We start from the raw sequence: 144,179 nt of genomic DNA, 5'->3' as shown, positions 1-144,179 counted from the left end.
GAGTAAATGTAGCGCGTTACTACCCACCTCTGTCTACAACTGATAACAAGTGAAAAAGTGGTGCAGGATTTTGCATGTACAGTGGAACCTCAATTTAGTTTTTAATTTTTTTTTTTAGTTTATTATTGGGGCAGCACGGTGGAACAGGGGTTAGTGCATGTGCCTCACAATACGAAGGTCCTGAGTAGTCCTGAGTTCAATCCCGGGCTCGGGATCTTTCTGCGTGGAGTTTGCATGTTCTCCCCGTGACTGCGTGGGTAGCCTCCGGGTACTACGGGTTCCTCCCACCTCCAAAGACATGCACCTGGGGATAGGCCCCTCCCCACCTGCAAAGACATGCACCTGGGGATAGGCCCCTCACACCTCCAAAGACATGCACCTGGGGATAGGCCCCTCCCACCACCAAATACATGATTAGAACAGGAGAGAGATTGAACCCTTCTGATTAAAAGTTGATGAAAGGGTTTTAATTACTGCTACGGTTTGGATTTTATGAGCCCTCAAAGTCGGTCCCGTCCATCGCTGCTTGCAGCTTTGATTTTTTATGGTTGTTCTTGCTTTATCGCCCCCCTTGTGATAAAAATGTTAATTCGACTCCAAAACTGGAGAAGTTTCTCTTCAAAAATAACCTTTGAAAAAAATACCTGGGGATAGGCCCCTCCAACCTCCAAAGACATGCACCTGGGGATAGGCCCCTCCCACCTCCAAAAACATGCACCTGGGGATAGGCCCCTCCCACCTCCAAATACATGATTAGAACAGGAGAGAGATTGAACCCTTCTGATTAGAAGTTGATGAAAGGGTTTTAATTACTGCTACGGTTTGGATTTTATGAGCCCTCAAAGTCGGTCCCGTCCATCGCTGCTTGCAGCTTTAATTTTTTATGGTTGTTCTTGCTTTATCGCCCCCTTGTGATAAAAAATGTTAATTCAACTCCAAAACTGGGGAAGTTTCTCTTCAAAAATAACCTTTGAAAAAAATACCTGGGGATAGGCCCCTCCCACCTCCAAAGACATGCACCTGGGTATAGGCCCCTTCCACCTCCAAAGACATGCACCTAAGGATAGGCCCCTCCCACCTCCAAAGACATGCACCTGGGGATAGGTTGATTGGCAACACTAATTTGGCCCCTCGTGTGTGAATCCTAGTGTAATTGAATTTGAGAGCACCCAGCATGGACGAATAGAACAGACAAGTCATTGTTTTGTCTGCTCGCAGAAAACAAACATCCTAATCTACGATTTGACTCCCTCGACTGGCCTTGACGCTGTGGAAACAGGACCGGGCTGTTCTGAAAAACCCCCCCGGAGGACACCTCAATGATGGACGCTTTTGACGTCCCTCCCTCCCTCCCTCCTCAACGACACCTGGAGTCGAACTTTTGCAGATCGGCCTCAGTCTATAAAAAAACATTACATCATCACACCCAAGACAATTGGGCACACACACACGTAAATTATGTTAATGAGATTAATCCATAATAAAAGTCCCTTCAAGAAAAAAGTACCTTTTAAAAAAAAAAAAGCCTATGACCCAAAAATGGTTCATAGTTTTGAAAATCCAGAAAATGAGTTAAAATAATACCCTTATTACCCAAAAAATGGATTGCTCTTCATAAAATGCAACCCAACCCTCGCAACTCATAACGGTTATTAAAATAACCCAGCATTGTTTACTGTGTGGACAGAAAGCGACTCGTAGTGGTCTGTAATAGCTAGAGTAGAATACTATTATTATATAGTCATTACTTGTGAGGGTTTATGGGAATAGATCGATCGATAAAGCTATGACTCTTGTCACCCAGCAACGGTGCGGAAAGCGTTGCTTTTTTTGGCTTTATTAAAGACGAATATAGCGGGCACTTCAGGCGTAGCGTATGTGAACAAAGGAAAAGCATATCTGGATAAAGGTTAAAGCAGCGCTGACCTTTTCATTCCCTCAGAAACAGATATTACTACAATAAATATAAGAAACATGACCTATTCAGGGATAATTCCTGTGAAAAGAACATGGCTGAAAATGATATGACAGACACTCCAAATACAAACCCCGTTTCCATATGAGTTGGGAAATTGAATGCACTACAAAGACAACATATTTGATGTTCAAACTCATAAACTTTATTTTTTTTTGTGCAAATAATAATTAACTTAGAATTTCATGGCTGCAACACGTGACAAAGTAGTTGGGAAAGGGCATGTTCACCACTGTGTTACATCGCCTTTTCTTTTAACAACACTCAATAAACGAATGGGAACTGAGGAAACTAATTGTTGAAGCTTTGAAAGTGGAATTCTTTCCCATTCTTGTTTTATGTAGAGCTTCAGTCGTTCAACAGTCCGGGGGTCTCCGCTGTCGTATTTTACGCTTCATAATGCGCCACACATTTTCGATGGGAGACAGGTCTGGACTGCAGGCGGGCCAGGAAAGTACCCGCACTCTTTTTTTTTTACGAAGCCACGCTGTTGTAACACGTGCTGAATGTGGCTTGGCATTGTCTTGCTGAAATAAGCAGGGGCGTCCATGAAAAAGACGGCACTTAGATGGCAGCATATGTTGTTCCAAAACCTGTATGTACCTTTCAGCATTAATGGTGCCTTCACAGATGTGTAAGTTACCCATGTCTTGGGCACTAATGCACCCCCATACCATCACACATGCTGGCTTTTGAACTTTGCGTCGATAACAGTCTGGATGGTTCGCTTCCCCTTTGGTCCGGATGACACGATATTTCCAAAAACAATTTGAAATGTGGACTCGTCAGACCACAGAACACTTTTCCACTTTGCATGAGTCCATTTTAGATGATCTCGGGCCCAGAGAAGCCGGCGGCGTTTCTGGGTGTTGTTGATAAATGGCTTTCGCTTTGCATAGCAGAGCTTTAACTTGCACTTACAGATGTAGCGACCAACTGTATTTAGTGACAGTGGTTTCCTGAAGTGTTCCTGAGCCCATGTGGTGATATCCTTTAGAGATTGATGTTGGTTTTTGATACAGTGCCGTCTGAGGGATGGAAGGTCACGGTCATTCAATGTTGGTTTCCGGCCATGCCGCTTACGTGGAGTGATTTCTCCAGATTCTCTGAACCTTTTGATGATATTATGGACCGTAGATGTTGAAATCCCTAAATGTCTTGCAGTTGCACTTTGAGAAACGTTGTTCTTAAACTGTTCGACTATTTGCTCACGCAGTTGTGGACAAAGGGGTGTACCTCGCCCCATCCTTTCTTGTGAAAGACTGAGCATTTTTTGGGAAGCTGTTTTTTTATACCCAATCATGGCACCCACCTGTTCCCAATTAGCCTGCACACCTGTGGGATGTTCCAAATAAGTGTTTGATGAGCATTCCTCAACTTTATCAGTATTTATTGCCACCTTTCCCAACTTCTTTGTCACGTGTTGCTGGCATCAAATTCTAAAGTTAATGTTTATCAGTTTGAACATCAAATATGTTGTCTTTGTCGCATATTCAACTGAATATGGGTTGAAAAGGATTTGCAAATCATTGTATTCCGTTTATATTTACATCTAACACAATTTCCCAACTCACATGGAAACGGGGTTTGTATAATTAAAAAATTGGACTGAAGACGTTTGGCTGCTTTGCCAAAAGAAGTGCCAGCTTCTACCGAATCCTTCCAATGAAAACTAAGCCTGCTTTCTCTCTCTGTGAGTCTCAACCCGAACATTCACACAGTCAGCTTTTCACACATTAACTTCATTAGACTGTGGCTTCCAGGTGTTCCCAGCGGGTGTAATCAGTTACACTGTATTTGAATAAAACCGATGAGACGTTGCCACAGCAAAGTCGGCGAGGATCTGCACACCGGGTGTTGACGAGCGTGAGAGAGTTAGATGAGCGAGCTTCCAAAAAAACACTCACTTGTGCTTACCACCGCGGTGTTAAGGAGCTGACTGTCAAAGTTCAGTCAGTATTTATTTTATATATATATATACATATACATATATATATACATATATATATATATATATATATATATATATATATATATATATATATATATATATATATATATATATATATATATATATATATATATATATATATATATATATATAAAAGTAAACAACCTCATCATAGCTGCCGATAAAACCACAAACTTCTACAGAATGGACATACCAGAACACCACACCTTACTGGACAGAAGCATCACCAAATCATACAAAAAAGCGCAACCCAACACCTTACAGAACATCCACCTGGAAAATAAAAGGATCGCGGCTGAACTGGACATTGAGGACAGGGTGGACGCCACAGCCAACAAGGAAGCCTTCATCACATTGAAGGACCACAAACCCAACTTCGCAAATAACCCAACATGCCGACTAATAAACCCAACTAAATCTGAAATAGGAAAAATCAGCAAAATAATCCTGGACAGAGTCAACACAAAAATCAAGGACAAAACACCACTCAACCAATGGAGAAATACAGCAGCAGTAATCAAATGGTTCAACAACATCCAAGACAAACAACAGCACAACTTTATCTCCTTTGATATCGAGGAATTTTACCCTTCCATCACGCAAGACCTACTGACTCAAGCACTAGACTTCGCCTCAGACTACGACTCAATCACAGGCAACGAAAGAAACATCATCATCCACGCAAAAAACTCCATTCTCATCCACAACAGTACACCATGGCAAAAAAAGAACAATGCAACATTTGACGTCACTATGGGAAGTTTTGACGGAGCAGAAACGTGTGAACTCGTTGGGAGTTTCCTCCTCTCCCAGCTCGCTAGCCTCAATCTGGACCTTGGTATTTACCGTGATGACGGACTGGCAGTGTGTCGCGCCTCGCCAAGGAGCAGCGAGAATACCAAGAAGCGCATATGCCAAATTTTCAAAGAGAACGGCCTACGGATCACGATTGAAGCCAACAAGCAAACCGTCAACTTCCTTGACGTCACTTTCAACCTGAGAAATAACAGCTACCAACCATTCACGAAACCCAACACAACACTCCAATACGTGCACCATGACAGCAACCACCCACCCGCCACCACGAAAAGAATACCTACCGGAATCAATAAAAGGCTATCGATGCTGTCATCTAGCAAAGCTGAATTTGACCAAGCAACCCCCCCGTACCAAAAAGCCCTTGATGAAAGCGGATACAATTTCACCCTCACCTATGAACCCACGCCAGGAAACCAGCCAAAAAAGAACAGAAAACGAAACGACATCATCTGGTACAACCCCCCATACAGAAAAAACGTCTCAACTAACATTGGACACAAATTCCTCAATCTGATTGACAAACACTTTCCCAAAGACAACACCCTAAGAAAAGTATTCAACAAGAACAACATTAAATTGAGCTACAGCTGCATGAACAATATACGACAAATCATCTCAAACCACAACAAAACAATTGCAAATGAGCCGTCGGCCCCCAGACAGAGCGACTCCAAAACCAACAAAGGCTGTAACTGTCGAAAGAAACCTGATTGCCCTCTCAACGGGGGGTGCTTACAAACATCAGTTGTCTACCAATCTAAGGTAACACGCAAGGACATTAACACATCCGACACATATGTAGAATTAACTGAGGGAGAGTTCAAAACCAGATGGAACAATCACAAGGCTTCTTTCAGGAACAAAAACCTGCGAAATACCACAGAACTCAGCAAACACATTTGGGACCTCAAAGACAATAATGTTGAATATTCAATAACATGGCAAATTCTTGCATCCAGCACACCTTACAATAGTGGTAATAAAAGATGCAACCTATGCTTGAAAGAAAAACTGTTTATTATTTACCGTCCAGACCTGTCATCCCTCAACAAGCGCAACATGAGCCAATCACCACGCCCCTACGCCAGCCTGTACCTACCCACTCTGTGCCCTATATAAACCATGGTATGTGAATGCTTCCATTAAAATCTCCTGATGATTGAGGGAACCCCTCATGAAACAGGCCTGTAGAGATGAAGTAGTCTTGTGATTTTTTTCCCACACATACATATATATATATATATATATATATATATATATATATATATATATATATATACATATACATATATATATATATATATATATATTTATATATAGCTAGAATTCACTGAACGTCAAGTATTTCTTATATATATATATATATATATATATATATATATATATATATAATCTATATATATATGAAATACTTGCTTATTACATTGCATCGGCGTTACAACAGAAAGTACTCAAATATTAACAGTAAATTAGCTTGTAGATTAATACTAGTTTTACACAAAAATACAATTCAAAATGCAATATGTGTCAGCATACGTCAGCAGCTAAATTAGGAGCCTTTATACTCTCTACTCAAAATCGACATTAAAAGTATGTCGTTTTCTTTGTTTTACCGTCCTTAAACCTTGTTCCTTTTTTGTTTTTATTTTTGGCATTACCACGTCAACTTAGAAAACATAATTAATAATAATATTGCATTACTTATAATGCAATTAAATGCTATAAAATCCCACCTTGAACCAGCCAATCTAATCGACTTTTGACACAGCTGAGATACTCAAAGCCAAGATGGTCATTTTCTGTCGGTGAAGAGCCAGAAACTGAAACAGAGTGTGAGTCATCCCTTCTCAATTTGTTCATACACTCTCCTGAAGTGTCATCCTATCTCCATTAGCGCCCACTTTGCCGTCCTCAACCGACTCCACCATTTTTCACTAGATCCTTTCTTCCGTGCAAATAGCCCAGTGGTCTGTGGTTAACACCTTCACATGGCAGAAGACATCCAGGTTTGATCATTCATATTAAAAAACATTTGAGCCGTCACATAATAGACCATATTCAGTCTCGAAAAAAAGCCTGATCTAATGATATCGCATTTTGGTAATTGGGTATACCGTATTTTCCGGACCATAAGGCGCACTGCCGATGAATGGTCTATTTTTGATCTTTTTTCATATATAAGGCTCACCGGATTATAGGGCGTATTAAAGGAGTCATATTAGTATTAGTATTAGTTCTAACTATCGTGGGATCACACTCCTCAGCCTTCCCGGTAAGGTCTATTCAGGTGTACTGGAGAGGAGGCTACGCCGGATAGTCGAACCTCGGATTCAGGAGGAACAGTGTGGTTTTCGTCCTGGTCGTGGAACTGTGGACCAGCTCTATACTCTCGGCAGGGTCCTTGAGGGTGCATGGGAGTTTGCCCAACCAGTCTACATGTGTTTTGTGGACTTGGAGAAGGCATTCGACCGTGTCCCTCGGGAAGTCCTGTGGGGAGTGCTCAGAGAGTATGGGGTATCGGACTGTCTGATTTTGGCGGTCCGCTCCCTGTATGATCAGTGTCAGAGCTTGGTCCGCATTGCCGGCAGTAAGTCGGACACGTTTCCAGTGAGGGTTGGAATCCGCCAAGGCTGCCCTTTGTCACCCATTCTGTTCATAACTTTTATGGACAGAATTTCTAGGCGCAGTCAAGGCGTTGAGGGGATCCGGTTTGGTGGCTGCAGGATTAGGTCTCTGCTTTTTGCAGATGATGTGGTCCTGATGGCTTCATCTGGCCAGGATCTTCAGCTCTCGCTGGATCGGTTCGCAGCCGAGTGTGAAGCGACTGGGATGAGAATCAGCACCTCCAAGTCCGAGTCCATGGTTCTCGCCCGGAAAAGGGTGGAGTGCCATCTCCGGGTTGGGGAGGAGACCCTGCCCCAAGTGGAGGAGTTCAAGTACCTCGGAGTCTTGTTCACGAGTGAGGGAAGAGTGGATCGTGAGATCGACAGGCAGATCGGTGCGGCATCTTCAGTAATGCGGACGCTGTATCGATCCGTTGTGGTGAAGAAGGAGCTGAGCCGGAAGGCAAAGCTCGCAATTTACCGGTCGATCTACGTTCCCATCCTCACCTATGGTCATGAGCTTTGGGTTATGACCGAAAGGACAGGATCACGGGTACAAGCGGCCGAAATGAGTTTCCTCCGCCGGGTGGCGGGGCTCTCCCTTAGAGATAGGGTGAGAAGCTCTGTCATCCGCGGGGAGCTCAAAGTAAAGCCGCTGCTCCTCCACATCGAGAGGAGCCAGATGAGGTGGTTCGGGCATCTGGTCAGGATGCCACCTGAACGCCTCCCTAGGGAGGTGTTTAGGGCACGTCCGACCGGTAGGAGGCCGCGGGGAAGACCCAGGACACGTTGGGAAGACTATGTCTCCCGGCTGGCCTGGGAACGCCTCGGGGTCCCACAGGAAGAGCTGGACGAAGTGGCTGGGGAGAGGGAAGTCTGGGCTTCCCTGCTTAGGCTGCTGCCCCCGCGACCCGACCTCGGATAAGCGGAAGAAGATGGATGGATGGATGGTTTAACTGCCACCCGCCTGAATCTATTTAAAATCTAATTTTTTTTTATTTCAACCACCCGACCCGCGGATAATCCGCAGTACTCCGCGGTTGTGTCCGCAAACCGGGCATCTCTAATGCATAGCCAGTGCGAAACATCGCGGGCATAGTGATCCAGGCTCACGCCCAAATGCACGAACCTTATGAATTGACTCTTTGGCATTGTTAAACATGAGTATCCAACATTGTAACAACATATACAAGTCAGAAAAGAGGAAAGTCATCATGGGATCCTTTTAACTATCTAGACCAGAGATGCGTAGTTGTATGACTGGTATTGGGAAAAGTTAATAAAAGCCTTCATAGTCTCAACCTTGCTTTACATTCCTCGTTCACCCCCTGCGGTGATGTCAGGTAGCTGCATGGCAACTGACAGACTCGGGTACGTGGTCTTGTCACGTCAACGAGCTTGCACCGTTGCTCCTTTCTCGCTTCAACCAGGAGATAAAAGCCTATTGACATGCCGGGGCTGCAGTTCATGCAAATTGGGTCTCCTATCAATGTATTATTTATAGGCAACGCTGCAGACGTTTTTCCACAGAACTGGGAGCTAAGCTTACAGGAGATTAGGCACGCTATCTCATTCATTTACCAGGGAGTAATTGCTAAACTGTAGAGGAATTAGAAATGTGCGAGGTTTCCCCAGAGGCGCCTCATCGTGTAACCAGGTGGCTGCCGCCAGCCAACCACCACCCGGTCTGCGATAAACAAACACACAGAAGTGTGATTGATTGACTACATCTGTCAAAATGTCAAATGGTTAACGGTTGACAACTAACACTCCATTGGATATTTGCATAACACGCCCACCTCGAGAGCTTCAAGTGCCTGAAGATAAGCTCGAATCATCATACTGGTATCATTTCTACAAACTCTTATTTTTTTGTGATGTAGTGATTGGAGCACATACTTGTTGGTCACGAAAAACATTCATGAAGTTTGCTTCTTTTATGAATTTATTATGGGTTTACTGAAAATGTGAGGGTCAAAAGTATACATACAGCAATGTTAATATTTGCTTACATGTCCCTTGGCAAGTTTACCTGCAATAAGGCGCTTTTGGTAGCCATCCACAAGCTTCTGCTTGAATTTTTGACCACTCCTCTCGACAAAATTGGCCCAGTTCAGCTAAATGGGTTGGTTTTCTGACATGGACTTGTTTCTTCAGCATTGTCCACACGTTTAAGTCAGGATTTTTGTTTCATCTGACATAACACGGACAAAGATAAGACCTTCTGGAGGAAAATTCTGTGGTAAGATGAAACAAAAATGTTGATATTCAACATTCTATTGCCAAACAGCTCAATTTTTGTTTCATCTGACCACAGCACTTTCCCCCAGAAGGTCTTATCTTTGTCCATGTGATGTGTATATATATATATATATGTGATATATATTAACTATATATATAATAAATCATTAAACATTAAATCCTCTGGTGTCTGTTGACGTCACCTCCCTTAGTCAAACCACAACACAAACTTCATGGATGTTTTTTGTGACCAACAAGTATGTGCTCCAATCACTCTAATCACAAAAAAATAAGAGTTGTAGAAATGATTGGAAACTCAAGACGGCCATGACATGATGTTCTTTACAAGTGTATGCAAACTTTTGACCACCACTGTATTTGCATTCCAGCTGTCTGTGAGTGTGCAACATCAGTCTATCAACCTGGATGTTCTTCTGATGGGTACTGCAGGTATTCTTCCAACGTGGTTTGAGGTAAAGCAAGCGTAACATGGAACAACATGCAGCAAAGGAGCAATATACTTAGACGTAAACCAAACCTCATGCCATTTTCTTGCTTTTTGCAGTGAAAGGGTTTCTATCGAGCCTCATCTTTTTACACCGCCACTATGACTGCCTTCCTCTTTTCACTTCCCAATCCTCATGCGCCGGGTGAATAAACACAGGAAAAGCAGACTTACCTTGTCGTCAATGTCACTTTCGCTGTCACACTGTAAGAGAAAAGAGGAAATATAAGGAATTATTCATTACGCTCCCCCGAGCAGCTCATAATCAGTGCAGATGTTATTTTGGTGCGCGGCCGCTCATTCGCTGACAGCTCTTCCAGCGAACGGCGCCGGGATGAACCGAGCGAGGAACGGGGGAAACAAAAGTGTTGTCTCCGAGAGGTTTTTCCAAGTTTCAAAAAGCAACACCGTTCCTCACACCGAGAGCGATTCTCAAAGCCATTGCACCGAATTGAATGGCGAAGGCGCACAAAAGACGGAAAAGTCAATCATTCTTCACAGAGACTTCTTTTATGGCGAGCCTGTTCAATGACTTTGCATTCAACCGCCGCTTGTCATTTAGCCTTTTAACTGTGCTTTAAAATTGGACAATAGTATCTCAAGGACACCGAGCTCTGGCTGTCTGCGTCCTCACAGCCTATTAAGTGTGGTATTTACCAATTCACCTTGTGACAAACACCAGTCTTTAATTTGGACGTCAGACTTCTAAAGCCATAAAGGAACTTAATAGCAAGACTCTTTTCAAAAAAACATGCCTCGTCTGACATGGTCAAAGGCCAAATCGGCTTTTATTGAGCCAGGAATTGAACGGGTAGAAAACTTAAAGTCTGGCATTGTAACAAATGTCTTGAAATGTTCTCAGAAAAGGAAACCTTTCAGAGGGAAAAGATGAATACCATGCAAAAACGAGATGAGGCAATTCCGGGAATTGCGTGTAAATGCTGAAGTTGAACTGAAATCCTGGATTTTCTTTTTTAGAATTGTTGAAGTAGAGCACACAATTCCCAAACAAGCTGAATCTGGCAATCTGATGGACCAGTCTGGGTTTGGAGGTTGCCAGGAGAACACTACATTTCGGACTGCATTGTGCCTAGTGTGAAATTTGGCGGAGGAGGAATTAGTGTGTGGCGTTGTTTTTCAGGAGTTGGATCCTTAGTTCCAGTGAAAGGAACTTTGAATGCTCGAGGATACCAAAACATTTTGGACAATTCCATGCTCCCAACCTTGTGGGAACAGTTTGGAGCGGACCCCTTCCTCTTCCAACATGACTGTGCACCAGTGCACAAAGCAAAGTCCATAAAAACATGGATGACAGAGTCTGGTGTGGATGAACTTGACTGGCCTGAACCCGATAGAACACCTTTGGGATGAATCAGAACGGAGACTGAGAGCCAGGCCTTCTCCACCAACATCACAATCTCTGTGAACCTTTTCAATCCGGTTTCAGGGCAAATCACTCTACGGAGAGAGCCCTCGCAAAAATGACTAATGATCTACTGCTAACGATGGATTCTGATGCGTCATCTATGTTGCTGCTTCTTGATCTTAGCGCTGCTTTCGATACCGTCAATCATAATATTTTATTAGAGCGTATCAAAACACGTATTGGTATGTCAGACTTAGCTTTGTCGTGGTTTGACTCTTATCTTACTGACAGGATGCAATGCGTCTCCCATAATAATGTGACCTCGGACTATGTTAAGGTAACGTGCGGAGTTCCTCAGGGTTCGGTTCTTGGCCCTGCACTTTTCAGTATTTACATGCTGCCGCTAGGCGACATCATACGCAAATACGGTGTTAGCTTTCATTGTTATGCTGATGACAGCCAACTCTACATGCCCCTAAAGCTGACCAACACGCCGGATTGTAGTCAGCTGGAGGCGTGTCTTAATGAAATTAAACAATGGATGTCCGCTAACTTCTTGCAACTCAACGCCAAGAAAACGGAAATGCTGATTATCGGTACTGCTAAACACCGACATTTATTTAAAAATACCACCTTAACATTTGACAACCAAACAATTACACAAGGCGAATCAGTAAAGAATCTGGGTATTATTTTCCACCCAACTCTCTCCTTTGAGTCACACATTAAGAGTGTTACTAAAACGGCCTTCTTTCATCTCCGCAATATCGCTAAAATTCGTTCTATTTTATCCACTAGCGACGCTGAGATCATTATTCATGCGTTCGTTACGTCTAGTCTAGACTACTGTAACGTATTATTTTCGGGTCTCCCTATGTCTAGCATTAAAAGATTACAGTTGGTACAAAATGCGGCTGCTAGACTTTTGACAAGAACAAGAAAGTTTGATCATATTACGCCTATACTGGCTCACCTGCACTGGCTTCCTGTGCACTTAAGATGTGACTTTAAGGTTTTACTACTTACGTATAAAATACTACACGGTCTAGCTCCATCCTAGCTTGTCGATTGCATTGTACCATATGTCCCGGCAAGAAATCTGCGTTCAAAGAACTCCGGCTTATTAGTGATTCCCAGAGCCCCAAAAAAGTCTGCGGGCTATAGAGCGTTTTCTATCCGCCTCCAGTACTATGGAATGCCCTCCCGGTAACAATTAGAGATGCTACCTCAGTAGAAGCATTAAAGTCCCATCTTAAAACTCATTTGTATACTACAGCCTTTAAATAGCCCCCCTGTTAGACCAGTTGATCTGCCGTTTCTTTTCTTCTCTCCTCTGCTCCCCTCTATCCCTTGTGGAGGGGGGGTGGGCACAGGTCCGGTGGCGGTCCTCTCCAAGGTTTCTCATAGTCATTCACATCGACGTCCCACTGAGGTGAGTTTTTCCTTGCCCTTATGTGGGCTTTGTACCGAGGATGTCGTTGTGGCTTGTGCAGCCCTTTGAGACACTTGTGATTTAGGGTTATATAAATAAACATTGATTGATTGATTGATGGAGAATGCGCTTTTGGAAGAATGGTGGAAAATTCCTATAAACACACTCCGCAACCTTGTGGAAAGCCTTCCCAGAAGAGTTGAAGCTGTAAGAGCTGCAAAAGGTGGACCGACATCATATTGAACCCTATGGGTTAGGAATGGGATGGCACTTCAAGTTCATATGTGACGCAACCCGCACCTTCAACATTGTACGGTACTACTCACCAGTTAAACGCATCGCATAGTCAAACACCACGTATTTGGTTTACTTACACACGTCACTCACTTGTGCTAATAAACACGCATAAGGCTAAAAGACGTCCCTGCCTCAGTGCCGTCTCCTTCGCCACTGAACCTTTACAAGGGAATTGTAAAGTTTGAACTTTGTCTTGAAGTTGATGTTGCTTTTCCATATTTTGCTTGGTTTGGTCATTGCTGCTCTTGCTGTGGTGATCCGAATGCGGATCGGCATCTTTGGCCAGTGTTGCTCCCAGGTATTTAAATCTGGACACTCGTATACAAATGTAATCCTATACAATGTACCAAAAGGTAAAATACAACAGTATATGGCGAGAACAAAACAATATGTGGTGGAACGATTCGATTATCTTATCGTCAGGGTAAATATCACAATATTTCTTGACTTGACTCCTATTACTTGACCGAAGAGTGATGCATGTCTATTGTCGTAGACAGTATTTCCTATTTTTGCTCCTTGCTAGACGTCATGAAGAAAAGAGAGGAAGCCTCAAGAGAACACGACGCATCCTTTTTCAACAAGCTTGGACTGCAGCACATACTGTATGTGGGCTACAGCTCAGAGACTGAGCTCAGCAGGGTAGAAATAGGAAAAAGTGAAGGGGGAAGCACAATAATGACGATAACAGTCAAGGAGGGTGCTGTAGAGATGAAGGGACGATTGGGTGGAAGTGGTATTTGAGCAGTTTTGATGCCGATTCATGAAATAGCTTTGTTGAGCTATTTGTCATGGCTGAGTTAGAGCACTAGAATACCCAGAAATACAAGGATTAAATATCATTGCGTGCCTTTCACATCTTCGGACATCTGAACGCAAGATATGACGGTGAAGGTGTAAAACCAAAACTTTGGATTTGTCAAATTAATTCGCCACAAACCATGGTCAGTGAGGTATTGTTAAAACAGGACATAGATTACTGTATGCAGCTCACAAAGTTGTGTGACGAGGCTCCATGTCTTCAGTGTCTTGAGTCTCGTACTGTTGATGTGAAAAAAATGAAAACAGACTCCTTAGAGGCAGGGAGCAAGCAACAACATCTGTACCTGGCAAACGGCAGCTTCACAGGGGACCAGCTTCAGCGGATGCCTCATCTCAAACCCTCCCCCCCTTGCAAACTACCATCCCCATGACTCACCCTCCCCTCAGACATCACATCAGACAGATGCATTTGACATTTGCACAGCTTTCAACACTTGAGAGACAGGAGATTTATTCCGCCAGTGGCCTTGGCCACAGCCAGGCCTTGACCCGGGCAAGCCCCCATGAAGACCCTGTAGCTCAGCCCTGAAATGAGGCCGAGTCGAGGGGAGAGATGAGTAACAGTGAGAGGAATAATGGGTGTCTTAATCCTCCACAATATTCTCTCTGACAGACTCCGGAAGATGTGCAATGGGAAGACAATAAGTGTTGTGCATCCCTGAGCACATTAAAGACGGTGGTTCAAATTAAATCGCAGTTCCACTTGTCACACTCTGAGGACAGTCAGACATGAGTTCTGTCAGAGACAGAAAGTAAAACACAGGAGGAATAACATTTCCCAAATACTGGCATCAAAACATGTCTGCCTGAATACTGATCGCAACCCTTCTGAGAAAAGAAAAATATATATAAACCAACATCTAGACATGGCAGAAGTGTCAGTGTCAGTTCGTATCGCAGTTTAAGAAATATAACGAATACATGCAACTAAGAGCGTACCGTGAATTTATTGTGTACCACAAAGACAAGATTTTTGTTTTTACATTTTGTTAACGTGTCCAAAGGGCTTCCCTTGTTCAAGCTGTGATGTACTCATTGTACTCATACCAAGCTGTGGAGCCACGGGAGTGAATGCTACAAATTAGTATGTTGAGGATAAAAATGTCGCATTGCCGGCAGTAAGTCGGACACGTTTCCAGTGAGGGTTGGACTCCGCCAAGGCTGCCCTTTGTCACCGATTCTGTTCATAACTTTTATGGACAGAATTTCTAGGCGCAGTCAAGGCGTTGAGGGGATCTGGTTTGGTGGCTGCAGGATTAGGTCTCTGTTTTTTGCAGATGATGTGGTCCTGATGGCTTCATCTGGCCAGGATCTTCAGCTCTCGCTGGATCGGTTCGCAGCCGAGTGTGAAGCGACTGGGATGAGAATCAACACCTCCAAGTCCGAGTCCATGGTTCTCGCCCGGAAAAGGGTGGAATGCCATCTTCGGGTTGGGGAGGAGACCCTGCCCCAAGTGGAGGAGTTCAAGTACCTCAGAGTCTTGTTCACGAGTGAGGGAAGAGTGGATCGTGAGATTGACAGGCGGATCGGTGCGGCATCTTCAGTAATGCGGACGCTGTATCGATTCGTTGTGGTGAAGAAGGAGCTGAGCCGGAAGGCAAAGCTCTCAATTTACCGGTCGATCTACGTTCCCATCCTCACCTATGGTCATGAGCTTTGGGTTATGACCGAAAGGACAAGATCACGGGTACAAGCGGCCGAAATGAGTTTCCTCCGCCGGGTGGCAGGGCTCTCCCTTAGAGATAGGGTGAGAAGCTCTGTCATCCGGGGGGAGCTCAAAGTAAAGCCGCTGCTCCTCCACATCGAGAGGAGCCAGATGAGGTGGTTCGGGCATCTGGTCAGGATGCCACCCGATCGCCTCCCTCGGGAGGTGTTTAGGGCACGTCCGACCGGTAGGAGGCCACGGGGAAGACCCAGGACACGTTGGGAAGACTATGTCTTCCGGCTGGCCTGGGAACGCCTCGGGATCCCCCGGGAGGAGCTGGACGAAGTGGCTGGGGAGAGGGAAGTCTGGGCTTCCCTGCTTAGGCTGCTTCCCCCGCGACCCGACCTCGGATAAGCGGAAGAAGATGGATGGATGGATGGATGGATGGATGAACAGTCCAGTTCCGATCGATTGAATTCCCTCAAAGCATAAAAAAACAAGCAACACATTGGTTGGCATGTCACAACTGACAACTCTGACTGATCGCATAACAGCAGCTGTTTAAATGTGATTCCTTAAGCTTACATTGACAATGAAAAGGAAGAAAATGGCTTCAGAAGAACATATATATCCAGGTCCAGGTTTGTGAGAGAGAGCGTCCTAACAAACCCAGGCCTCCTGCAGTGATAGCAAACCGAAAGGATAATGGTCCGTTTAGAAGAATGGTCTGGTACTGGTGGAACAACAACAATTTCCTCCTGCAATTTCCCGCCTGTGGATACTGGGATGCATGCTGGAGTGACCCTGACAGGGCACGGAATCAGAGATTTGGGTCTGCCAAGAGACCTCCTGCCAGGTCAGAAGCATCAGCAAAAGATAGTAAGGTAAGTCTTACGTTTTGTAATTACCAGATTATCAGAAGACATTTTGCTGCATACAATATTTAATTTAAAACTAAACAATTATTAAAATGACAAACTATGTTGTCAATCATATTACGCCTATACTGGCTCACCTGCACTGGCTTCCTGTGCACTTAAGATGCGACTTTAAGGTTTTACTACTTACGTATAAAATACTACACGGTCTAGCTCCAGCCTATCTTGCCGATTGTATTGTACCATATGTCCCGGCAAGAAATCTGCGTTCAAAGAACTCCGGCTTATTAGTGATTCCCAGAGCCCAAAAAAAGTCTGCGGGCTATAGAGCGTTTTCTATTCGGGCTCCAGCACTATGGAATGCCCTCCCGGTAACAGTTAGAGATGCTACCTCAGTAGAAACATTTAAGTCCCATCTCAAAACTCATTTGTATACTCTAGCCTTTGAATAGCCCCCCTTTTTTAGACCAGTTGATCTGCCGTTTCTTTTCTTTTCTCCTCTGCTCCCCCCTATCCCTTGTGGAAGGGGAGACACACAGATCCGGTGGCCATGGATGGGGTGCTGGCTGTCCGGGGTCGGGACCCGGGGTGGACCGCTCGCCTGTATATCGGTTGGGAACATCTCTGCGCTGCTGACCCGTCTCCGCTCGGGATGGTTTCCTGCTGACCCCACTGTGGACTGGACTCTTACTGTTATGCTGGATCCACTATGGACTGGACTCTCACAATATTATGCTAGACCCACTCGACATCCATTGCATTCGGTCTCCCTAGAGGGGGGGGGTTACCCACATATGCGGTCCTCTCCAAGGTTTCTCATAGTCATTCACATCGACGTCCCACTGGGGTGAGTTTTTCCTTGCCCTTATGTGGGCTATACCGAGGATGTCGTTGTGGCTTGTGCAGCCCTTTGAGACACTTGTGATTTAGGGCTATATAAATAAACATTGATTGATTGATTGAAATAAGAGGGTAAAAAGATGGGATGGCACCGAGGTGACTATATCAGGCAAAAAGCTTTAAATCACTTAGATTTGGACAGAAATCAAAATCAGTTGGCTGTTCTTCACTCCACTGGCTGTCAAAGCTCAACTAAACAATATGATTGGCTAACAGGATCAAATCCGTGCAGCCATTTGACCATTGGCCTCACCGGCAGGCTACATAGGGAGCCATGTGAGCCCAGCAGCTCTGGATTAAGAAACTATTGATACTGGTGAAGATGTGAGCTCTTTTGGGAACGAGATGGATAGAAAAAGTTTTCAGGCTAGAAATGATATCGACCTGCAGAGAAGGTCCCAGAAGGCTCGCACGCTAAACCATATTTGATCTAGGGACCTTAGTCTTGGCTCGGCAAACAGAGCTTCAGAAATACTTCCTTTCACAGGAGCCAAACGAATAACAAGCGAGCCATGTTAAGAGAAATGCTCTTTGCATTAGCCAGACACACCTCTGGTTTGTAGCTGACACACTGCAGGGAAGCATCAGTGGGGGCCGTGTAAATCAAGCCGGGACGGGGAAAAATATAGTCTTGACCTGGGGCCAAACAAAGCAGACTTCAACATTACCCAGCTTCCCTGTAAACGACCCTGAGACCTGGCACTGCTTGGCTCGACTTCCATATGTGACGAGACGGCAGAAAGACTGGGAGCTTGACGGTTAGATTGACAAGGATGGCGGTGGCGGTAAATGTGAAGCGATCCCTTTCCGCACTAACTTAAAGGACTGCCTTTTCATTTCCGAGATGAAATCTCTGAGCACTCACTGTGGGGGAGTAACAGTGCCGAGCTGGGCTGTTGGTGTGATCCTTGGAGGAGTTCGGAGAGAGAAAAATAGACAGTAATGGCAGATGTATGAAGGAACTCTGCAATTTATTCTGCTCAGAGACGAAGAAGAAACCAGTCGAAAGGCATGGGGAATTGCGAACGGTGCTATGAATACAGCTGTGGAAGAAAAATGTGCAGAGAGGGAGGAAAAGAAACCTGTGATTTATGCTTTTATTTTGTAGCTTTACCAAAAATCCCTTTGGCGTTTTCTTGTTTCTGTTGGCCGTGTGACTGCAGCTATCTCGCTCTGTCCCCTTTCGAGGTGAACGCTCCCACACAGACACACATGTGCTCGCCATAGCACCTCCCACTGTTTTGACATGGCCCCGGGCCTGGTGCTGAAGCCGCAGACACCGGGCATTGGAAATTTAAGTCAGGCAGAGGAGAAATTAGGCGAGGAGGCAAGGAAATGGGATGTTGACTTGAACTGGCCCTGAGGGCAGCTGAGAGAGTGTCCCTGTGCAGCTCTGCTGGCTGCCTGACAGTTTGATGGAGCGAGTGGAGCCTTGCCTGCAGCCCGAGCTGCCGTCTACGGCTCTGATGTAGCTCAGCGAGGAACAGATTGAGCCTCCGGGCATCGCTCTGTACTACTCCTACCCTCCTCGCTCTCTCTCCTACTCTCTGTGCTTCAACCTGGCTCTTTCTTTCTCACCAATTCTGTCATGCCACCATATAGACGGGAACTCACAGTTCAAACCATGTTTTCACCAAGTGGCACGCTTCAGTTCAGCTCATGACAATTAAAAACAACTTAAGCCTAATTTGGTTTGTGTTTCCACTAGGGTTGTATGGTATACAGGTATTAGTATAGTACCGCGATACTAATGAATCATTTTCTGTACTATACTCATACTTGCCAACCCTCCCGGATTTTCCGGGAGACTCCTGAAATTCAGCGCCTCTCCCGAAAACCTCCCGGGACAAATTTTCTCCCGAAAATCTCCCGAAATTCAGGCGGACTCAGGTCCTCCACATTATAAAAAAGCATACCTGCCCAATCACGTTATAACTATAGAATGATGGAGGGCGAGTTCTTGGTTTCTTATGTGGGTTTATTGTTAGGCAGTTTCATTAACGTCCTCCCAGCACGGCAACAACACACAACAACAGCAGTCACTTTTTTGTATACCGTAAAGCAGTTCGTCTGCCGTAAACAGCAATGTTGTGACACTCTTAAACAGGACAATACTGCCATCTAGTGCATTTGATGAAAGCACTTTTGTGCGTGTCACACATCAATGCATCATCAGAGTTCAGCATGGTTCGAAAAATAGTGACAGAGAATAGAACAAGGATGGACAATTCAACCCTTAACTCAACAATGAGTAGATGAGTGTTATGTGTGTGTATATGTGTAAATAAATGAACACTGAAAGTCAAGTATTTATTTTATATATATATATATATATATATATATATATATATATATATATATATATATATATATATATATATATATATATAATATATATATATATATATATATAATAATAAAATATATATATATATATATATATATATATATATATATATATATATATATAGCTAGAATTCACTGAACGTCAAGTATTTCTTATATATATATATATATAAATATATATATATACATATATATATATATATAAATATATATATATACATATATATATATATATATATATATATATATATATATATATGTATATATATATATATATATATATATATATATATATATATATATATATATATATATATATATATTAGAGATGCGCGGTTTGCGGGCACAACCGCGGAGTCCGCGGATTATCCGCGGATCGGGCGGATGAAATTTAAAAAAATTAGATTTTATCCGCGGGTCAGGTCGGGTCGGGTGGGGCGGTTGAAATAAAAAAAAAAAAAGATTTTAAATAGATTCAGGCGGGTGGCAGTTAAACCAATTGGGAAATATATATACATAGTTAAATGTTGTTACCCACATACGAAAAACGAGCAGGCACCTGCAGCATATGCCACAAGAGAAGAAAAAAAAAAAAAGAGATGGACACTTTTATGGAGCGGAGAAGGCCCCCGACGCCTCGCCGGGGTCCGGGACCGAGGCCCCTTCCCCCGAGAGGGCCCCACCGGGAGCCGTAGCTGAGGCGATCCGCAAGAAGGGCCCGACGCACGTCCAGGGTCACCACCGCGCCCACCGCACCGACACCCCGCCTCGTCCGCCTTCGCCGCGGCCGGCGTCACGCGCAGCAGGTAAGCAGCTTACCTGCCCGCCACCCCCATGGCCGGGGGCGCGTAACAGGGGTCACTCCGTGCGCAGTGCGCTCACGAAAGGGGTGGGGCTCACCCTGGTTGATATAGACAGCAGCTAGAACGGTGGCCATGGAAGTTGGAACCCGCTAAGGAGTGTGTAACAACCCACTTGCCGAATCAACTAGCCCTGAAAATGGATGGCGCTGGAGCGTCGGGCCCATATACCCGGCCGTCGCCGGCAGTGAGACGCGCTTGGAGGTGCGCTCAGCGCGGCTCCCATATGATTGCGCACTGGTGTGCGTCTGGGTCGTGACAGCGTGGCACACGAATGTCTGTGCTGCATTGGATCAGTCTCCCTTCTTTAACAGGCAAAAGCTTTATAACCTCACTAATGCCTTGCATCGTCTATATTAGATATATAACAACGGGCGGGTGCGGGCGGATGGCGGGCGGATGCGGTTCTGATCAAATGTTAGATCGGGTGGATGGCGGATGGTTGACGACTTTCTGATGCGGTTGCGGATTAAATAATTGCCTATCCGCGCATCTCTAATATATATATATATATATATATATATATATATATATGAAATACTTGACTTGGTGAATTCTAGCTGTAAATATACTCCTCCCCTTTTAGCCACGCCCCCAACCACGCCCCCCCACACCGACCACGCGCCCCCCCTCCCGAAATCGGTGGTCTCAAGGTTGGCAAGTATGACTATACTGCCTCTGAAAAGTACCAGCCCGACACCCCGCCCTCCGTCGTGTCGTTGCTGGTCTACGAGCAGGCGACATGTTCCGCAGTGCACACACACAGAGTACTTACAAGCAGACACATTGTGTAGACAGAAAAGGGAGAACGGACGCATTTTGGCTTAAAAACTAAAGATAAAAGTGAAGTTATAACACTGAAACGCCCAACCGGATGATGTGCTTTAAGACATGGCTAGCTAGCTAGCGGCTAACATCCAGCCCCAGTCGGCAGTGTTTTAGCTACTTCTAAATCACTAATCCTCGTCTCCATGGCGACAAATAAAGTAAGTTTCTTACAAGTATCATCCCTGCAGTACGAGGAATAACTAAACATGCTTCACTACACACCGTAGCTCACCGGCGTCACAATGTAAACAAACACCATTGGTGGATCTACACCTGACATCCACTGTAATGATACCAAGTACAGGAGCGTATCTAGTCGATACTACTATGATTCAGTCAATATTTTTTGGCATCACATCTTTCGTTTAAAAAAAAATGATACTATGTTTATAAACTCAGGAAATATGCGGAACTTTGAATATGACGCTGTAACTACTTGGTATCAGATTGATACCCACATTTGTGGTATCATCCAAAACTAATGTAAAGAACCAAAGAAGAGAAGAATAAGTGATTATTACATTTTAACAGAAGTGTAGATAGAACATGTAAAAAGAGAAAGTAAGCAGATATTAACAGTAAATGAACAAGAAGATTAATAATTCATTTTCTACCACTTGTCCTTAATAATTTTGACGAAGTAATAGAATGATAAATGACACAATTTGTTACTGTACTTTTTATAGTCTGTGGTATGACCTTTTCATCAGACTCATCGGATGTGTCTGTGTCTTCTGGATGATACTCCTCCTCAGAAACCTGTTCATCCGTATCACTATGCTGCTCTGTGTCCTCTCCCTCATTTTCACCAAAAATATTATCCAGAATTTCTCTCACTGTAAATCTTTTTTTTTTTCATTTTTGCATGCTGCAAATTGGAGATGTGCACTCTGCAAGTCACCAACTCTATACTGAATTGACCTCACATGCCCGTTTGTTTTTGTACTGGATGACAAGGTAAAATGAGAATCCCATACCTGCCAACTTTTGAAATCAGAAAAACCTAGTAGCCAGGGTCCAGGGGCCGCAGGCCCCGGTAGGTCCAGTACAAAGTCCTGGTGGGGGGTTCAGGTTTTCGCCCCCCGACGCAACATGATTATTAGCATTCAGACAGGTTAAAATGTTGCTAAAACCATCACTTTTCTATCTGTCACAGTGACTTTTCAAAACAAAAATATTACAGCAAAAATCATATGGGTTGATTGACATGTTTATTCTGTAAGCTAACTTCAATAGTTTGAAATTATTTTGACAGTTAATGCCAGTTATCCTGTCAACCTTTCACAAGACTTCAATTTGTTAATTGAAAGTATAAACACTTTTTACAGTAAACAAATGGTAAAACAGTACTAAACAATTCCATTAAAAAAAAATTGGTGTCATTATTAACTTTCTGTCCAAGCTTGTATAATCTACTGCCTTGTTCAATTGTAAAAAATATTCTGTGCCTAAAATTCACATTTCTATCACAATTATCATACTGTAAACATGGTAAGCTAACTTCATTAAAATTAATAGTCCTGTCAATAGCATGGAATTACAATTCAAATGTAGTTTTTTTGTAAGCCTTTCAAAAGAATTCAAAATATGAAAAATTAATGAAAATTAATTTAAGCCATCAGACACTTGAAAAGTGGCACATCACATCTCTAATGTAATCATTTTAACTTTTCAACAGAAATAGCACTGCAAAAATATTAAGGACATACTTCTGTATTTTGGTAGTTATGCTGTCAACATTTAACAAGATTTCTTCAACTTGGACTTGAAAGCATAAATAGTATAAACACTTTTAACAGTATAACAGTACTAAATAGTTCCAATAGATAACATTGGTGTCATTACCTTTTTGTTTGCTCAATTAATGCCTCCGTAAATAAAACTTCGGCATTTATCACATCCAAAGAATCTGTTTGGGCGACGAAAAACGTTGAAAGTTTTCCACTTGTATCGCTAGCAACGGCATTAGACTTGTGTTTTTTTGTCCCAACGTGGTCTTTTACATCGCTAATTCCTCCGTGTCCGATCGAAAAATCTTGTCTGCACAAGGTGCAATTCGCGTAGTTTTCACCCTTTTTGGAACGGATAATTATTCCCGGATAGGCTTTTGAATATTCTTCACGGAATGACTGCAGTTTTCTTTTCGGTTTAAGACTCGTTTGCGATTTTTCTCCGGCTGATTCCATGATCGTTCGCTCGTTTGGAAACAATGGCAACTGGTGCCTCGTGCTTGGCAGCGGTGCTATAAATAGCCTCGCGCATGGCATGCGGAATGGCTCGATAGGAAGTTACGGGAAGCAGTGTCGATTGTCATTGTTGTTACGCGATTTCGTGAATAAAACTTTAAAAAAAAAAAAAAATTTTATTAATGAAAAGCCGTATTTTTTATCACTGCAACCGTAACCCGGAATAGGTTGATGAAAACCGTACTAATTACGGGAAAACCGGAGTAGATGGCAGGTATGGAATCCCCTAAGGCTCACATGAATGGGAGAGGAGCTGGCTGGCAGTGTGTTCAGTTTTGCCTCTAATTATTGCTTTATAATCTTATTTTTTATAACTGGGTCGAAACCGACCCTAATAACACCAAGGTCATCATTTCAACCAGAACATTTTATAATTTAGTGAAAAAAACAACAACTGTTGTATTTTGTTGAAATAGAGGTTCCTGACAAAATCAAAAAGCCTTGATGCAAAAAAATAAATTTATGTGGTTCTTTTATGCATTTAAAAACTAAAACGGGTCGGTACCGACCCTAACACAAGACGAAGGTTAAGTGCGCCTTATAGTCCGGAAAATACATTTTGTGTGATAGAAGTCATGGAACTACAGATGCTGTTTGCTGCACTCTGGCCAGCACACGGGAGAAGCAAAAGGAGAGGGAAGTGTTGGTAGGCAGAACGAGGAAAAAAATCATGCGGCTGGCGGGCCGCCGCCGTAATGAAAAGAATCTGGCAGCGGCCCACTGTGTGCTGGTCATGAGAAGCATGTGCCGCCGGGGGGGCTCTACTGCTAATTTAAGGGGGCAGTCAAGCGTTTCACGCTCGGCTTGTCATCAGGCCAGAGGGGGCCTCATACTGGGTGACAGCGATTGTGAGGGTGGCTCGGTGGTTTGGGCTAGATACGGTTTGAGGAAAGTGGGAAAAAGCTTCACTTAACTCCCCGGCTTTCCGAGCACCTTCTGGTCGCAACTCTGCAATGATCAAACGTCGTAGGAAGGGTGGAGAATTCCAAATGAATGACCTGTGGCTATGGAGGGAAGAGAACTCATCTGCCCTTTCTAGTCATGTGCTCAGTGCAGATTTAGGTCAAGTTAACATGTGTGAAACCAAATCTGAACTCAACTAATCAATAGGGTGATGAAGCAGCATTATGAATTTAAAACATCGACCGTATTTTTTGGAGTATAAGTCGCACCGGCCGAAAATGCATAATAAAGAAGGAAAAAAACATGTATAAGTTGCACTAGAGCAGGGGTGCTCATTACGTCGATCGCGATCTACCGGTCGATCTCGGAGGGTGTGTCAGTCGATCACCAGCCAGGCATTAAAAAAATAGTCCTAAAAATGAGCGATCATAAATCTTCGCTATGACGTCACTTCCGTCACTTGATTGACATTCACGGCACCCGAGGGTCTTCTGAGATGACGCTGGCTGCTGCCAGCTCATTAAAATTACCGACTGGAAGGCGAGAAACACTTTATTTCAACAGACTCTGGCGCCGTACCTGTCGTCAAAACTCCAAAGACCGACTGCACAGTTGCACGATAAAAGCGCTGCTTCATCCTGCCTGCGCTAACAAAATAAGAGTCTCAGAAAGCTGGCGTGCACAAGCTAGCAAGCTACGGAGTTTGCCGACAATGTATTTCTTGTAAAGTGTATACAAAGGAGTACGGAAGCTGGACAAATAAGATGCCAAAAGCCAACCACTTTCATGTGGTATTGGACAGAAAGGAGGACTTTTTTTCTCCTCCATTCGAAAATGCGGACGTTATCATCACCACTGTCTGATTCCAATCAATGCAAGTCATCACAATCAGGTAATACACCAACTTATGTTCTTGTCTTCATGAAAGAAAGAAATCTATATGTGTTAAACATGCTTGTATTATCTTTAAACACCTTTAACTTGTTAACAATATTAACTATATGTGTTAAACATGCTTGTATTATCTTTAAACACCTTTAACTTGTTAACAATATTAACTATATGTGTTAAACATGCTTGTATTATCTTTAACCACCTTTAACTTGTTAACAATATTAACTATATGTGTTAAACATGCTTGTATTATCTTTAACCACCTTTAAGTTGTTAACAATATTAACTATATGTGTTAAACATGCTTGTATTATCTTTAAACACCTTTAACTTGTTAACAATATTAACTATATGTGTTAAACATGCTTGTATTATCTTTAAACACCTTTAACTTGTTAACAATATTAACTATATGTGTTAAACATGCTTGCATTATCTTTAAACACCTTTAACTTGTTAACAATATTAACTATATGTGCTAAACATGCTTGCATTATCTTTAAACACCTTTAACTTGTTAACAATATTAACTATATGTATTAAACATACTTGTATTATCATTAAACACCTTTAATGTATTAACAATATTAACTATATGTGTTAAACATGCTTGCATTATCTTTAAACACCTTTAACTTGTTAACAATATTAACTATATGTATTAAACATGCTTGCATTATCTTTAAACACCTTTAACTTGTTAACAATATTAACTATATGTGCTAAACAAACTTGTATTATCATTAAACCCCTATAACTTGTTAACAAAAACATGTATTTCATAAATAAGTAAATGTAAATTATATACATGAATGAGGTAGATCCCCACGACTTGATCAATTGAAAAGTAGCTCGCCTGCAGAAAAAGTGTGAGCACCCCTGCTCTAGAGTATGAGTCGCATTTTTTGGGGGAAATGTATTTGATAAAAGCCAACACCAAGAATAGACATTTGAAAGGCAATTTAGAATAAATAAAGAATAGTGAACAACAGGCTGAATAAGTGTACGTTATATGAGGCATAAATAACCAACTGGTATGTTAACGTAACATATTATGGTAAGAGTCATTCAAATAACTATAACATATAGAACATGCTATACGTTTACCAAACAATCTGTCACTCCTAATCGCTAAATCCCATGAAATCTTATACGTCTAGTCTCTTACGTGAATGAGATCAATAATATTATAATGTCTTAATCATTTCACACATAAGTCGCTCCTGAGTATAAGTCGCACCCCCGGCCAAACTATGAAAAAAACTGCGACTTATAGTCCGAAAAATACGGTATTTAATAATACCACCTTAACATTTGACAACCAAACAATTACACAAGGCGACTCAGTAAAGAATCTGGGTATTATCTTCCACCCAACTCTCTCCTTTGAGTCACACATTAAGAGTGTTACTAAAACGGCCTTCTTTCATCTCCGTAATATCGCTAAAATTCGTTCCATTTTTGTCCACCAGCAACGCTGAGATCATTATTCATGCGTTCGTTACGTCTCGTCTCCATTACTGTAACGTATCATTTTCATGTCTCCCTATGTCTAGCATTAAAAGATTACAGTTGCTACAAAATGCGGCTGCTAGACTTTTGACAAGAACAAGAAAGTTTGATCACATTACGCCTATACTGTATATACCTTTATATACTTATAAACATACCTATACTGTATATACCTTTATATACTTATAAACATACCTATACTGTATATACCTTTATATACTTATAAACATACCTATACTGTATATACCTTTATATACTTATAAACATACCTATACTGTATATACCTTTATATACTTATAAACATACCTATACTGTATATACCTTTATATACTTATAAACATACCTATACTGGCTCACCTGCACTTTAAGGTTTTACTACTTACGTATAAAATACTACACGGTCTAGCTCCGTCCTATCTTGCTGATTGTTTTGTACCATATGTCCCGGCAAGAAATCTGCGTTCGAAGATCTCCGGCTTATTAGTGATTCCCAGAGCCCATGGACTGGACTCTCACTATTATATTAGATCCACTATGGATTGAACTCTCACTATTATGTTGGATCCACTATGGACTGGACTTTCGCTGATATGTTGGATCCACTATGGACTGGACTCTCACTATTATGTTAGATCCACTATGGACTGGACTCTCACTATTATATTAGATCCACTATGGATTGGACTGTCACTATTATGTTGGATCCACTATGGACTGGACTCTCACTATTATGTTAGATCCACTATGGACTGGACTCTCACACTATTATGTTAGATCCACTGTGGACTGGACTCTCACATTATTATGTTAAATCCACTATGGACTGGACTCTCACACTATTATGTTAGATCCACTATGGACTGGACTCTCACTATTATGTTAGATCCACTATGGACTGGACTCTCACTATTATGTTAGACCCACTATGGACTGGACTCTCACTATTATATTAGATCCACTATGTACTGGACTCTCACTATTATGTTGGATCCACTATGGACTGGACTCTCACTATTATGTTAGATCCACTATGGACTGGACTCTCACTATTATATTAGATCCACTATGTACTGGACTCTCACTATTATGTTGGATCCACTATGGACTGGACTCTCACTATTATGTTAGATCCACTATGGACTGGACTTTCGCTGATATGTTGGATCCACTATGGACTGGACTCTCACTATTATGTTAGATCCACTATGGACTGGACTCTCACTATTATGTTAGATCCACTATGGACTGTACTCTCACTATTATGTTAAATCCACTATGGACTGGACTCTCACTATTATGTTGGATCCACTATGGACTGGACTCTCACTATTATATTAGATCCACTATGGATTGGACTCTCACTATTATGTTGGATCCACTATGGACTGGACTCTCACTATTATGTTGGATCCACTATGGACTGGACTCTCACTATTATGTTAGATCCACTATGGACTGGACTCTCAATATTATGTTAAATCCACTATGGACTGGACTCTCACTATTATGTTAGATCCACTATGGACTGGACTCTCACTATTATATTAGATCCACTATGGACTGGACTCTCACTATTATATTAGATCCACTATGGATTGGACTCTCACTATTATGTTGGATCCACTATGGACTGGACTCTCACTATTATATTAGATCCACTATGGACTGGACTCTCACTATTATGTTGGATCCACTATGGACTGGACTCTCACTATTATATTAGATCCACTATGGATTGGACTCTCACTATTATGTTGGATCCACTATGGACTGGACTCTCACTATTATGTTAGATCCACTATGGACTGGACTCTCACTATTATATTAGATCCACTATGGATTGGACTCTCACTATTATGTTGGATCCACTATGGACTGGACTCTCACTATTATGTTAGATCCACTATGGACTGTACTCTCACTATTATATTAGATCCACTATGGACTGGACTCTCACTATTATGTTGGATCCACTATGGACTGGATTCTCACTATTATGTTAGATCCACTATGGACTGGACTTTCGCTGATATGTTTAATCCACTATGGACTGGACTCTCACTATTATGTTAGATCCACTATGGACTGGACTCTCACTATTATATTAGATCCACTATGGACTGGACTCTCACTATTATGTTAGATCCACTATGGACTGGAATCTCACTATTATGTTAGATCCACTATGGACTGTACTCTCACTATTATGTTAGATCCACTATGGACTGGACTCTCACTATTATGTTAGATCCACTATGGACTGGACTTTCGCTGATATGTTGGATCCACTATGGACTGGACTCTCACTATTATGTAAGATCCACTATGGACTGGACTCTCACTATTATGTTAGATCCACTATGAACTGTACTCTCACTATTATGTTAAATCCACTATGGACTGGACTCTCACTATTATGTTAGATCCACTATGGACTGGACTCTCACTATTATGTTAGATCCACTATGGACTGGACTCTCACACTATTATGTTAGATCCACTATGGACTGGACTCTCACTATTATGTTAGATCCACTATGGACTGGACTCTCACTATTATATTAGATCCACTATGGATTGGACTCTCACTATTATGTTGGATCCACTATGGACTGGACTCTCACTATTATATTAGATCCACTATGGACTGGACTCTCACTATTATGTTGGATCCACTATGGACTGGACTCTCACTATTATATTAGATCCACTATGGATTGGACTCTCACTATTATGTTGGATCCACTATGGACTGGACTCTCACTATTATGTTAGATCCACTATGGACTGGACTCTCACTATTATATTAGATCCACTATGGATTGGACTCTCACTATTATGTTGGATCCACTATGGACTGGACTCTCACTATTATGTTAGATCCACTATGGACTGTACTCTCACTATTATATTAGATCCACTATGGACTGGACTCTCACTATTATGTTGGATCCACTATGGACTGGATTCTCACTATTATGTTAGATCCACTATGGACTGGACTTTCGCTGATATGTTTAATCCACTATGGACTGGACTCTCACTATTATGTTAGATCCACTATGGACTGGACTCTCACTATTATATTAGATCCACTATGGACTGGACTCTCACTATTATGTTAGATCCACTATGGACTGGACTCTCACTATTATGTTAGATCCACTATGGACTGTACTCTCACTATTATGTTAGATCCACTATGGACTGGATTCTCACTATTATGTTAGATCCACTATGGACTGGACTTTCGCTGATATGTTGGATCCACTATGGACTGGACTCTCACTATTATGTAAGATCCACTATGGACTGGACTCTCACTATTATGTTAGATCCACTATGAACTGTACTCTCACTATTATGTTAAATCCACTATGGACTGGACTCTCACTATTATGTTAGATCCACTATGGACTGGACTCTCACTATTATGTTAGATCCACTATGGACTGGACTCTCACACTATTATGTTAGATCCACTATGGACTGGACTCTCACTATTATGTTAGATCCAGTATGGACTGGACTCTCACTATTATGTTAGATCCACTATGGACTGGACTCTCACACTATTATGTTAGATCCACTATGGACTGGACTCTCACTATTATGTTAGGTCCACTATGGACTGGACTCTCACAATATTATGTTAGATCCACTATGGACTGGACTCTCACACTATTATGCTAGATCCACTATGGACTGGACTCTCACTATTATGTTAGATCCACTATGGACTGGACTCTCACTATTATGTTAGATCTACTATGGACTGGACTCTCACACTATTATGTTAGATCCACTATGGACTGGACTCTCACACTATTACGTTAGATCCACTATGGACTGAACTCTCACTATTATGTTAGATCCACTATGGACTGGACTCTCACAATATTATGTTAGATCCACTATGGACTGGACTCTCACACTATTATGTTAGATCCACTATGGACTGGACTCTCACAATATTATGTTAGATCCACTATGGACTGGACTCTCACAATATTATGTTAGATCCACTATGGACTGGACTCTCACACTATTATGCTAGATCCACTATGGACTGGACTCTCACAATATTATGTTAGATCCACTATGGACTGGACTCTCACACTATTATGTTAGATCCACTATGGACTGGACTCTCACTATTATGTTAGATCCACTATGGACTGGACTCTCACACTATTATGTTAGATCCACTATGGACTGGACTCTCACTATTATGTTAGATCCACTATGGACTGGACTCTCACTATTATGTTAGATCCACTATGGACTGGACTCTCACTATTATGTTAGATCCACTATGGACTGGATTCTCACTATTATGTTAGATCCACTATGGACTGGACTCTCACTATTATGTTAGATCCACTATGGACTGGACTCTCACTATTATGTTGGATCCACTATGGACTGGACTCTCACTATTATGTTAGATCCACTATGAACTGGACTTTCACAATATTATGTCAGACCCACTCGACATCCATTGCTTTTGGTCTCCCCTAGAGGGGGGTTACCCACATATGCGGTCCTCTCCAAGGTTTCTCATAGTCATTCACATTGACATCCCACTGGGTTGTGAGTTTTTCCTTGCCCTTATGTGTGCTCTGTACCGAGGAAGTCGTTGTGGCTGGTGCTTACCAAAGTCATACTAAAACATTTTGATATTTTTTTGAGCGCCGTGTGTAATGTTCTATACTTTCAATGAAACATATCAAATGTTGGTGTTGTTTACTCGAGTCATATTGCCATCATAGTGCAGTCCACGCATATCTCTTATGTTTGACTGCCATCTACTGGTCACACTTATCCTTACACCACGTACCAAACAAAATACCTTACCAAAGTCGTACTAAAACATTTTGATAGATTTTTGAGCGCCGTGTGTAATGTTCTATATTTTCAATGGAACATATCAAATGTCGGTGTTGTTTACTCGAGTCATATTGCCATCGTAGTGCAGTCTACGCATATCATTTATGTTTGACTGCCATCTACTGGTTACACTTATCCTTACACCACGTACCAAACAAAATAGCTTTGAGATCGGTAAACAAAACCAGAGGTATTCCGTACATTAGGCGCATCGGGTTATAAGGCGCACTGTTGAGTTTTTAAGTGCGCGTTATAGTCCGTAAAATACGATAACTGTTTGGTACAGATGTTTCGTGCAAATTGCAAGATATCTGCAAACTAGAGATGCGCGGATAGGCAATTATTTCATCCGCAACCGCATCAGAAAGTCGTCAACCATCCGCCATCCACCCGATGTAACATTTGATCAGAACCGCACCCGCCCGCCATCCGCCCGCACCCGCCCGTTGTTATATATCTAATATAGACGATGCAAGGCATTAGTGAGGTTATAAAGCTTTTGCCTGTTAAAGAAAGGAGACTGATCCAATGCAGCACAGACATTCGCGTGCCACGCTGTCACGACCCAGACGCACACCAGTGCGCAATCATATGGGAGCCGCGCTGAGCGCACCTCCAAGCGCGTCTCGCTGCCGGCGACGGCCGGGTATGGGCCCAACGCTCCAGCGCCATCCATTTTCAGGGCTAGTTGATTCGGCAGGTGGGTTGTTACACACTCCTTAGCGGGTTCTGACGTCCATGGCCACCGTCCTGCTGTCTATATCAACCAGGGTGAGCCCCACCCCTTTCGTGAGCGCACTGCGCGCGGAGTGACCCCTGTTACGCGCCCCCGGCCACGGGGGTGGCGGGCAGGTAAGCTGCTTACCTGCTGCGCGTGACGCCGGCCGCGGCGAAGGCGGACGAGGCGGGGTGTCGGTGCGGTGGGCGCGGTGGTGACCCTGGACGTGCGTCGGGCCCTTCTCGCGGATCGCCTCAGCTACGGCTCCCGGTGGGGCCCTCTCGGGGGAAGGGGCCTCGGTCCCGGACCCCGGCGAGGCGTCGGGGGCCTTCTCCGCTCCGTAAAAGTGTCCATCTCTTTTTCTTTTTTTTCTTCTGTTGTGGCATATGCAGCAGGTGCCTGCTCGTTTTTCGTATGTGGGTAACAACATTTAACTATGTATATATATTTCCGAATTGGTTTAACTGCCACCCGCCTGAATCTATTTAAAATCTAATTTTTTTTTATTTCAACCGCCCGACCCGACCCGACCCGACCCGCGGATAAAATCCATCCATCCATCCATCCATTTTCTACCGCTTATTCCCTTCGGGGTCGCGGGGGGCGCTGGAGCCTATCTCAGCTACAATCGGGCGGAAGGCGGGGTACACCCTGGACAAGTCGCCACCTCATCGCAGGGCCAACACAGATAGACAGACAACATTCACACTCACATTCACACACTAGGGCCAATTTAGTGTTGCCAATCAACCTATCCCCAGGTGCATGTCTTTGGAGGTGGGAGGAAGCCGGAGTACCCGGAGGGAACCCACGCAGTCACGGGGAGGACATGCAAACTCCACACAGAAAGATCCCGAGCCCGGGATTGAACCCAAGACTACTCAGGACCTTCGTATTGTGAGGCAGATGCACTAACCCCTCTTCCACCGTGCTGCCTGTTTGGTACATCGTCCGTAAATCAAGAGCAGCTTCCTTGAAATGACATGCAGACATGCAAAAATAATGACTACTAACAGATGCAAGACCACTGAGTGGATGATTAAAATATTTGGAAAAGTGTTCTGGAACGAGCTTGGCCGTGACAAAGACTAGGAACGATATGGAACAGAGCAAGCTTGCAGTGAAGGAGGAGACAGGCAAGCCACAATGCACGTCTTCAGGCTGTGAATAATTTAGAGGAGCACTGGGGAGACGAGATGAAGATGAACACAAAACACTGGAAGCGTTTGACCTGAAGCTGGAGCTACATCAGTGCACATCACAAAGCGGTGAGCTTTCTCCCTCTTCCTCCCTTTAGTGTGTTTCCCTTTTCACGGGGTTGCTCTTCATCTTTGTGCCAGCGAGGAAACAGCTGTACGCTATTCTTGTTCCGACTCACATTCGATGAAACTCAACAGGATGGTTGACAACTCTTTCCTCAGGGTTGATTTTTTTTATTGTTGTTGTTTCTTACGCCCCACTCTGGACATGGCACATCAGTGAAGGGAACGTGTACTTTGGAGTCACAGACAGAGCCGGAAATACTCTTGTGGTACACATTCCCTCGTAGAACAGACTAGTTTACAGTATCAGCTGAATCTAATGACCGAAATTATACACAATTCTGTCCAGATTGTAAGAATGTAAGAATAATCAATATTGAATCTTCAAGATTATAGAGGCCAGTCCACCAAATCAGTGCCATTCACTTGTAACTCTCTCAAGAGAAACTGACATTTCTGTATTTTCGAACTTTAAATATGATAATACAGATTGAACTATGGTACTGTCGGAGGCAGATATTTACATATATCCGAATTTAAGTTGTACTTCTTTTATTTCTTAGTCATATTTGAAAACAGCTCGTGTTTTCCATTTCTTCTCTTGATGCTCTGTCAGCAAGTATACTGTGTGTGTTAACCTTGAGTTCTTTGGAATGTATTATGGCTAGGGAGACGTTGTGTTTGTATTATGGCTAGGGAGGGGGAAGGAAAGAGGGGTTTTTGGCGTTGGGAAGACAGACCATTTTGGGAGGCGCAATAGAATGTTTCTAGGGTTAGACTGGTCTCAAAATGTATATTGGCAAAGCTTTGAAAATATGCAACAAAATACCTATTCTGTCTCTGGTGGTTTTTCAACTCAGCTTTAAGTGTCGTAAAGAGCTTGGGAGCGAATTGTGACTTGAATTCCCTGGGAGGAACAACTGGTCCAAAACGCAACAGTACCTAAATTTACAAGCAAATTGCATTCCATGACCTACCTTACGGAATTTCTAGGCACACAGTCAGGGCGTTGAGGGGTTCCAGTTTGGTGGCTGCAGGATTAGGTCGCTGCTTTTTGCAGATGATGTGGTCCTGATGGCTTTATTCGGCCAGGATCTTCAGCTCTCACTGCATACCTGCCAACTACTCCGGTTTTCCCGTAATTAGTACGGTTTTCATCAACCTATTCCGGGTTACGGTTGCAGTGATGAAAAATACGGTTTTTCATTAATTAAAAAAAAACATTTTTTTTAAAGTTTTATTCACGAAATCGCGTAACAACAATGACAATCGACACTGCTTCCCGTAACTTCCTATCGAGCCATTCCGAATGCCATGCGCGAGGCTATTTATAGCACCGCTGCCAAGCACGAGGCACCAGTTGCCATTGTTTCCAAACGAGCGAACGATCATGGAATCAGCCGGAGAAAGATCGCATACGAGTCTTAAACCGAAAAGAAAACTGCAGTCATTCCGTGAAGAATATTCAAAAGCCTATCCGGGAATAATTATCCGTTCCAAAAAGGGTGAAAACTACGCGAATTGCACCTTGTGCAGACACGATTTTTCGATCGGACACGGAGGAATTAGCGATGTAAAAGACCACGTTGGGACAAAAAAACACAAGTCTAATGCCGTTGCTAGCGATACAAGTGGAAAACTTTGGATTTTAGCCACAAAAAGGTAATGACACCAATGTTATCTATTGGAATTGTTTAGTACTGTTATACTGTTAAAAGTGTTTATACTATTTATGCTTTCAAGTCCAAGTTGAAGAAATCTTGTTAAATGTTGACAGCATAACTACCAAAATACAGAAGTATGTCCTTAATATTTTTGCAGTGCTATTTCTGTTGAAAAGTTAAAATGATTACATTAGAGATGTGATGTGCCACTTTTCAAGTGTCTGATGGCTTAAATTCATTTTCATTAATTTTTCATATTTTGAATTATTTTGAAAGGCTTACAAAAAAACTACATTTGAATTGTAATTCCATGCTATTGACAGGACTATTAATTTTAATGAAGTTAGCTTACCATGTTTACAGTATGATAATTGTGATAGAAATGTGAATTTTAGGCACAGAATATTGTTTACAATTGAACAAGGCAGTAGATTATACAAGCTTGGACAGAAAGTTAATAATGACACCAATTTTTTTATTTTTATGGAATTGTTTAGTACTGTTTTACCATTTATTTACTGTAAAAAGTGTTTATACTTTCAATTAACAAATTGAAGTCTTGTGAAAGGTTGACAGGATAACTGGCATTAACTGTCAAAATAATTTCAAACTATTGAAGTTAGCTTACAGAATAAACATGTCAATCAACCCATATGATTTTTGCTGTAATATTTTTGTTTTGAAAAGTCACTGTGACTGATAGAAAAGTGATGGTTTTAGCAACATTTTAACCTGTCTGAATGCTAATAATCATTTTGCGTCGGGGGGGCGAAGGAACCCCCCACCAGGACTTTGTCCTGGACCTACCGGGGCCTGCGGCCCTTGGACCCTGGCTACTAGGTTTTTCTGATTTCAAAAGTTGGCAGGTATGTCACTGGATCGGTTCGCAGCCGAGTGTGAAGAGACTGGGATGAGAATCAGCACCTCCGAGTCCGAGTCCATGGTTCTCGCCCAGAAAAGGTTGGAGTGCCATTTCTGGGTTGGGGAGGAGACCCTGCCCCATGTGGAGGAGTTCAAGTACCTCGGACTCGTGTTCACGGGTGAGGGAAGAGTGGATCGTGAGATCGACAGGTGGATCGGTGCGGCGTCTTCAGTAATGCGGACGCTGTATCGATTCGTTGTGGTGAAGAAGGAGCTGAGCCGGAAGGCAAAGCTCTCAATATACCATCCTCACCGATGGTCATAGAATAGAACCTTTATTTAACCAGATAAGAAACCCATTGAGATCAAGATCTCTTTCACAAGGTTGACCTGGCCAAGAGGTCAACAGCACATGTCATGAGCTTTGTGTTATGACCGAAAGGACAAGATCACGGGTACAAGCGGCCGAAATGAGTTTCCTACGCCGGGTGGCGGGTTTCTCCCTTAGAGATAGGGTGAGAAGCTCTGTAATTCGGGGGAAGCTCAAAGTAAAGCCGCTGCTCCTCCACATCGAGAGGAGCCAGGTGAGGTGGTTCGGGCATCTGGTCAGGATGCCACCCGAACACACGTCCTACGGGTAGGAGGCCACAGAGAAGCTAGACAGGCGGATCAGTGCGGCGTCTTCAATAATGCGGACGCTGTATCGATCCGTTGTGGTGAAGAAGGAGCTGAGCCAGAAGGCAAAGCTCTCAATTTACCGGTCGATCTACGTTCCCATCCTCACCGATGGTCATGAGCTTTGGGTTATGACCGAAAGTACAAGATCACGGGTACAAGCGGCCGAAATGAGTTTCCTCCACCAGGTGGCGGGGCTCTCCCTTAGAGATAGGGTGAGAAGCTCTGTCATCTGGGGGGAGCTCAAAGTAAAGCTGTTGCTCCTCCACATCGAGAGGAGCCAGGTGAGGTGGTTCGGGCATCTGGTCAGGATGCCACCCGGACACCTCCATGGGCAGGTGTTTAGGGCACGTCCGACAGGCAGGAGGCCACGGGTAAGATCCAGGACACGTTGGGACGACTACGTCTCCCGGCTGACCTGGGAACGCCTCGGGATCCCCCGGGAGGAGCTGGACGAAGTGGCTGGGGAGAGGAGAAGTCTGGGCTTCCCTGCTTAGGCTGCTGCCCCCCGTCACCCGCCCTCGGATAAGCCCTCTGAAAACATCACCATTTTACCATGTACAGTAGGAAGGGGATTCATATGCAGCATCTGCAGCTTCTTCCTATTTTTATGGATACATGTTCATCGTTTGGATCTCAGGGCTGACTCGCCGGGGAGGCTGCTAACGGGTAGGACGCATTTTTAATGGTTCGTTTGCCCGACCGAGTCGTACACTTCCTCTACTTCATACTAACTTTTTCAGTTACGATCTCTGAACTGTTAACTGGCAAATCAAAACTTACGTTTGTTTTTTTTGTGTGTAAACAAAGCAGGAACAAAAACCTGGAACAATACATTAACTCTTTATTGCTCAAACGGCACAACCCCGTGACAAATATTACTTGAACCAGGAGTAAACCATGGAGTAAACAATTAAATAATGAATTACTGTATAATAGGGGTGTAACGGTACGTGTATTTGTTTTGAACCGTTTTGGTACGGGGGTTTCGGTTCGGTTCGGAGGTGTACCGAATGAGTTTCCACACCAACATATTAAGTAGCCGCCTCCGCTTCCTTCTGCCTCTGTTTCTGTCAGTCCTCTACACAGCACCCAACATTGTCCCACCCACACAACCATCTGATTGGTTACAAACAGAGCGGTAACAGCCAATCAGCAGTGCGTATTCAGAGCGCATGTAGTCAGTGCTTAGTGTTTAGCAGGTAATCATCAGGCTGCGGACTCTCCCCAAATGATAATAAACACCTCCCAGTCAACTACTAGTAACATCACTATGAGCCCGTTGACCTTCTAGAAATATAAAAGGCAGCTCAGCTCGCTCGCAGTCCTGGCTTGAGGTGAAGGCTAATTCGCTTTTAGCGTAACTTTAGCTCATTTTGCGGTGTGTGTGTGTGTGTTACGGACAGCAAAGCTCTGTCTGTCTGTTATTTCACTTTACCTTTTTCTGTGTTGATTGAGCTGTGTTGAATCAGCAAAAAAGGACATTATGTTAAATGAAGAGTTTCTGTCTCTGATAGTTGATATAATAATGTAAGTGCATCATTAAGCCTACATGAACTCCATGGTGTTCAGGGATGAATAATCTCTCCTATTGCTATTGTACCATTTTTTTCCAGCTATAGTTACATTAATCATTAGTAATGCAGCAGCCTAGTTTTGAATGGCAGGGTCCCTGCTATCACATGTTGATAAAAATATAACATTTACATAATAAAAATCAACTACAGGCTTCCCAAATGCTGTAATAAATTAAGCATGATGAGTTGACTTTTTATATGTAGAAGAAAAGTTTTGTCATTTTATTTAATCTGAGCAACAACTTGAGGCAGTTTAATGTTGATTAACGTGGGCAGAATTATTATAGTGTTTTCAATGTTAAAAGGATAAAGACATTGTTTACAAATTTGGTAAATAAATAACCCAAAAATTAATATTTTGTTGTTTTCTTACTGTACCGAAAATTAACCGAACCGTGGCCTCTAAACCGAGGTACGTACCAAACTGAAATTTTTGTGTACCGTTACACCCCTACTGTATAATATTTCCGGTTGTTTAAAATCAGCTTTTACATTTTATTTATTATTACACATGCAATTAGATCAATGTGCAAGACATTGCCGTTGTTAGGCATATTTTAGGGGCCCCTAAAATATTCTTAAGCCCCCCTAAATAATTTGGTGTTTTTTTTTTTTTTTACAATTACATGCCGACATAGTCATTATAAAGTGGCCCGAATATGAGTTTAAATGAATAATCATATAACCTGTTATTATTCACTCAGTTTCCCCTCACTTCATAGCGTAAGGTAGAGAGCCCCTTTCGTGCGTCGGTATCCAATCCATTCCACTTGTTCATATAGAAAATGCCCACATCACTCAAATTCCAGTCCGCATTTTCTCTGCGACCTTGCTTGTGGTCCTGCGGGTGTACGAAGCACATTATCTTCCTTTACAATGAGTGAAGCTGCACGAAACCTTGTGTGTGCAATTGTAAATAATTTAGTTTTTAAGTTTTGTGTTTCTTGTAGAATCTATATAAAGTAATATACATTAGCCTATTGTTAAAATAATGAAAAAAAAACATCATTAAATATATTTGTTTTATTGTATTGTTAGATTAATAGCTGTTGTATTATTATAGGATGGCTTGTTAAACATTTCATAGGATTTTCAGAGGGAGGAAAAACCAAGACATTGAATATAAAATGAAAAATGAATAAATACATAAAAAGAAAAAGAAAAAAAAATGGTTAAAAGCCATCGTCCCGGGGAGCATTTCATTTCGTCGGATACTCTAACCGCAAGGCCACTCTTAAAAGTAGAACCCATTTTTAGAAAAAACATTTTAAATCTTGGCAAGTGGCAAATAATTCACAGTGTGAGAACCAGCATCCTCTGCACTGGACATTTCACAATATTATGTTAGATCCACTATGGACTGGACTCTCACTATTATGTTAGATCCACTATGGACTGGACTCTCACACTATTATGTTAGATCCACTATGGACTGGACTCTCACTATTATGTTAGATCCACTATGGACTGGACTCTCACACTATTATGTTAGATCCACTATGGACTGGACTCTCACTATTATCTTAGATCCAATATGGACTGGACTCTCACTATTATGTTAGATCCACTATGGACTGGACTCTCACACTATTATGTTAGATCCACTATGGACTGGACTCTCACTATTATGTTAGATCCACTATGGACTGGACTCTCACACTATTATGTTAGATCCACTATGGACTGGACTCTCACAATATTATGCTAGATCCACTATGGAGTGGACTCTCACTATTATGTTAGATCCAATATGGACTGGACTCTCACTATTATGTTAGATCCACTATGGACTGGACTCTCACACTATTATGTTAGATCCACTATGGACTGGACTCTCACACTATTATGTTAGATCCACTATGGACTGGACTCTCACTATTATGTTAGATCCACTATGGACTGGACTCTCACTATTATGTTAGATCCACTATGGACTGGACTCTCACTATTATGTTAGATCCACTATGGACTGGACTCTCACACTATTATGTTAGATCCACTATGGACTGGACTCTCACTATTATGTTAGATCCACTATGGACTGGACTCTCACACTATTATGTTAGATCCACTATGGACTGGACTCTCACAATATTATGTTAGATCCACTATGGACTGGACTCTCACACTATTATGTTAGATCCACTATGGACTGGACTCTCACAATATTATGCTAGATCCACTATGGAGTGGACTCTCACTATTATCTTAGATCCACTATGGACTTTACTCTCACTATTATCTTAGATCCAATATGGACTGGACTCTCACACTATTATGTTAGATCCACTATGGACTGGACTCTCACTATTATGTTAGATCCACTATGGACTGGACTCTCACTATTATCTTAGATCCACTATGGACTGGACTCTCACACTATTATGTTAGATCCACTATGGACTGGACTCTCACACTATTATGTTAGATCCACTATGGACTGGACTCTCACACTATTATGTTAGATCCACTATGGACTGGACTCTCACACTATTATGTTAGATCCACTATGGACTGGACTCTCACTATTATGTTAGATCCACTATGGACTGGACTCTCACACTATTATGTTAGATCCACTATGGACTGGACTCTCACAATATTATGTTAGATCCACTATAGACTGGACTCTCACACTATTATGTTAGATCCACTATGGACTGGACTCTGACACTAGTATGTTAGATCCACTATAGACTGGACTCTCACACTATTATGTTAGATCCACTATGGACTGGACTCTCACAATATTATGTTAGATCCACTATGGACTGGACTCTCACACTATTATGTTAGATCCACTATGGACTGGACTCTCACTATTATGTTAGATCCACTATGGACTGGACTCTCACAATATTATGTTAGATCCACTATGGACTGGACTGTCACACTATTATGTTAGATCCACTATGGACTGGACTCTCACAATATTATGTTAGATCCACTATGGACTGGACTCTCACTATTATGTTAGATCCACTATGGACTTGACTCTTTCACTATTATGTTAGATCCACTATGGACTGGACTCTCACACTATTATGTTAGATCTACTATGGACTGGACTCTGACACTAGTATGTGAGATCCACTATGGACTGGACTCTCACTATTATGTTAGATCCACTATGGACTGGACTCTCACTATTATGTTAGATCCACTATGGACTGGACTCTCACAATATTATGTTAGATCCACTATGGACTGGACTTTCACACTATTATGTTAGATCCACTATGGACTGGACTCTCACACTATTATGTTAGATCCACTATGGACTGGACTCTCACTATTATGTTAGATCCACTATGGACTTGACTCTTTCACTATTATGTTAGATCCACTATGGACTGGACTCTCGCAATAATGTCAGATCCACTATGGACTGGACTCTCACTATTATGTTGGATCCACTATGGACTTGACTCTTTCACTATTATGTTAGATCCACTATGGACTTGACTCTTTCACTATTATGTTAGATCCACTATGGACTGGACTCTCGCAAAAATGTCAGATCCACTATGGACTGGACTCTCACTATTATGTTAGATCCACTATGGACTGGACTCTCACTATTATGTTAGATCCACTATGGACTTGACTCTTTCACTATTATGTTAGATCCACTATGGACTGGACTCTCACTATTATGTTAGATCCACTATGGACTGGACTCTCAGTGGAATGACCCTAACTTATGAGCTCTACTCTTTTCGGGTGGGATGGATCGGCAGGCGTAATCATGCCAAAGTTTAATGTTAAACATCAATAAACCATCAACATTCGTTTCGATAACCCGACCATAATTACCTACCGCGACGCTATTAAAAAGAGTTAGTTGACGCAGCCTCCGTCGAGATGTCATCAGAGATGTTAACAACTTCCCCTGCCTGAGTGTTTTCCAATAAGTGTGCGGTGAAAGGAACACTAGACGGCGTCTGTGGTTGGAGTGACAGTTGGGAGGACAGAGGGAGGTCTGATCAACTCCCAAGGGAGGGGCTATTTATTACTGTAATTAAAGAACTGTCGGCGGATGATTACAAACGACTCCAGATTCCCGAACAGAGATCATCTCTTCATTTGGTAGGCAATACATGAGTAGCGGTTGTATGATCCGAGCGAAGACGACAATTAAAAAGAAACACATGTAACGAGGTAACTTGATTTTCCTCGCTCCCTTCACCATCCGCCACTTCCTTCCCCTGCTCGGTCTATGTGGCTGGTATTAATGGGACGTCTCTTGTTTGTAAACGTGCCAAGTTGTGTGCGCCACTGCGGGCTGTCTATTATAAGCAGGCCTCTGGGGCAGTGCTTCCATATGGCGCCACATATGGCACTCAGCAGCATCAATTAATGTTGTTATAATAGTGAGTTTTATGAGCTATGCCTTCACTGCCTCCCTGTCATCTCTAGCCCCGTTCTCTATTATATCCCCCTGAGAGCCAGCGTCCTTCTCACTGGACATTTCTTTTGTCAGAGTTGGATATTTCGGAAAAAAAGATAATAGTGAGAGTCCAGTCCATAGTGGATCTAAGATAATAGTGAGAGTCCAGTCCATAGTGGATCTAACATAATAGTGTGAGAGTCCAGTCCATAGTGGATCTAACATAATAGTGTGAGAGTCCAGTCCATAGTGGATCTAACATAATATTGTGAGAGTCCAGTCCATAGTGGATCTAACATAATAGTGAGAGTCCAGTCCATAGTGGATCTAACATAATAGTGAGAGTCCAGTCCATATTGGATCTAACATAATAGTGAGAGTACAGTCCATAGTGGATATAAGATAATAGTGAGAGTCCAGTCCATAGTGGATCTAAAATAATAGTTAGAGTCCAGTCCATAGTGGATCCAACATAATAGTGAGAGTCCAGTCCATAGTGGATCTAACATAATAGTGTGAGAGTCCAGTCCATAGTGGATCTAACATAATAGTGTGAGAGTCCAGTCCATAGTGGATCTGACATAATAGTGTGAGAGTCCAGTCCATAGTGGATCTAAGATAATAGTGTGAGAGTCCAGTCCATAGTGGATCTAAGATAATAGTGAGAGTACAGTCCATAGTGGATCTAAGATAATAGTGAGAGTCCAGTCCATAGTGGATCTAACATAATAGTGAGAGTCCAGTCCATAGTGGATCTAACATAATAGTGAGAGTCCAGTCCATAGTGGATCTAACATAATAGTGTGAGAGTCCAGTCCATAGTGGATCTAAGATAATACTGAGAGTCCAGTCCATAGTGGATCTAACATAATATTGTGAGAGTACAGTCCAGAGTGGATCTAACATAATATTGTGAGAGTCCAGTCCATAGTGGATCTGACATAATAGTGTGAGAGTCCAGTCCATAGTGGATCTAACATAATAGTGTGAGAGTCCAGTCCATAGTGGAGCTAAGATAATAGTGAGAGTACAGTCCATAGTGGATCTAAGATAATAGTGAGAGTCCAGTCCATAGTGGATCTAGCATAATAGTGAGAGTACAGTCCATAGTGGATCTAAGATAATAGTGAGAGTCCAGTCCATAGTGGATCTAACATAATAGTGTGGGAGTCCAGTCCATAGTGGATCTAACATAATAGTGAGAGTCCAGTCCATAGTGGATCTAACATAATAGTGTGAGAGTCCAGTCCATAGTGGATCTAAGATAATACTGAGAGTCCAGTCCATAGTGGATCTAACATAATATTGTGAGAGTCCAGTCCATAGTGGATCTAACATAATAGTGAGAGTCCAGTCCATAGTGGATCTAACATAATATGAAAGAGTCCAGTCCATAGTGGATCTAACATAATAGTGAGAGTCCAGTCCATAGTGGATCTAACATAATAGTGTGAGAGTCCAGTCCATAGTGGATCTAACATAATAGTGAGAGTCCAGTCCATAGTGGATCTAACATAATAGTGAGAGTCCAGTCCATAGTGGATCTAACATAATAGTGAGAGTCCAGTCCATAGTGGATCTAACATAATAGTGTGAGAGTCCAGTCCATAGTGGATTTAACATAATAATGTGACAGTCCAGTCCATAGTGGATCTAAGATAATAGTGTGAGAGTCCAGTTCATAGTGGATCTAACATAATAGTGTGAGAGTCCAGTCCATAGTGGATCTAACATAATATTGTGAGAGTCCAGTCCATAGTGGATCTAACATAATAGTGAGAGTCCAGTCCATAGTGGATCTATGATAATAGTGAGAGTCCAGTCCAGAGTGGATCTAATATAATATTGTGAGAGTCCAGTCCATAGTGGATCTAAAATAATAGTTAGAGTCCAGTCCATAGTGGATCCAACATAATAGTGAGAGTCCAGTCCATAGTGGATCTAACATAATAGTGTGAGAGTCCAGTCCATAGTGGATCTAAGATAATAGTGTGAGAGTCCAGTCCATAGTGGATCTAAGATAATAGTGTGAGAGTCCAGTCCATAGTGGATCTAACATAATATTGTGAGAGTCCAGTCCATAGTGGATCTAACATAATAGTGTGAGAGTGCAGTCCATAGTGGATCTAAAATAATAGTGAGAGTCCAGTCCATAGTGGATCTAACATAATAGTGTGAGAGTCCAGTCCATAGTGGATCTAACATAATAGTGTGAGAGTCCAGTCCATAGTGGATCTAACATAATAGTGTGAGAGTCCAGTCCATAGTGGATCTAACATAATAGTGTGAGAGTCCAGTCCATAGTGGATCCAACATAATAGTGTGAGAGTCCAGTCCATAGTGGATCTAACATAATAGTGAGAGTCCAGTCCATAGTGGATCTAACATAATAGTGAAAGAGTCAAGTCCATAGTGGATCTAACATAATAGTGAGAGTCCAGTCCATAGTGGATCTAACATAATATTGTGAGAGTACAGTCCATAGTGGATCTAACATAATAGTGTGAGAGTCCAGTCCATAGTGGATCTAACATAATAGTGTGAGAGTCCAGTCCATAGTGGATCTAACATAATAAAGTGAGAGTCTAGTCCATAGTGGATCTAACATAATAGTGAGAGTCCAGTCCATAGTGGATCTAACATAATAGTGAGAGTCCAGTCCATAGTGGATCTAACATAATAATGAGAGTCCAGTCCATAGTGGATCTAACATAATAGTGTGAGAGTCCAGTCCATAGTGGATCTAACATAATAGTGTGAGAGTCCAGTCCATAGTGGATCTAACATAATAATGAGAGTCCAGTCCATAGTGGATCTAACATAATAGTGTGAGAGTCCAGTCCATAGTGGATCTAAAATAATAGTTAGAGTCCAGTCCATAGTGGATCTAACATAATAGTGAGAGTCCAGTCCATAGTGGATCTAGCATAATATTGTGAGAGTCCAGTCCATAGTGGATCTAACATAATAGTGTGAGAGTCCAGTCCATAGTGGATCTAACATAATAGTGAGAGTCCAGTCCATAGTGGATCTAACATAATAGTGTGAGAGTCCAGTCCATAGTGGGTCTAACATAATAGTGAGAGTCCAGTCCATAGTGGATCTAACATAATAGTGTGAGAGTCCAGTCCATAGTGGATCTAACATAATAGTGAGAGTCCAGTCCATAGTGGATCTAACATAATAGTGAGAGTCCAGTCCATAGTGGATCTAACATAATAGTGTGAGAGTCCAGTCCATAGTGGATCTAAGATAATAGTGTGAGAGTCCAGTCCATAGTGGATCTAAAATAATAGTGAGAGTCGAGTCCATAGTGGATCTAACATAATAGTGAGAGTCCAGTCCATAGTGGATCTAAAATAATAGTGAGAGTCCAGTCCATAGTGGATCTAACATAATAGTGTGAGAGTCCAGTCCATAGTGGATCTAACATAATAATGAGAGTCCAGTCCATAGTGGATCTAACATAATAGTGTGAGAGTCCAGTCCATAGTGGATTTAACATAATAGTGTGAGAGTCCAGTCCATAGTGGATCTAACATAATAGTGTGAGAGTCCAGTCCATAGTGGATCTAACATAATATTGTGAGAGTCCAGTCCATAGTGGATCTAACATAATAGTGTGAGAGTCCAGTCCATAGTGGATCTAACATAATAGTGTGAGAGTCCAGTCCATAGTGGGTCTAACATAATAGTGAGAGTCCAGTCCATAGTGGATCTAACATAATAGTGAGAGTCCAGTCCATAGTGGATCTAACATAATAGTGTGAGTCCAGTCCATAGTGGATCTAACATAATAGTGTGAGAGTCCAGTCCATAGTGGATCTAACATAATAGTGTGAGAGTCCAGTCCATAGTGGATCTAACATAATAGTGTGAGAGTCCAGTCAATAGTGGATCTAACATAATAGTGAAAGAGTCAAGTCCATAGTGGATCTAACATAATAGTGAGAGTCCAGTCCATAGTGGATCTAACATAATAGTGAGAGTCCAGTCCATAGTGGATCTAACATAATAGTGTGAGAGTCCAGTCCATAGTGGATCTAACATAATATTGTGAAATGTCCAGTGCAGAAGATGCTGGTTCTCACACTGTGAATTATTTGCCACTTGCCAAGATTTAAAATGTTGTTTCTAAAAATGGGTTCTACTTTTAAGAGTGGCCTAGTGGTTAGAGTGTCCGCCCTGAGATCGGTAGGTTTTGAGTCCAAACCCCGGCCGAGTCATACCAAAGACTTTAAAAAATGGGAGCCATTACCTTCCTGCTTGGCACTCAGCATCAAGGGTTGGAATTGGGGGTTAAATCACCAAAAATGATTCCTGGGCGTGGCCACCGCTGCTGCCCACTGCTCCCCTCACCTCCCAGGGGGTGAACAAGGGGATGGGTCAAATGCAGAGGACACATTTCACCACACCTAGTGTGTGTGTGACAATCATTGCTACTTTAACTTTACTTTATGAGCAAATCTGTGTTTGTGTTCCACACGGATGTCAGAGTTGACAACGATAGGCAAATGATTTAGCCATTCCTTCACCAATTTTGACGTGTGTTTGGGGTCATTGTCCTGTTGGAACACCCTACTGCGCCCAAGACCCAACCTCCGGGCTGATGATTTTAGCTTGTCCTGAAGAATTTGGGAGCTAATCCTCCTTTTTCATTGTCCCATTCCAAGCACCAGTTCCATTGGCAGCAAATCACTCCCAGAGCATAATAATACCACCACCATGCTTGACGGTAGGAATGGTGTTCCTGGGATTAAAGACCTCACCTTTTCTCCTCCAAACATATTGCTGGGTATTCTGGCCAAACAGCTGAATTTTTGTTTCATCTGATATCACATGGACAAAGATAAGACCGTCTGGAGGAAAGTTCCGTGGTCTTGCCGTCTGCCTATAAAACCTATGTGGTCATATTAGACCAGCAACAGGGCCCATTAGTGTGAATTTTGTCTGCATTTATTCACAAAGCAATAAGTCAGTGATACAAGAACCAGAATCTTTGAGAGATTTTTTTCATTGTCCCATTCCAAGCACCAGTTCCATTGGCAGCAAAACAGTCCCAGAGCATAATACTACCACCACCATGCTTGATGGTAGGTCTGGTGTTTCTGGGATTAAAGACCTCACCTTTTCTCCTCCAAACATATTGCTGGGTATTCTGGCCAAACAGCTGAATTTTTGTTTCATCTGATATCACATGGACAAAGATAAGACCGTCTGGAGGAAAGTTCCGTGGTCTTGCCGTCTGCCTATAAAACCTATGTGGTCATATTAGACCAGCAACAGGGCCCATTAGTGTGAATTTTGTCTGCATTTATTCACAAAGCAATGAGTCGGTGATACAAGAACCAGAATCTGCGAGAGATTTTTGTTCCCCCCGGTGTCTTTGGTGGTTGGATCTAAAAGGAAACGAAGCAAAAAGCTCCCAGCCATACCGGCCTTGTCAGCGACACCACAATTAGAGACCTGATCACTGGCAGTTAGCAGCGAGAACTAGCGAGCGACTCTTTCGTTTGACGAACACACTCAAACACCCTGGTTTTAAAACGATTTCAGATTTCTAATCACTCCCAGGATGAAAGGCCCGGGTGTGTTCGTTTGTCTCTGTGCGGGGAGCTTCCCTTGCCATCGCTCTGCCTCTGATTCTGATTGTTTTTTGTTCCTCTCTCTTCCAGCAGGCAGCCGAGCCGGCAGGCAGCGTCGTTTGAAGGTGCAGTCAGAAGCGAGTGCGAGCTTGATGCTTTGTAGTAATATTTCCAGCAGCACAATCTCATTACTCTTTGACGTGGGAGATGCGTGCAGGGGCGGATTGTCATTTCACGCTGTCAAAAGTTCCGTGAGGGGAACCGGCGGTGGGGAATAGAACTTCAATGACCTGCATGTCTCCGGCTCATTGAGACTGAATATATTAGGCCGAATAACACGGATCCCATCCCCGAGAACTGGATCCTTGAGAATGCTTGTAAACCTTAATGTCCGGTCCCTCGGGAGTGAGGAATTTCTCTCATCTGGAAAGTCGGAAAGCTGATCTATTTTACAGCCTCCTTAAAGAGTTGGTATAGAACCTCTGAACCTAATTAACACCGTATACACCGAAAGCACATGTAGGTAGTAAAGACAAGCTGGTATTAGGCCTCTTCTAAGGTTCATCCATCCATCTTCTTCCGCTTATCCGAGGTCGGGTCGCGGGGGCAGCAGCTTAAGCAGGGAAGCCCAGACTTCCCTCTCCCCAGCCACTTCGTCCAGCTCCTCCCGGGGGATCCCGAGGCGTTCCCAGGCCAGCCGGGAGAGATAGTCTTCCCAGCGTGTCCTGGGTCTTCCCCGTGGCCTCCTACCGGTCGGACGTGCCCGAAACACATTCCTAGGGAGGCGTTCGGGTGGCATCCTGACCAGATGCCCGAACCACCTCATCTGGCTCCTCTCGATGTGGAGGAGCAGCGGCTTTACTTTGAGCTCCCCCCGGATGACAGAGCTTCTCACCCTATCTCTAAGGGAGAGCCCCGCCACTCGGCGGAGGAAACTCATTTCGGCCGCTTGTACCCGTGATCTTGTCCTTTCGGTCATGACCCAAAGCTCATGACCATAGGTGAGGATGGTAACGTAGATCGACCGGTAAATCGAGAGCTTTGCCTTCCGGCTCAGCTCCTTCTTCACCACAACGGATCGATACAGCGTCCGCATTACTGAAGACGCCGCACCGATCCGGCTGTCGATCTCACGATCCACTCTTCCCTCACTCGTGAACAAGACTCCGAGGTACTTGAACTCCTCCACTTGGGGCAAGATCTCCTCCCCAACCCGGAGATGGCACTCCACCCTTTTCCGGGAGAGAACCATGGACTCGGACTTGGAGGTGCTGATTCCCATCCCAGTCGCTTCACACTCGGCTGCGAACCGATCCAGCGAGAGCTGAAGATCTTGGCCAGATGAAGCCATCAGGACCACATCATCTGCAAAAAGTAGAGACCTAATCCTGCAGCCACCAAACCAGATCCCCTCAACGCCTTGACTGCGCCTAGAAATTCTGTCCATAAAAGTTATGAACAGAATGGGTGACAAAGGGCAGCCTTGGCGGAGTCCAACCCTCACTGAAAACGTGTCCGACTTACTGCCGGCAATGCGGACCAAGCTCTGGCACTGAGCATACAGGGAGCGGACTGACACAATCAGACAGTCCGATACCCCATACTCTCCGAGCACTCCCCACAGTACTTCCCGAGGGACACGGTCGAATGCCTTCTCCAAGTCCACAAAACACATGTAGACTGGTTGGGCAAACTCCCATGCACCCTCAAGGACCCTGCCGAGAGTATAGAGCTGGTCCACAGTTCCACGACCAGGACGAAAACCACACTGTTCCTCCTGAATCCGAATCTAAGGTTATCCAGGGTAAATCCCACCTAACCTTATCCTTGTCCACACACACACAACGGTTGTTTAAGACACCCTCACCCCCTTCGTCAGCCGGCGCAACGCGACCTAGTACTCATGCGTGGAAAATGCAGTCACCTCCAGTGTTGCTTTGTCTGCAAGTTCTTAAATGTAACTTATCTGAACAATATCCAGTGTTGTGGTATTTCAATGAACTGGAATCCAGTGTGCTGTGGGGCCCTATTGTAGTGAATCACACCTGAACCATCATAAATTAATCAAATCTTTAATGGACACGTGAAAGTAAACATTTTATCTAGGGATCTAGATATCTGTTCAGGACACTCCTCACTCTTTTGCCTTCACCTTCATTGTCCATTCCTTTTTGGTGACTTTACATACTCTGGACCTAGACGTTGAGTCCGTGACATACATGGCGGACAATAATAACTGATACAGTCTGCTTTGCCAGTCCAAATGCATTCACCGTTTTCCGTAGTTTTCCCTCTACGGCCAGGTAATACAGAGCACACGCTACCTTTTTTGATCACATCCACGGTAGCCCACATTCTTATTGACTCTCCTTCGACAAATGGACGAAGTTTTTCGGTAAGTAGAATCACAGCTGACCTGGACATTGGAAAGTTCTCTTGCCGTCTGAGAAGTGTTGTATCCCAAATAGCTGCAATGGCTTTCTCTTAAGGTATTCATGTGTGATTTCCACAAGAATACCTTTTGGAAATATCAAGAATTCCACAAGAATCTCTTTCTTCTACATGTAGAAGAAGGAGAAACACGGGCATGTTAACCACGTTAAACCCAGATTCCAATCTAACAAAGGTCTAAACTCATTCTCTTTCTATGCCACATCAATATGGAATGCACTCCCAACAGGTGTAAAAGAAAAGGCATTTCTATCCTCCTTCAAAACCGCACTAAAAGAACACCTCCAGGCAACTTCAACCCTAATGACTGAAGTGTTGGACGGAGTTTTTCGGTAAGTAGAATCACAGCTGACCTGGACATTGGAAAGTTCTCTTGCCGTCTGAGAAGTGTTGTATCCCAAATAGCTGCAATGGCTTTCTCTTAAGGTATTCATGTGTGATTTCCACAAGAATACCTTTTGGAAATCTCAAGAATTGCACAAGAATCTCTTTCTTCTACATGTAGAAGAAGGAGAAACACGGGCATGTTAACCACGTTAAACCCAGATTCCAATCTAACAAAGGTCTAAACTCATTCTCTTTCTATGCCACATCAATATGGAATGCACTCCCAAAAGGTGTAAAAGAAAAGGCATTTCTATCCTCCTTCAAAACCGCACTAAAAGAACACCTCCAGGCAACTTCAACCCTAATGACTGAAGTGTTGATATCAACCAAACCTAACCCCCCCTGCCCCCTCCACATCCCTCACCCCCTTCGTCAGCCGGCACAACGCGACCTAGTACTCATGCGTGGAAAATGCAGTCACCTCCAGTGTTGCTTTGTGTGCAAGTTCTTAAATTTAACTTATCTGAACAATATCCAGTGTTGTGGTATTTCAATTAACTGGAATCCAGTGTGCTGTGGGGCCCTATTGTAGTGAATCACACCTGAGACATCAGAAATTAATCAAATCTTTAATGGACACGTGAAAGTAAACATTTTACATCAATCAATCTAGGGATCTAGATATCTGGTCAGGACACTCCTCACTCTTTTGCCTTCACCTTCATTGTCCATTCCTTTTTGGTGACTTTATATACTCTGGACCTAGACGTTGAGTCCGCGACATACATGGCGGACAATAACTGATACAGTCTGCTTTGCCAGTCCAAATGCATTCACCGTTTTCCGTAGTTTTCCCTCTACGGCCAGGTAATACAAAGCACACGCTACCTTTTTTGATCACATCCAAGGTAGCCCACATTCTTATTGACTCTCCTTCGACAAATGGACGGAGTTTTTCGGTAAGTAGAATCACAGCTGACCTGGACATTGGAAAGTTCTCTTGCCGTCTGAGAAGTGTTGTATCCCAAATAGCTGCAATGGCTTTCTCTTAAGGTATTCGTGTGTGATTTCCACAAGAATACCTTGTGGAAATCTCAAGAATTCCACAAGAATCTCTTTCTTCTACATGTAGAAGAAGGAGAAACACGGGCATGTTAACCACGTTAAACCCAGATTCCAATCTAACAAAGGTCTAAACTCATTCTCTTTCTATGCCACATCAATATGGAATGCACTCCCAAAAGGTGTAAAAGAAAAGGCATTTCTATCCTTCAAAACCGCACTAAAAGAACACCTCCAGGCAACTTCAACCCTAATGACTGAAGTGTTGGACGGAGTTTTTCGGTAAGTAGAATCACAGCTGACCTGGACATTGGAAAGTTCTCTTGCCGTCTGAGAAGTGTTGTATCCCAAATAGCTGCAATGGCTTTCTCTTAAGGTATTCATGTGTAATTTCCACAAGCGTCTGTACATGTAGAAGGACAAACACAGGCATGTCTGGATGACTCGCCTCCATAATTCCAGTGGTTAGCGCTGAGTTACGAATATTATGAAGCCGGCTGTGGCACGTTCTTTCTGACGTCACTCCCTGTGTGGGTGGCGGTCTTTCCGGCGTCACTTCCTCTCTGAACTCAGTTTGTAAACGATCAATGAGTCCATACAAAGCTAAGAAATGGAGAGTCAAGAAATACACGGTGCACTTATCCGTGTAAAAAATTGAACCTTAAACACTGGTTAAGTGTGGCTGAAACGGGGCTTAGGCTAAATAAGTATTCGTGTAAGGGGTTATCCGGCTTAGTGTAGACATAGCCTTAAAGTATTGAGAGTCCTGAGGGCAAAACCCACACAGAACTCTGAAAGATTTTCTCATGGGACCTTTGGAGTGTCCTTCAAAGTGGATTTCACATGGAATTGTTGTAATGCCCTAAAAACTGTTCTCTGTTAAAAAAAGGCTGCCAGGGGCTGGTTACCAAGCAAAGCCCGCCGGCTTGTTGCCGGGGTGACTGTCCCAACGTGCTTCCTGGGTAATTTTCGAGGTCACTGGTTTGTGCACGCCTATGTGGTGCAGATGGGCCCACCCTCATTCAGAGCGCAGCAGGAGCTCTTTCATTACGCCCGGTGAATGGCCTCATTCATCCACTTCACCTCGATTGGTCACACCGAGTCTCTTTAGAGCGCCGAGGACAAACTTTTCTCTCTTTCTGCTGGCTGATCATCGACGCACCACCCACCTTAGTCATGCTTCACTTTTGTTCTGGAGCATGTGCTGGGTGAAGGAATGGCCCTGAGCTTTGGCAGCAAACTATAACTGCCTGATTATTAAATGATATTCCAGTGGTGAAATAACTAATAACCTAATCACTTATCTTTCCTAGACCTTTTAGACAATTCTATGCTTTAAACTTCGTGGCAAGTGTGGAGAAAACTGTTTTCTGTTCCAAGCATAGTTGAGCCCCAACGCTCAAAGCAAAGCATTAAGGCATGCTCGGGTGAGTTGGGTGTGGCTTGAGACTTTAAACAGTTTTTAACTTTTTTAACTGTTTTTAACTGCTTTTTATCCAACAAATTGGTCTCAAGATAATTTGTATTTACTTTTACCTCTTTGTGGTGTATGGCCCTTTGTTCTTTAACGGTGTTTGTTTTTAAAGGGCTTTATAAATAAAGGTGGTATGGTATGGTGGAAGAACTTGAGAGCCCTGATGTGGTAGCCATTTGTGTTTGAACTCACAACCTACCGATCTCAGGGCGGACACTCGAACCCAGGGGTGCTCACACTTTTTCTGCAGGCGAGCTACTTTTCAATTGATCAAGTCGTGGGGATCTACCTCATTCATATGTATAATTTATATTTACTTATTTATGAAATATATGTTTTTGTTAACAAGTTAAAGGTGTTTAATGATAATGCAAGCATGTTTAACACATATAGTTAATATTGTTAAGTTAAAGGTGTTTAAAGATAATGCAAGCATGTTTAACACATATAGTTAATATTGTTAATAAATTAAAGGTGTTTAATGATAATACAAGAATGTTTAACACATATAGTTAATATTGTTAACAAGTTAAAGGTGTTTAAAGATAATACAAGCATGTTTAACACTTATAGTCAATATTGGTAATAAGTTAAAGGTGTTTAAAGATAATACAAGCATGTTTAACACATATAATTAATATTGTTAACAAGATAAAGGTGTTTAAAGGTAATACAAGCATGTTTAACACATAGTTAATATTGTTAACAAGTTAAAGGTGTTTAAAGATAATACAAGCATGTTTAACACATATAGTTAATATTGTTAATAAGTTAAAGGTGTTTAAAGATAATACAAGCATGTTTAACACATAGTTAATATTGTTAACAAGTTAAAGGTGTTTAATGATAATACAAGCATGTTTAACACATATAGTTAATATTGTTAATAAGTTAAAAGTGTTTAAAGATAATACAAGCATGTTTAACACATAGTTAATATTGTTAACAAGTTAAAGGTGTTTAATGATAATACAAGCATGTTTAACACATATAGTTAATATTGTTAATAAGTTAAAAGTGTTTAAAGATAATACAAGCATGTTTAACACATATAGTTAATATTGTTAATAAGTTAAAAGTGTTTAAAGATAATACAAGCATGTTTAACACATATAGATTCCTTTCTTTCATGAAGACACGGATATAAGTTGGTGTATTACCTGATTCTGATGACTTGCATTGATTGGAATCAGACAGTGGTGATGATAACGTCCGCATTTTCGAATGGAGGAGAAAAAAAGTCCTCCTTTCTGTCCAATACCACATGAAAGTGGTTGGTTTTTGGCATCTTATTTGTCCAGCTTCTGTACTCCTTTGTATACACTTTGCAAGAAATACATTGTCGGCAAACTCCGTAGCTTGCTAGCTTGTGCACGCCAGCTTTCTGAGACTCTTATTTTGGTAGCGCAGGCAGGATGAAGAAACGCTTTTATTGTGCAACTGTGCAGTCGGTCTTAGGAGTTTTGACGACAGGTACGGCGCCAGAGTCTGTTGAAATAAAGTGTTTCTCGCCTTCCAGTCGGTAATTTTAATGAGCTGGCAGCAGCCAGCGTCATCTCAGAAGACCCTCGGGTGCCGTGAATGTCAATCAAGTGACGCAAGTGACGTCATAGTGAAGATTTATGATCGCTCATTTTTAGGACTATTTTTTTAATGGCTGGCTGGTGATCGACTGACACACCCTCCACGATCGACCGGTAGCTTGCGATCGACGTAATGAGCACCCCTGCTCTAACCACTAGGCCAGTGTTTTTCAACCTTTTTTGAGCCAAGGCACATTTTTTGCGTTGAAAAAATGCGGAGCCACACCACCAGCAGAAATCATGTCACTATTTCAGAACACACACATTATACAAATATACATTATAAAATCAATAAGAAAACGGGAGCTCTAATTTGGGGGTCTGAATTAGGATCAGAAGTTCCTATATAAACATTGCGTACTCACGTCGCCTTTTTGTATTGATTACTGCAGCTGTGCACTGGATTCATTCACAAATACAAACTACAACTCACAAACACTTTAGAGTTAGGCTCCACCATCAGAATGTGTACTTAAACTTATAAAGATCACCTGGATATTATTCAGTGAGTTGATTCACCAAAACTAACCTGTTATACAGGAGGAAAAAGCACACAGGACGTTTCAATTGTTCACACAGACTGGTCGCGCTCATCAGAATGACAAGACACTTCCGGTCTGCAGGTGATAGCATTCAATTGGGAAGAAACGCCCTACTGACCAATGTGAATACTGATAAATGTGGAATGACAGCTCCAAAAACGAATTCAAACCACAAAATAAACTAAATAAATCAACACAAAAATGTGACACATTATGGGTGGGTCACATGTGCATGTACAACAAGCTGTCAATACGTCACTTAGGTCCGCATGGTGGCCTCCAGCTCCGCCTGAATTTCGGGAGATTTTCGGGAGAAAATTTGTCCCGGTAGGTTTTCGGGAGAGGCGCTGAATTTCGGGAGTCTCCCGGAAAATCCGGGAGGGTTAGCAAGTATGCTTTAAACACGCTCGTTTTGCAGTGTGCTTTATAACGCGGTGCGCCCTACGGTCCGAAAAACATACTTAGTTTTTGTGTCCGACCTTCAATACAAACACTAAGGAATGATCCCAGTCGTCATTTCCCCTTTTAAGAAGCTGTAACTGCAGCACTTAGCTAAGCCTACTGGACGGCTACATTTGTCTGGCCCTGGAGTGAGTCCCAGGTCTGGCACTGTGCAAAGTGAACTAATTGTCTCGCGTGCCAGCGATGAGATCCACTTTAGCGGGTGACAGGGTTGCACCAATTTGGTTTCTCCCCATCCCGACTCCTCGCTCTCTATCTCCTGCCGCAGATTTAGCCGCTCCGCTTCTCAAACTACTGAGCTGTAAAATTGAGTGGAGGCTAGGCGAGATTCAAAATGAGACCTGGCAATTGTAGATGCACTCACCTTGAGGAGGGTCACTGCTGCCGGCGCCACCTAAAGGGACGGGAAGGCAGAACGTCAGACATTTTTTGCATGAAAAGGCAGGTGGAAAGACGGAGGCCTTTGCTCACAATATGAGATGACAGGTTGACAAAGAACGTCGGAATTAGCAGACAATGGACATAGAGGAGCGAATACAAAGGTGTTGAATAGAGATGCTTTAAAATGTAATATCGGAAATTATCGGTTTCAAAAAGTAAAATGTATGACTTTTTAAAAGGCCGCTGTGTACACGGACGTAGGGAGAAGTACAAAGCGCCAATAAACCTTAAAGGCACTGCCCAGTCATATAATATCTGCGGCTTTTCACACACACACACAAGTGAATGCCATGCATACTTGGTCAACAGCCATACAGGTCACACTGAAGGTGGCCGTATAAACAACTTTAACACTGTTACAAATATGCGCCACACTGTGAACCCACACCAAACAAGAATGACAAACACATTTCGGGAAAACATCCACACCGTAACACAACATAAACACAACATAATAAATGAACCTACGCATCGGCAACGGTAATACGATAGATCTAGTGCTGGTCAGGGGTCTCACCAGAGGTGGGTAGAGTAGCCAGAAATTGTACTCAATTAAGAGTACTGTTACTTTAGAGATTTATTACTCAAGTAAAAGTAAGGAGTAGTCACCCAAATATTTACTTGAGTAAAAGTAAAAAGTATGTTGTGAAAAAACTACTCAAGTACTGAGTAACTGATGAGTAACATACACACACATATCATATATATATATATATATATATATATATATATATATATATATATATATATATATATATATATATATATATATATATATATATATATATATATATATATATATATATATATATATATATATATATGTATGTGTGGGGAAAAAAAATCACAAGACTATTTCATCTCTACAGGCCTGTTTCATGAGGGGGGGTACCCTCAATCGTCAGGAGATTTTAATGGGAGCATTCGCATACCATGGTTTATATAGGGCACAGAGTGGGTGGGTACAGGCTGGCCTAGGGGCGTGGTGATTGGCTCATGTGTTACCTAGGAGGTGTTTCCGTCTGTGGCGGCATGTTGTTACAATTTCGCTGCGCTTGTTGAGGGATGACAGGTCTGGACGGTAAATAATAAACAGTTTCTCTTTCAAGCATAGGTTGCAGCTTTTATTACCACTATTGTAAGGTGTGCTGGATGCAAGAATTTGCCATGTTATTGAATATTCAACATTATTGTCTTTGAGGTCCCAAATGTGTTTGCTGAGTTCTGTGGTATTTCGCAGGTTTTTGTTCCTGAAAGAAGCCTTGTGATTGTTCCATCTGGTTTTGAATTCTCCCTCGGTTAATCCTACATATGTGTCGGATGTGTTAATGTCCTTGCGTATTACCTTAGATTGGTAGACAACTGATGTTTGTAAGCACCCCCCGTTGAGGGGGCAATCAGGTTTCTTTCGACAATTACATCCTTTGTTGGTTTTGGAGTCGCTCTGTCTGAGGGCCGACGGCTCATTTGCAATTGTTTTGTTGTGGTTTGAGATGATTTGTCGTATATTGTTCATGCAGCTGTAGCTCAATTTAATGTTGTTCTTGTTGAATACTTTTCTTAGGATGTTGTCTTTGGGGAAGTGTTTGTCAATCAGATTGAGGAATTTGTGTCCAATGTTCGTTGAGACGTTTTTGCTGTATGGGGGGTTGTACCAGATGATGTCGTTCCGTTTTCTGTTCTTTTTTGGCTGGTTTCCTGGCGTGGGTTCATAGGTGAGGGTGAAATTGTATCCGCTTTCATCAAGGGCTTTTTGGTACGGGGGGGTTGCTTGGTCAAATTCAGCTTTGCTAGATGACAGCATCGATAGGCTTTTATTGATTCCGGTAGGTAATTCTTTTCGTGGTGGTGGGTGGGTGGTTGCTGTCATGGTGCATGTATTGGAGTGTTGTGTTGGGTTTCGTGAATGGTTGGTCGCTGTTATTTCTCAGGTTGAAAGTGACGTCAAGGAATATATATATATGTATATGTATATATATATATATATATATATATATATATATACACACACACATATACATATATATATATATATGTATGTATATACATAAATACACACACACACACATATATATATATATACACACATATATATATATACATACATTGATATATACAGTATATAATTTATATTTATTTATTTTGCCGTTTTTGTTTACATGCTAAAGGTGTTTTAATGAATATACATGCATGTTTAACACACATAGATTCCTTTCTTTCATGAAGACAAGAATATAAGTTGGTGTATTACCTGATTCTGATAACTTGCATTGATTGTAATCAGACAGTAGTGATGATAACGTCCACGTCTTCAAATGGAGGAGAAGAAAAGTTCCTCCTTTCTGTCTAATACCACATGAAAGTGGTTGGTTTTTGGCTTCTTATTTGTCCAGCTTCCATATTCGTTTGTATACACTTTACAAGAAATACATTGGCGGCAAACTCCGTAGCTTGCTAGCTTGTTTGCGCTGGCTTTCGGAGACTCTTATTTTGAAAGCGCAGGCGCGATGGAGCGGCACTTTTATTGTAAAGACAGGAACTGTGCAGTCAGTCTTTAGGCTTTTGACGGGATGTACGGTTGAAATAAATAAGGGTCTTTTTTCCTTCACGCTTTTGATTGATTGATTGGAACTTTTATTAGTAGATTGCACAGTACAGTACATATTCCGTACGATTGACCACTAAATGGTAACACCCCAATAAGTTTTTCAACTTGTTTAAGTCAGGTCATGTGACCCCTGGCTCTGTTTGATTGGTCCAACGTCACCAGTGACTGCATCTGATTGGTGGAACGGAGTGAACGTCACCAGTGACTGTATTTGTTGAAACGCAGGCACTATGAAGGTCTGTCTGACAGACCAAAACAAACAAAGCGTGCATTAACAGATCGATAAAAATTAGTAGCGAGTAGCGAGCTGAATGTAGATAAAAGTAGCGGAGTAAAAGTAGCGTTTCTTCTCTATAAATATACTCAAGTAAAAGTAAAAGTATGTTGCATTAAAACTACTCTTAGAAGTACAATTTATCCCAAAAGTTACTCAAGTAGATGTAACGGAGTAAATGTAGCGCGTTACTACCCACCTCTGGGTGTCACCACCTCCAAAGTTATACTAAAGTAATGTCCGATCATTACCTTATAAAATTCGAAGTTCTGACTCATTGTCAACAAACTAATAATAATAATAACTGCTATAGCAGCCGCAACATTAATGCTGCCACAACGATGACTCTTGCTGGCCTACTGCCTTCGGTAATGGCACCATTCCCAAATTATGTCAGCTCTACACTCTTAGAAATAAAAGTGCTAAGTAGAACCATATAAGGTTCTTCGGCTCGTCCTCATAGGAGAACCCTTTTTGGCTCCAGGTAGAACCTTTTTATAAAGGTTCCACCTGGAACCCTTTTGGAGGGTTCTACCTAGAACTGTGTGTGTAAGGTTCCACCCAGAACCCCCCATGAGAGGTTCTACAAAGAACCCACGCAGGGAGTTCCACTAAGAACCCTTTCATGTTTCAAGGGTTTCATCTAGAACCCACACAGGGAGTTCCACTAAGAACCCTTTCGTATTTCAAGGGTTTCATCTAGAACCCACACAGGGAGTTCCACTAAGAACCCTTTTGTATTTCAAGACTTTCATCTAGAACCCACGCAGGGAGTTCCACTAAGAACCCTTTCATATTTCAAGGGTTTCATCTAGAACCCACACAGGGAGTTCCACTAAGAACCCTTTCGTTTGTCAAGGGTTTCATCTAGAACCCATGCAGGGAGTTCCACTAAGAACCCTTTCATGTTTCAAGGGTTTCATCTAGAACCCACACAGGGAGTTCCACAAAGAACTCTTTCATGTTTCAAGGGTTTCATCTAGACCTGACACAGGGGGTTCTAAAAACATCCCTTTTCAAAGGTTTTCACCGATAACCGTCTTGTCTTCTGAGGGTTCTATAAAGAACCATATTGTATTCTACAGATCAGTTTAGTTCATATTATATTGTGGTCATTTATCATGTTGACATTGAACAAACATTCAAAACATTTTAATGAGAAAAACATTGATTTAAAGATAGGCACCATTATTGGCAAATGTTATCAGGAAGTATGTCCCTGGTGACACAGGATCTTACCCATGCTTTCAACAATCCCTGAAGAACTCTTTCTTCCAAAAACGGTTCTCTGGATCAAAATAGTTCTTACTGGAACCCTTAGTGTTAGTGAGAACCCTTTTAAAACCAATTATTCAGAGAAGGGTTTTAAAGGGTTCTCTGGATCAAAATGGTTCTTACTGGAACCATTAGCGTTACCAAGAACCCTTGAAAAACCCTTTCTTCGGGAAAGGGTTTTTCAGAAGCAAATGGTTCCAGATAGAACCTCAGCCCTTGTAGAAGAACCCTTTTAGAACCCTTATTTCTAAGAGTGTATTGATAACCTAACTGACAACTTTGACAATGCCCTGCGCGAAACCATTGATAGTATAGCACCGCTAAAACAAAAAAGGGCCCCATGGTTTACAGAAGAAACCAGAGCTCATAAATTATCATGTAGAAAGTTGGAACGCAAATGGCTTTTAGACCAGTTGATCTGCCGTTTCTTTTCTTTTCTCCTCTGCTCCCCTCTTCCTTGTGGAGGTGGGGGGGGGGGGGGGGGGGGGGTTGGGGGGGGGGGCACAGGTCCGGTGGCCATGGATGAAGTGCTGGCTGTCCAGAGTCGGGACCCGGGGTGGACATGTTGGATCCACTATGGACTGGACTCTCACACTATTATGTTAGATCCACTATGGACTGGACTCTCACACTATTATGTTAGATCCACTATGGACTGGACTCTCACACTATTATGTTAGATCCACTATGGACTGGATTCTCACTATTATGTTAGATCCACTATGGACTGGACTCTCACACTATTATGTTAGATCCACTATGGACTAGACTCTTACTATTATGTTAGATCCACTATGGACTGGACTCTTACTATGGACTGGACTCTTACTATTATGTTAGATCCACTATGGACTGGACTCATACTATTATGTTGGATCCACTATGGACTGGACTCTCACACTATTATGTTAGATCCACTATGGACTGGACTCTCACAATATTATGTCAGACCCACTCGACATCCATTGCATTCGGTCTCCCCTAGAGGGGGGGGGGGGGGGGGGGGGGTTACCCACATATGCGGTCCTCTCCAAGGTTTCTCATAGTCATTCACATCGACGTCCCACTGTGGTGAGTTTTTCCTTGCCCTTATGTGGGCTTTGTACCGAGGATGTCGTTGTGGCTTGTGCAGCCCTTTGAGACACTTGTGATTTAGGGCTATATAAACAAACATTGATTGATTGATTGATTGAGTAGAATTTCTGGCTACTCTACCCACCTCTGCAAATATGATGGTAAAAAGTGATAGCAAATAAGCATTTAGCGAAATAAAAAATAATACAGAGATGACAATGAGCTTTATTACACTACCGGATTGTAAATATTAATGGGCCGCATGTGGCCCGCGGGCCGTACTTTGCCCAGGTCTGACGTAGGCGATGTGAGCTTAGCGATTAAGCGGGTTTGCACTCTCCACTGCGGACAGGTCTCCCTCCCTCCCTCCGCCAAGGTGCTGCACTATCATTTGCAGGAAAACGACTTCCGTAATGAAGAATCTAGGCCCATAAATCCTCGCGGCCTCGCCTTCCTCCCGCCGCCCAAAGTCCCGTTGAGGAGCTAGTAAAAATACCCTTTAAAAAATTCATAGTGCAATTTTGCTCAAATCCCTCCCAGCAAGCACAATTATGGGACTTTCATCTCAATTGATTTATGTCCCCCGCCTAGAAGAGGGAGGTGCAGCGGCTAAGAGACAAGTGGGGCTGGGGAAACGGGAAGGTAAGAAAAAACAAGTGGTAAATCATTGTTTTTAAAAGGGAAAGGCCAAGGTGTTCTGTCACGTTCAATGTGTGCTTGCATGGCGGATGATAGAGAGGTGTGGTGTGTGGATGGAGGGGGAAAGAGGGATGGGAAAGGAGCGATTAAAAAAGCAGAAGCGAAAGGAGGAGGCGGCGGCGGCGGCGGCGGCGGAGGAAGCGAGGTGGGAGGGAGATGGGGGAGCGCTATTCCATTTGATTAATAACACTAATCAAATTATACAGTGTTCCACTGTGTCCTGAAATCTGGGGCCATAATGTCCTCTAATGGCGAGGTTCATGGAGCTAAACTTCAGAGGAAAAACACATCGCTGACTGCAGCACGCCCTTAATGAAGGCAGTAAAACATCCATTTCCAGAAGCATGAAATGAAAGGCAAGATTGTAGATGTGCACCCGGTGGCTCAGCGGCCGCACAGAAATGGAAGGCTGTTAACACAAAAGACGGTGTGGAAGAGAGGGAGAGGTAGAGCGAGACGAAGGTCCTTGTAAAAAGAATTGAAGAGAATCGAAGAGATTTAAAGGGCAAGAGCGCCAAGAACAATGGAATAGCACCAGGAAAGAAGAAAAAAAAAAGATTAAGCGAGGAGAGGAAGATTGGTAGACGTACTCGGAGAACTGATTATGGATGAGCTTTTACGTTTAATGAGACGTGCTGCAGTCACAATGCATCACTGTTTAGTTGCACGTGCACCTGAACGCATCCTTCTCACTTCCACTCTACATCCCTCGTGTTCTATACCTGTCTTCCCTGTCCATCCATCAATTCAGCATCATGGCCTGTGCACACAGGCACCGACTGCCACGGATCTTTAGTGCCGCCCTAGTGGCGTTTAAAAATAAAAAAAAGATTCCATCCATCCATCCATCTTCTTCCGCTTATCGGAGGTCGGGTCGCGGGGGCAGCAGCTTAAGCAAGGAAGCCCAGACTTCCCTCTCCCCAGCCACTTCGTCCAGCTCCTCCCGGGGGATCCCGAGGCGTTCCCAGGCCAGCCGGGAGACATAGTCTTCCCAACGTGTCCTGGGTCTTCCCCGCGGCCTCCTACCGGTCGGACGTGCCCTAAACACCTCCCTAGGGAGGCGTTCGGGTGGCATCCTGACCAGATGCCCGAACCACCTCATCTAGCTCCTCTCGATGTGGAGGAGCAGCGGCTTTACTTTGAGCTCCCCCCGGATGGAAGAGCTTCTCACCCTATCTCTAAGGGAGAGCCCCGCCACCCGGCGGAGGAAACTCATTTCGGCCGCTTGTACCCGTGATCTTGTCCTTTCGGTCATAACCCAAAGCTCATGACCATAGGTGAGGATGGGAACGTAGATCGACCGGTAAATTGAGAGCTTTGCCTTCCGGCTCAGCTCCTTCTTCACCACAACGGATCGATACAGCGTCCGCATTACTGAAGACGCCGCACCGATCCGCCTGTCGATCTCACAATCCACTCTTCCCTCACTCGTGAATAAGACTCCGAGGTACTTGAACTCCTCCACGTGGGGCAAGATCTCCTCCCCAACCCGGAGATGGCACTCCACCCTTTTCCGGGCAAGAACCATGGACTCGGACTTGGAGGTGCTGATTCTCATCCCAGTCGCTTCACACTCGGCTGCGAACCGATCCAGCGAGAGCTGAAGATCCTGGCCAGATGAAGCCATCAGGACCACATCATCTGCAAAAAGCAGAGACCTAATCCTGCAGCCACCAAACCAGATCCCCTCAACGCCTTGACTGCGCCTAGAAATTCTGTCCATAAAAGTTATGAACAGAATCGGTGACAAAGGGCAGCCTTGGCGGCGTCCAACCCTCACTGGAAACGTGTCCGACTTACTACCGGCAATGCGGACCAAGCTCTGGCACTGATCATACAGGGAGCGGACTGCCACAATCAGACAGTCCGATACCCCATACTCCCTGAGCACTCCCCACATGACTTCCCGAGGGACACGATCGAATGCCTTCTCCAAGTCCACAAAACACATGTAGACTGGTTGGGCAAACTCTCATGCACCCTCAAGGACCCTGCCGAGAGTATAGAGCTGGTCCACAGTTCCACGACCAGGACGAAAACCACACTGTTCCTCCTGAATCCGAGGTTCGACTATCCGGCGTAGCCTCCTCTCCAGTACACCTGAATAGACCTTACCGGGAAGGCTGAGGAGTGTGATCCCACGATAGTTAGAACACACCCTCCGGTTCCCCTTCTTAAAGAGAGGAACCACCACCCCGGTCAGCCAATCCAGTGGTACCGCCCCCGAAGTCCACGCGATGCTGCAGAGTCTTGTCAACCAAGACAGCCCCACAGCATCCAGAGCCTTAAGGAACTCCGGGCGGATCTCATCCACCCTCGGGGCCTTGCCACCGAGGAGCTTTTTAACTACCTCAGCAACCTCAGCCCCAGAAATAGGAGAGCCCACCACAGACTCCCCAGGCACTACTTCCTCATAGGAAGACGTGTTGGTGGGGCTGAGGTTGCTGAGGAGAACAAACTATGAAACCAAATACTTGCACAAAGGCAAAAACTATGAACAACAAAAAAACACTAACTGTGGCAATGATAAACAAAACGTACTCGGCACGGACAAAAAGGAGCAGCGTGAACGACGGACATGAAAAAAAGAGTCAGAACTGTGCAGAGCATAAATGTGGGGATGTCGTCAGAACGACAAACTGAAAACAATGAACTTAAATACTATAGACGTGATTAACGAAAACAGGTGCGCGGCTTAAAACGTGAAACAGGCGCGTGACGTGACAGGTGAAACCTAATGGGTTGCAATGGTGACAAACAAGAGTGCACAATGAGTCCAAACGTGGAACAGGTGAAACTAATGGGGTAATCATGGAAACAAGACAAGGGAGTGAAAAGCCAGAAACTAAAGAGTCCAATAACTAAACAAAACATGATTACACAGACATGACATAATGTTCATCAGTCAACTCATTTGGTGTTCATTTTTAATCTATAAAGATGAAAAAAATATCAAAATACAGGATGTTATTTATGTAGTTTGCTCATTTTCCTCGACTGATGTACAAACTTCATGTGGTTTATTTTGTACATATCATCTATTGTGACATCTAGTGGACACATTTAGAACAGCAGTTTCTTTCATTCAAAAATTTCAGGTAAATTTTTATACTTAGCAAACTCATCCCGCCAGCCGGATAAAACCTTGTTCGCGGGCCTGATCCGGCCCTCGGGCCTTACCTTTGACACCCCTGGTCCAAAAACAAAACCCGAACATGAGCAAAACAAAAACATGATCACACAGACATGACATCTTCCCTGTCCATCCATCCAGTCAGCATCATGGCCTGTCCACACAGGCACCGACGACTGCCACGGATCTTTAGTGCCGCCCTAGTGGCGTTTAAAAAAAACATATTCAGTTGAATATGCTACAAAGACAACATATTTGATGTTCAAACTCATAAACTTTATTTTTTTTTTGCAAATAATAATTAACTTAGAATTTCATGGCTGCAACACGTGCCAAAGTAGTTGGGAAAGGGCATGTTCACCACTGTGTTACATCGCCTTTCCTTTTAACAACACTCAATAAACGATTGGGAACTGAGGAAACTAATTGTTGAAGCTTTGAAAGTGGAATTTTTCAGTCGTTCAACAGTCCGGGGGTCTCCGCTGTCGTATTTTACCCTTCATAATGCGCCACACATTTTCGATGGGAGACAGGTCTGGACTGCAGGCGGGCCAGGAAAGTACCCGCACACTTTTTTTTACGAAGCCACGCTGTTGTAACACGTGCTGAATGTGGCTTGGCATTGTCTTGCTGAAATAAGACGGCGCTTCGATGGCAGCATATGTTGTTCCAAAACCTGTATGTACCTTTCAGCATTAATGGTGCCTTCACAGACCTTGGGCACTAATGCACCCCCATACCATCACACATGCTGGCTTTTCAACTTTGCGTCGATAACAGTCTGGATGGTTCGCTTCCCCTTTGGTCCGGATGACACGATGTCGAATATTTCCAAAAACTATTTGAAATGTGGACTCGTCACACCACAGAACACTTTTCCACTTTGCACGAGTCCATCTTAGATGATCTCGGGCCCAGAGAAGCCGGTGGCGTTTCTGGGTGTTGTTGATAAATGGCTTTCGCTTTGCATAGTAGAGCTTTAACTTGCACTTACAGATGTAGCGACCAACTGTATTTAGTGACAGTGGTTTTCTGAAGTGTTCCTGAGCCCATGTGGTGATATCCTTTAGAGATCGATGTCGGTTTTTGATACAGTGCCGTCTGAGGGATGGAAGGTCACGGTCCATTCAATGTTGGTTTCCGGCCATGCCGCTTACGTGGAGTGATTTCTCCAGATTCTCTGAACCTTTTGATGATATTATGGACTCGCTCCTAAATATTCCCAAGTCAACTTTATTATAAGAAAAGTGAAGAGTTTGGGAACAACAGCAACTCAGCCACCAAGTGGTAGGCCACGTAAACTGACAGAGAGGGGTCAGCGGATGCTGAAGCGCATAGTGCAAAGACTTTCTGCACAGTCAGTTGCTACAGAGCTCCAAACTTCATCAATTAGCCCACGTACAGTACGCAGAGAGCTTCATGGAATGGGTTTCCATGGCCGAGCAGCTGCATCCAAGCCATACATCACCAAGTCCAATGCAAAGCGTGGGATGCAGTGGTGTAAAGGACATCACCACTGGACTCTAGAGCAGTGGAGACGCCTTCTCTGGACTGATGAATCCCACTTTTCCATCTGGCAATCTGATGGACCAGTCTGGGTTTGGAGGTTGCCAGGAGAACGCTACATTTCCGACTGCATTGTGCTATGTGTGAAATTTGGTGGTGGAGGAATTATGGTGTGGGGTTGTTTTCCAGTGAAAGGAACTTTGAATGTTCCAGGACACCAAAACATTTTGGACAATTCCATGCTCCCAACCTTGTGGGAACAGTTTGGAGCAGGGCCCCTTCCTCTTCCAACATGACTGTGCACCAGTGCACAAAGCAAGGTTCGTAAAGACATGGATGACCGAGTCTAGTGTGGATGAACTTGACTGGCCTGCACAGAGTCCTGACCTGAACCCGATAGAACACATTTAAGATGAATTAGAACAGAGACTGAGAGCCAGGCCATCAGTGTGTGACCTCACCAATGTGCCTTTTTGGAAGAATGGTGGAAAATTCCTACAAACACACTCCGCAACCTTGTGGACAGCCTTCCCAGAAGAGTTGAAGCTGTAATAGCTGCAAAAGGTGGACTGACATCATATTGAACCCTATGGGTTAGGAATGGAATCGCGTGGACAACGGGGGCGGTACCACTGGATTGGCAGACCGGGGTGGTGGTTCCTCTCTTTAAGAAGGGGAACCGGAGGGTGTGTTCTAACTATCGTGGGATCACACTCCTCAGCCTTCCCGGTAAGGTCTATTCAGGTGTACTGGAGAGGAGGCTACGCCGGATAGTCGAACCTCGGATTCAGGAGGAACAGTGTGGTTTTCGTCCTGGTCGTGGAACTGTGGACCAGCTCTATACTCTCGGCAGGGTTCTTGAGGGTGCATGGGAGTTTGCCCAACCAGTCTACATGTGTTTTGTGGACTTGGAGAAGGCATTCGACCGTGTCCCTCGGGAAGTCCTGTGGGGAGTGCTCAGAGAGTACGGGGTATCGGACTGTCTGATTGTGGCAGTCCGCTCCCTGTATGATCAGTGCCAGAGCTTGGTCCGCAATGCCGGTAGTAAGTCGGACACGTTTCCAGTGAGGGTTGGACTCCGCCAAGGCTGCCCTTTGTCACCGATTCTGTTCATAACTTTTATGGACAGAATTTCTAGGCGCAGTCAAGGCGTTGAGGGGATCTGGTTTGGTGGCTGCAGGATTAGGTCTCTGCTTTTTGCAGATGATGTGGTCCTGATGGCTTCATCTGGCCAGGATCTTCAGCTCTCGCTGGATCGGTTCGCAGCCGAGTGTGAAGCGACTGGGATGAGAATCAGCACCTCCAAGTCCGAGTCCATGGTTCTTGCCCGGAAAAGGGTGGAGTGCCATCTCCGGGTTGGGGAGGAGATCTTGCCCCAAGTGGAGGAGTTCAAGTACCTCGGAGTCTTGTTCACGAGTGAGGGAAGAGTGGATCGTGAGATCGACAGGCGGGTCGGTGCGGCGTCTTCAGTAATGCGGACGCTGTATCGATCCGTTGTGCTGAAGAAGGAGCTGAGCCGGAAGGCAAAGCTCTCAATTTACCGGTCGATCTATGTTCCCATCCTCACCTATGGTCATTAGCTTTGGGTTATGACCGAAAGGACAAGATCACGGGTACAAGCGGCCGAAATGAGTTTCCTCCGACGGGTGGCGGGGCTCTCCCTTAGAGATAGGGTGAGAAGCTCTGCCATCCGGGGGGAGCTCAAAGTAAAGCCGCTGCTCCTCCACATCGAGAGGAGCCAGATGAGGTGGTTCGGGCATCTGGTCAGGATGCCACCCGAACGCCTCCCTAGGGAGGTGTTTAGGGCACGTCCGACCGGTAGGAGGCCGCGGGGAAGACCCAGGACACGTTGGGAAGACTATGTCTCCCGGCTGGCCTGGGAACGCCTCGGGGTCCCACAGGAAGAGCTGGACGAAGTGGCTGGGGAGAGGGAAGTCTGGGCTTCCCTACTTAGGCTGCTGCCCCCGCGACCCGACCTCGGATAAGCGGAAGAAGATGGATGGATGGATGGATGGGTTAGGAATGGGATGGCACTTCAAGTTCACATGTGAGTCAAGGCAGGTGGACAAATACTTCCAGTTCCACTCTACATCCTTGTGTTTTATACCTGTCTTCCCCGTCCATCCATCCATTCAGCATTATGGCCTGTCCACACAGGCACCTACTGTCTGTTTCCTCTTGCTTACCCATCTGTCACAATATCCAACACATGCAACCATAGTTCCTCCGTCTGGCCTTCTGCATAAATTCTCATCCAGGCATTATGCCAACAGGCAGTACTTCAGGCACGTATACTGTGTTTAACCGCAAAGATCAGTACCACGCATAACGGGGTATCAAATATGTTGACAATAAACCAACCAAATAGATAAGTGTTTTTTTAGATAAATCTGACCTTTTCATTTCTGGGAACTTTAGGGTGGGGTTTACAGCGCAGTCAACAACTGTTAGCACACTCACTATGTCATGTCTGCGATCATGTTTTGTTTAAGTTGTGTCCTGTTTGGTTGTTTAAGACTCTTGGTTCATGTTTACGCTCCCTTGTTTGGTCGCCATGGTTACCCATTGGTTTCACCTGTTGCACATTTTGATTCACGCACCTGTCACTAATCATCCATCCATCCATCCATCTTCCTCTGCTTATCCGAGGTCGGGTCGCGGGGGCAGCAGCCTAAGCAGGGAAGCCCAGACTTCCCTCTCCCCAGCCACTTCGTCCAGCTCTTCCTGTGGGACCCCGAGGCGATCCCAGGCCAGCCGGGAGACATAGTCTTCCCAACGTGCCCTGGGTCTTCCCCGCGGCCTCCTACCGGTCGGACGTGCCCTAAACACCTCCCTAGGGAGGCACTCGGGTGGCATCCTGACCAGATGCCCGAACCACCTCATCTGGCTCCTCTCCATGTGGAGGAGCAGCGGCTTTACTTTGAGCTCCTCCCGGATGACAGAGCTTCTCACCCTATCTCTAAGGGAGAGCCCCGCCACCCGGTGGAGGAAACTCATTTCGGCCGCTTGTACCCGTGATCTTGTCCTTTCGGTCATAACCCAAAGCTCATGACTATAGGTGAGGATGGGAACGTAGATCGACCGGTAAATTGAGAGCATTGCCTTCCGGCTCAGCTCCTTCTTCACCACAACGGATCGATACAGCGTCCGAAGACGCCGCACCGATCCGCCTGTCAATCTCACGATCCACTCTTCCCTCACTCGTGAACAAGACTCCGAGGTACTTGAACTCCTCCACTTGGGGCAAGATCTCCTCCCCAACCCGGAGATGGCACTCCACCCTTTTCCGGGCGAGAACCATGGACTCGGACTTGGAGGTGCTGATTCTCATCCCAGTCGCTTCACACTCGGCTGCGAACCGATCCAGCGAGAGCTGAAGATCCTGGCCAGATGAAGCCATCAGGACCACATCATCTGCAAAAAGCAGAGACCTAATCCTGCAGCCACCAAACCAGATCCCCTCAACGCCTTGACTGCGCCTAGAAATTCTGTCCATAAAAGTTATGAACAGAATCGGTGACAAAGGGCAGCCTTGGCGGAGTCCAACCCTCACTGGAAACGTGTCCGACTTACTGCCGGCAATGCGGACCAAGTTCTGGCACTGAGCATACAGGGAGCGGACTGCCACAATCAGACAGTCCGATACCCCATACTCTCTGAGCACTCCCCACAGGACTTCCCGAGGGACACGGTCGAATGCCTTCTCCAAGTCCACAAAACACATGTAGACTGGTTGGGCAAACTCCCATGCACCCTCAAGGACCCTGCCGAGAGTATAGAGCTGGTCCACAGTTCCACGACCAGGACGAAAACCACACTGTTCCTCCTGAATCCGAGGTTCGACTATCCGGCGTAGCCTCCTCTCCCCGAATAGACCTTACCGGGAAGGCTGAGGAGTGTGATCCCACGATAGTTAGAACACACCCTCCGGTTCCCCTTCTTAAAGAGAGGAACCACCACCCCGGCCTGCCAATCCAGAGGTACCGCCCCCGATGTCCACGCGATGCTGCAGAGTCTTGTCAACCAAGACAGCCCCACAGCATCCAGAGCCTTAAGGAACTCTGGGCGGATCTCATCTACCCCTGGGGCCTTGCCACCGAGGAGCTTTTTAACTACCTCAGCAACCTCAGCCCCAGAAATAGGAGAGCCCACCACAGACTCCCCAGGCACTGCTTCCTCATAGGAACTCACTAATCATGTCACTGTTATTTAAGCCTGTCTTTTTCTGTCGGTCGTCCTGGCGACATTCTGTCACGACGTGGACTATGGGGGGGTTTGTTTTCCCGAGATGCAAGAAAAGTTGGATCGGACATGGCGTGAAGGTAGGGACACTAACAAAATGAACAAACAAAAAGCGCGCACAAGGCAGAAATGCAAACTTGACTATGTAACAAAAACTAGCACGATGGCAAAACTATGGACAAGAAACAAAAACACTTACTGTGACACGAATACACAAAACTCACGTGGCAAGAAACGAGCAGCATGAAACTATGGCAGCATGACGATGGCATGAGCAGAGTGATTTAAACAAAATGGCTGCAAACTCTATACTTGATACACTAGAGTACAAAAACACACGTAGCACAGGGCATAAAACAATAAATGGAAATTCACTCCAGAGGGAGGAAAAAGGCAATATCAAAATTCTACACTGATCTAATAACAAAAAAAACAACAATCTATGGTTAGCTACACAAAAGGAAAATTGTTCAACGAAGATAAGACGACAGCACGCAGACGAAGCAGAGACAAGGCGAAATCACAAGGCCCCCAGCACATTCCGTCACGTATTGTGCGTACTGGAAGCTGCATTGCATGATGCGTGCAACCACTCCTTTTAGTGGCGGCCTCAGTGAGGTTGACTGGGGAACTCCTGAATAAATAGAGGAACGCGGGAGCTGTACCTTAGAGCGTAGGGCGAGACTGTGACTAAGTGTGCAGCTCCATGCGTTCTCCACATGAGCTAAATTGAACTCTGTCTCTGCCTGGTTCCTGGCTTCTTGTCTGTTTAATAGATGTCATCAGTGTTTGAACCTGACAAAGTACCACTTCATCTTAGTAGCCTTCTATAAACAGTTCCCTGAGATGGGCCAATGCACATTTTGATTAGTTTGATATGTGTATTATCATGCCCCATGTGGAGGAGTTCAAGTACCTCGGCGTCTTGTTCACGAGTGAGGGAAGAGTGGATCGTGAGATCGAAAGTCTTTACTTTGTTGACTGGGATGTTCACTCGTCCTTTATTTAACTGCAAACTGTATCAATATTCAAATAACAGCAATACCAGCTCAAATATTTTATCATCTCATCAAACTGAACACAGGCTGTGAAGATTGTGTATTCGATGTGAGAGGTGTCACTCCTTTATTTTTGTTGGCCAAACTGTTGTACTAAACAAAGAGAAATGAAAACTTCCCTAGGGAGGTGTTTAGGGCGCGTTCGACTGGTAGGAGGCCACGGGAAAGACTATGGCCACGTTGGGAAGACTATGTCTCCCAGCTGGCCCGGGAACGCCTCGGGATCCCCCGGCCAGGAACTGGACGAAGTGGCTGAGGAGAGGGAAGTCTGGGCTTCCCTGCTTAGACTGCTGCCCCCGCGACCTCGGATAAGCGGAAGAAGATAGATGGATGGATGGATGGATGGGTGGATGTAAATAAAAACACAACAATAATCCGAGAGACAACTCGTATCTAAAAATACCTGAAAGTTGTAAGTATGTAAGAATAATTATGTATAAGTTATCACACAACTCTTATGCTTAAAGGCCGTTGCTATAGTTATTAGCTATTGTGCTCAAGTTGTACTTTTCTATCTGTGCAAGGACAAAACATATGAGGGGTGGCCTCGCCACAGATATTTGGTTTGTCTTAGCCCGCTAACAGCCAAGGACTTCAAGTACCTCAACGAAGATAAGACGACAGCACGCAGACGAAGCAAAGACAAGGCGAAATCACAAGGCCCCCAGCACTTTCTGTCACGTATTGTGCGTACTGGAAGCTGCTTTGCATGATGTGTGTAACCACTCCTTTTAGTGGCGGCCTCAGTGAGGTTGACTGGGGAACTTTTGAATAAATAGCGGGAGCTGTACCTTAGAGCAGTGGTTCTCAAATGGGGGTACGTGTACCCCTGGGGGTACTTGAAGGTATGCCAAGGGGTACGTGAGATTTTTTTTTAAAATATTCTAAAAATAGCAACAATTCAAAAATCCTTTATAAATATATTTATTGAATAATACTTCAACAAAATATGAATGCAAGTTCATAAACTCAGTGAAGCACAAGCTCAGGTTTGTCACTAAAAATGTCTGTCAAAAAGAACTGTGAAAAGAAATGCAACAATGCAATATTCAGTGTTGACAGCTAGATTTTTTTGTGGACATGTTCTATATATATAGATGTTAAAGATTTATTTTTTTGTGAAGAAATGTTTAGAATTAAGTTCATGAATCCAGATGGATCTCTATTACAATCCCCAAAGAGGGGCACTTTAAGTTGATGATTAGTTAAGCATTTAAGTCCCATCTTAAAACTCATTTGTATACTCTAGCCTTTAAATAGCCCCCCTGTTAGACCAGTTGATCTGCCGTTTCTTTTCTTTTCTCCTCTGCTCCCCTTTTCCTTGAGGGGGGGGGGGCACAGGTCCGGTGGCCATGGATGAAGTGCTGGCTGTCCAGAGTCGGGACCCGGGGTGGACCGCTCGCCTGTGCATCGGCAGGGAACATCTCTGCGCTGCTGACCCGTCTCCGCTCGGGATGGTGTACTGCTGGCCCCACTATGGACTGGACTCTTACTATTATGTTGGATCCACTATGGACTGGACTCTCACAATATTATGTCAGACCCACTCGACATCCATTGCTTTCGGTCTCCCCTAGAGGGGGGGGGGTTAGCCACATATGCGGTCCTCTCCAAGGTTTCTCATAGTCATTCACATCGACGTCCCACTGGGGTGAGTTTTTCCTTGCCCGTATGTGGGCTTTGTACCGAGGATGTCGTTGTGGCTTGTGCAGCCCTTTGAGACACTTGTGATTTAGGGCTATATAAATAAAGATTGATTGATTGATTGACTTCTATGTGTAGAAATCTGTATTTATAATTGAATCACTTGTTTATTTTTCAAGAAGTTTTTAGTTATTTTTATACCTTTTTTTCCAAATACCGTAGTTCAAGAAAGACCACTACAAATGAGCAATATTTTTGCACTGTTATACAATTTAATGAATCAGAAACTGATGACATAGTGCTGTATTTTACTTCTTTATCTCTTTTTTTTCAACCAAAAATGCTTTGCTCTGATTAGGGGGTACTTGAATTAAAAAAATTTTCACAGGGGGTACATCGCTGAAAAAAGGCTGAGAACCACTGCCTTAGAGCGTTGGGCGAGACTGTGACTAAGTGTGCAGCTCCATGCGTTCCCCTCATGACAGCACGCAGACGAAGCAGAGACAAGGCGAAATCACATTCCGTCACGTATTGTGCGTACTGGAAGCTGCTTTGCATGATGTGTGTAACCACTCCTTTTAGTGGCGGCCTCATTGAGGTTGACTGGAGAACTCCTGAATAAATAGAGAAACGCGGGAGCTGTACCTTAGAGCGTAGGGCGAGACTGTGAGTAAGTGTGCAGCTCCATGCGTTCTCCTCATGAGCTAAATTGAACTATGTCTCTGCCTGGTTACTTGCTTCTTGTCTGTTTAATAGATGTCATCAGTGTTTGAACCTGACAAAGTACCACTTCATCTTAGTAGCCTTCTATAAACATAACAAAACAGTTCCCTGAGATGGGCCAATGCACATTTTGATTAGTTTGATGTGTGCATTATCAGATTTAGAGTTGGAAAAAAGACATAATTTATGTAGAAGAAGTTACCACAAGCAAATTCGGCGTAGTGGCCCTTTTTAAGTTTGGTAAACTCACACTCGGCTGACATACCAAAAACCTAATCAAGCACAATTACATCGCCACCAGATAGAAATGTAATTGATTTGCAAGCCGACAGGAGATATAACTACATTACAGTGCAGAAACTGGGGGGGCTCGCTAAGACGAGGCCTGCGGGGAGCTCATTACCGCCACACTTTGAATTATTGAGTACTAAGGCGGTGACATTGATGAATAGACGTGGGTGCAACAACCCAGCAAGTGTTTATCTCAACTCACAGCGACCTGAGACGTCTGAAGGAGGAATGAATATTGCAAGGGACCACGTTGTAATGGTTTATAATTGAAAGGGTTCAGGCCGTGGTTAAAGTCTGAGAGTGCAGATGATGCTGGCTCCGACCACCTTTAGCATTTGGGATGAATTTCGCCGAGGCAAAAAAAATACCCTGCTCTCTGGCTGTTTCCATAGAAACAACACACCTACACCTCCAAGGCAGATACTGAAAGTGTGGTGGATTTTTTATGCCGTTACCCTTATCATTACGGTCTACACAATATTTTTTGCGCTTTAAATTTACCACTGCACTGCAAAAAGCCAGTGTTCAAAAACAAGGAAAAATTAAAGCTGCAAGCAGCATTGGTCGGGCCCGCGTATTTGGCAGGTGCTAGTTCTAAGTGTCCCAATACTTTTGTCTACTTTTAGTCTGAAGTGTCCCAAGACTTTTGTCTAGTGTACCTACCTTGTCTGCATTGTGTGGGCACGTTGGTGCTTCCTGCTTTTAAGCAGCCATCTTAAAAAAACAGCAGCGCAGCAGCATCAGCGCAGCGGGTCTTTGAAGGGTCATACAATCAAAACCGGAGCAGGTATTAAAACGCTGTTCTGTTATTTTATACACAAGGGTTTAATCTCTCTCCTGTGTTAGTTTGAAGCCGAAACGACAAACGCGCTTAGAGGAGATAGTTTTTGAAGGAAGGTGACCGGTTTTTACAAAACAATTGTTTTGAAGGGGGAATAGCAAACTTCCTGTTGATTTTTGCTGGGGGTTGTCAATTTATGAAATGTAGGTCTAAGTGAGACCTATATAGAGGTTTTTTTTCATGTCTCTCCAACCTTCCCAGAGAGAGTTACAGGCAGTTTTGTCAGTTTTTTCATCCGAGTAGCAGTTTTTTGTGCGTTTCATTAAAAAATTGCGCTAGAGCACAATTTTGAAATTTGGGGTTAGGTTTTTTTATTAGATCACAATTTTTGCCAGTCATGATGTGTGTGTTCAGTTTGGTGAGTTTTGAAGCATGTTAAGGGGGTCAAATTACAGCTCAAAGAGGCAAAAGTGACTGTTTTTAGTACTTTTTTGTCTTGAAGGGGGAATTGCCAACTTCCTGTTGATTTTTGCCCGAGAATATACTATTATGAAATCTAGGTCTAAGTCACACCTACATAAATGTTTCGTGTCTCTCCGACCTTCCTAGTGGGAGTTACAGGCAGTCTAGTTTTTTTTTTTCCCGTAGGGGGCGCTAGAGCGCAATTTTGAGTTTTGTGGTTCGGTTTTTTAAAAAAAAGGCAATTTTCGCAGGTCCTGATGTGTGGGTCACATATGGTGAGTTTTGAAGCATGTTAAGTGGGTCAAATTACTGTTTAAAGTGGCGGCGGAAGAATAAAGAATAATAAAACCTTACAAATTCAATAGGTCCTTATGTCCCATTGCATAAGGACTCCCTGTGGGAGTCCTTATACAATGGGCCATGCGGGCCCTAATAATACAAAAATGAGGGGTATTTTATTTGAACTAAGCAAAATTATCTGCCAATAGAACAAGAAAATAAGTAAATTCTCACTAATAACAAGTGCACTTTTCTTGGTAGAAAAAAAAGGAGACCTTTTTGCTCAATATGTTGAAAAATATTCTTAAATGAAGTACAAACCCCGTTTCCATATGAGTTGGGAAATTGTGTTGGATGTAAATATAAACTGAATACAATGATTTGCAAATCATTTTCAACCCATATTCAGTTGAATATGCTACAAAGACAACATATTTGATGTTCAAACTGATAAAAAAAAAATTTTTTTTTTGCAAATAATCATTAACTTATATAGTCGAACCTCGGATTCAGGAGGAACAGTGTGGTTTTCGTCCTGGTCGTGGAACTGTGGACCAGCTCTATACTCTCGGCAGGGTCCTTGAGGGTGCATGGGAGTTTGCCCAACCAGTCTACATGTGCTTTGTGGACTTGGAGAAGGCATTCGACCGTGTACCCCGGGAAGTCCTGTGGGGAGTGCTCAGAGAGTATGGGGTATCGGACTGTCTGATTGTGGCAGTCCGGTCCCTGTATGATCAGTGCCAGAGCTTGGTCCGCATTGCCGGTAGTAAGTCGGACACGTTTCCAGTGAGGGTTGGACTCCGCCAAGGCTGCCCTTTGTCACCGATTCTGTTCATAACTTTTATGGACAGAATTTCTAGGCGCAGTCAGGGCGTTGAGGGGATCTGGTTTGGTGGCTGCAGGATTAGGTCACTGCTATTTGCAGATGATGTGGTCCTGATGGCTTCCTCCGGCCAAGATCTTCAGCTCTCACTGGATCGGTTCGCAGCCGAGTGTGAAGCGACTGGGATGGGAATCAGCACCTCCAAGTCCGAGTCCATGGTTCTCTCCCGGAAAAGGGTGGAGTGCCATCTCCGGGTTGGGGAGGAGATCTTGCCCCAAGTGGAGGAGTTCAAGTACCTCGGAGTCTTGTTCACGAGTGGGGGAAGAGTGGATCGTGAGATCGACAGGCGGATCGGTGCGGCGTCTTCAGTAATGCGGACGCTGTATCGATCCGTTGTGGTGAAGAAGGAGCTGAGCCGGAAGGCAAAGCTCTCGATTTACCGGTCGATCTACGTTCCCATCCTCACCTATGGTCATGAGCTTTGGGTCATGACCGAAAGGACAAGATCACGGGTACAAGCGGCCGAAATGAGTTTCCTCCGCCGAGTGGCGGGGCTCTCCCTTAGAGATAGGGTGAGAAGCTCTGCCATCCGGGGGGAGCTCAAAGTAAAGCCGCTGCTCCTCCACATCGAGAGGAGCCAGATGAGGTGGTTCGGGCATCTGGTCAGGATGCCACCCGAACGCCTCCCTAGGGAGGTGTTTCGGGCACGTCCGACCGGTAGGAGGCCACGGGGAAGACCCAGGACACGCTGGGAAGACTATCTCTCCCGGCTGGCCTGGGAACGCCTCGGGATCCCCCGGGAGGAGCTGGACGAAGTGGCTGGGGAGAGGGAAGTCTGGGCTTCCCTGCTTAAGCTGCTGCCCCCGCGACCCGACCTCGGATAAGCAGAAGAAGATGGATGGATGGATGGATCATTAACTTTAGAATTTGATGCCAGCAACACGTGACAAAGAAGTTGGGAAAGGTGGCAATAAATACTGATAAAGTTGAGGAATGCTCATCAAACACTTATTTGGGACATCCCACAGGTGTGCAGGCTAATTGGGAACAGGTGGGTGCCATGATTGGGTATAAAAAAACAGCTTCCCAAAAAAATGCTCAGTCTTTCACAAGAAAGGATGGGGCGAGGTACACCCCTTTGTCCACAACTGCGTGAGCAAATAGTCAAACAGTTTAAGAACAACGTTTCTCAAAGTGCAATTGCAAGAAATTTAGGGATTTCAAACATCTACGGTCCATAATATCATCAAAAGGTTCAGAGAATCTGGAGAAATCACTCCACGTAAGCGGCATGGCCGGAAACCAACATTGAATGACCGTGACCTTGGATCCCTCAGATGGCACTGTATCAAAAAACGACATAAATCTCTAAAGGATATCACCACATGGGCTCAGGAACACTTCAGAAAACCACTGTCACTAAATACAGTCGGTCGCTACATCTGTAAGTGCAAGTTAAAGCTCTACTATGCAAGGCGAAAGCCATTTATCAACAACACCCAGAAACGGCGCCGGCTTCTCTGGGCCCGAGCTCATCTAAGATGGACTCATGCAAAGTGGAAAAGTGTTCTGTGGTCTGACGAGTCCACATTTCAAATTGGTTTTGGAAACTGTGACCTCCTGAACAAAGAGGAAAAGAACCATCTGGATTGTTGTAGGCGCAAGGTTGAAAAGGCAGCATGTGTGATGGTATGGGGGTGCATTAGTGCCCAAGGCATGGGTAACTTACACATCTGTGAAGGCACCATTAATGCTGAAAGGTACATACAGGTTTTGGAACGACATAAGCAACGTTATCATGGACGCCCCTGCTTATTTCAACAAGACAATGCCAAGCCACGTGTTACAACAGCGTGGCTTCATAGTAAAAGAGTGCGGGTACTAGACTGGCCTGCCTGTAGTCCAGACCTGTCTCCCATTGAAAATGTGCGGTGCATTATGAAGCCTAAAATACCACAACGGAGACCCCTTTCTTGTGAAAGACTGAGCATTTTTTGGGAAGCTGTTTTTATACCCAATCATGGCACCCACCTGTTCCCAATTAGCCTGCACACCTGTGGGATGTTCCAAATAAGTGTTTGATGAGCATTCCTCAACTTTATCAGTATTTATTGCCACCTTTCCCAACTTCTTTGTCACGTGTTGCTGGCATCAAATTCTAAAGGTAATGATTATTTGCAAAAAAAAATTCATATATATAATTTATATTTACTTATTTATGAAATATATGTTTTTGTTAACAAGTTAAAGGTGTTTAATGATAATGCAAGCATGTTTAACACATATAGTTAATATTGTTAAAAAATTAAAGGTGTTTAATGATAATACAAGTATGTTTAATACATATAGTTAATATTGTTAACAAGTTAAAGGTGTTTAAAGATAATTCAAGCATGTTTAACACATATAGTTAATATTGTTAACAAGTTAAAGGTGTTTAATGATAATACAAGAATGTTTGATACATATAGTTAATATTGTTAACAACTTAAAGATGTTTAAAGATAACACAAGCATGTTTAACACATATAGTTAATATTGTTAAAAAATTAAAGGTGTTTAATGATAATATAATAATGTTTAATACATATAGTTAATATTGTTAACAACTTAAAGATGTTTAAAGACAACACAAGCATGTTTAACACATATAGTTAATATTGTTAAAAAGTTAAAGGTGTTTAATGATAACACAAGAATGTTTAATACATATAGTTAATATTGTTAACAACTTAAAGGTGTTTAAAGATAACACAAGCATGTTTAACACATATAGTTAATATTGTTAATAAATTAAAGGTGTTTAATGATAATACAAGAATGTTTAATACAGATAGTTAATATTGTTAACAACTTAAAGATGTTTAAAGATAATGCAAGCATGTTTAACACATATAGTTAATATTGTTAACAAGTTAAAGGTGTTTGAAGATAATACAAGAATGTTTAATACATATAGTTAATATTGTTAACAACTTAAAGGTGTTTAAAGATAACACAAGCATGTTTAACACATATAGTTAATATTGTTAATAAGTTAAAGGTGTTTAAAGATAATACAAGCATGTTTAACACATATAGATTCCTTTCTGTCATGAAGACAAGAATATAAGTTGGTGTATTACCTGATTCTGATGACTTTTGCATTGATTGGAATCAGACAGTAGTGCTGATAATGTCCGCATTTTCGAATGGAGGAGAAAAAAAGTCCTCCTTTCTGTCCAATACCACACGAAAGTGGTTGGTTTTTGGCATCTTATTTGTCCAGCTTCCGTACTCCTTTGTATACACTTTACAAGAAATACATTGTCGGCAAACTCCGTAGCTTGCTAGCTTTCTGAGACTCTTATTTTGTTAGCGCAACTGTGCAACTGTGCAGTCGGTCTTTGGAGCTTCGACGACAGGTACGGCGCCGGAGTCTGTTGAAATAAAGTGTTTCTCGCCTTCCAGTCGGTCATTTTAATGAGCTGGCAGCAGCCGGCGTCATCTCAGAAGACCCTCGGGTGCCGTGAATGTCAATCAAGTGACGAAAGTGACGTCATCGTGAAGATTTATGATCGCTCATTTTTAGGACTATTTTTTTTAATGCCTGGCTGGTGATCGATTGACACACCCTCCGCGATCGACCGGTAGCTCGCGATCGACGTAATGAGCACCCCTGCTGTAGATTGTCACATCAAAACTATGAATGAACACACGTGGAGTTATGTACTAAACAAACAAAAAAACGGTGAAATAACTGAAAACATGTTTTATATTCTAGTTTCTTCAAAAAAAGCCACCCTTGGCTCTGATTACTGCTTTGCACACTCTTGGCATTCTCTCGGTGAGCTTCAAGCACACCTGTGAAGTGAAAACGATTTCAGGTGACTACCTCTTGCATGGAGAGAACGCCAAGAGTGTGCAAAGAAACTAGAATATAAAACATGTTGCCATTGAAGGTCAGTCTGTGTGAGGATGGAGTGTCAGCAAGTTGTTCTTCATCTCCTCCACTTATTTTTCTCTTCTCTTTTGTCTTTCTGTCTTTTGACCCGTCTGTTTATTCAACGTTGGTCTCTGCAATGGTGGTGAGCACTCAGGCGTCTGCCGTGTTTAAACTGCAGACGGCAGATTAAAGTGGCTGGAAGCTTAATGCACGGTCACCCTTGTGCTCTGTTTGCTTGTTTCCAGGCTGCTGATGGACACACAGCTCTTGTAGGCCCGATTTTAACACTATTTTTCTGTCTCCGCAGGCTCTTTGTCTGCCTCCTCTCTTGTCCTCATTTGGCTTCATTTGATTGAGTTCTCCTTTTTTGTGTGAGATAGCTGACAAAAAAGCCTATGTGTCAAGGGTGAAATGATATTGAAAGAATAAGAAGAAGCCAAGGACGATAGGGGGCACACCGGATTATAGGGCGCATAAAAGGAGTCATATTATTAGAATTTTTTTTCTAAATGTAAAATACTTCCTTGCGGTCTACATCAGTGTTTTTCAACCACCTTCTGGTGTGCCATGGGAGATTATCTAATTCCACCTATTTGTCTATGGGTGCATAGGAGTTTGCCCAACCAGTCTACATGTGCTTTGTGGACTTGGAGAAGGCATTCGACCGTGTACCCCGGGAAGTCCTGTGGGGAGTGCTCAGAGAGTATGGGGTAACGGACTGTCTTATTGTGGCAGTTCGCTCCCTGTATGATCAGTGTCAGAGCTTGGTCCGCATTGCCGGCAGTAAGTCGGACACGTTTCCAGTGAGGGTTGGACTCCGCCAAGGCTGCCCTTTGTCACCGATTCTGTTCATAACCTTTATGGACAGAATTTCTAGGCGCAGTCAGGGCGTTGAGGGGATCTGGTTTGGTGGCTGCAGGATTAGGTCACTGCTATTTGCAGATGATGTGGTCCTGATGGCTTCCTCCGGCCAAGATCTTCAGCTCTCACTGGATCGGTTCGCAGCCGAGTGTGAAGCGACTGGGATGGGAATCAGCACCTCCAAGTCCGAGTCCATGGTTCTCTCCCGGAAAAGGGTGGAGTGCCATCTCCGGGTTGGGGAGGAGATCTTGCCCCAAGTGGAGGAGTTCAAGTACCTCGGAGTCTTGTTCACGAGTGGGGGAAGAGTGGATCGTGAGATCGACAGGCGGATCGGTGCGGCGTCTTCAGTAATGCGGACGCTGTATCGATCCGTTGTGGTGAAGAAGGAGCTGAGCCGGAAGGCAAAGCTCTCGATTTACCGGTCGATCTACGTTCCCATCCTCACCTATGGTCATGAGCTTTGGGTCATGACCGAAAGGACAAGATCACGGGTACAAGCGGCCGAAATGAGTTTCCTCCGCCGAGTGGCGGGACTCTCCCTTAGAGATAGGGTGAGAAGCTCTGTCATTCGGGGGGAGCTCAAAGTAAAGCCGCTGCTCCTCCACATTGAGAGGAGCCAGATGAGGTGGTTCGGGCATCTGGTCAGGATGCCACCCGAACGCCTCCCTAGGAAGGTGTTTCGGGCACGTCCGACCGGTAGGAGGCCACGGGGAAGACCCAGGACACGCTGGGAAGACTATCTCTCCCGGCTTGCCTGGGAACGCCTCGGGATCCCCCGGGAGGAGCTGGACGAAGTGGCTGGGGAGAGGGAAGTCTGGGCTTCCCTGCTTAAGCTGCTGCCCCCGTGACCCGACCTCGGATAAGCGGAAGAAGATGGATGGATGGATGGACCTATTTGGGTTAAAAATATTTTTTGCAAAGCGGTAATTATAGTATGCAAATGATGTGTTGTCGTTGAGTGTCGGTGCTGTCTAGAGCTCGGCAGAGTAACCGTGTAATACTCTTCCATATCAGTAGGTGGCGGCCGGTAGCTAATTGCTTTGTAGATGTCGAAAACAGCGGGAGGTAGCGTGCAGGTAAAAAGGTATTTAATGCTTAAACCAAAAATAAACAAAAGGCGAGTGCCGTTAAGAAAAGTAATTGAAGCTTAGGGAAGGCTATGCAGAACGAAATTAAAACTGAACTGGCTACAAAGTAAACAAAAGCAGAATGCTGGACGACAGCAAAGACTTGCTGTGGAGCAAAGATGGCGTCCACAATGTACATCTACCCCACTATGGACTGGACTCTCACTATTATGTTAGATTCCCAAACAAAAGCGCTGACTACCTACTCAGTGGCCTAGTGGTTAGAGTGTCCGTCCTGAGATCGGTAGGTTGGGAGTTCAAATCCCGGCCGAGTCATACCAAAGACTATAAAAATGGGACCCATTACCTCCCTGCTTGGCACTCAGCATCAAGGGTTGGAATTGGGGGTTAAATCACCAAAATGATTCCCGGGCGCAGCCACCGCTGCTGCCCACTGCTCCCCTCACCTCCCAGGGGGTGATCAAGGGTGATGGGTCAAATGCAGAGAATAATTTCGCCACACCTAGTGTGTGTGTGACAATCATTGGTACTTTAACTTTAACTTTTAACTTTAGATCCACTATGGACTGGACTCTCACTATTATGTTAGATCCACTATGGACTGGACTCTCACTATTATGTTAGATCCACTATGGACTGGACTCTCACACTATTATGTTAGATCCACTATGGACTGGACTCTCACTATTATGTTAGATCCACTATGGACTGGACTCTCACTATTATGTTAGATCCACTATGGACTGGACTCTCACACTATTATGTTAGATCCACTATGGACTGGACTCTCACTATTATGTTAGATCCACTATGGACTGGACTCTCACACTATTATGTTAGATCCACTATGGACTGGACTCTCACTATTATGTTAGATCCACTATGGACTGGACTCTTACTATTATGTTAGATCCACTATGGACAGGACTCTCACTATTATGTTGGATCCACTATGGACTGGACTCTCACTATTATGTTAGATCCACTATGGACTGGACTCTCACACTATTATGTTAGATCCACTATGGACTGGACTCTCACTATTATGTTAGATCCACTATGGACTGGAATCTCACTATTATGTTAGATCCACTATGGACTGGACTCGCACACTATTATGTTAGATCCACTATGGACTGGACTCTCACTATTATGTTAGATCCACTATGGACTGGACTCTCACACTATTATGTTAGATCCACTATGGACTGGACTCTCACTATTATGTTAGATCCACTATGGACTGGAATCTCACTATTATGTTAGATCCACTATGGACTGGACTCGCACACTATTATGTTAGATCCACTATGGACTGGACTCTCACACTATTATGTTAGATCCACTATGGACTGAACTCTCACTATTATGTTAGACCCACTATGGACTGAACTCTCACTATTATGTTAGATCCACTATGGACTGGACTCTCATTATTATGTTAGATCCACTATGTAAGTAAGTAAACAAAAACAGAATGCTGGACGACAGCAAATACTTACTGTGGAGCAAAGATGGCGTCCACAATGTACATCTACCCCACTATGGACTGGACTCTCACTATTATGTTAGATCCACTATGGACTGGACTCTCTCACTATTATGTTAGATCCACTATGTAAGTAAGTAAACAAAAACAGAATGCTGGACGATAGCAAAGACTTACTGTGGAGCAAAGTCGGCGTCCACAATGTACATCTACCCCACTATGGACTGGACTCTCACTATTATGTTGGATCCACTATGGACTGGACTCTCACTATTATGTTAGATCCACTATGGACTGGACTCTCACTATTATGTTGGATACACTATGGACTGGACTCTCACTATTATGTTAGATCCACTATGGACTGGACTCTCACTATTATGTTAGATCCACTATGGACTGGACTCTCACACTATTATGTTAGATTCACTATGGACTGGACTCCCACACTATTATGTTTGATCCACTATGGACTGGACTCTCACTATTATGTTAGATCCACTATGGACTGGACTCTCACTATTATGTTAGATCCACTATGGACTGGACTCTCACTATTATGTTACATCCACTATGGACTGGACTCTCACGCTATTATGGTAGATCCACTATGGACTGGACTCTCACAATATTATGTTAGATCCACTATGGACTGGACTCTCACACTATTATGTTAGATCCACTATGGACTGGACTCTCACTATTATGTTAGATCCACTATTGACTGGACTCTCACTATTATGTTAGATCCACTATGTAAGTAAGTAAACAAAAACAGAATGCTGGACGACAGCAAAGACTTACTGTGGAGCAAAGATGGCGTCCACAATGTACATCTACCCCACTATGGACTGGACTCTCACTATTATGTTAGATCCACTATGGACTGGACTCTCACTATTATGTTAGATCCACTATGGACTGGACTCTCACTATTATGTTAGATCCACTATGGACTGGACTCTCACTATTATGTTAGATCCACTATGTAAGTAAGTAAACAAAAACAGAATGCTGGACGATAGCAAAGACTTACTGTGGAGCAAAAAACATGACATGACAGTCAACAATGTCCCCACAAAGAAGGATAAAAACTAAGTAGATGTGGGAAATATCGCTCAAAGGAAGACATGAAACTGCTACAGGAAAATACCAAAAAAAGAGAAAAAGCCACCAAAATAGGAGCGCAAGACAAGAAGTAAAACACTACACACAGGAAAACAGCAAAAAAGTCCAAATAAGTCAGGGTGTGATGTGACAGGTGGTGACAGTACACCTACTTTGAGACAAGAGCTATAGTGATGCATGCTTGGTTATGGTTTGAAGTCAAATCCAACAATTGCGACAATGACTTTTTACTGTGAACTGAGTTCCGTTTTTTAATGATTTCTGCTGGTGGTGTGCCTCCTGATTTTTTCCAACGAAAAAAATGTGCCTTGGCTCAAAAAAGGTTGAAAAACACTGGTCTACATAACATGTGATGGTAGTTCTTTGGTCAAAATGTTGCATAGATGATGTTTTACACATCGCCTTCAAGCCGCCTTCTGACAGTCGCTTCCAGATGCGCCGTTTTGTGGGCGGTCTTATTTACGTGGCTCACCTTCGACAGCGTCTTCTCCCCGTCATCTTTGTTGTAGCGGTGTAGCGTGCAAGGACGGGGGTGGAAGAAGTGTCAAAAGATGGCGCTAACTGTTTTAATGACATTCAGACTTTACTTCAATCAATAACGGAGCAGCATCTCCTCATCCGGAAACAACAATAACACCCGAAATGTGTCCCGTGAAAAACCGTCCGACCGGAACTCTCTAAAAAGATTCTTGGGTGAATAATGTAAACTCACTACACCGGTATGTTTTAGTGCTTTCATGGCGAGTTTACTCCATCCATCCATCCATCTTCTTCCGCTTATCCGAGGTCGGGTCGCGGGGGCAGCAGCCTAAGCAGGGAAGCCCAGACTTCCCTCTCCCCAGCCACTTCGTCCAGCTCCTCCCGGGGGATCCCGAGGCGTTCCCAGGCCAGCCGGGAGACATAGTCTTCCCAACGTGTCCTGGGTCTTCCTCGTGGCCTCTTACCGGTCGGACGTGCCCTAAACACCTCCCTAGGGAGGCGCTCGGGTGGCATCCTGACCAGATGCCCGAACCACCTCATCTGGCTCCTCTCGATGTTCTAACTATCGTGGGATCACACTCCTCAGACTTCCCAGGAGGTCTATTCAGGTGTACTGGAGAGGAGGCTACGCCGGATAGTCGAACCTCGGATTCAGGAGGAACAGTGTGGTTTTCGTCCTGGTCGTGGAACTGTGGACCAGCTCTATACTCTCGGCAGGGTCCTTGAGGGTGCATGGGAGTTTGCCCAACCAGTCTACATGTGCTTTGTAGACTTGGAGAAGGCATTTGACCGTGTCCCTCGGGAAGTCCTGTGGGGAGTGCTCAGAGAGTACGGGGTTTCGGACTGTCTGATTGTGGCGGTCCGCTCCCTGTATGATCAGTGTCAGAGCTTGGTCCGCATTGCCGGCAGTAAGTCGGACCCGTTTCCAGTTAGGGTTGGACTCCGCCAAGGCTGCCCTTTGTCACCCATTCTGTTCATAACTTTTATGGACAGAATTTCTAGGCGCAGTCAAGGCGTTGAGGGGAACCGGTTTGGTGGCTGCAAGATTAGGTCTCTGCTTTTTGCAGATGATGTGGTCCTGATGGCTTCATCTGGCCAGGATCTTCAGCTCTCACTGGATCGGTTTGAAGCGACTGGGATGAGAATCAGCATCTCTAAGTCCGAGTCCATGGTTCTCGCCCGTAAAATGGGTGTAGTGTCATCTCCGGGTTGGGGAGGAGATCTTGCCCCAAGTGGAGGAGTTCAAATACCTCGGAGTCTTGTTCACGAGTGAGGGAAGAGTGGATCGTGAGATCGACAGGCGGATCGGTGCGGCGTCTTCAGTAATGCGGACGCTGTATCGATCCACTGTGGTGAAGAAGGAGCTGAGCCGGAAGGCAAAGCTCTCAATTTACCGGTCGATCTACGTTCCCATCCTCACCTATGGTCATGAGCTTTGGGTTATGACCGAAAGGACAAGATCACGGGTACAAGCGGCCCAAATGAGTTTCCTCCGCCGGGTGGCGGGGCTCTCCCTTAGAGATAGGGTGAGAAGCTCTGCCATCCGGGAGGAGCTCAAAGTAAAGCCGCTGCTCCTCCACATGGAGAGGAGCCAGATGAGGTGGTTCGGGCATCTGGTCAGGATGCCACTCGAACGCCTCCGTAGGGAGGGGAAGACCCAGGATTTGTTGGGAAGACTATGTCTCCCGACTGGCCTGGGGAGGAGCTGGACGAAGTGGCTGTGGAGAGGGAAGTCTGGGCTTCTCTGCTTAGGCTGCTTCCCCCGCGACCGAAGAAAATGGATGGAGAGTAGTGTTAACACCAAAGAGTTTTTCTCTCTCATCTAATTATTTCATATTCTTTTACCTGGATTTTGAGTTCCTAATCTCGTTCTCCCCCTGAAGTAAACCTAAAAACAAAGTGATGTACTAACAATCTAATCATTTCCCCTCACTGTATATCCATGTCCTAAGTGTGAGGGTTCTATATTGCCAGATAATGGATGTGACATTTGCCCTCAGACTCTGCGATCAGGTGTTCATGCCAACGTGCAGCTGAGGCGAGACTATGGTCATCAATCTTGTGTGACTTCAATCATGCCGCTTCCTCCTTGCTACATTAGGCGGCTAGAAGCGGCACGCAGCTCCCGCTCATTTTGTCATATAACCTTGCAGGGAAACTGGCAGAAAACAAGCTGTCAGCAGGGCAGATGTCACCTGGTCGGAGATCGATATTTCATGCATGCATGCACTCGCAAAATAGAACCAGAAAAGGTAGAACACCTGGAAATCTGCACTGACACGAGTTAAAAACTCGAATGCATTGGTAATTTGGTTTTTGTGCATTCACGCACAGTATAAAATGTTTGGTGGACAAAACGAGACAAAGAAGGAGTGGCATAAACCACGTCAGAGAAAGTTGCGCATGTAAACAAACTACGATGAGTTCAAGGATCGCTGAAATTAGTAGGTGGAGGAGGAATTATGGTGAGGGGTTTGTTTTTCAGGAGTTTAGTTCCAGTGAAAGGAACTTTGAATGCTCCAGGATACCAAAACATTTTTGGACAATTCCATGCTCCCAACCTTGTGGGAACAGCAAGGTCCATTAAGACATGGATGACAGAGTCTGGCGTGGATGAACTTGACTGGCCTGCACAGAGTCCTGACCTGAACCCGATAGAACACCTTTGGGATGATTTAGAACGAAGACTGAGAGCCAGGCCGTCTCCACCAACATCAGTGTGTGACCTCACCAATGCGCTTTTGGAAGAATGGTCGAACATTCCTATGAACGCACTCCGCAACCTTGTGGACAGCCTTCCCAGAAGAGTTGTAATAGCTGCAAAAATGTGGACCGACGTCATATTTGAACCCTATGGGTTAGGAATGGGATGGCACTTCAAGTTCATATGTGAGTCAAGGGAGATGGCCAAATACTTTTGGCAATATAGTGTAGTTTTGAAAACCCAGAAATTTAGTTAAAATAACCCAAAAAATGGATTGCTCTTGATAGAAATAACTCATAAGTTGGGTTATCAAAATAGCCCAGCATTGTTTAGTGTGTAACTACTGGTGTTGACTCAAGAGCGATATTTTGTTCTAAGACATTGGTCTTAAAGTTTTTTTTAAATGTAAAACCGTTTCTTTATTTTGTTGACCATTGACCGAAAAATAATAATAAACTGAACTAAACTAAACATTACAGATTTACTTGAGTTTTAGTACAATTCAGTCTTCCATGGACCTTTTGGAATGGTACACACTGCAAAAACTGAAATCTAAGTAAGATGAAATCTGTCAAATAAGGGTGATATTTGCTTATTTTCTGTCTGATAAGATCATTCTTCTCACTAAGCAGATTTTATGTTAGAGTGTTTTACTTGTTTTAAGGGTTTTGGTCCTAAATGATCTCAGTAAGATATTACAGCTTGTTGCTGAGATTTGATGACCTATATTGAGTAAAACATGCTTGAAACTAGAATATCAAGTGTTGCAAAGCTGTGTCATCAACACTCACAAGTATAAAACTACTTTTTTAAAGTCATCATTTCTTATTTCAAGCATGAACAAAAAATCATGACTTTGACACAATTGTGTCTGATAATTAAAACATCCATCCATTCATCCATCTTCTTCCGCTTATCCGAGGTCGGGTCGCGGGGGCAGCAGCCTAAGCAGGGAAGCCCAGACTTCCCTCTCCCCAGCCACTTCGTCCAGCTCCTCCCGGGGGATCCCGAGGCGTTCCCAGGCCAGCCGGGAGACATAGTCTTCCCAACGTGTCCTGGGTCTTCCCCGTGGCCTCCTGCCGGTCGGACGTGCCCTAAACACCTCCCGAGGGAGGCGATCGGGTGGCATCCTGACCAGATGCCCGAACCACCTCATCTGGCTCCTCTCGATGTGGAGGAGCAGCGGCTTTACTTTGAGCTCCCCCCGGATGACAGAGCTTCTCACCCTATCTCTAAGGGAGAGCCCCGCCACCCGGCGGAGGAAACTCATTTCGGCCGCTTGTACCCGTGATCTTGTCCTTTCGGTCATAACCCAAAGCTCATGACCATAGGTGAGGATGGGAACGTAGATCGACCGGTAAATTGAGAGCTTTGCCTTCCGGCTCAGCTCCTTCTTCACCACAACGGATCGATACAGCGTCCGCATTACTGAAGACGCCGCACCGATCCGCCTGTCGATCTCACGATCCACTCTTCCCTCACTCGTGAACAAGACTCCGAGGTACTTGAACTCCTCCACTTGGGGCAGGGTCTCCTCCCCAACCCGAAGATGGCATTCCACCCTTTTCCGGGCGAGAACCATGGACTCGGACTTGGAGGTGCTGATTCTCATCCCAGTCGCTTCACACTCGGCTGCGAACTGATCCAGCGAGAGCTGGAGATCCTGGCCAGATGAAGCCATCAGGACCACATCATCTGCAAAAAGCAGAGACCTAATCCTGCAGCCACCAAACCAGATCCCCTCAACGCCTTGACTGCGCCTAGAAATTCTGTCCATAAAAGTTATGAACAGAATCAGTGACAAAGGGCAGCCTTGGCGGAGTCCAACCCTCACTGGAAACGTGTCCGACTTACTGCCGGCAATGCGGACCAAGCTCTGACACTGATCATACAGGGAGCGGACCGCCAAAATCAGACAGTCCGATACCCCATACTCTCTGAGCACTCCCCACAGGACTTCCCGAAGGACACGGTCGAATGCCTTCTCCAAGTCCACAAAACACATGTAGACTGGTTGGGCAAACTCCCATGCACCCTCAAGGACCCTGCCGAGAGTATAGAGCTGGTCCACGGTTCCACGACCAGGACGAAAACCACACTGTTCCTTCTGAATCCAAGGTTCGACTATCCGGCGTAGCCTCCTCTCCAGTACACCTGAATAGACCTTACCGGGAAGGCTGAGAAGTGTGATCCCACGATAGTTAGAACACACCCTCCGGTTCCCCTTCTTAAAGAGAGGAACCACCACCCCGGTCTGCCAATCCAGAGGTACCGCCCCTTAAAACAGATGACAGCCAAATGGACTTTGCTGTTTTATTTTCAATGAAACAATAGAAAATAGGTACTCATATAGTAGTACAGTTGGCACAGTACAGTAAACTGACAGTTAATATTTAAACATTTATAACAATTTTGAACAGAAATAGTTCATGCACATTCAGATAAATTCTTCAAAATTACAATTAAAACATTTTGGCCGGGACGGGTCCTGACTGTGGTTTGCGCTTACGCGCCAAACCGCAGCTCAGAGTACCCACCCTTTTTGGATTCGCTCGAGGGAGTACTTGAGAGTGCTCCCCCGGGTGATTCCCTCGTTCTACTGGGGGACTTCAATGCTCATGTTGGCAGCGACAGTGAAACCAGGAGAGGCGTGATTGGGAAGAATGGCCGCCCGGATCTGAACCCGAGTGGTGTTCTGTTATTGGACTTTTGTGCCCGTCACAGATTGTCCATAATGAACACCATGTTCGAACATAAGGGTGTCCATATGTGCACTTGGCACCAGGACACCCTAGGCCGCAGTTCCATGATCGACTTTGTAGTTGTGTCATCGGATTTGCGGCCTCATGTTTTGGACACTCGGGTGAAGAGAGGGGCGGAGCTTTCAACCGATCACCACCTGGTGGTGAGTTGGCTGCGATGGTGGGGGAGGATGCCGGACAGACCTGGCAGGCCCAAACGCATTGTGAGGGTTTGCTGGGAACGTCTGGCAGAGTCTCCTGTCAGAGAGAGTTTCAATTCCCACCTCCGGAAGAACTTTGAACATGTCACGAGGGAGGTGCTGGACATTGAGTCCGAGGGACCATGTTCCACGCCTCTATTGTCGAGGCAGCTGATTGGAGCTGTGGCCGCAAGGTAGTTGGTGCCTGTCGTGGCGGTAATCCTAGAACCCGTTGGTGGACACCGGCGGTGGGGGATGCCGTCAAGCTGAAGAAGGAGTCCTATCGGGTTCTTTTGGCTCATAGGACTCCTGAGGCAGCAGACAGGTACCGACAGGCCAAGCGGTGTGCGGCTTCAGCGGTTGTGGAGGCAAAAACTCGGACATGGGAGGAGTTCGGGGAAGCCATGGAAAACGACTTCCGGACAGCTTTGAAGCGATTCTGGACCACCATCCGCCGCCTCAGGAAGGGGAAGCAGTGCACTATCAACACCGTGTATGGTGAGGATGGTGTTCTGCTGACCTCGACTGCGGATGTTGTGGATCGGTGGAGAGAATACTTCGAAGACCTCCTCAATCCCACCAACACGTCTTCCTATGAGGAAGCAGTGCCTGGGGAATCTGTGGTGGGCTCTTCTATTTCTGGGGCTGAGGTTGCCGAGGTAGTTAAAAAGCTCCTTGGTGGCAAGGCCCCGGGGGTGGATGAGATCCGCCCAGAGTTCCTTAAGGCTCTGGATGCTGTGGGGCTGTCTTGGTTGACAAGACTCTGCAGCATCGCGTGGACATCGGGGGCGGTACCTCTGGATTGGCAGACCGGGGTGGTGGTTCCTCTCTTTAAGAAGGGGAACCGGAGGGTGTGTTCTAACTATCGTGGGATCACACTCCTCAGCCTTCCCGGTAAGGTCTATTCAGGTGTACTGGAGAGGAGGCTACGCCGGATAGTCGAACCTCGGATTCAGGAGGAACAGTGTGGTTTTCGTCCTGGTCGTGGAACTGTGGACCAGCTCTATACTCTCGGCAGGGTCCTTGAGGGTGCATGGGAGTTTGCCCAACCAGTCTACATGTGTTTTGTGGACTTGGAGAAGGCATTCGACCGTGTCCCTCGGGAAGTCCTGTGGGGAGTGCTCAGAGAGTATGGGGTATCGGACTGTCTGATTTTGGCGGTCCGCTCCCTGTATGATCAGTGTCAGAGCTTGGTCCGCATTGCCGGCAGTAAGTCGGACACGTTTCCAGTGAGGGTTGGACTCCGCCAAGGCTGCCCTTCGTCACCGATTCTGTTCATAACTTTTATGGACAGAATTTCTAGGCGCAGTCAAGGCGTTGAGGGGATCTGGTTTGGTGGCTACAGGATTAGGTCTCTGCTTTTTGCAGATGATGTGGTCCTGATGGCTTCATCTGGCCAGGATCTCCAGCTCTCGCTGGATCGGTTCGCAGCCGAGTGTGAAGCGACTGGGATGAGAATCAGCACCTCCAAGTCCGAGTCCATGGTTCTCGCCCGGAAAAGGGTGGAATGCCATCTTCGGGTTGGGGAGGAGACCCTGCCCCAAGTGGAGGAGTTCAAGTACCTCGGAGTCTTGTTCACGAGTGAGGGAAGAGTGGATCGTGAGATCGACAGGCGGATCGGTGCGGCGTCTTCAGTAATGCGGACGCTGTATCGATCTGTTGTGGTGAAGAAGGAGCTGAGCCGGAAGGCAAAGCTCTCAATTTACCGGTCCATCTACGTTCCCATCCTCACCTATGGTCATGAGCTTTGGGTTATGACCGAAAGGACAAGATCACGGGTACAAGCGGCCGAAATGAGTTTCCTCCGCCGGGTGGCGGGGCTCTCCCTTAGAGATAGGGTGATAAGCTCTGCCATCCGGGGGGAGCTCAAAGTAAAGTTGCTGTTCCTCCACATCGAGAGGAGCCAGATGAGGTGGTTCGGGCATCTAGTCAGGATGCCACCCGAGCGCCTCCCTAGGGAGTTGTTTAGGGCACGTCCGACCGGTAGGAGGCCACGAGGAAGACCCAGGACACGTTGGGGAGACTATGTCTCCCGGCTGGCCTGGGAACGCCTCGGGATCCCCTGGGAGGAGCTGGACGAAGTGGCTGGGGAGAGGGAAGTCTGGGCTTCCCTGCTTAAGCTGCTGCCCCCGCGACCCGACCTCGGATAAGCGGAAGAAGATGGATGGATGGATGGAACTCAGATATGGTAACACTAGTGAGCAGTAGAGAATATGAAGTGATTTTTTTGTCTAGAACATGTTTTGCTTTATTCATTATTGACGTGTTTCTTGCTGAAAAAAAAACAAAACTGTTTCTAAATCAAGTCAAAATGGTATTAATAAGTAAGTTATTTTCTTCTGCCTTCCATAGGATGTTTAAGTTCATGAGCTTAAAGAAAATTGCATTCGGGGCTCGTGGCTGAACTGGATCAGCCGACCAAAAAGCACAAGACTTTTTGAGCAAAATACGTCAAGTCGGTCATAAGACACACTCGGTCAATAGCTGATAGTGTTCCTCACATTAGCCCAAATTAAAATTAGATCTATCTTTAACAATCTAATAAAAAACAGATGACGCTTTCCCTCATTTATGTCCTTCCGTCGACTCTGCAACCTCGGTGGAGAATAAATTGTCCGTTTTTCATGGAGCTCGTAAAAAAAGGACCTTTTTAAATTGTGAGCCAGCATATCTATAAAAATTTGTCACAGTCGGAGATCGCTTCTTCCGTATCTATGTCCAATCAAGTTTGAGTGTGAAGACTGCGGATCGTCTGGTTAATGACGGAGCTCATATCTGAGGCATGGAAATGAATCAAGCAATCAATTTAACACTTAGGCTGAATACATGCGTTTGCGTGGCCTCGACATATCAGCGGACATTATTACTATGGATTCAGGCCTCAGAAATTAATAAACGAGGCCCGGTTCCCGTTCTTGGCTCAAGTGTCCGACGAGCAAATATCAATATGTTTGAAATAAAGAAAAGAACATTGCTGCTATTTTTATTTTCACATTTTATTTCTCGCCCGGAAAAGGGTGGAGTGCCATCTCCGGGTTGGGGAGGAGATCTTGCCCCAAGTGGAGGAGTTCAAGTACCTCGGAGTCTTGTTCACGAGTGAGGGAAGAGTGGATCGTGAGATCGACAGGCGGATCGGTGCGGCGTCTTCAGTAATGCGGACGCTGTATCGATCCGTTGTGGTGAAGAAGGAGCTGAGCCGGAAGGCAAAGCTCTCAATTTACCGGTCGATCTACGTTCCCATCCTCACCTATGGTCATGAGCTTTGGGTTATGACCGAAAGGACAAGATCACGGGTACAAGCGGCCGAAATGAGTTTCCTCCGCCGGGTGGCGGGGCTCTCCCTTAGAGATAGGGTGAGAAGCTCTGTCATCCGGGGGGAGCTCAAAGTAAAGCCGCTGCTCCTCCGCATCGAGAGGAGCCAGATGAGGTGGTTCGGGCATCTGGTCAGGATGCCACCCGAGCGCCTCCCTAAGGAGGTGTTTAGGGCATGTCCGACCGGTAGGAGGCCACGAGGAAGACCCAGGACACGTTGGGAAGACTATGTCTCCCGGCTGGCCTGGGAACGCCTCGGGATCCCCCGGGAGGAGCTGGACGAAGTGGCTGGGGAGAGGGAAGTCTGGGCTTCCCTGCTTAGGCTGCTGCCCCCGCGACCCGACCTCGGATAAGCGGAAGAAGATGGATGGATGGATGGATTTTATTTCATTGTGGGTTGCCACAAAACACATTTTATGATATTCAACATTCCATTGCCAAACAGCTCCATTTTTTGTTTCATCTGACCACAGAACTTTCCTCCAGAAGGTCTTATCTTTGTCCAGGTGATGTCAGATGAAACAAATAATTGAGCCGTTTGGCCACAATACCCAGCAATATGTTTGGAGGAGAAAAGGTGAGGCCTTTAATCTTAGGAACACCATTCATACCGTCAAGCATGGTGGTGGTAGTATTATGCCCTGGGCCTGTTTTGCTGCCAATGGAACTGGAGCTTTACAGAGAGTAAATGGGAGGACTACCTCCAAATTCTTCAGGACAAGCTAAAATCATCAGCCCGGAGGTTGGGTCTTGGGCGCAGTTGGGTGTTCCAACAGGACATCTTCTTCGACCCAACTCTCTCGTTTGAATCACACATTAAGAGTGTTACTAAAACGGCCTTCTTTCATCTCCGTAATATCGCTAAAATGCGTTCTATTTTATCCACTAGCGACGCTGAGATCATTATTCATGCGTTCGTTACGTCTCGTCTCGACTACTGTAACGTATTATTTTCGGGTCTCCCTATGTCTAGCATTAAAAGATTACAGTTGGTACAAAATGCGGCTGCTAGACTTTTGACAAGAACAAGAAAGTTTGATCATATTACGCCTATACTGTATATACCTTTATATACTTATAAACATACCTATACTGTATATACCTTTATATACTTATAAACATACCTATAATGGCTCACCTGCACTGGCTTCCTGTGCACTTAAGATGTGACTTTAAGGTTTTACTACTTACGTATAAAATACTACACGGTCTAGCTCCATTCTATCTTGCTGATTGTATTGTACCATATGTCCCGGCAAGAAATCTGCGTTCAAAGAACTCCGGCTTATTAGTGATTCCCAGAGCCCAAAAAAAGTCTGCGGGCTATAGAGCGTTTTCTATTGGGGCTCCAGTACTATGGAATGCCCTCCCGGTAACAATTAGAGATGCTACCTCAGTAGAAGCATTTAAGTCCCATCTTAAAACTCATTTGTATACTCTAGCCTTTAAATAGCCCCCCTGTTGGACCAGTTGATCTGCCGTTTCTTTTCTTTTCTCCTCTGCTCCCCTTTTCCTTGAGGGGGGGGGGGGCACAGGTCCGGTGGCCATGGATGAAGTGCTGGCTGTCCAGAGTCGGGACCCGGGGTGGACCGCTCGCCTGTGCATCGGCTGGGAACATCTCTGCGCTGCTGACCCGTCTCCGCTCGGGATGGTGTCCTGCTGGCCCCACTATGGACTGGACTCTTACTATTATGTTGGATCCACTATGGACTGGACTCTCACAATATTATGTCAGACCCACTCGACATCCATTGCTTTCGGTCTCCCCTAGAGGGGGGGGGTTACCCACATATGCGGTCCTCTCCAAGGTTTCTCATAGTCATTCACATCGACGTCCCACTGGGGTGAGTTTTTCCTTGCCCGTATGTGGGCTTTGTACCGAGGATGTCGTTGTGGCTTGTGCAGCCCTTTGAGACACTTGTGATTTAGGGCTATATAAATAAAGATTGATTGATTGATTGATTGACAATGACCCCAAGCACACATCAAAAGTGGTAAAGGAATGGCTAAATCAGGCTAGAATTAAGGTTCCCAAAGTCTTGACTTAAAACTGTGGACAATGCTGAAGAAACGTCTCTGCGCTGCTGACCTGTCTCCGCTCGGGATGGTCTCCTGTTGGCTCCACTATGGACTGGACTCTTACTATTATGTTAGATCCACTATGGACTGGACTCTCACTATTATGTTAGATCCACTATGGACTGGACTCTCTCACTATTATGTTAGATCCACTATGGACTGGACTCTCACACTATTATGTTAGATCCACTATGAACTGGACTTTCACACTATTATGTTAGATCAACTATGGACTGGACTCTCACACTATTATGTTAGATCCACTATGGACTGGACTCCCACAATATTATGTTAGATCCTCTATGGACTGGACTCTCACACTATTATGTTAGATCCACTATGGACTGGACTCTCACACTATTATGTTAGATCCACTATGGACTGGACTCTCACTATTATGTTAGATCCACTATGGACTGGACTCTCACTATTATGTTAGATCCACTATGGACTGGACTCTCACACTATTATGTTAGATCCACTATGGACTGGACTCTCACTATTATGTTAGATCCACTATGGACTGGACTCTCACACTATTATGTTAGATCCACTATGGACTGGACTCTCACACTATTATGTTAGATCCACTATGGACTGGTGTCTCACTATTATGTTAGATCCAATATGGACTGGACTCTCACTATTATGTTAGATCCACTATGGACTGGACTCTCACACTATTATGTTAGATCCACTATGGACTGGACTCTCACTATTATGTTAGATCCACTATGAACTGGACTCTCACTATTATGTTAGATCCACTATGGACTGGACTCCCACAATATTATGTTAGATCCACTATGGACTGGACTCTCACTATTATGTTAGATCCCCTATGGACTGGACTCTCATTATAACGTTAGATCCACTATGGACTGGACTCTCACACTATTATGTTAGATCCACTATGGACTGGACTCTCACTATTATGTTAGATCCACTATGGACTGGACTCTCACACTATTATGTTAGATCCACTATGGACTGGACTCTCACTATTATGTTAGATCCACTATGGACTGGACTCTCTCACTATTATGTTAGATCCACTATGGACTGGACTCTCACAATATTATGTTAGATCCACTATGGACTAGACTCTCACATTATTATGTTAGATCCACTATGGACTATGGACAGGTGGTGGTAGTATTATGCTCTGGGCCTGTTTTGCTGCCAATGGAACTGGTGGTTTACAGAGAGTAAATGGGACAATTAAAAAAACGGGTTACCTCCAAATTCTTCAGCCCGGAGGTTGGGTCTTGGGCGCAGTTGGGTGTTCCAACAGGACAATGGCCCCAAGCACACGTCAAAAGTGGTAAAGGAATGGCTAAATCAGGCTAGAATTAAGGTTCCCAATGTGGACAATGCTGAAGAAACGTCTCTGCGCTGCTGACCTGTCTCCGCTCGGGATGGTCTCCTGTTGGCCCCACTATGGACTGGACTCTCACTATTATGTTAGATCCACTATGGACTGGACTCTCACTATTATGTTAGATCAACTATGGACTGGACTCTCACACTATTATGTTAGATCCACTATGGACTGGACTCTCACAATATTATGTTGGATCCACTATGGACTGGACTCTCACAATTATGTTAGATCCACTATGGACTGGACTCTCACTATTATGTAAGATCCACTATGGACTGGACTCTCTCACTATTATGTAAGATCCACTATGGACTGGACTCTCACAATATTATGTTAGATCCACTATGGACTGGACTCTCACTATTATGTTAGATCCACTATGGACTGGACTCCCACAATATTATGTTAGATCCACTATGGACTGGACTCTCACTATTATGTTAGATCCACTATGGACTGGACTCCCACAATATTATGTTAGATCCACTATGGACTGGACTCCCACAATATCATGTTAGATCCACTATGGACTGGACTCTCACTATTATGTTAGATCCACTATGGACTGGACTCTCACACTATTATGTTAGATCCACTATGGACTGGACTCTCACTATTATGTTAGATCAACTATGGACTGGACTCTCACTATTATATTAGATCCACTATGGACTGGACTCTCACACTATTATGTTAGATCCACTATGGACTGGACTCTCACTATTATGTTAGATCCACTATGAACTGGACTTTCACACTATTATGTTAGATCAACTATGGACTGGACTCTCACACTATTATGTTAGATCCACTATGGACTGGACTCCCACAATATTATGTTAGATCCTCTATGGACTGGACTCTCACACTATTATGTTAGATCCACTATGGACTGGACTCTCACACTATTATGTTAGATCCACTATGGACTGGTGTCTCACTATTATGTTAGATCCACTATGGACTGGACTCTCACTATTATGTTAGATCCACTATGGACTGGACTCCCACAATATTATGTTAGATCCACTATGGACTGGACTCTCACTATTATGTTAGATCCACTATGGACTGGACTCTCACTATAACGTTAGATCCACTATGGACTGGACTCTCACACTATTATGTTAGATCCACTATGGACTGGACTCTCACACTATTATGTTAGATCCACTATGGACTGGACTCTCACTATTATGTTAGATCCACTATGGACTGGACTCTCTCACTATTATGTTAGATCCACTATGGACTAGACTCTCACATTATTATGTTAGATCCACTATGGACTATGGACAGGTGGTGGTAGTATTATGCTCTGGGCCTGTTTTGCTGCCAATGGAACTGGAACTTTACAGAGAGTAAATGGGACGATTAAAAAAAAAACGGATTACCTCCAAATTCTTCAGCCCGGAGGTTGGGTCTTGGGCGCAGTTGGGTGTTCCGACAGGACAATGACCCCAAGCACACGTCAAAAGTGGTAAAGGAATGGCTAAATCAGGCTAGAATTAAGGTTCCCAATGTGGACAATGCTGAAGAAACGTCTCTGCGCTGCTGACCTGTCTCCGCTCGGGATGGTCTCCTGTTGGCCCCACTATGGACTGGACTCTCACTATTATGTTAGATCCACTATGGACTGGACTCTCACTATTATGTTAGATCAACTATGGACTGGACTCTCACTATTATGTTAGATCAACTATGGACTGGACCCTCACAATATTATGTTAGATCCACTATGGACTGGACTCTCACACTATTATGTTAGATCCACTATGGACTGGACTCTCACACTATTATGTTAGATCCACTATGGACTGGACTCTCACTATTATGTTAGATCCACTATGGACTGGACCCTCACAATTATATGTTAGATCCACTATGGACTGGACTCTCACACTATTATGTTAGATCCACTATGGACTGGACTCTCACACTATTATGTTAGATCCACTATGGACTGGACTCTCACTATTATGTTAGATCCACTATGGACTGGACCCTCACAATATTATGTTAGATCCACTATGGACTGGACTCTCACACTATTATGTTAGATCCACTATGGACTGGACTCTCACACTATTATGTTAGACCAACTATGGACTGGACTCTCACACTATTATGTTAGATCCACTATGGACTGGACTCTCACTATTATTTTAGATCCACTATGGACTGGACTCTCACTATTATGTTAGATCAACTATGGACTGGACTCTCACACTATTATGTTAGATCCACTATGGACTGGACTCTCACTATTATGTTAGATCCACTATGGACTGGACTCTCACACTATTATGTTAGATCCACTATGGACTGGACTCTGACACTATTATGTTAGATCCACTATGGACTGGACTCTCACACTATTATGTTAGATCCACTATGGACTGGACTCTCACAATATTATGTTAGATCCACTATGGACTGGACTCTCACTATTATGTTAGATCCACTATGGACTGGACTCTCACACTATTATGTTAGATCAACTATGGACTGGACTCACACTATTATGTTAGATCCACTATGGACTGGACTCTCACTGTTATGTAAGATCCACTATGGACTGGACTCTCACACTATTATGTTAGATCCACTATGGACTGGACTCCCACAATATTATGTTAGATCCACTATGGACTGGACTCTCACTATTATGTTAGATCCACTATGGACTGGATTCTCACTATTATGTTAGATCCACTATGGACTGGACTCTCACACTATTATGCTCGATCCACTATGGACTGGACTCTCACAATATTATGTTAGATCCACTATGGACTGGACTCTCACTATTATGTTAGATCCACTATGGACTGGACTCTCACACTATTATGTTAGATCCACTATGGACTGGACTCTCACACTATTATGTTAGATCAAGTATGGACTGGACTCTCACTATTATGTTAGATCCACTATGGACTGGACTCTCACTACTATGTTAGATCCACTATGGACTGGACTCTCACACTATTATGTTAGATCCACTATGTACTGGACTCTCACACTATTATGTTAGATCCACTATGGACTGGACTCCCACAATATTATGTTAGATCCACTATGGACTGGACTCTCACTATTATGTTAGATCCACTATGGACTGGACTCTCACAATATTATGTTAGATCCACTATGGACTGGACTCTCACACTATTATGTTAGATCCACTATGGACTGGACTCCCACAATATTATATTAGATCCACTATGGACTGGACTCTCACTATTATGTCAGATCCACTATGGACTGGACTCTCACACTATTATGTTAGATCCACTATGGACTGGACTCTCACACTATTATGTTAGATCCACTATGGACTGGAGTCTCACAATATTATGTTAGATCCACTATGGACTGGACTCTCACACTATTATGTTAGATCCACTATGGACTGGACTCTCTTACTATTATGTTAGATCCACTATGGACTGGACTTTCACAATATTATGTTAGATCCACTATGGACTGGACTTTCACACTATTATGTTAGATCCACTATGGACTGGACTCTCACACTATTATGTTAGATCCACTATGGACTGGACTCTCACACTATTATGTTAGATCCACTATGGACTGGACTCTCACACTATTATGTTAGATCCACTATGGACTGGACTCCCACACTATTATGTTAGATCCACTATGGACTGGACTCTCACTATTACGTTAGATCCACAACGGACTGGACTCTCACAATATTATGCTCCATCCACTCGACGTATATTTTACCAGTCATTGTGAACAAATGCGTAAGCAAATTGTTGAACAGTTTAAGAACAACATTTCTCAACCAGCTATTGCAAGGAATTTAGGGATTTCACCATCTACGCTCCGTAACATCATCAAAAGGTTCAGAGAATCTGGAGAAATCACTGCACGTAAGCGATGATATTACGGACCTTGGATCCCTCAGGCGGTACTGCATCAAAAAGCGACATCGGTGTGTAAAGGATATCACCACATGGGCTCAGGAACACTTCAGAAAACCACTGTCAGTAACTGCAGTTGGTCGCTTAATATGTAAGTGCACGTTAAAACTCTACTATGCAAAGTAAAAACCATTTATCAACAACACCCAGAAACACCGTCGGTTTCGCTGGGCCCGAGCTCATCTAAGATGGACTGAAAAAATGGAAAATGGACGCCCCTGCTTATATTAGCAAGACAGTGCCAAGCCACTGGTTACAACAGCGTGGCTTCTTAGTAAAAGAGTGCGGGTACTAGACTGGCCTGCCTGCAGTCCAGACCTACATATGTTCTTACAGCATGTATATAAAACGCTGTTGGAGATTTTTGCATTGTTCTTAGGGGGCTTTAATGGCGGAAAAGCCCCCCTTGCTAGCAGTTTTTTTACGATTTCGAATGACACGTGTTCTTCACAAAAGTAAGGAATGTGGATGAAAGTTCCAAAAGTGAAGTTCCCCTTTAAAAAAACGTCACTTACATTTTTTTTTATCTTGTGATATACTTTAATTTCTACTTGATTCAAACCAGCGTACCATACAAATGAGTTACCAAATACACTATATTTGCCATTCCTAACCCATAGGGTTCAATATGATGTGGGTCCACCTTTTGCAGCTATTACAGCTTCATCTCTTCTGGGAAGGCTGTCCACAAGGTTGCGGAGTGTGTTTGTAGGAATATTCCACCATTCTTCCAAAAAGCACATTGGTGAGGTCACACACTGTTGGCCTGGCTCTCAGTCTCTGTTCTAATTCATCTTAAATATGTTCTATTGGGTTCAAGTCAGGACTCTGTGCAGGCCAGTCAAGTTCATCCACACCAGACTCTGTCATCTATGTCTTTATGGACCTTGCTTTGTGCACTGGTGCACAGTCATGTTGGAAGAGGAAGGGGCCCTGCTCCAAACTGTACCCACAAGTTTGGGAACATGGAATTGTCCAAAATAGTTTGGTATCCTGGAGCATTCAAAGTTCCTTTCACTGGAACTAAAAGGGGCCAAGCCCGACTCCTGAAAAACAACCCCACACCATAATTCCTCCTCCACCAAATTTCACTGTATGTTCACAGGTGGCATCCGATGACAGTTCCACGCTAAAAATCACTGAGAGCGGCCCATATTTTCACAAATGTTTGTAGAAACAGTCTCCATGCCTAAGTGCTTGATTTTATACAGGCTACCGCTTGATTCCCCTTCGGGGTGAAGGACGGCTGGCAGCGCTTCATAGCATGGGGCGGCATGGCGTAGTGGGTAGAGCAACCGTGCCAGAAACCTGAGGGTTGCAGGTTCGCTCCCCGCCTCTTACCATCCAAAAATCGCTGCCGTTGTGTCCTTGGGCGGGACACTTCACCCTTTGCCCCCGGTGCCACTCACACCGGTGAATTGAATGATAGGTGGTGGCCGGAGGGGCCGTTGGCGCAAATTGCAGCCACGCTTCCGTCAGTCTACCCCAGGGCAGCTGTGGCTATGAAAGTAGCTTACCACCACCAGGTGTGAATGAATGATGGGTTTTACATGTAAAGCGACTTTGGGTACTTAGAAAAGCGCTATATAAATCCCAGTTATTATTATTATTATAGCAGCAGTTGACCTCCAGGGGCCCAACTCCCCCACCCTCTGTTGCGAGTTGTCGTGATTAAATGTAACATGTTTATGTGTGCATGGCATGGAGGTTTTTTCCCACTCCAGACTAGCCCCCCCTTAGGAGTCAATTGATTAGGACACCTGATTCTGATCATTTGGATGGGTGGCCAAATACTTTTGTCAATATATAAGAGATGCGCGGATAGGCAATTATTTCATCTGCAACCGCATGACAAAAGTCGTCAACCATCCGCATCCACCCGAATTAACATTTAACCAACACCGCACCCGCCCGCACTCGCCCGTTGTTATATATCTAATATAGACGATGCAAGGCATTAGTGAGGTTATAAAGCTTTTGCCTGTTAAAGAAAGGCGACTGATCCAATGCAGCAATCATCTGGGAGCCGCGCTGAGCGCACCTCCAAGCGCGTGGAGGTGCGATGTCCCTCGCACCCGGGCTCGCGCCCGAGGCTTCAGCGTGCACCGCGGCGCCCATCCTACTCATCGCGGCCTAGCCCTAGCGGCTCTCGCTGCCGGCGACGGCCGGGTATGGGCCCGACGCTCCAGCGCCATCCATTTTCAGGGCTAGTTGATTCGGCAGGTGGGTTGTTACACACTCCTTAGCGGGTTCCAACTTCCATGGCCACCGTCCTGCTGTCTATATCAACCAACACCTTTTCTGGGGTCTGCTGAGCGTCGGCATCGGGCGCCTTAACCCGGCGTTCGGTTCATCCCGCAGCGCCAGTTCTGCTTGCCCCACCCCTTTCGTGAGCGCACTGCGCGCGGAGTGACCCCTGTTACGCGCCCCCGGCAACGGGGGTGGCGGGCAGGTAAGCTGCGCGGGCGGAGCGCGCGGAGTGACCCCTGTTACGAGCCCCCGGCCACGGGGTGGCGGGCTGGTAAGCTGCTTACCTGCTGCGCGTGATGCCGGCCGCGGCGAAGGCGGACGAGGCGGGGTGTCGGTGCGGTGGGCGCGGTGGTGACCCTGGACGTGCGTCGGGCCCTTCTCGCGGATCACGGTGGGGCCCTCTCGGGGGAAGGGGCCTCGGTCCCGGACCCCGGCGAGGCGTCCCTTCTCCGCTCCGTAAAAGTGTCCATCTCTTTTTTTTTTTTTTCTTCTGTTGTGGCATATGCTGCAGGTGCCTGCTCGTTTTTCGTATGTGGGTAACAACATTTAACTATGTATATATATTTCCCAATTGGTTTAACTGCCACCCGCCTGAATCTATTTAAAATCTAATTTTTTTTTAATTTCAACCGCCCGACCCGACCCGCGGATAAAATCTAATTTTTTTTTTATTTCAACCGCCCGAACCGCGGATAATCCGCGGACTCCGCGGTTGTGTCCGCAAACCGCGCATCTCTACAATTTAGGGTATTTATGTTCCAATTAATAACAATCTCCTAACCAAAGGTGGGCATTGGGTGTGTGTGATAATGAATCATATACGTGAAATTAAAAACGATACATACACGGGCACGTTAATTCCTGTAGAAAAGGCCAACTTGAGAACAAGTGAGACGGTGCGGGTATCAGCGGAATGTTGGATCGGTTACAGTTGTTGAATGCTAATTACTGCATTTTACAGTGTTCCGGAGATAACGAGTTAGCGTCTGGTGACGCTTCCTCTTCTTTTAATGAGCGGCATGGAAATTTATGAAACTTGAGATCAGGGACAATGAGGCGTTGCAGACTTGTCAGACGCTCTCCTGCCCACGCGCCTTTTTTTTTTGTCTTAATGAAGGCAGACTCCTGTTTCCTCTCGTTCATTAGAAAGCTCTAATCCTCAGTGACTACCATTGGTTGGGGGAGACAGGTCAAATTAATCGGGTCGGAATTTGGTCCAAATAGATTCTGAATATCGTATTAGTGCCGAGGCAATGTTCTAATCATCTATTGCTATACAAACAAACCAGGAATAATAATAATAATACTAGCTTTACATTGAGTAAACAACCTCAAAGTGCTACAGTGTATTAAAATAAAAAATAAATAAAAAAGATAATAGAAAATAAATAAAAATAAAACCTAGAACAGTCATATAGCTAAAACTAGTATGCATATATCTAAAAAAAAGAGGCTTTAAAAAAAAAAGAAAAAAAGAAGGGTTCTTAAGCCTTTTTTAAAAGCATCCACAGTCTGTGGTACCCTCAGGTGGTCAGGGCGAGCGTCCCACAGACTGGGAGCGGACTCTCACACTATTATGTTAGATCCACTATGGACTGGACTCTCACACTATTATGTTAGATTCACTATGGACTGGACTCTCACACTATTATGATAGATCCACTATGGACTGGACTCTCACCCTATTATGTTAGATTCACTATGGACTGGACTCTCACACTATTATGTTAGATCCACGATGGACTGGAGTCTCTCACTATTATGTTAGATCCACTATGGACTGGACTCTCACTATTATGTTAGATCCACTATGGACTGGACTGTCACACTATTATGTTAGATCCACTATGGACTGGACTCACATTATTATGTTAGAGCCATTATGGACTGGACTCTCACACTATTATGTTAGATCCACTATGGACTGGACTCTCACTATTATGTTAGAGCCACTATGGACTGGACTCTCTCACTATTATGTTAGAGCCACTATGGACTGAACTCTCACACTATTATGTTAGATCCACTATGGACTGGAGTCTCACACTATTATGTTAGATCCACTATGGACTAGACTTTCACACTATTATGTTAGATCTACTATGGACTGGACTCTCACACTATTATGATAGATCCACTATGGACTGGACTCTCACACTATTATGTTAGATCCACTATGGACTGGACTCTCACTATTATGTTAGATCCACTATGGACTAGACTTTCACACCATTATGTTAGATCTACTATGGACTGGACTCTCACACTATTATGTTAGATTCACTATGGACTGGACTCTCACACTATTATGATAGATCCACTATGGACTGGACTCTCACTATTATGTTAGATCCACTATGGACTGGACTCTCACACTATTATGTTAGATTCACTATGTACTGGACTCTCACACTATTATGTTAGATCCACTATGGACTGGACTCTCACGCTATTATGTTAGATCCACTAAGGACTGGACTCTCACTATTATGTTAGATCCACTATGGACTGGACTGTCACACTATTATGTTAGATCCACTATGGACTGGACTCTCACTATATTATGCTAGATCCACTCAATGTCCATTGCACCGGTCGCCCTGGGGTCGACCCCTCCAAGGTTTCTCATTGTCCCATTGGGTTGAGTTTTTCCTTGCCCTGATGTGGGATTTGAACCGAGGATGTCATTGTGGCTTGTGCAGCCCTTTGAGACACTTGTGATTTAGGGCTATAACATAAATAAACATTGATCGATTGATCCGGCTTAGTGTAGACATAGCCTAAGTATGCAGTAAATCGTATTTTTCACTTAACATTGTATACAACCGTACATTTCAATACCTAGATGACATAATTATGTTCCTTGTTTATTTGTATGATGTAACGTTTGTGTTTGTACTAGTTTAAGACTATTTTCTGTATTGGAGCCTCTAGCCTCACACTTCATATGAGACAAAGGTAGCAGAATGTAAACACATTGATTCTAGCCTGAATCCTCACATTGGGACTGCTGACCTCTTACCGATACATGTGGTGGGAAAACTCAATCGTTTGTGCAGACGGCAAGAAGTCTACCGGAGAGAGCAAACGAGGATCTTAACGCCGACTGAGATGAAGCCCCCCGGATGGTGTTCGGATGTCAATAAAAACAGGTGTTAACCATCTTAGCTAAGACGTTAAGAGCTTGGATAATCCTAGCCTGGATCCAAGTGGGATTTGGTTCTCGAATACTAATGCTGAGGATGCATCGTTAAATCAGCAGGTTGATTAGGTGCTTGGCTTTGAGCTGAAATCTAAGTTTGAAATAACAAAGAAGTGATGTTTTCTGAACCAGGATCATACCGAGTGTGCAGCGCAGTAAAGAGATCGAGGGTTTGGGCGTCTCAAGTGTGGAGATTGCATGCATAATTGGAGACTAACGTCATTCGTCTCAATGTGCCCTATAGCTAGATTTGTTCATCAAAATTCTGGCTTCAGTTTGCCTTGTGATTGAGGTTGTTGTCATTTGTAAACACCTGCCAGGTCCGACTCGTCTACACATGCCACCTGACATTCGCGCAAGCATGAAATGGGATTTAGTTGTCGAGTGAGCCTCCGCACCGAGCAAGTTAACCCACCCAGTAAGCCCATTCTTTCATCCGTTTTCGATACAGCTTATCCAGTTCAGGTCCATGGGAAGCTGTAACCTATCCCTTCAGACTTTGGGGGAAGGTGGACAAAACCCTGGACTGGGAGCCGGTGAGTCACAGGGCACGTTTACACAAACAACCATTGAGACTATAGTTCACACTGGGAACTGAAGCCACACTCGCGTCATAGAACTCAATGCAGTGAACATTCGTAATACTGATCGAGGTACAGAATGATGCCATCCATCCATCCATCCATCTTCTTCCGCTTATCCGAGGTCTGGTCGCGGGGGCAGCAGCCTAAGCAGGGAAGCCCAGACTTCCCTCTCCCCAGCCACTTCGTCCAGCTCTTCTTGTGGGACCCCGAGGCGTTCCCAGGCCAGCCGGGAGACATAGTCTTCCCAACGTGTCATGGGTCTTCCCCAGATGCCCGAACCACCTCATCTGGCTCCTCTCGATGTGGAGGAGCAGCGGCTTTACTTTGAGCTCCCCCTGGATGGCAGAGCTTCTCACCCTATCTCTAAGGGAGAGCCCCGCCACCCGGCGGAGGAAACTCATTTCAGCCGCTTGTACCCGTGATCTTGTCCTTTCGGTCATAACCCAAAGCTCATGACCATAGGTGAGGATGGGAACGTAGATCGACCGGTAAATTGAGAGCTTTGCCTTCCGGCTCAGCTCCTTCTTCACCACAACGGATCGATACAGCGTCCGCATTACTGAAGACGCCGCACCGATCCGCCTGTCGATCTCACGATCCACTCTTCCCTCACTCGTGAACAAGACTCCAAGGTACTTGAACTCCTCCACTTGGGGCAAGATCTCCTCCCCAACCCGGAGATGGCACTCCACCCTTTTCCGGGCGAGAACCATGGACTCGGACTTGGAGGTGCTGATTCTCATCCCAGTTGCTTCACACTCGGCTGCGAACCGATCCAGTGAGAGCTGAAGATCCTGGCCAGATGAAGCCATCAGGACCACATCATCTGCAAAAAGCAGAGACCTAATCCTGCAGCCACCAAACCAGATCCCCTCAACGCCTTGACTGCGCCTAGAAATTCTGTCCATAAAAGTTATGAACAGAATCGGTGACAAAGGGCAGCCTTGGCGGAGTCCAACCCTCACTGGAAACGTGTCCGACTTACTGGCGGCAATGCGGACCAAGCTCTGGCACTGAGCATACAGGGAGCGGACTGCCACAATCAGACAGTCCGATACCCCATACTCTCTGAGCACTCCCCACAGGACTTCCCGAGGGACACGGTCGAATGCCTTCTCCAAGTCCACAAAACACATGTAGACTGGTTGGGCAAACTCCCATGCACCCTCAAGGACCCTGCCGAGAGTATAGAGCTGGTCCACAGTTCCACGACAGAATGATGCATTTGATAAAAATCTGAACTGAAAATGTTGATATTGTTTAAAAAAAACTAAACCACATTATTTCTTGAACTTTGGATAGAATAATAGTTTTGATTTGAAAACGTTGCTAACTTTACGTCATTACTGCAGTCGGTGCTAATGGACACTGATCTAAACTGTTGATGATTGGACGTATCCTCGCTCATCCATGCGGACTAGACACTGAATGTCTTTTGTGTTCTTTGATGTTTACCTCTTTCACACATGTTTATGTTCAAGAAATGTTCTACAGTATCCGACATTTTAATAGTAGATTTACCGGCTGAATAAAGTTATTTTTATTTGTATTCTGCTCTGTGCCCGCCAATGAAGGCCATGGTCTCAGGTGTGAGGAAGCATGTCTGCCGCCTCATCCCAGTTCATGGTGTTGGCCCCTCGCTTCCCAATTTCCATAGCCTCCTTGATCCACCTTTTCTATTTCTTTGTTTCTGAATAAATGATTTTCCTTGGCTGCACATTGCATTTTGTTGTGTTCTGCCAGTCGGTGCATCGTAGTAACCTGCTCTGCTGTCACTTCCGTCTTTTGTGGCTTAGAGTTGTGTTTTGTTCTGAAGACGCCACAGACTTAACGTTTAACATCTCATCATAAAAGTGCTAAACATCATATAAAGTCCGCCGTTCTTAAATCCAACGTTTTACCTTTTCTATTATCAATAAAATCGATCGACCCTTACAAAACAATGTTCCCTATCTTCCGGTAGGCAAGCTTGCCGAGAACAGATCAATATTGTACCATATAAATAAAGTTGATTTGATTTGATTTGATATGTCCCGGCAAGAAATTTGCGTTCAAAGAACTCCGGCTTATTAGTGATTCCCAGAGCCCAAAAAAAGTCTGCGGGCTATAGAGCGTTTTCTATTCGGGCTCCAGTACTATGGAATGCCCTCCCGGTAACAATTAGAGATGCTACCTCAGTAGAAGCATTTAAGTCCCATCTTAAAACTCATTTGTATACTCTAGCCTTTAAATAGCCCCCCTGTTAGACCAGTTGATCTGCCGTTTCTTTTCTTCTCTCCTCTGCTCCCCTCTATCCCTTGTGGAGGAGGGGTGGGCACAGGTCCGGTGGCCATGGATGAAGTGCTGGCTGTCCAGAGTCGGGACCCGGGGTGGGCCGCTCGCCTGTGCATCGGCTGGGAACATCTCTGCGCTGCTGACCCGTCTCCGCTCGGGATGGTGTCCTGCTGGCCCCACTATGGACTGGACTCTTACTATTATGTTGGATCCACTATGGACTGGACTCTCACAATATTATGTCAGACCCACTCGACATCCATTGCTTTCAGTCTCCCCTAGAGGGGGGGGGGGGTTACCCACATATGCGGTCCTCTCCAAGGTTTCTCATAGTCATTCACATCGACGTCCCACTGGGGTGAGTTTTTCCTTGCCCTTATGTGGGCTTTGTACCGAGGATGTCGTTGTGGCTTGTGCAGCCCTTTGAGACACTTGTGATTTAGGGTTATATAAATAAACATTGATTGATTGATTGATTGATATACTTGAAATTTAGGGATACAAATCGATCGTTACACCACCTCGTTTTGAAAGATAAATGCATAGTCATCGATTGACATGTGCACTTTTCAACCGCAAAATATACAAAGGATGATATTTGCATTGACAATAAAGCTGACAAGGGGAACAATGGAGGCCGTTTAGGGCCGTGAGCCTAGTGCCGCCCTAGTGGCATTTTTATGAAATGATTGAAAATGGAAAAAGATGGGGGGGTATTTTTTTGGTTTTAGTATGTTTTTTTGTTTGAGGACAAACAAACCTTCCCAATTGTTAGAAAGCCCACTGTTTAATATGTTTTGTCCACCAAACGTTTTATACTGTGCGTGAATGCACAACAGTGTGCTTTGTTGATTTTATTGACTTGTTGGAGTGCTAATCAGGCATGCCTCATTTGTAGATATATTTGAGCTAATTTAATATCCCTTACTTTTATCCTCTTTGTGTATATAATTTAGTTTTGCATGTCTCATGACACATTATCTGTATGTAATATTGGCTGCATTTCTGACAGTTGTTTGTGTGCCATGTTGTTCCAGACCACAGCAAACGTTACCTAGCTTGCCAAAGATTATAACACATCTATTAAAAGAAGACGGCCTTTACTTGGACACACACATCTAGAATTAAAATAAAAAAATTAAAAGCCAGTAATTTCCAGGAGTTATCTCACCTTCTGAGTAGCCTCTGATTTACTAATGGTTTCTAATGTTGTAAGAATGTGTAGAATGAATATTACATTTCAACATTTCTGTCAACAAAGATTTGCGTCAGCCTGCGTCATTTTGATAGTGTCATGTCTGTGTAATCATGTTTTGTATTAAGTCATGTTTAGTTTAGTTTCTGGCTTTTCACTCCCTTGTCTTGTTTGCATGATTACCCATTAGTTTCACCTGTTCCACGTTTGGACTCATTGTACACTCTTGTTTGTCACCATAGCAACCATTAGTTTTCACCTGTCACGTCACGCACCTGTTTCACGTCTTGAGTCACGCACCTGTTTTCGTTAATCATGTCTGTTATTTAAGCTTTTCATTTTCTGTTGTTCGTCCTGACGACACACCGCATTTATGCTCTGTCCATTCCTCTAAGATCCTGCTTCATGTCCCTTGTCAAAGTAAGTTTTGGTTCCATGTTTATAGTCTTTTTGTTTTTCATAGTTTGTTCTCCGCCACTGTGCGTGCTTTTCATTTGTATTTTTTGCTATAGTCTTTTGGTTTTATAGTTTATTCTCCGCCACTGTGCGCGCTTTCATTTATTCCTTTTTTTGATAATAATAAATCATGTACCTTCATTCCCGTCTCGCACGAGCCAACTTTCCGTTGCATCCTGGAAAAGCACACACCTCGGACCAAGTCTTGACAGATAGTAGGCTATTATAGCTAATATAGACATCATGTGTGGCCTTCATTATAAGACTTTTATACGGCTTTTAATTTGTTGTGGCTCCAGACAGATTTGTTGTTTGTATTTTTGGTCCTCCAAGTCCGAGTCCATGGTTCTCGCCCGGAAAAGGGTGGAGTGCCATCTCCGGGTTGGGGAGGAGACCCTGCCCCAAGTGGAGGAGTTCAAGTACCTCGGAGTCTTGTTCACGAGTGAGGGAAGAGTGGATCGTGAGATCGACAGGCGGATCAGTGCGGCATCTTCAGTAATGCGGACGCTGTATCGATCCGTTGTGGTGAAGAAGGAGCTGAGCCGGAAGGCAAAGCTCTCAATTTACCGGTCGATCTACGTTCCCATCCTCACCTATGGTCATGAGCTTTGGGTTATGACCGAAAGGACAAGATCACGGGTACAAGCGGCCGAAATGAGTTTCCTCCGCCGGGTGGCGGGGCTCTCCCTTAGAGATAGGGTGAGAAGCTCTGTCATCCGGGGGGAGCTCAAAGTAAAGCCACTGCTCCTCCACATGGAGAGGAGCCAGATGAGGTGGTTCGGGCATCTGGTCAGGATGCCACCCGATCGCCTCCCTCGGGAGGTGTTTAGGGCACGTCCGACCGGTAGGAGGCCACGGGGAAGACCCAGGACACGTTGGGAAGACTATGTCTCCCGGCTGGCCTGGGAACGCCTCGGGATCCCCCGGGAGGAGCTGGACGAAGTGGCTGGGGAGAGGGAAGTCTGGGCTTCCCTGCTTAGGCTGCTGCCCCTGCGACCTGACCTCGGATAAGCGGAAGAAGATCGATGGATGGATGGATGGATGTTTGATCCAATATGGCTCTTTCAACGTTTTGGGTTGCCAACTTCTGGCCTAGAGATTCAGGTCAATGCAGGCTGTGGTATAGAAGTCAGTGGACTTTGCCTGCCGGTTGGAGTCAGGCCAACAAAGAAGAGTTGCTGAGCCGCATTGGAGTGTGGAGTGCTTTTGGCTGTAATGTAAGTTACACAGTGCTGCTTTGTAGACGCCAATAAAAGTCTTATTGGCGCACAGTCATCCTGCCTCCCTGTCATCCCACCACCATTACAATATGTTATACTTCCATCTCACAGTCGCTGCCGCAGTTTCATTTGTATGTCTTGACAACAATGGCAATAAAGTGTTTTGTACCTACACACATCTTTACAACAACAATCTACAAACATTTAAAAGTATGTAGAATCCTATGCTTTAAAGGGGAACATTATCACAATCTCAGAATTGTTAAAACCATTAAAAATCAGTTCCCAGTGGCTTATTATATTTTTCAAAGTTTTCTTCAAAATTTGACCCATCACGCAATATCCCTAAAAAAAAGCTTCAAAGTGCCTGATTTTAACCACCCGTCCATTTTCCTGTGACGTCACATAGTGAAGCCAACACAAACAAACATGGCGGAAAGAACAGCAAGCTATAGCGACATTAGCTCGGATTCAGACTCGGATTTCAGCGGTTTAAGCGATTCAACAGATTACGCATGTATTGAAACGGATGGTTGTAGTGTGGAGGCAGGTACTGAAAACAAAATTGAAGAAGAAACTGAAGCTATTGAGCCATATCGGTTTGAACCGTATGCAAGCGAAACCGACGAAAACGACACATGAGAAAGCGAGGACGAATTCGGCGATCGCCTTCTAACCAACGATTGGTATGTGTTTGTTTGGCATTAAAGGAAACTAACAACTATGAACTAGGTTTACAGCATATGAAATACATTTGGCAACAACATGCACTTTGAGAGTGCAGACAGCCCAATTTTCATCAATTAATATATTCTGTAGACATACCCTCATCCGCGCTCTTTTCCTGAAAGCTGATCTGTCCAGATTTGGAGTTGATGTCAGCAGGCCAGGGAAGCTAGGGTCGATAGGGGGTTTAGCTCGCTCGTCTGCGGGAACAAACTGCCGCCATTGCCTGCCGTGCTACCGAGGTCCTTTGTCCCTGAATTGCTCACACACTCCGGCAGATTCAATGGGGGTCTGGCGGCAGATTTCTTTGACTTTATCGTTGGAAATGCATCTGCTTTGAGTGTCGCAGGATATCCACACATTCTTGCCATCTCTGTCGTAGCATAGCTTTCGTCGGTAAAGTGTGCGGAACAAAAACGTCCAATTTCTTGCCACTTTGGCATCTTTGGGCCACTGGTGCAACTTGAATCCGTCCCTGTTCGTGTTGTTACACCCTCCCGACAACACACCGACGAGGCATGATGTCTCCAAGGTACGGAAAACAGTCGAAAAAACGGAAAATAACAGAGCTGATTTTGATTCGGTGTTTGAGAAAATGGCGGATTGCTTCCCGATGTGACGCCACGTTGTGATGTCATCGCTCCGAGAGCGAATATTAGAAAGGCGTTTAATTCGCCAAAATTCACCCATTTAGAGTTCGGAAATCCATCCATCCATCCATCTTCTTCCGCTTATCCGAGGTCGGGTCGCGGGGGCAGCAGCCTAAGCAGGGAAGCCCAGACTTCCCTCTCCCCAGCCACTTCGTCCAGCTCTTCCTGTGGGACCCCGAGGCGTTCCCAGGCCAGCCGGGAGACATAGTCTTCCCAACGTGTCCTGGGTCTTCCTCGCGTGTCCTCCTACCGGTCGGACGTGCCCTAAACACCTCCCTAGGGAGGCGTTCGGGTGGCATCCTGACCAGATGCCCGAACCACCTCATCTGGCTCCTCTCGATGTGGAGGAGCAGCGGCTTTACTTTGAGCTCCTCCCGGATGGCAGAGCTTCTCACCCTATCTCTAAGGGAGAGCCCCGCCACCCGGCGGAGGAAACTCATTTCGGCCGCTTGTACCCGTGATCTTGTCCTTTCGGTCATAACCCAAAGCTCATGACCATAGGTGAGGATGGGAACGTAGATCGACCGGTAAATTGAGAGCTTTGCCTTCCGGCTCAGCTCCTTCTTCACCACAACGGACCGATACAGCGTCCGCATTACTGAAGACGCCGCACCGATCCGCCTGTCGATCTCACGATTCACTCTTCCCTCACTCGTGAACAAGACTCCGAGGTACTTGAACTCCTTCACTTGGGGCAAGATCTCCTCCCCAACCCGGAGATGGCACTCCACCCTTTTCCGGGCGAGAACCATTGACTCGGACTTGGAGGTGCTGATTCTCATCCCAGTCGCTTCACACTCGGCTGCAAACCGATCCAGTGAGAGCTGAAGATCCTGGCCAGATGAAGCCATCAGGACCACATCATCTGCAAAAAGCAGAGACCTAATCCTGCAGCCACCAAACCAGATCCCCTCAACGCCTTGACTGCGCCTAGAAATTCTGTCCATAAAAGTTATGAACAGAATGGGTGACAAAGGGCAGCCTTGGCGGAGTCCAACCCTCACTGGAAACGTGTCCGACTTACTACCGGCAATGCGGACCAAGCTCTGGCACTGATCATACAGGGAGCGGACTGCCACAATCAGACAGTCCGATACCCCATACTCTCTGAGCACTCCCCACAGGACTTCCCGAGGGACACGGTCGAATGCTTTCTCCAAGTCGGAAATCGGTTAAAAAAAAAAAAAAGGTCTTTTTTCTGCAACATCAAGGTATATATTGACGCTTACATCGGTCTGGTGATAATGTTCCCCTTTAATTTTGAAGGTTATTTTACAGGAAGTCACAGTGTGCAGGTGTTAATGCTAAGTAACTTGACAATAATTTTGTTGTGGTAATCTGTGATAACAAGGACTTGGACAATATTTCAACACAACAAGAGACAATTTTCATTAAAAATACGTTTTACATTTTATAGTCTACTTCAGCGGGAACTTTTTAATGTTAATACTTGCACTTGATGAGTTGTTTCACATGGGCGGGTTGTCAACATAAGCAGAAAAAAACAAACTAATTTTTTTTCACCAACATGAAGTTGGCTCCTCAACATACGAACAACTCTAGAAAAAATGTCTTAAAGGTTTGTGGCTGCTTGTGCTGGTTTATGCCGTTGAAATATTGGTTTGTGCTATTTTTCTTTTGGAGTTATTAATTTTGTACGTTATTTTGTAGGTCAATATAAGTCCCCGCAGTCACTCATTCGCACGAAATGGAACCAAAATAGTTTCAAAATACTTACAAAATAGTCCAGCTTAGCGTACTGCTAAGGGAATGGTCTATTCTTATCTTTTTTTTCATATATTAGGCACACCGGATTATAGGGCGCATTAAAGGAGTCATATTATAAAAATGTTTTCTAAATGTAAAAGACTTCCTTGTGGTCTACGTAACATGTAATGGTGGTTCTTTGCTCAAAATGTTGCATAGATGATGTTTTACACATCATCTTCAAGTCGCTTTCTGACAGTCGCTTCAGGATACGCCGTTTTGTGGGCGGTCTTATATACGTGGCTCACCTCCGACGGCGTCTTCTCCCAGTCATCTTTGTTGTAGCGGTGTAGCGTGCAAGGACGGGAGTGGAAGAAGTGTCGAAAGATGGAGCTAACTGTTTTAACGACATTCAGACTTTACTTCAATCAATTCAATGTCCCGTGAAAAACTGTCCGACCGGTAACTAAAGTTCCTTGGGTGAATAATGTAAACTCACCACACCGGTATGTTTTAGCGCTTTCATGGTGAGTTTACTGACAGATATAAGTAAGAACTTTACACTACTTTATATTAGAAATGGCAACAGTGGAGGATGAATGTCACATAACAAGAAGATAGAGAAAAAGAAGAAGCTTATCAACTACGGTGTCGGCACGGACTACAAAGGCGGACGCACGCAATTTTTCAGGATTTATGCAGATCTTAAATACAGATCAGCAGGTACCAGAAGGTAAGAAAAGTTGCTTTTGCATAATATTGCGAAACAAAACGCCAGATAATATGTCTTACCTTACACACACACCATAATAATACTCCTATGTTTAATGCGCCGACAATCCATCAAGCGGTGTGGCTTCATAGCTTACCAAAGTCGTACTAAAACATTTTTGATAGGTTTTTGAGAGCCGTGTGTAATGTTCTATATTTTCAATGGAACATATAAAATGTTGCTGTAGTTCACTTGAGTCATATTGCCATCACGTATCTTTTATGTGTGACTGCCATCTACTGGTCACACTTATCATTACACAAAAAAATCCGGAGGCACACCCAAGCAGAAATCATTAAAAAAAACGAAACTCAGTTGACGGTAAAAAGTCGCCGTCGCAATTATTGGATATGACTTTAAAACATGACCAAGCATGCATCACTATAGCTCTTGTCTCAAAGTAGGTGTACTGTCACCACCTGTCACATCACGCCCTGACTTATTTGGACTTTTTTGCTGTTTTCCTGTGTGTAGTGTTTTACGTCTTGTCTTGCGCTCCTATTTTGGTGGCTTTTTCTCTTTTTTTGGTATTTTCCTGTAGCAGTTTCGCGTCTTCCTTTGAGCGATATTTCCCGCATCTACTTTGTTTTAGCAATCAAAAATATTTCAGTTGTTTTTATCCTTCTTTGTGGGGACATTGTTGATCGTCACGTTCGAATATACATTGTCTTTGCTCCGCAGTAAGTCTTTGCTGTCGTCCAGCATTCTGTTTTTGTTTACTTTGTAGCCAGTTCAGTTTTAGTTTCGCTCTGCATAACCTTCCCTGAGCTTCAATGCCTTTTCTTAGGGGCATTCACCTTTTGCTTATTTTTGGTTGAAGCATTAGACACCTTTTTACCTGCACCCTGCCTCCCGCTGTTTCCGACATCTACATAGCAATTATCTATCGGCTGCCACCTACTGATATGGAAGCCTACTCAGTGGCCTAGTGGTTAGAGTGTCCGTCCTGAGATCGGTAGGTTGGGAGTTCAAATCCCGGCCGAGTCATACCAAAGACTATAAAAATGGGACCCATTACCTCCCTGCTTGGCACTCAGCATCAAGGGTTGGAATTGGGGGTTAAATCACCAAAATGATTCCCGGGCGCAGCCACCGCTGCTGCCCACTGCTCCCCTCACCTCCCAGGGGGTGATCAAGGGTGATGGGTCAAATGCAGAGAATAATTTCGCCACACCTAGTGTGTGTGTGACAATCATTGGTACTTTAACTTTAACTTTAAGAGTATTACACGGTTACTCTGCCGAGCTCTAGACAGCACCGACACTCAACGACAACACATCATTTGCAGACTATAATTACTGGTTTGTTAAACATATTTTCAACGCAAATAGGTGAAATTAGTTAATCTCCCACGGCACACCAGGGGTATCGGACTGTCTGATTGTGGCGGTCCGCTCCCTGTATGATCAGTGTCAGAGCTTGGTCCGCATTGCCGGCAGTAAGTCGGACACGTTTCCAGTGAGGGTTGGACTCCGCCAAGGCTGCCCTTTGTCACCCATTCTGTTCATAACGTTTATGGACAGAATTTCTAGGCACAGTCAGGGCGTTGAGGGGATCCGGTTTGGTGGCTGCAGGATTAGGTCTCTGCTTTTTGCAGATGATGTGGTCCTGATGGCTTCATCCGGCCAGGATCTTCAGCTCTCATTGGATCGGATCGCAGCCGAGTGTGAAGCGACTGGGATGAGAATCAGCACCTCCAAGTCCGAGTCCATGGTTCTCGCCCGGAAAAGGGTGGAGTGCCATCTCCGGGTTGGAGAGGAGACCCTGCCCCAAGTGGAGGACTTCAAGTACCTCGGAGTCTTGTTCACGAGTGAGGGAAGAGTGGATCGTGAGATCGACAGGCTTCAGTAATGCGGACGCTGTATCGATCCGTTGTGGTGAAGAAGGAGCTGAGCCGGAAGGCAAAGCTCTCAATTTACCGGTCGATCTACGTTCCCATCCTCACCTATGGTCATGAGCTTTGGGTTATGACCGAAAGGACAAGATCACGGGTACAAGCGGCCCAAATGAGTTTCCTCCACCGGGTGGCGGGTCTCTCTCTTAGAGATGGGGTGAGAAGCTCTGTCATCCGGGGGGAGCTCAACTTATAGTCGCTACTCCTCCACATGGAGAGGAGCCAGGAGATGTGGTTTCGGACATCTGGTCAGGATGCCACCTGATGTGTTTAGGGCACGTCCGACCGGTAAGAAGCCACGGGGAAGACCCAGGACACGTTGGGAAGACTATGTCTCCCGTCTGGCCTGGGAAAGCCTCGGGATCCCTCGGGAAGAGCTGGACGAAGTGGCTGGGGAGAGGGAAGTCTGGGCTTCTGTTAGAATAATTATGTATATATTATCACACTAACTTTAGTATGCTTAAAGTCCGTTGCTTTAGTTATTTAGCTATTGTGCTCAAGTTGGACTTTTTCTAATGTAAGCAAGGGCAAATACTTCTTGTCTGAGGGGTGGCCTCAGCTGTAGATGTTATCTTTGTTTGAGCCCGCCAACAGCCAAGGACTTCAACCGACTTCAGCGAAGATGGGATGACGGCACGCGGACGAGGCAGAGACTTCAAGGACCTCAACAAGATAAGATTCCAACACGCAGACGAAGCGGTGACGGGGCGAAAGCACAAGGCCCGCAGAACATTCCGTCACGTATAGCGCGTCCTGGACCAGCTTTGCATAAAATATGTGACCACTCCTTTTAGAGGCGGCCTTAGTATTGTTGACTGTGGAACTCCTGAATAAAAAAAGAGACGCAAGAGCTGGACCTTAGAGCGTAGGGCGACACTGTGACTAAGGGTCCGGCTCCATGCATTCTCCTCATGAGCTAAATTGAACTCCATCTCTGATTGATTCCTTGCTTCTTGTCTGATTAATAGATGTCATCAGTGTTTGCACCTGACAGCTTCCCTGCTTCGGCTGCTGCCCCCGCGACCCGACCTCGGATAAGCGGAAGAAGATGGATGGATGGACGGATGGCACACTTGCCGTGGCACAGTGATTGAAAAACACTGCATTAAGTGATCTGGTCAGCCCCATCAAATCAAATCCACCTGTGTCCTCAAATATGCGGACGTACCACATTCATTTGTTAATAAGTATCGATACTTTACGGGAGCAGTCAATAATCAATCGATACCCGTGTGAGTATCGATATATATCAATACCGCAGAAGCGCGGCAATCACCGGCAAAGTTCTGAAGGAACTGACCGAGGCTGGTCTTCCACAGCTTATCCGTCCGGTTTGGTTCCGACGATTGAGCAATCACATTTCCATCGGTGGGTGCCTCCGATATTAGATTTCCGTAGTGTGGCCGGGCGGGCGTAACACGTCCTCACTGCTCAGTAGACCCGCATTACACTTAGCCTATTCTCGATGCACTGTAGCATGAAAGAGCAGACGTATAACCTTCAAGTTGCCAGTGTCTTGCCTTTTGATGAATGTCAACAAAGCAGTTGGAGGAAATGAGAAAAAGGGAGAAGGGGCGGGCGGGGGTTTGGCTGGCTGGCTGGCAGACCGGGTGGGGAGAGAACACACAATTATAAAAGCTTCATTTCTTCAGAGAACCATAAAGTCTCGTCCCAGAAGGGCAGCTGAGCGCAAATCAATTTCTCTCAGTCGATTACAAGCACTGAGGTTCTAACCTTCATTTGTGAGTCTAATACTCCGACAGTTATGTAGAACACATACCAATTAAGCAATTCCGCAGGAATAAGAGGGCCGTGAACTGACGCGATTATGGAGGCCGGGCCGCTGGGGAGGTTGGGTTATCGGCTCAGGAGCAAGGAGAACGAGGGGAGGAACGAAGGGGTGGAAAGAAAAGAGCGACGAAGGCAAAAGAAAAAGTCATTTATTAAGTCTAATACTCTGTGAAGTGTTCCCATGGCAATGAGGCAGGGCGACGGCGCTAATATCGGGGAGCCATGCAGAAAAGGTCATTCGATATCTGCACCGCCCACCGGGGGGGTGGTGCAGGCGGGCGCCGCTCAAACACATCTGATAGCGCTCTCGGCGACGTCGTCGCACCGCGCCAGATGTCAAGAGGGTGGGAGTTTGGGAGAAGATGCCATTTTGTGGAAATTGCCGAGATGGACCGCCGGGCTGGGAGATAACGCTCGCCGGCGACTTCCCGATCGGCGTGACGGCGCCGACGCGACGAGTATGATGACAGTCCGTCAGAGGATTAACGTTCCCGTGTGTTATGTTTCCACTAAGTTGGGGGTTTATACGATGGTGACATAAATATACGACCGCCTCCTTTTCCCGCATTTCAATTGCTGCCGGCGCCCGTAAAAGAAGAAAAAAAAACAATTTAGCGTCACTCTGTCGTGGCGTATTGTGGCGAGCTACATCTGAAGGCAATTTCTGCATCCCTGCAGAAATGTGAGGACCAGCACATTGTCATTCACCGCCGAGGTGCACCTTAACCACCACCCTCCCTGCCAGACGATTTATGGTAATTCCTGATAGCACGAGATAGGATGCAGCCCATAAACCCATGTGAGGCATGTGTTTCCATGGCAACTGCTCCCACTAGTCACTCGGCCTTGATGTTTGACTTTTTTCCCCCCCCTCTGCATTGTAGGCAGCGTCTATTTTGATGCCAGTGGTAGGAATGAAATGCAGATATTTTTTTCTCCCTGCCTTTTCATGCTTTACTCTTCCAGTTCCTGGTGAGAAATACTCTCCCTTCCCAGTGATGGTTAGACAAGGTGAATAATAACCCAAATGAAAGTAGATTGATGCCTTGTAGGAACGTTTTAATAACGTGGTACTTTATGGCTATTATGAGCACAGTCAAATGTTCAGCTTTTGGAAACTAGAAGTTAGAAGTATTCACACATGTGGGCCTGGTTAAAAAAAAAATATATATATAATAACTAGATGAGGCAATTGCGTGTGATTGCTCCATTGCTGAAGTTGAACTGAAATGCTGACAGAATGTAGTATTTTTTGCATTTGAATAATATAAATACAGTCTATTATACAGCATTATTCACATGTGAATAACATAGTCTATTATACAGCATTATTCACATGTGAATAACATAAATACAGTCTATTATACAGCATTATTCACATGTGAATAACATAAATACAGTCTATTATACAGCATTATTCACATGTGAATAACATAAATACAGACTATTATACAGCATTATTCACATGTGAATAATATAAATACAGTCTATTATACAGCATTATTCACATGTGAATAACATAAATACAGTCTATTATACAGCATTATTCACATGTGAATAACATAAATACAGACTATTATACAGCATTATTCACATGTGAATAATATAAATACAGTCTATTATACAGCATTATTCACATGTGAATAACATAAATACAGTCTGTTATACAACATTATTCACATGTGAATAATATAATTATAGTCTTTTATACAGCATTATTCACATGTGAATAATATAAATACAGTCTATTATACAGCATTATTCACATGTGAATAACATAAATGCAGTCTATTACAGCATTATTCACATGTGAATAACATAAATACAGACTATTATACAGCATTATTCACATGTGAATAACAAAAATACAGTCAATTGTACATCATTATTCACATGTGAATAATATAAATACAGTCTATTATACAGCATTATTCACATGTGAATAATATAAATACAGTCTATTATACAGCATTATTCACATGTGAATAATATAGTTATAGTCTTTTATACAGCATTATTCACATGTGAATAATATAAATACAGTCTATTACAGCATTATTCACATGTGAATAACATAAATACAGTCTATTACAGCATTATTCACATGTGAATAACATAAATACAGACTATTATACAGCATTATTCACATGTGAATAACATAAATACAGTCTATTATACAGCATTATTCACATGTGAATATTATAAATACAGTCTATTATACAGCATTATTCACATGTGAATAACATAAATACAGTCTATTATACAGCATTATTCACATGTGAATAATATAAATACAGTCTATTATACAGCATTATTCACATGTGAATAATAGAAATACAGTCTATTATACAGCATTATTCACATGTGAATAACATAAATACATTCTATTGTACATCATTATTCACATGTGAATAATGTAAATACAGTCTATTATACAGCATTATTCAAATGTGAATAATGTAAATACAGTCTATTATACAACATTATTCACATATGAATAACATAAATACAGTCTATTATACAGCATTATTCACATGTGAATAACATAAATACAGTCTATTACAGCATTATTCACATGTGAATAACATAAATACAGTCTATTACAGCATTATTCACATGTGAATAATGTAAATACAGTCTATTATACAGCATTATTCACATGTGAATAACATAAATACAGTCTATTATACAGCATTATTCACATGTGAATAATGTAAATACAGTCTATTATATAGCATTATTCACATGTGAATAACATACATACAGTCTATTGTACAGCATTATTCACATGTGAATAACATAAATACAGTCTATTGTACATCATTATTCACATGTGAATAATATAAATACAGTCTATTATACAGCATTATTCACATGTGAATAATATAAATACAGTCTATTATACAGCATTATTCACATGTGCATAACATAAATACAGTCTATTATACAGCATTATTCACATGTGGATAATATAAATACAATCAATTATACAGCATTATTCACATGTGAATAATATAATTACAGTCTATTATACAGCATTATTCACATGTGAATAACATAAATACAGTCTATTATACAGCATTATTCAAATGTGTGGGTGAGTTTTTCCTTGCCCTCATGTGGGCTTTTTACCGAGGATGTTGTTGTGGCTTGTGCAGCCCTTTGAGACACTTGTGATTTAGGGCTATATAAATAAACATTGATTGATTGATTGATTGATTGAATAATGTAAATACAGTCTACTTTACAACATTATTCACATGCGAATAACGTAAATACAGTCTATTATACAGCATTATTCACATGTGAATAATATAAATACCGTCTATTATACAGCATTATTCACATGTGAATAACATCAATACAGTCTATTATACAGCATTATTCACATGTGAATAACATACATACAGTCTATTGTACAGCATTATTCACATGTGAATAACATAAATACAGTCTATTGTACATCATTATTCACATGTGAATAATATAAATACAGTCTATTATACAGCATTATTCACATGTGAATAACATAAATACAGTCTATTATACAGCATTATTCACATGTGAATAATATAAATACAGTCTATTATACAGCATTATTCACATGTGAATAACATAAATGCAGTCTATTATACAGCATTATTCACATGTGAATAACATAAATACAGTCTATTACAGCATTATTCACATGTGAATAATTTAAATACAGTCTATTATACAGCATTATTCACATGTGAATAACATAAATACAGTCTGTTATACAGCATTATTCACATGTGAATAATATAATTATAGTCTTTTATACAGCATTATTCACATGTGAATAATATAAATACAGTCTATTACAGCATTATTCACATGTGAATAACATAAATACAGACTATTATACAGCATTATTCACATGTGAATAACAAAAATACAGTCAATTGTACATCATTATTCACATGTAAATAATATAAATACAGTCTATTATACAGCATTATTCACATCTGAATAATATAAATACAGTCTATTATACAGCATTATTCACATGTGAATAACATAAATACAGTCTGTTATACAGCATTATTCACATGTGAATAATATAATTATAGTCTTTTATACAGCATTATTCACATGTGAATAATATAATTATAGTCTTTTATACAGCATTATTCACATGTGAATAATATAAATACAGTCTATTATACAGCATTATTCACATGTGAATAATATAAATACAGTTTATTATACAGCATTATTCAAATGTGTGGGTGAGTTTTTCCTTGCCCTCATGTGGGCTTTTTACCGAGGATGTCGTTGTGGCTTGTGCAGCCCTTTGAGACACTTGTGATTTAGGGCTATATAAATAAACATTGATTGATTGATTGATTGATTGAATAATGTAAATAAAGCCTACTTTACAACATTATTCACATGCGAATAACGTAAATACAGTCTATTATACAGCATTATTCACATGTGAATAACATAAATACAGTCTATTACAGCATTATTCACATGTGAATAACATAAATACAGTCTATTACAGCATTATTCACATGTGAATAATGTAAATACAGTCTATTATATAGCATTATTCACATGTGAATAACATACATACAGTCTATTGTACAGCATTATTCACATGTGAATAACATACATACAGTCTATTGTACAGCATTATTCACATGTGAATAACATATACAGTCTATTGTACATCATTATTCACATGTGAATAATATAAATACAGTCTATTATACGGCATTATTCACATGTGAATAATATAAATACAGTCTATTATACAGCATTATTCACATGTGAATAACATAAATACAATCTATTATAAAGCATTATTCACATGTGAATAACATAAATACATTCTATTGTACATCATTATTCACATGTGAATAATATAAATACAGTCTATTATACAGCATTATTCACATGTGAATAATATAATTACAGTCTATTATACAGCCTTATTCAAATGTGAATAATGTAATTACAGTCTATTATACAGCATTATTCACATATGAATAACATAAATACAGTCTATTATACAGCATTATTCACATGTGAATAATATAAATACAGTCTATATAAATCTCCCTATCAGATGGTCCCGTGTTTGTTGACAACAGAGGCTAGTTTGACAGTGTGTGCTATCAAAAAAACAGCTATTTGCATGATAAGTCTGTCCCCGTTTCTCTCTGGGGAGCTTTATTACAAATGCTATCAAATATGCCAAAAAGTTTCCTTTGAAATCTCCATCTGATGGCCTTCTGAGTTTAATGGCGGGAATCTCACAGTACCGAGGGAGCAGCCTAAAACAGAGACAATTATGGTCGGGGAGAAATATGAGGAAGGGATGAATAAAAAACTCCTTAAAATGTTCATAAATAATGCACCTTGCACAGTTAAGGTCTGTTGCATATTTAACCATGCATGCTTCTCCGTGTTGTTGTTATGCTGGCAGGGAAACAAAGCAGCATGCATTGTGGGTCAACTTGACAACACCGGAGGATGGCAACGTAGGGCTCAATCAATCCTTGCAGCCTTTGGCCTGCCACCCACATGGTGGAGACGTGGAGGCACGGTAGGACTACACCACCTACTGTATTTTCATGCTGTGCTGGAAAGCCCACTGGCACAAGGAAACATTGTCCGACTGCTTGACCTATTAGGAAAATATAGGGGACGAGCTTTTAGGGAATACATTCTGGTCTAGGTTCGGTTTAAAGAAAATATCATAACCAATGTACCCTGCAGTGGACATTTTTGTTTTGCACCACCCCTCCCACACACATGTTATGATCCGCTGCCCGGATCATATTTCTGTTTGGGTTTTCTGTTAGTCTTGGACTCATTTTGTTCCTGTCTGTGCACCTTTGAGTTGGTTACCATAGTTACATATTAATTCCACCCTCCTCGTCGCCAGCGTTGTTGCCTCCACGACCTCGAGCTGGCCAGCTGCGCAAACAGCCATCAGACACCGGCATGCAGCCCTCTCAGGGGTTAATTCTTGTACGCCCACGAATTGGTGGGTGTAAGACTCAAAGACTGCTGAAGTTCTGGCGTCACTCCCGCCCACCTCGTCAGCCACGAATGTGGCCTTTCCGTGGTCGTCCGCCTCGCCTGCGGCAGCGGCGTTCCATTCGCCGCCGCCACCTGACTCGTCCCCGGTGGATTCGGGGACACGTGGCCTGGCAACCCTCCGCCAAGACCTCCCTCCGCCCTCCCTTGACTCTTGAACTGTTGTGTAGTTGGTGGGTTTTAGTTTTTCCAGGGGACATCTGGAATCTGTCCCTTAAGGGGGGGGTACTGTTATGATCCGCTGCCCGGATCATATTTCTGTTTGGGTTTTTCTGTTAGTCTTGGACTCATTTTGTTCCTGTCTGTGCACCTTTGAGTTGGTTACCATAGTTACATATTAATTCCACCCTCCTCGTCGCCAGCGTTGTTGCCTCCACGACCTCGAGCTGGCCAGCTGCGCAAACAGCCATCAGACACCGGCATGCAGCCCTCTCAGGGGTTAATTCTTGTACGCCCACGAATTGGTGGGTGTAAGACTCAAAGACTGCTGAAGTTCTGGCGTCACTCCCGCCCACCTCGTCAGCCACGAATGTGGCCTTTCCGTGGTCGTCCGCCTCGCCTGCGGCAGCGGCGTTCCATTCGCCGCCGCCACCTGACTCGTCCCCGGTGGATTCGGGGACACGTGGCCTGGCAACCCTCCGCCAAGACCTCCCTCCGCCCTCCCTTGACTCTTGAACTGTTGTGTAGTTGGTGGGTTTTAGTTTTTCCAGGGGACATCTGGAATCTGTCCCTTAAGGGGGGGGTACTGTTATGATCCGCTGCCCGGATCATATTTCTGTTTGGGTTTTCTGTTAGTCTTGGACTCATTTTGTTCCTGTCTGTGCACCTTTGAGTTGGTTACCATAGTTACATATTAATTCCACCCTCCTCGTCGCCAGCGTTGTTGCCTCCACGACCTCGAGCTGGCCAGCTGCGCAAACAGCCATCAGACACCGGCATGCAGCCCTCTCAGGGGTTAATTCTTGTACGCCCACGAATTGGGCGTAAGACTCAAAGACTGCTGAAGTTCTGGCGTCACTCCCGCCCACCTCGTCAGCCATGAATGTGGCCTTTCCGTGGTCGTCCGCCTCGCCTGCGGCAGCGGCGTTCCATTCGCCGCCGCCACCTGACTCGTCCCCGGTGGATTCGGGGACACGTGGCCTGGCAACCCTCCGCCAAGACCTCCCTCCGCCCTCCCTTGACTCTTGAACTGTTGTGTAGTTGGTGGGTTTTAGTTTTTCCAGGGGACATCTGGAATCTGTCCCTTAAGGGGGGGGGTACTGTTATGATCCGCTGCCCGGATCATATTTCTGTTTGGGTTTTCTGTTAGTCTTGGACTCATTTTGTTCCTGTCTGTGCACCTTTGAGTTGGTTACCATAGTTAAATATTAATTCCACCTGCCGCTTGTGTTGCTGACGCGCACCTGTTGTAATCACAGACGCTATTTAAGCCCACCTTTGTTCATCACTCGTTCTGCTTTCTTTGTTTTTGCATCACGCGACTGCCACGTAAGTTTGTTCTTGTTTCCTAGACTCAGCTAAGTCCCATAGTTTGTGCTAAGTGTTAGCCTTAGCTTCCAGTGCGTTCGGCACCTCTTCCTGTCGGTTTGTTTTCTGTTTTGTACCAGTTTTGTGTTATTTTTATTATTAAATCAAGTTATTACCTGCAAGTCCTGTCCGGATTCGTCCCTTGCATCTTGGGAGAGCAAAACCCCGCATCACCATGCGATCACACGTGACATAACAGTCACAATTTTACAAGAAATGCTTAAAATGTTGTCAATTTTATGAAAAAAGTCGTAATTTTTCCTCGACAAAAGTCACCCTTTTATAAGAAAACTTTAACATTTTGGCAATATTATAATAATGATCGGAATTTAACTTCGCAAAATTATGACAAAAGTCATAATTTTACTGTTAATGGCCACTGTAGACTTAGTACCGTAGTGCAGTGGTATCTAACTTGTTCACACCTCCTCATATGGAAGGTACTTTTCCTTGTCAGTGTCTCAAGAAGGGTAGAAATACACACACACACACACACACACACACACACACACACACACACACACACACACACACACACACACACACACACACACACACACACACACACACACACACACACACACACACAACTAAGCATTACATGAAGACATTAGGCTATCCGCCGTTGCAGAGTTTGCTAATAGATGCTAATTATATACAAGCTAATATTTAATGACACATATTGTGTCTTGTCATATTGTATTGTCATATTGTGTCTTCGTTTTGTCATATTGTATTGTCATATTGTGTCTTCGTTTTGTCATATTGTGCTTTGTCATATTGTGTCTTCGTTTTGTCATATTGTGCTTTGTCATATTGTGTCTTCGTTTTGTCATATTGTATTGTCATATTTTTTCTTCATTTTGTCACAATGTAATGTCATATTGTGTCTTCGTTTTGTCATATTGTATTGTCATATTGTGTCTTCGTTTTTGTCATATTGTAGTGTCATATTGTGTCTTCGTTTTGTCATATTGTATTGTCATATTGTGTCCTGTCATATTGTATTGTCATATTGTGTCTTTGTTTTGTCATATTGTATTGTCATATTGTGTCTTCGTTTTTGTCATATTGTGTCTTTGTTTTGTCATATTGTATTGTCATATTGTGTCTTCGTTTTTGTCATATTGTATTGTCATATTGTGTCTTCGTTTTGTCATATTGTATTGTCATATTGTGTCTTCCTTTTGTCATATTGTGTTTTGTCATATTGTATTGTCATATTGTGTCTTCGTTTTGTCATATTGTATTGTCATATTGTGTCTTCGTTTTGTCATATTGTATTGTCATATTGTGTCTTCGTTTTGTCATATTGTGCTTTGTCATATTGTGTCTTCGTTTTGTCATATTGTATTGTCATATTGTGTCTTCGTTTTGTCATATTGTATTGTCATATTTTTTCTTCATTTTGTCATAATGTAATGTCATATTGTGTCTTCGTTTTGTCATATTGTATTGTCATATTGTGTCTTCGTTTTTGTCATATTGTGTCATCGTTTTGTCATGTCGTATTGTCATATTGTGTCTTCGATTTGTTATATAGTAGTGTCATATTGTGTCTTCGTTTTGTCATATTGTATTGTCATATTGTGTCCTGTCATATTGTATTGTCATATTGTGTCTTTGTTTTGTCATATTGTATTGTCATATTGTGTCTTCGTTTTTGTCATATTGTGTCTTTGTTTTGTCATATTGTATTGTCATATTGTGTCTTCGTTTTTGTCATGTTGTATTGTCATATTGTGTCTTCGTTTTGTCATATTGTATTGTCATATTGTGTCTTCCTTTTGTCATATTGTGTTTTGTCATATTGTATTGTCATATTGTGTCTTCGTTTTGTCATATTGTATTGTCATATTGTGTCTTGTCATATTGTATTGTCATATTGTGTCTTCGTTTTGTCATATTGTGCTTTGTCATATTGTGTCTTCGTTTTGTCATATTGTATTGTCATATTGTGTCTTCGTTTTGTCATATTGTATTGTCATATTATTTCTTCATTTTGTCATAATGTAATGTCATATTGTGTCTTCGTTTTGTCATATTGTATTGTCATATTGTGTCTTCGTTTTTGTCATATTGTGTCATCGTTTTGTCATGTCATATTGTCATATTGTGTCTTCGATTTGTTATATTGTAGTGCCATATTGTGTCTTCGTTTTGTCATATTGTATTGTCATATTGTGTCCTGTCATATTGTATTGTCATATTGTGTCTTTGTTTTGTCATATTGTATTGTCATATTGTGTCTTCGTTTTTGTCATATTGTGTCTTTGTTTTGTCATATTGTATTGTCATATTGTGTCTTCGTTTTTGTCATATTGTATTGTCATATTGTGTCTTCGTTTTGTCATATTGTATTGTCATATTGTGTCTTCCTTTTGTCATATTGTGTTTTGTCATATTGTATTGTCATATTGTGTCTTCGTTTTGTCATATTGTATTGTCATATTGTGTCTTGTCATATTGTATTGTCATATTGTGTCTTCGTTTTGTCATATTGTGCTTTGTCATATTGTGTCTTCGTTTTGTCATATTGTATTGTCATATTGTGTCTTCGTTTTGTCATATTGTATTGTCATATTATTTCTTCATTTTGTCATAATGTAATGTCATATTGTGTCTTCGTTTTGTCATATTGTATTGTCATATTGTGTCTTCGTTTTTGTCATATTGTGTCATCGTTTTGTCATGTCATATTGTCATATTGTGTCTTCGATTTGTTATATTGTAGTGCCATATTGTGTCTTCGTTTTGTCATATTGTATTGTCATATTGTGTCCTGTCATATTGTATTGTCATATTGTGTCTTCGTTTTGTCATATTGTATTGTCATATTTTTTCTTCATTTTGTCATAATGTAATGTCATATTGTGTCTTCGTTTTGTCATAAGAACAACAACAAAATTGGCAATATTGTGTTAAAAGTCAGAATTTTATATGACAAATGTCACCATTTTGCATTAAAAAGGAATAATCTTACATAAAAAAGTAATAATTTTAGGAGAAAATATTGCAATATTACAGAAACAGAAAGAACATGAGAAATTGTTCCCAATTTTATCAGAAAAAAGTCGACACATTGTGAGAAAAAGACTGCTTTTAGTTCATTTATTTGTAATTTTTTTTGTTTGTAATTGGATTTTAATCTTCATTATTTCCTTCAAGTTATTACAGAATGTCTCTATATACATATTTATTTGATTTTTTGGTATACATTTTGGCCAAAGGGGGCGCATTTTAAGTTCATACACACACACTTGTTATTTCATATGTTGACCAGAGGGGGAGCACTTTTAAAAGTGACACACAGTCAATTTGAAAAAAATCCCTCCTTTTTGGGACCACCCTCATTTTGACCACCAGGGGTGCAAATGAGACATTCTCTAGTTATTAGATGCAATGGTTTACCTTATCGGGACCATGATTTATGTCATCACTTGTTCACACCTCCTCATATGGAAGATACTTTTCTTTGTTGATGTCTCAAGAATAGTAGAAATACACACACACACACACACACACACACACACACACACACACACACACACACACACACACACACACACACACACACACACACACACACACACACACACACACACAGATTCTTGTATTTGTTACCTTCTTGAGACCTGAGAAAAATGCCTACCTCTTAAGGACCAGCCTTTCTAGATATATAAAGAAGTGTTTTTACAACATTAATAATATATACATACTATGCAAATATAAAAAAGCTTGTTGTGAAAAATGAGTTGGAATTTCACAAGAAAAAGGTCACAATTTCACAAGAAAACCTTAGAATTGTGGCAGTGTTGTAATGAAAGTCGTAATTTTACTCAACAACAAGTCAAAATTTTACAAAAACTGTACATTTGCGCAATATTATGATGAAGGTTGGAGAGTTACTTGAAAAAAGTCACAATTTTATAAGAAAACTTTAAAAGTTTGGCAATATTATAATAATCATCGGAATTTTACTTGGCGAAATTATGACAAAAGGCATAATTTTACTCCAAAAAATTTCACTATTTTACAAGAACAACAACAAAATTGGCAATATTGTGATAAAAGTCAAAATTTTATATGACAAATGTCACCATTTTGCATTAAAAAATTATAATTTTACATAAAAAAGTAATAATTTTATGAGAAAATATTGCAATATTACAGAAACAGAAAGAAGATGAGGAATTATTCCCAATGTTATAAGAAAAAAGTCGACATGTGAGAAAAAGATTTTAGTTCATTTATTTGTAATATTTTTTTGTTTGTAATTGGTTTTTAATCTTCATTATTTACTTCAAGTTATTACAGAATGTCTCTATATACATATTTATTTGATTTTTTAAATTAATTTTGGCCAAAGGGGGCACATTTTAATTTCTTACACACACACTTGTTATTTCATATGTCGACCAGAGGGGGAGCACTTTTAAAAGTGACACAGTCAATTTGAAAAATCCCTCCTTTTTGGGACCACCCTCATTTTGGAATTTCACAATAAAAAGGTCACAATTTCACAAGAAAAAGGTCACAATTTCACAAGAAAACCTTAGAATTGTGGCAGTGTTGTAATGAAAGTCGTAATTTTACTCAACAACAAGTCAAAATTTTACAAAAACTGTACATTTGCGCAATATTATGATGAAGGTTGGAGATTTACTTGAAAAAAGTCAAACATTTTTAGGAAAACTTTAAAAGTTTGGCAATATTATAATAATCATCGGAATTTTACTTGGCAAAATTATGACAAAAGTCATAATTTTACTCCAAAAAATGTCACTATTTACAAGAACAACAACAAAATTGGCAATATTGTGTTAAAAGTCAGAATTTTATATGACAAATGTCACCATTTTGCATTAAAAAGGAATAATTTTACATAAAAAAGTAATAATTTTGGGAGAAAATATTGCAATATTACAGAAACAGAAAGAAGATGAGAAATGATTCCCAATTTTATAAGAAAAAAGTCGACATGTGAGAAAAAGAGTGCTTTTAGTTCTTTTATTTTTTTGTTTGTAATTGGTTTTTAATCTTCATTATTTACTTCAAGTTATTACAGAATGTCTCTATATACATATTTATTTTATTTTTTAAATTAATTTTGGCCAAAGGGGGCACATTTTAATTTCTTGCACACACACTTGTTATTTCATATGTTGACCAGAGGTTTTCCGTATCGGGACCATGATTTATGTCATCACTTGTTCACACCTCCTCATATGGAAGGTACTTTTCCTTGTCAGTGTCTCAAGAAGGGTAGAAACACACACACACACACACACACACACACACACACACACACACACACACACACACACACACACACACACACACACACACACACACACAACTAAGCATTACATGAAGACATTAGGCTATCCGCCGTTGCAGAGTTTGCTAATAGATGCTAATTATATACAAGCTAATATTTAATGACACACACGCGCTCTTTCTCAGTTTAAGGAGATCTAATTAATGCTTCCACAGCACTGAGCTTCAACGCAGATTAAATGTGAAAGGAAATGTGAATAACGCTTAAACATTCCTTTCAACTCTAAACATCCGTAACGTCGACTAATTTGCTATCCTCACGACATCCTCCGAGAGCAATTAATAATGTATATAAAACAATTACATGTATAAATATTAATCAGATGGCACTAAGAGGGCGAGTAAACACGCACAAACTATGACTTTGTTGTGTGGATGCACTCATGACACGACATCATGTGCACTATATACTAAAACAACAATGACATCATGTGCACTATACACTAAAACAACAATGACATCATGTGCACTATACACTAAAACAACAATGACATCATGTGCACTATATACTAAAACAACAATGACATCATGTGCACTATATACTAAAACAACAATGACATCATGGTGCACTATATACTAAAACAACAATGACATCATGTGCACTATATACTAAAACAACAATGACATCATGTGCACTATATACTAAAACAACAATGACATCATGGTGCACTATATACTAAAACAACAATGACATCATGTGCACTATATACTAAAACAACAATGACATCATGTGCACTATATACTAAAACAACAATGACATCATGGTGCACTATATACTAAAACAACAATGACATCATGTGCACTATATACTAAAACAACAATGACATCATATGCACTATATACTAAAACAACAACAACATCATGGTGCACTATATACTAAAACAACAATGACATCATGTGCACTATATACTAAAACAACAATGACATCATGTGCACTATACACTAAAACAACAATGACATCATGTGCACTATATACTAAAACAACAATGACATCACGTGCACTATATACTAAAACAACAATGACATCATGGTGCACTATATACTAAAACAACAATGACATCATGTGCACTATATACTAAAAACAATGACATCATGTGCACTATATACTAAAACAACAATGACATCATGGTGCATTATATACTAAAACAACAATGCCATCATGTGCACTATATACTAAAAACAATGACATCATGTGCAATATATACTAAAACAACAACATCTTGGTGCACTATATACTAAAAACAATGACATCATGTGCAATATATACTAAAACAACAACAACATCATGGTGCACTATATACTAAAACAACAATGACATCATGTGCACTATATACTAAAACAACAATGACATCATGTGCACTATATACTAAAACAACAATGACATCATGGTGCACTATATACTAAAAACAATGACATCATGTGCACTATATACTAAAACAACAATGACATCATGTGCACTATATACTAAAACAACAAAGACATCATGTTCACTATAAACTGAAACAACAATGACATCATGTGCACTATATACTAAAACAACAATGACATCATGGTGCACTATATGCTAAAACAACAATGACATCATGTGCACTATATACTAAAACAACAATGACATCATGGTGCACTATGTACTAAAACAACAATGACATCATGGTGCACTATATACTAAAACAACAATGACATCATGGTGCACTACATACTAAAACAACAATGACATCATGTGCACTATATACTAAAACAACAAAGACATCATGTTCACTATAAACTGAAACAACAATGACATCATGGTGCACTATATACTAAAACAACAATGACATCATGGTGCACTATATACTAAAACAACAATGACATCATGGTGCACTATATACTAAAAACAATGACATCATGTGCACTATATACTAAAACAACAATGACATCATGGTGCATTATATACTAAAACAACAATGCCATCATGTGCACTATATACTAAAAACAATGACATCATGTGCAATATATACTAAAACAACAACATCTTGGTGCACTATATACTAAAAACAATGACATCATGTGCAATATATACTAAAACAACAACATCTTGGTGCACTATATACTAAAACAACAATGACATCATGTGCACTATATACTAAAACAACAATGACACCATGGTGCACTATATACTAAAACAACAATGACATCATGTGCACTATATACTAAAACAACAATGACACCATGGTGCACTATATACTAAAACAACAATGACATCATGTGCACTAAATACTGAAAGAACAATGACATCATGTGCACTATATACTAAAACAACAACATCATGGTGCACTATATACTAAAAAACAATGACATCATGGTGCATTATATGTTCGGATGTACATTGTGGACGCCGTCTTTGCTCCACAGTAAGTCTTTGCTGTCGTCCAGCATTCCGTTTTTGTTTACTTTGTAGCCAGTTCAGTTTTAGTTTTGTTCTGCATAGCCTTCCCTAAGCTTCAATGCCTTTTCTTAGGGGCACTCACCTTTTGTTTATTTTTTGGTTTAAGCATTAGACACCTTTTTACCTGCACCCTGCCTCCCGCTGTTTCCGACATGTACAAAGCAATTAGTTACCGGCTGCCACCTACTGATATGGAAGAGTATTACACGGTTACTCTGCCGAGCTCTAGACAGCACCGACACTCAACAACAACACATCATTTGCAGACTATAATTACTGCTTTGCAGAAAATATTTTTAACCCAAATAGGTGAAATTAGATCATCTCCCACGGCACACCAGACTGTCATATTGTGTCTTCGTTTTGTCATAGTGTATTGTCATCTTCTGTGTTGTATTGTCATATTGTGTCTTCGTTTTTGTCATATTGTGTCTTTGTTTTGTCATAGTGTATTGTCATCTTGTGTCTTCGTTTTGTCATGTTGTATTGTCATATTGTGTCTTTGTTTTTGTCATATTGTATTGTCATATTGTGTTTTCGTTTTGTCATTTTATTGTCATATTGGGTCTTCGTTTTGTCATATTGTATTGTCAAATTGTATTGTCATATTGTGTCTGCGTTTTGTCATATTGTATTGTCATATTGTGTCTTCGTTTTGTCACATTGTATTGTCACATTGTGTCTTCGTTTTGTTATATTTTATTGTCATATTGTGTCTTCATTTTGTCATTTTGTATTGTCATATTGTGTCTTCGTTTTGTCATATTGTATTGTCATACTGTGTCTTTGTTTTGTTATATTTTATTGTCATATTGTGTCTTCGTTTTGTCATATTGTATTCTCATATTGTGTCTTCGTTTTGTCATATTGTATCATCATAGTGTGTCTTTGTTTTGTCATATTGTGTCTTTGTTTTGTCACATTGTATTGTCATATTATGTCTTCGTTTTGTCATATAGTGTCTTTGTTTTGTCATATTGTATTGTCATATTGTGTCTTCGTTTTGTCATATTATATTCTCATATAGTGTCTTCGTTTTGTCATATTGTATTGTCATAATGTGTCTTTGTTTTGTCATATGTTGTCATATTGTGTCTTCGTTTTGTCATATTGTGTCTTCATTTTGGCATTTTTTTATTGTCATATTGTGTCTTCGTTTTGTCATATTGTGTCTTCATTTTGGCATTTTTTATTGTCATATTGTGTCTTCGTTTTGTCACATTGTATTGTCATATTGTGTCTTTGTTTTGTCATATTGTATTGTCATATTGTGTCTTCGTTTTGTCATATTGTATTCTCATATTGTGTCTTTGTTTTGTCATAGTGTATTGTCATATTGTGTCTTTGTTTTGTCACATTGTATTGTCATATTGTGTCTTTGTTTTGTCATATTGTATTGTCATATTGTGTCTTCGTTTTGTCATATTGTATTGTCATATTGTGTCTTCGTTTTGTCATATTGTGCTTTGTCATATTGTGTCTTCGTTTTGTCATATTGTATTGTCATATTGTGTCTTCGTTTTGTCATATTGTATTGTCATATTGTGTCTTCAATTTGTCATATTGTATTCTCATATAGTGTCTTCGTTTTGTTGTATTGTATTGTCATATTGTGTCTTTGTTTTGTCATATGTTGTCATACTGTGTCTTTGTTTTGTCATATTGTGTCTTCGTTTCGTCATATTGTGTCTTCGTTTTGTCATATTGTATTGTTGTATTGTATATTCATTTTGGCATTTTTTATTGTCATATTGTGTCTTTGTTTTGTCACATTGTATTGTAATATTGTGTCTTCGTTTTGTCATATTGTGTCTTCGTTTTGTCATATTGTATTGTCATATTGTGTCTTTGTTTTGTCATATTGTATTGTCATATTGTGTCTTTGTTTTGTCATATTGTATTGTCATATTGTGTCTTCGTTTTGTCATATTGTATCGTCATATTGTGTCTTCGTTTTGTCATATTGTGTCTTTGTTTAGTCATATTGTGTCTTTGTTTTGTCACATTGTATTGTCATATTGTGTCTTTGTTTTGTCACATTGTATTGTCATATTGTGTCTTCGTTTTGTCATATTGTATTGTCATATTGTGTCTTAGTTTTGTCATATTGTATTGTCATATTGTGTCTTTGTTTTTGTCATATTGTGTCTTTGTTTTGTCATATTGTGTCTTTGTTTTGTCAAATTGTATTGTCATATTGTGTCTTCGTTTTGTCATATTGTATCGTCATATTGTGTTTTCGTTTTGTCATAATGTGTCTTTGTTTTGTCATATTGTGTCTTTGTTTTGTCAAATTGTATTGTCATATTGTGTCTTTGTGTTGTAGAAAACAAATCCTAACACGACGTCTTTAAGTTAGTGTATGAAAAATAGCAAGTCTGCAACTTCTCAGCGTTAAATGCAAAATGTCTCCCTGAGGGTGCAGGGGGTGAAACGTGACCAAGGAGGTTAAAAAGGGACAAGGTTTATGCTGCTGTTTTTAAGAGGCCCACTTAAGGTCCCTTTTGTGGCTTTAGATGTTTTGTGCGGCTGTTTATTTAGCTTGTAAACAGGGCGACCAGAAGCAGCGGGCATAATGATGGCGAGGGAGAAGCGTATAGTAGCGTTATTTTTACAAAAGACTGACATATGCTTCATGTGATTTAGTGGCTGGGTCGGGGTGATTTAGTGGCTGGGTCGGGGTGGGGACTTTATCGCCTTTGAGAGGGAGGTGACCAAATTGAAATGCAAATCTTAACATTTTGGAATTCATTAGGGTTGCCACAGCCCTTCCAAGCGCGACAACAAAATGAAATTACATTGTTGAAGGGGAGGAGTGGGGGGTGTGTGGCTGGGGGAGAGGGGGGGGGGGGGTTCTCATCTCTCTCAAATTCCTGCTTTGAAAGGAAACACGATGAATGATTCTGACCTTCTGACTTTGGTGATTAAACCGCAAGGTCTTCTTCCCTCTATCCTTTCTGCTTTCAATGTTGCAATGAAGACAACTTTTTCTACAGCTGCAAAGTGGGTTGTTTTTTTTGCCCGTTGCCGTGGGATACAATATTCAAATTAATCTACAAAACTACTATCGATGTGCAAAATTGTTTGTTGTCAGGAGTCTGAATCCACCCTGCATTTGTTTTGGTATTGTCATATTGTGTCTTCTTTTGTCATATTGTATTGTCATATTGTGTCTTTGTTTTGTCATATTGTATTGTCATATTGTGTCTTCTTTTGTCATATTGTATTGTCATATTGTGTCTTCATTTTGTCATATTGTATTGTCATATTGTGTATTCGTTTTGTCATATTGTATTGTCATATTGTGTCTTCGTTTTGTCATATTGTATTGTCATATTGTGTCTTCGTTTTGTCATATTGTATTGTCATATTGTGTCTTCGTTTTGTCATATTGTATTGTCGTATTGTGTCTTGTAATATTGTATTGTCATATTGTGTCTTCGTTTTGTCATATTGTATTGTCATATTGTGTCTTGTAATATTGTATTGTCATAATGTGTCTTTGTTTTGTCATATTGTATTGTCATATTGTGTCTTCGTTTTGTCATATTGTATTGTCATATTGTGTCTTGTCATATTGTATTGTCATATTGTGTCTTCGTTTTGTCATATTGTATTGTCATATTGTGTCTTCGTTTTGTCATATTGTGCTTTGTCATATTGTGTCTTCGTTTTGTCATATTGTATTGTCATATTGTGTCTTCGTTTTGTCATATTGTATTGTCATATTTCTTCTTTTCTTGAAATTCAAGTATTCTTTTATTTATATATATATATATATATATATATATATACATATATATATATATATATATATATATATATATATATATATATATATATATATATATATATATATATAAATAAAAGAATACTTGAATTTCAGTGTTCATTTATTTACACATATACACACACATAACACATAACACTCATCTACTCATTGTTGAGTTAAGGGTTGAATTGTCCATCCTTGTTCTATTCTCTGTCACTATTTCAGAACACACACATTATACAAATATACATTATAAAATCAATAAGAAAACGGGAGCTCTAATTTGGGAGTCTGAATTAGGATCAGAAGTTCCTATATAAACATTGCGTACTCACGTCGCCTTTTTGTATTGATTACTGCAGCTGTGCACTGGATTCATTCACAAATACAAACTACAACTCACAAACACTTTAGAGTTAGGCCCCACCATCAGAATGTGTACTTAAACTTATAAAGATCACATGGATATTATTCAGTGAGTTGATTCACCAAAACTAACCTGTTATACAGGAGGAAAAAGCACACAGGACGTTTCAATTGTTCACAGACTGGTAGCGCTCATCAGAATGACAAGACACTTCCGGTCTGCAGGTGATAGCATTCAATTGGGAAGAAACGCCCTACTGCCCCCTACTGACCAATGTGAATACTGATAAATGTGTAATGACAGCTCCAAAAACGAATTCAAACCACAAAATAAAATAAATAAATCAACACAAAAATGTGACACATTATGGGTGGGTCACATATGCATGTACAGTAGATGGCAGTATTGTCCTGTTTAAGAGTGTCACAACATTGCTGTTTACGGCAGACGAACTGCTTTACGGTAGACGAAAACGTGACTGCTGTTGTTGTGTGTTGTTGCCGCGCTGGGAGGACGTTAATGAAACTGCCTAACAATAAACCCACATAAGAAACCAAGAACTCGCCCTCGATCGTCAGCTGTTTATATTGTGGGAAAGCGGACGTGTGAACAGGCTGTCAACACGTCACTCAGGTCCGCATGGAGCTGGAGTTGGCGTGGCCTCCAGCTCCGCCTGAATTTCGGGAGATTTTCGGGAGAAAATTTGTCCCGGGAGGTTTTCGGGAGAGGCGCTGAATTTCGGGAGTCTCCCGGAAAATCCGGGAGGGTTGGCAAGTATGATGAGTTTGAACATCAAATATCTTGTCTTTGGTGGCTGCAGGATTAGGTCTCTGCTTTTTGCAGATGATGTGGTCCTGATGGCTTCATCTGGCCAGGATCTTCAGCTCTCGCTGGATTGGTTCGCAGCCGAGTGTGAAGCGACTGGGATGAGAATCAGCACCTCCAAGTCCGAGTCCATGGTTCTCGCCCGGCAAAGGGTGGAATGCCATCTTCGGGTTGGGGAGGAGATCTTGCCCCAAGTGGAGGAGTTCAAGTACCTCGGAGTCTTGTTCACGAGTGAGGGAAGAGTGGATCGTGAGATCGACAGGCGGATCGGTGCGGCGTCTTCAGTAATGCGGACGCTGTATCGATCCGTTGTGGTGAAGAAGGAGCTGAGCCGGAAGGCAAAGCTCTCAATTTACCGGTCGATCTACGTTCCCATCCTCACCTATGGTCATGAGCTTTGGGTTATGACCGAAAGGACAAGATCACGGGTACAAGCGGCCGAAACGAGTTTCCTCCGCCGGGTGGCGGGGCTCTCCCTTAGAGATAGGGTGAGAAGCTCTGTCATCCGGGGGGAGCTCAAAGTAAAGCCGCTGCTCCTCCACATGGAGAGGAGCCAGATGAGGTGGCTCGGGCATCTGGTCAGGATGCCACCCGATCGCCTCCCTCGGGCCACGGGGAAGACCCAGGACACATTGGGAAGACTATGTCTCCCGACTGGCCTGGGAACGCCTCGGGATCCCCCGGGAGGAGCTGGACGAAGTGGCTGGGGAGAGGGAAGTTTTGGCTTCCCTGCTTAGGCTGCTGCCCCCGCGACCCGACCTCGGATAAGCGGAAGAAGATGGATGGATGGATGGATATCTTGTCTTTGTAGTGCATTCAACTGAATATGGGTTGAAAATGATTTGCAAATCATTGTATTCCGTTTATATTTACATCTAACACAATTTCCCAACTCATATGTTGTAGGAACTGAAGTGGGTTTTTCCCCCCCCCCCAAAGTTCTGACATCACACATTATGAGAAACAGCGTTAGGAATTACGGGGACGACAAAGTATTTCACAAACATTATGAATATACATTTTGCCCTTACAAACCGAACGGAACGCGGTCTTTTGAACAAAGTCCTTTGATGATGTGACCAATAAACATCACACGTCTTTCCTTCCCCGCCTGTTCCCATGAGGTTGGTTTAACATCCACGAGAGACAGCGTTTGCCTGAACAAACAAAAGCCGCCGGTAATTTGATTCGCATTGAGAGAGACGTATAAAAAAAAAATCTAACCAAGACCAGATGGCTGCTGGGTTTTGGACGGGATTTCGTGACTTGTGTAGGTTTAGCCATGCTCGCCTAGAACCGTTTTGTCATGAGGCGTCCATGTCAGAGTGGGTTCCGTGAGCTTTGGAGAGGTTCCTTCTCATTACCTCATTGGTGTTTAACAGGTTGTTAAAGAACCCTTTTGACCTATATTAGTGTAATCCATGGCCAGAAAATACCACAAGTTGCAGATAATTAAACCAGGGACTTGGTGATTCGAGGCAGTAATCGATGAAACAAGTGCGGCAGATGGGATACATAAAAGAGTTAAGAAGTGAGACAAAAAAAACCCTGATCATTTAGAGCCGGCTTTGACATGAAGAAGATAGAAGTCATTCTCAGATGGTTGCAGTTAAAGAGCTTTGGGGATGCTGGCGCCTTCCGAAGCCATTGCTCAGCCATACACAGACGTCCCATTATGTTGGCTTTGAATATGGATTTTAGTCATCATCCCGTTGCCAATTTGCCAAATTCTTCAGCAGCGCTGACGGATGAAACTAAAATCCACTCCGTCTGGCCCAGGAGGTTCCAAAAATAAGCTACCAGTTAGATCAGTGTTTTTCAAAATATTTTTTGAAAACCAGTAATTATAGTCTGCAAATGATGTGTTGTTGTTGAGTAACTCGGCAGAGTAACCGTGTAA

The sequence above is a fragment of the Nerophis lumbriciformis genome, linkage group LG12 (assembly GCF_033978685.3).
Source record: "Nerophis lumbriciformis linkage group LG12, RoL_Nlum_v2.1, whole genome shotgun sequence".
Lineage (NCBI taxonomy): Eukaryota > Metazoa > Chordata > Actinopteri > Syngnathiformes > Syngnathidae > Nerophis > Nerophis lumbriciformis.
This window is presented reverse-complemented; position numbering follows the sequence as displayed.